A 144,179-nucleotide genomic window follows, 5' to 3' on the forward strand; every position below is an offset into this window, starting at 1 on the left:
TTTGGATAACGGATCTTTCTGTAATTAGGATCTTCATACCTTAAGTCTACTAGCGAATCATATAAATATGAAATAAACCCAATAGACTGGTTTTGCTTCCAATAAGGATTAATTATATCTTAGTTGGGATCAAGTACAGGTATAGAACCTGTTATCCAGAATGCTCGGGACCTGGGGTTTTCTAAATAATAGATCTTTCTGTAATTTGGATTTACATCCCTTAAGTCTACTAGAAAATCATATAAACATGAAATAAAGCCAATAGGCTGGTTTTGCTTCCAATAAGGATTAATTATATCTTAGTTGGGATCAAGTACAGCTATGGGACCTGTTATCCAGAATGCTCGGGACCTGGGGTTTTTTGGATAATGGATCTTTCTGTAATTAGGATCTTCATACCTTAAGTCTACTAGAAAATCATATAAATATGAAATAAAGCCAATAGGCTGGTTTTGCCTCCAATAAGGATTAATTATATCTTAGTTGGGATCAAGTACAAGCGACTGTTTTATTATTACACAGAAAAAGGAAATCATTTTTAAAAATTTCTGTAATTTGGAGCTTTCTGGATAATGGGTTTCCCATACCTGTACCATTGCCTCTAATTCACTGCACTGCAGCCCCATTTCCCTTATGGAATAAAAACTGAAACAGGACAGCAATGTAAAGAACGCAGGTGAGAATGATTAGTTAAAAGCTCAGATACACAGTGTTTTAAACACACACAAACAGCAGTAGTCTGCACTATTTCCGGTTGCCTGGCAGAGATGGCTAGCGACATTTTCCAGTCTTATCCACAGTGTGCGGGGTGTGAGCTCCCTCTGCTGGGGAGGAAATATCTATCTGTCCTTATCGCTAAATGTCAATACAGTTATGGGACCCGTTATCCAGACTTCTTGGAACCTGTGGTTTCCAGATAAGGCATCTATCCTTAACTTGGATATACCATAACTTTAGTATGGTTTCATTTATAAGCCAAATAGGATTTCACACCAATAAGGATTAATTATATATGTACTGTGTGTGTGTGTGTGTATATTTAAAAGCCATGAATATCCTGTAAATTATATCCTTATAAACGGTGAGTTCTGATGTCATCAGTTATAAACGGTGAGTTCTGATGTCATCACTTATAAACGGTGAGTTCTGATGTCATCACTTATAAACGGTGAGTTCTGATGTCATTTCTGTCACATGACTCACTGAAACTTGTGTATTATAATAAATAAAGTACCCCCAGTTGCAAAATATAAGGATAGTAGAAGTTACCTCGGAGTTCCATGACCTTTATAAAAACACTCGGCCTCGTACTTTTATATGGTCATGAAACTCCTCGTTAACTTATAATATCCTTATATTTTACAAGAGGGGGTACTTTATTCACTATATATATATAAAATACACAAAAACCATGAATATCTTGTATTATGTACTTATAAAGGGTAACTAGAATATCCTTATATTTTACAAGAGGGGGTTCTTTATTCTCTATATATATATATATATATATAAAATACACAAAAGCCATGAATATCTTATATTATGTACTTATAAAGGGTAACTAGAATATCCTTATATTTTAAAATGGGGGTACTTTATTCACTATATACCGTATATATATATATTTACACATATATTATTACTCATGGCATGATTGCACCTGTGATTAAGCTTATGCTATGCTGTCTGTACGGGGTTAATATACCTTTTTAATGTATTTGTAATAAAAAAAAATATATATATATATAGATATTTTTTAACTTTAATAAGAGTATTTCCATTTCCCACTTTGGTCACTAGGGGGGCCTCTATGCACAGGCTGTGTTTAAAAGCTGCAAGGGGGGGGAGGAAGGAGAAGCCTATGAAACCATTGCTGAGATCATGGAACTTCTCCCCTATAAATGCCGTGACATAGACAGTGTTGGACTGGCCCACGGGATACCAGGAAAATTCCCGGTGGGCCCTTGTGCTGCTAAAGATTTCTCCATTTCATGGCCATTTTCTTATTTCTTTGAGGACAAAAAGGCTAAATAGATGGACTAATAGATTATAGTTAGGCTTGCCACCTGGCTGCTGTTTTACCGGCCTGTTTAAATGATGCTTGATGCCAATGTTATTAATAGGGAAATAAATGGCAAGAATATAGGAAGGCCGGTATTTTTTTCCAGAAAAGGTGGCGACCCTAATTATAGTATGTAAAGAATAGAGAGTAGAAGAATAAAGGTTGAGTGGGGAAAAGAATAATAATAATAGTACTGAGACTGGGCCTCTGGTCTAAGATTTTTAGGTGGGCCCCTCAGTGTCCCACCAGGGAATGTGCGTTGATCATTTTTTTGCTTTTTTGTATGTTTGTATCTATCCGGGCCAGATCAGCTGCACTTCCTTTGTATTTTTATTTGGCCTTGAAGTGCTTCCACTAAGGTTACCCTACACCCTGGGTCATTTATGTTTGAGATCTCTCCCTAGAACAGTGATCCCCAACCAGTAGCTTGTGAGTAACATGTTGGTCTCCAGCTCCTTGGATGTGGCCTCAAATCCGGTGCTTATTATTGAATTCCAGACTTGGAGGCAAGTTTTAGTTGTATAAAAACCAGGTGTCCTGCAAAACACAACCTCCTGTAGGCTGTCAGTCCACATAGGGGCAACCAATAGCCAATCACAACCCTTATTTGGCACCACCCAGGAACTTGTTTCATGCTTGTGTTGCTCCCCAACTCTGAATGTTGTTTACAGATGAAAAAAGTTGGGGACCCCTGCTTTAGAGGCTTATTAGGAAACTCTTATTAGGAAACTCTAGAAATGGCAAGAACTTGTGAGTTGCTGCCAAATAAAAATATTTGAAAGGTGAACACAGCGGCACTCAGAGGTCGCCAGTAGTTACCGTATTGCAACCTTGAATATTGGCAGGTGCAATCCTGCCAATACCCCAAACCAAACACCAACCCCAAAACTCCAATTGCAATGTGAACAATGTGCCTTCATTGAGGTTCCTCAGCAACGTTTTGGCCTCACAGCAGCCCTTCATCAATCCAGACTTAAACTAAAATATAGATGCAGGGATATATCATGGTAAGAAGATGGTCATAGTCTCATTGCGTTCTTATCATTCCCCTGCAAAACCATTTTATATACAAAATATTCCCTCTTGAGATAGTCCCTTACCTGTCGTCATGGCATCTAGTGGATAAAACAATGACCCTGGTATGATTAAATCAACAATTTTAATTAGATAAACACAGCATATTTCATCATTCAATCATACCGTATGTCATCAACAAAAGCCGGAGTCCATGTGAGCTAAGTGCTTTGGTTATCCCACACAAGGCTGTGATGTTGGGGATAAAGAACCAAAGTCCTGGTGGAATTATTTCCCAGGACTGAATATGCACTTGGTCTGCTTTATTCGGAGGAAAAAAACCCTTATTCTGAGATGCAATTCTGCAGTTTATGCTATATAAATAAATGATGATGATGATGATTCATGGCTCAGTATTGATGTGCTTATTTCTAATAAGGAGTAAGTCTGAAGATTAGTGATTGGGTTGGTTTCACCCCTACAGGGTGGCCTTGTCTCTTAAGAACACAATTTCATTGGGCACCAGTCTTCCACTCTCGTCGGCACCCCCGGGCAGAACAGAGCAAAGAGTTCTTCATGGAGAGGACAGTGAAGCTCATAGATCAAGTGTGTGGTATCAGCATCATAGAATGCCAAGCGACCCCTGATTAAGTCCAAACACACCCCAATTCTAATGGGAGACGTCTTCAGATTCAAAGGCGAAGACCCAGTGCCATAATATTCCCCATCTTGTTGCTTACACAGAACAAAGTAGCCGTTCTTTGGGCTCAGTTCCCGTTCTCCCTTGCGTTCCACTGACCTCATGACGGTGCCAATGATCCAGTTACTCTTGCGCCCAACATCCACCTCCCAGTAATGCGCGTCAGACTTAAACCCGGGCAGCGCCAGTACATACAGTCCTGGTTCAAAACAATACGTTCTGTCTTTCCTCTCCTCGGCACAGAGTTGTAGTTTCACTTGCCTTAGATCTGTCGATAGGTTCAAATAAGGGTTGGCGCTGTCTGGGTCAAACTGTAATGGATCTGGCGCTGGTTTCATGACATGTCTTAACCCTCTCCACTCGTGGATTTGTAGAGGGGAAACACATCCTTCAAGCAAGCCCTTCATTGTCTCCATTTCTTTTAACTGAGCTGTAAATACTTTTACTCTCTCCATAAATGTGGGAATATGTTTCCTTTTTGGCTTCTTGATTGTAACTTCCTCCAACAGTTTTGCGACTGCCAACGACAAATCTGTGAGTTTGGCCTCCAAGTTTTCAGTAGACTTTAGGGAAACCTCTGTTTGGTTTTGCAGGAAGTGATACATATCCTGGAAGTATTCGCTTAGTAACTGATTGTTTGTATCTGCTGTCAGGGTTATTGCCCTTAATTTCTTTTCACACTCTTCGAAGGCCTCCCACACTTGTTGCTGAAGACACGTGAGTTGTTGCATCACTTGGTCCTTTTCCTCTTCATCCTCTTTTAGCATTTTCTTCACTTGATCAATTACCCCTGTTGTGTCTCTCTGGATAGACAATGGAAGGGGAAGAGGTAAGGAATAAGGGAGACCCAATACACACATTAAATCAAGGGCTCACACTCTAAACAACATGGAGGCCCATTTACTGGACTAGAGTTGAGCGGCTGGTCCACTAAAGCCCCACCTGCTGCTCCCATTTTACATCATCACTATCAAGACTTTACCCTTCCCCTCACTTACCTTTATTATGGGCTGGGGTTCTTCAGAATAATCCACAGCTTGTGATTCGCTAGTGTTCTCTTCTCTTGCCTTCTGGGACATTTTGGCCTGTTCTTTCAAGACCTTTGACCTACAGAGAAATATTATTGGTTTAAAAGGGCAAAACTAACCCCTTTATACAGTTGAATTCTTCTAGAATATCATTTCTGTTGGGGGTCACTGATACCCGGCAGCCAAAATACTATTACTTCTGTGATGCTCCGGCCTATCCATCACACCACTGTCTGGAGCCTAAAATCCAAAGAGGTGCTGGAATTCCGAACAGTAAAATAATTCAGAGCCATAAAAACTGAAGACCAATTGCAAATAGTATCAGAACATCACTGTCTGCATATATAAAATGAGATGATAATTAAGCTTGCTCTTTAGTAAATGTACCTTCTGTGATTTGCCTGGAGCCAATCTGAGCCTGACACCCAGGGAGACGGACAATCCCCACAGTTTCGCTTTCATTTCTCGGCTGCCGAGCAAAGGGCTGTGCTGTTGTTTCACTAGAGAACGATCACCAGATAATTGCACTCGGGGAGGGACGGGCCGCTCAGAAAAACAGAACATGACTTGTAATAGTTACCCGCGTGTGCCAAGCAAACCTGTTGCCCGTTGCAAATACAGGGGGAGGCTTATTTATCAAAACTGGAATTTCTGAAAGTTCAGAGGTTTTTTTTTTCTACCTCGAATAAACTCACATTTTAAAAACTATTAAAAACCACGAATAATGTGGAAACAGGGGGACAGGGCTGCCGTAGCTTCTCATCAATAGAAACAACTCCTCCTCCTCCTCTTCCTCCTCTGTCATATTTACACTGAAGGTCTATAAGAGGCCGAGCTGTGAAACCGAAACTCATTCTCTGCCTCCTTCTTGTGCTGCAGCCCCTACGCAAAGTAAACTGCCAATCATGAAGTGTCAGCTCTTGCTCCATTCCTGCTTTGCTGTGCCCCCCCCTTCCCGGGACTCACCTTACACCTTACAGACTTGTTCTCATAGAGATACTGTATGTGCTTTCTCTCCGCTCGCTTGCATTTATCTTTAGTACTTCCCAATCACATATATAACAGTAGGGCTCGGTGCACTAACACGTAGAATGTACTGGGAGTAGTCGGCTCTTGAACACACAGACACTCCTTCATAGTACAGAGAGTCAAGTCCCAGAACTGTTCTTTTGTAACACACAACATACTCAATAAGCCCCTACAAGTATGAGGTAATGCCCCGGGGTCTAGTAGCCCATAGCAACCAGTCAGCGGGTTATAAACATCCGACTTCTCCAGTAGCAACTCTTAATGGCATACTCCCAAAATGATTTGCCCTAAAGGAACGTCTCCCAGATTCCACCGTTAAACCATCATTAATACAGTGATGTTTTTTGTTTTTTTTTTAAATTACCAGGATATTTTTCAACTGTAACAGAAGATTCATTTGCACACACACAAGAGCTTGCAATCTAAAGGTAATGGTTACAAATGGAGTATCTAGGTGTTGCCATAAAACATACATTATGTCGGCTTTAGAGACTCCACGGGGGGGCAGTGTTGGACTGGGCTGGGAAGGACACTGGGAAAAACCCCGGTCGAAGAAGGTAGGTGGGTGGCCGGGGGATGTTGTGGCTAGGGGAGGGGGACAGAGGGCACTTTGCATCTGGAGTTGAGGTGGTGATTGGCCCCGAGGCAGCAGCCCCAGTGGGCCCGGGTCCCCCAGTCCGACGCAGATTCATGCTTGGATGCTGGCATTTATGGGGGAGCAGATGATGCGAAAGAACCTCATGTGGGGGGGTACAGATAAACCTTCAACCTTCTCTCCTTCCTCCTCCTTTCAGTTCTGGATTGGAAGGGTAGCCGACTTTCATTCCTAAATCCAACAAAATAACAGTTCTGGAACGTATTAAAAGGTTCCACCACTTCTTACCCTTGTCTAATACTTGGTTTCTCATGATTCTGCCATTTGCCTATGTAATTTCCTAACAAACATCCTTCTCTATAGAGAATCCCACCTCTTCTACAGAATGGGGATTGATCAAGAGCCAAAGGAGAAAGAAAAGCCTATAACGTCAGTCCAGCTGCTCCGATCCCAACTTAAAGCTCTGAAGGAGGCATCGTCGGCACTGTCGGAACACTTTCAGAAGGCCGCACCTACATACAGGGTGACAGTCGGTGAGCTGCATTGTAACCTGCGCTCCTTGTTGGAGAAGGAGGAGAAGATGCGACTGTTCCAAAGCAGCCAAACACAAGAGCAAGCTATGGAACATTTAGAAGCACAAGCAATGGACCTTGAAGATTTGCATAGCTCTATTGATCGTGTGCTGGAGAATTTAGAAGGAAACTTTGAAGGCAAAAGAACATCTCAGAGCTTTTTATGAGCAGTTTAATGCTATAGCAGGAGCTAAGACTGTGTTGGACATGTGTGTATCTCCTCTCCAGCTGAGAGATTGGGCAGGACAGAGGCATCTTGTTAAGCCAGTTCCAGAATCGTTGACTTTTGACCCTCACTGCGCTCATTCTATTTTAATCTTGTCATCAGACCTTAAGCAAGTGAGGTTTGAGTCTTCTCCAACTGCCAAGAAGAGCAGAGAGTGCTTTGAGCCGGCACTCTATCTATCTAACCTGGATTCCAGTCTGGCCGCCATTACTGGGAAGTGGATGTGGGGTGCAAGAGCAGCTGGATTCTGGGAGTGGTACGAGAGTCAGTGGAACGCAAAGCTGAGCATCACCTGTGTCCTGACAATGGATACTGGGTGCTACGCAAACAGGAGGACGGTGTTTATTATGGTCTTGGGATGTCACCCATAAGCCTGAACCTAACATTCTCACCTACAAGAATTGGGCTTTTCCCTGTTAAAGAGGAAGACTGGTGCCCATTGATCCTATGCGGATAAAGGGATATTTACTTGCCCTATAGTTTTAATGGCAATGTGTCATTCCAAGACAACTCGTTTTTGGGCAATAGCATGTGATGCACAATTCTCATTCCCGACGTTAATCAGGAGCAAAGGTTGGAAAGCTCATAATCAGACCTATAATAGGATATAACATAGCGACTTCAGTTCTGTGGATGTTTCTAGGGTCAGTGTGTGACAGTTTATCCATGTTCCAATGAACTGCTGGGGGAAGAGCTAAATAAAAAGCCTTTCATTGCAACGGAAACGATGCAAATCGGCCTGAATTTGTGTTTCTCTTATTCATATCGCACATGGGTATAAGTACAGGTCTATGGGAAATCCGTTATCCAGAAAGCTCTGAATTACGGAAAAGGCAGTCTTCCATATACTCCATTTTATCCAAATAATCCAAATTTAAAAAAATGATGTGTAATAATAAAACAGTCGCTTGTACTTGATCCCAACTAAGATATAATTAATCCTTATTGGAGGCAAAACCAGTCTATTGGCTTTATTTCATGTTTATATGATTTTCTAGTAGACTTAAGGTATGAAGATCCAAATTACGGAAATATCCATTATCTGGAAAACCCCAGGTCCTGAGTATTCTGGATAACAGGTCCCATACCTGTACTTGATCCCAACTAAGATATAATTAATCCTTATTGGAAGCAAAACCAGCCTATTGGGTTTATTTCATGTTTATATGATTTTCTAGTAGACTTAAGGTATGAAGATCCAAATTACGGAAATATCCATTATCTGGAAAACCCCAGGTCCCGAGCATTCTGGATAACAGGTCCCATACCTGTACTTGATCCCAACTAAGATATAATTAATCCTTATTGGAGGCAAAACCAGCCTATTGGCTTTATTTAATCTTTATATGATTTTCTAGTAGACTTAAGGCAGTGATCCCCAACCAGTAGCTCGTGAGTAACATGTTGCTCCCCAACCCCTTGGAAGTTGCTCTCAGTGACCTCAAAGCAGGTGATTATTTTTGAAATTCAGGCTTGGAAGCAAGTTTTAATTACATAAAAACTAAGTATAGTGCCAAGTAGAGCCTCCTGTATGCTACCAGTCCACATAGGGGCTACCAAATAACCAATCACAGCCCTTATTTGGTACCCAAGGGACTTTTTCATGCTTGTGTTGCTCCCCAAATCTTTTTACAGTTGAATGTGGCTTACGGGTAAAAAAAGGTTGGGGACCCCTGACTTAAGGTATGATCCAAATTATGGAAAGATCCATTATTTGGAAAACCCCAGGTCCCGAGCATTCTGGATAACAGGTCCCATACCTGTACTTGATCCCAACTAAGATATAATTAATCCTTATTGGAAGCAAAACTAGCCTATTGGCTTTATTTCATGTTTATATGATTTTCTAGCAGACTTAAGGTATGAAGATCCAAATTACCAAAAGATGCCGTATCTGAAAAACCCCAGGTTCCGAGAATTCTGGATAACAGATCCCATACCTGTACTTGATCCCAACTAAGATACAATTAATCCTTATTGGAAGCAAAACCAGCCTATTGAGTTTATTTCATGTTTATATGATTTTCTAGTAGACTTAAGGTATGAAGATCCAAATTACGGAAAAAACCCTTATCCAGAAAACCCCAGGTCCTGAGCATTCTGGATAACAGGTCCCATACCTGTGCAGGCAAATCACTGGCTGGAAACCCTTTTGTGACCAACTGAAGGTTAGAAGCCAACACAGGCTCTACCACATCATTTATTCATACCCTAAAAACAGAGGAGTTGTCTCCTCTAATAAAGGGAATATTCATGTCTATAATCTGTGTTTTTCTTTTCACTAAGATACAACTGCGAGGAAATAGGAGAAAGATGCAGAGGGAAAACTCTTCTGATGTTGCTCGGAAAGAGATGGGGAAAGTCTCTTGAGGTCTCTGATCTCTTTCCTGAGCCGAGCAACATCAGAACACTTCTCTGTTTCCCTTCTGAACATCTCTTTCTCCTCTATCCCCCCTACCATACAGTTGCAGGACCAGCAGGTGGCGCTGTCATTACAAAATTCACTTTTATTTGGTTAATGAAAAGTTAAATAGTCCCGAAATGTTTATAAAAAAATGTAAGTGCCAAATGGAAATCAGACACTGCGCCATTTATTTGGTTTTAGTGTTTTAATAACCTTGAAAATAAAGTATAAACACAATTAGAGCTCCTTGCAGGGTCACCCACCGTGAGATCGGAATTAGAAAGTGCACAGTCGGGAGGGGGAGGGGGGGGAGAGGAACGACAACAGTACACGGGAAATAATTGCTTATAAAAACATTCCAAAAAAATATACACATTTGATACAAAAACCTGTCGAGAGAAAAGTCAAAGTGTTTTTTCCCAAAGCTGAGGAGCTACAATGGATTGTCAGCTCACCTGACTAAGTACCAATGGATTGTTTACTAGGAGCTGAATGCTACAGTGAGATGTGTTGCACTTCCAGTACCAGTGTGTGAGTGTGAGTGTGAGTGTGAGTTTCCTCTCCCCTGTGTGACATAAGAGTTGTGATTGCTAAAGGCCTCGGTATCAATGTGCAATACATGGAATATATTTATATATATATATGCTTCATAACTTAGATGCAACCAGGCAAAACGAATGGTCAGTAGAAGTGTTTGAAGGCATGGCAGCCCTATCCAACTCAATGAAGGCTGTCTGTCCTCCTCCAAGTGAGTCCGTCCTGAAAGCCAATTTAGGAATACCACTGGAACCCAATGAGAACCCCTAGGGGCATAGAAGTGCTCTGGGGAGCAGTATAGCAGCACCAATGTTAGTACATTGTGAGCACGTGACTAAATGGTGAGGCACTATCTATGCAAGTGTAAGTCTAATATCAATGTTAATTCTATTGCGGGAAGCCGGAGTCATTTATAGGTTACTCATTCCAGTTTGCACCCCAGTTAACAGCAACCACACCATGTTCTTAAGGCTATCCATTACAGAGGGATTGTTATGGGCCCCTATATAAATTATTATACAGCCAGTTATTGGTTCAGCCATTGTTTTGTCCCCAACACCGTGGTCTTCGTAGAATCATCGGAGCATCATTATACCAGAGCTTTATTGCTGAAAGATTGCTGCCATGTTGGTTTTGCACAGCAGATACAAAACGTTAGTGATTGTACCCCTGAGACACTCTGCTGGAGAATGCTGGGAATAGTAGTTCAGAGATAGAGATTAGCCACAGTCAATTTCATCTTGAAGTCTACTGGGCTCCTATACTAAGGCAGTGCAAAGTGCAAAATTCCGTAGTTAGACTCAATGTAGTGTGTGTTTTTCCCAGACTTGGTAATCTTGAAATATTGTGTGCCATAACTTGCCAGAATGGTCACGTATGGCTCCCGTTAGTATGAGTGATGTTGGCACATTTCGGGGCTCCCTTGGATCTGTGGGCCCCTACTTTGCACGTGACTTTGGGGTATTGGCACGAGGGAAGGAGTAGTACACGGGTGCAAGTACCTTTGTGAATTGTATTTGAGCAAGAAATGTTGTCCTTTACATTTGTGAACCCTCATATCGTTGATTCGCTAAAATGATTACAAATAAAACATAAAAAGTCAACTTTCCATGGACCAATGGGCAGTTCTAGCAGGGGGTCCGTTAACCTATAGAGACACTTGTCAGAGTAGCAGATTCTGGACCAAAATTTGGCCTCTTTTGCCTTTCTCAATATTTCCCTGATGCTCTGTTATGGAAAAAGCTGCCGGTATATTTATGTAAAAAGTTCCCTCTTTTATCCACGTCCTTTACACAGTTATGTCCCGTGGTCTATTCGTGGTTTCATCCAGGCCCAAGTATTCCGGGTTTTCAGCCGTCGGTGTAGTAAATCCGTTATGTTCCTGCGCAGGCTCCCCGTCGGCCTTTGCAAGGTTCAGTTCATGATTCCAGTAATAGGGATTGTCAAAGGCTTGGGGAAAGCTGTTGGGCAGGATTAGTCCTGGTGGAGGCAAATAGTCCGGATTGTCCAGAGCAGACAAGGCAGGGGGACTCCTCAGACCATTCCTGCACTGCCGACCCTTCTGCCTCTCTAAGGTGGACTTTTGCCTCTCTAGAGGAGTGGACTTTTGCCTTTCCAAAGTGGACTTTTGCCTCTCTAGAGGTGTTGACTTCTGCCTTTCCAAAGTGGACCTTTGCCTCTCCAGTGTGGACTTCTGCCTCTCTAGGGTAGAAACAGATGTTCTCTGGGATTTTACAGGCGCATGGTTCCTTTCGCCCTCCTTATGGTTCACATACTCAGCTGATATGGAGACAAAAAGGACAAACAATTCACGATACGGAACAGAATAGCTTCTAAAAGATTATGCAGAACCTTTTATGAAATAAATGGGGCCCTGACCAAAGGTTGGACCTCCAAGGTGGGCTTCAACTATGGACTGGGACCAAAGAAAAAGGTTTGCAGTGATGTTTAAGGGTGTCCCATAATCTCCTGAATAAGAATGAGATTGCTGAACTTTGTTTCTGATGTAGACATAAGTAACATACCTAGTGGGTGTAGGGGAATGCTCGGGGAAACACAGTCTGCTTCAAAGAAACAACTGTCAGTCTCATCCTCTCCCAAGTGCATTGGGTCGTCCGTATATCTATGTGGAGAGCTGCTCTCCCCGTTGATAGGCGGTTCAAACACATAGTCCCCTTCACTTAATGCATCCGAGCCGCTGCCCCCTGACTTCTCCGACAAGGTTCGAGCCAGAGAACCTCCGCTGGGAGTAACCTCCTGCAGAAACGGTTGATCTGCCTGCATCTCGGTAGCACTCTGGAGGGGAAAAAAAAAAAGACTTATTGGAAAAAACTGGGTACGATTGTAGTCATCTAATTGGCTGAACCCTTTGGATCATACGTAAGGACCATAAGAATGGTTGGTAGAGAAGACTTTGTACCTGCGTTGATGAAATGCGACTGCGATGCTCTGCAGTAACATCCTCTGATGGGAAAAATCCCCTGTGGGGCACCAGATATTCCTCTGCATCCACCAGGTCATCTAACCCAACCTCTTGAAGAAGAGAACTGTAAAACTCGGTGGTCAGCGGGCTCGCCTGAGCCATGAACTCTTCATTCTGAGAAAGTCAAGAAGCAACGTAGAGTATCATTAACCAAAGGGTTTTATACAAATAAGAAAAAGGGTTGGGGACTTCAGAGTGTATTTACTGGGCTCATAAACTACAATTGCTTTATTTCGCGCACCTCGATGACCACAAACCGTGACGGATCACGCGCCATACGAGACAATTCACTAACAAGGTCCCGAAACTTGGGTCGGCACTCGGAGTCTATCATCCAGCCTAAATGAGAGGGAAAAAGACTTCCGACTTTAATACATTTTGTAATGTGAGGTGCACATTACAGAGACATTCTGCTGATGGGGAATCGGACATACTAAATCAATTCTAAAGCTGACAAAATGATTGGACAGTTGTCTCCAATATTCAGTTACATACAAGAGCTTCATCACTTACACTTCACCATGATCATATAAACATCTATGGTGCAGACTGGTGGCTGAGGGAGCCTCTCCCCTTTCTCCAAAAGGTCTGGGATTTCTCTGGCTGGGATTCCATCATAGGGTTTTGCACCGAAAGTCATGAGCTCCCAAACCGTAACACCTAAAAGTCAACAACACAGGTGTCAAGGACTCAGGTACAGAACATGTTGTAACCACTAGTTTTATAGGATGGTTTCTTGCTCACCATAGCTCCACACATCACTCTGGTGGGTGAATCTTCTGTGCAAAATGGACTCTAACGCCATCCATTTGATGGGGACCTGAGTGTGGGGTCAGTGAGACGGAGATAAATATATTCAACACTTGGAAACCACAGTACCAATGCAGTGGCTCATATGATTATTCTACCCAACCATGTGACAGGCTTTATATCAAGAGGAACAGAAGCTGCCTTGTTAAAAGTGATACTTTGGAACCTTCACCTTTTTAGAAAACCTCACCTGGAAGGTGTCACTAAATGATTTAAAGCCTTTGTTCCCACATTTCTAATGATCTCCTAAAAGAATTATGGTTGTCATGTGCCCAATAAAGTCCATGGCTCTTTTCAGCTGGTGTCGGTTTAGGAATTTAGGATTCCACGGTCCTCACCTTTCCACCATCAGCGTGGTACTCAGTCTCGTCCACATCTAACAGTCGGGCCAGGCCAAAGTCTGTGATCTTCACATGCGACGGACTCTTGACCAGTACGTTCCGCGCTGCTAAGTCTCTGTGCACCAAACGCACTTCCTCCAGGTATGTCATCCCCTGTGGCACACACACATGTACATACATTAGCCCACAACATGTGCACAATCACAACTTCTTACAGCTGTGACACTAAAGGTGGCCATACACGGATAGATCCGCTCGTTGTGTCGCCAAACGAGCGGATCTCCCTCCGATATGCCCACCTTGAGGTGGGCAATATCGGGCTGATCCGAACGTGGGCCCTAGGATCCTAGCGTTCGCAAACGGGCGGTCGGATCGCGGGACTGCATCAACGAACAGATGCGGCCGCGATCCGACGGGATTTTTAATCCCATCCGATCGAGATCTGGCCGACTTTCGGCCAGATCTCGATCGGGGAAGCCCGTTGGGAGCCCCCATACACGGGCCAATAAGCTGCCGACTCGGTCTGTCGGCAGCTTTTATCGGCCCGTGTATGGCCACCTTAAGTCTAATCACTACCAATCACTACTATTGATTCTGTCGATTCTGTTCTTATGTTTGTAGCCCTAATACTCTCCAACAGGAATCCTGCGGTTGTGGTACATCCTGACAAAACGGTAGCATATTTCAAAAACATGATACTGAAAGTCTCTCCGTACCTTTGCAATCTGCACACACCAGTTGAGGAGATCTCTGGAAGCAATGCGGTCTTTGTTCTCCCTCACGTAGTCCAGTAAGCAGCCGTACGGCATGAGCTGGGTGACAAGTTGTACGGTGGATGTGAGGCAAATCCCTAGCAGGCGACACACATACGGGCTGCCCACCCCTGCCATCACATATGCTTCCTGCAGAAACGTTTAAAAGAACATGTTCTTTAAGTCTATAAATGAACATTTAAACATTAAAAAACCAATGGATTTATGCAGCTGTATAATTGTTATTTAATTTATAATGAGGTGTTAAACTGATACTTACATCGAGGATCTCTTTGTTGGCTTTAGGTGACGTGTTCTCCCTCAAAACTTTAATGGCAACTGGGATTTTGATATTTTCACCATCTGGAATCCAAATGCCCTAAAAATCAGAAACAGGGGTTTACCAAATGGAATCATATTGTTTAACCTCAGCGGAGTTCTACGGCTCTACAGCAGGGGGCAGCACTAGAGTACTTGTGGCATTATTTAAAGGGATACTGTCATGGGAAAAAAAATGTTTTCAAAATGAATCAGTTAATAGTGCTGGTCCAGCAGAATTCTGCATTGAAATCCATTTCTCAAAAGAGCAAACAGATTTTTTTATATTCAATTTTGAAATCTTACATGGGGCTAGACATATTGTCAGTTTCCCAGCTGCCCCAAGTCATGTGACTTGTGCTCTGATAAACTTCAATCACTCTTTACTGCTGTGCTGCAAGTTGGACTGATAGCACCCCCTCCCTTTTCCCCCCCAGCAGCCAAACAAAAGAACATGGGGCTAGACATATTGTCAGTTTCCCAGCTGCCCCAAGTCATGTGACTTGTGCTCTGATAAACTTCAATCGCTCTTTACTGCTGTGCTGCAAGTTGGACTGATAGCACCCCCTCCCTTTTCCCCCCCAGCAGCCGAACAAAAGAACAATGGGAAGGTAACCAGATAGCAGCTCCCTAACACAAGATAACAGCTGCCTGGTAGATCTAAGAACAACACTCAATAGTAAAATCCAGGTCCCACTGAGACACATTCAGTTACATTGAGAAGGAAAAACAGCAGCCTGCCAGAAAGCATTTCTCTCCTAAAGTGCAGGCACAAGTCACATGACCAGGGGCAGCTGGAAAATTAACAAAATGTCTAGCCCCATGTCAGATTTCAAAATTGAATATAAAAAAATCTGTTTGCTCTTTTGAGAAATGGATTTCAGTGCAGAATTCTGCTGGAGTAGCACTATTAACTGATGCGTTTTGAAAAAAACACGTTTTCCTATGACAGGATCCCTTTAACTGTCGGCTAGTTCTGCCGCCAGCCCACTTGCACTGGAACAGTTTGGTTTTGTTGAGTACTGCCCAGTCTTTAAGGTTTCAGGTCCAAGTTGTTTTATATATTCATGGGTTGGCAAGAGGCCGAATCGAAAGGGAAACAATAACAAAACAATCAAAACGATGGCTAACCATGAATCTTCATAATATCATCCTATCCCTGTAGAGACCATACTAAAAGTCATGTTTTAGCTGATGTAATTAGAAAAGTAGGAGGGTCTAGTCACAGGTCATGCTGAACTTGTGGATCTACTGAAGTACGTGATTGCTTTAGCATACGGTGCAGTTAAATATAGAGAATTAAGGAATAAAATGCATCCATATCCATGTGCATGTATTGCTCTCACCTTGTATACAGTACCAAATGCCCCAGATCCCAAGATCATCATCTTCTTCAGTTCTGTCTCCTTAAGGATCCTCATCTGGGCTTGGTTTGGGACAGCCCCACTCGGAGTCAGGGGTTCCACGAGCTGGAAAGGAAGCAGAAGTGAAGCTCACATGACAATTCCCTGCTTCTGTATAAGGAACATGGTGGCACTCCACGCACCTCTTCCTGTAAAAGGCGACGCATGGTGTGCTTCTTCTTTAGCTGCTTTTGGCGCCGGATCGACAACACAATGGCCGTTGATATGGTTATCACAATTAAGATGCTAATGACGATTGAAGCTGCCATGTACACTTGGCTGCGGATGATCAGGGAGGGAAACGAAAAGAGACAATAGTTATGGAATCTTTAAGAAGAAGCTAGAACGTGCCATAATTCTACCAGAATCCCCAACCGTACCTGTTGTCCGGTAAAATCGGGCAGCCCCTTTCATCCATCTGATTGCACCTGGTGGAACAAAGGCCAACTAAGTACTTAGCACACACACTGTCCTGTCTCTAATATCTAATGTACATTGTATTGTATGTTGGAGAAGAAGAAAACTAGACAGTGGTGCCAATGAGAATTACGTACAAGTGGGAACAATTGACGGGGCATAGCTGGCAGATCTTATCCTTGTCGGGGAATTTCCAAATGGGAACAAAGGAACTTCCCTTTACTCCACTAGGGCAATGCTCAACACAGTCTTCCCCATCCATATAATGGGCACACTCTATACACTGAGAAGCTTCCTGTAAGGAAAAGCACAGCACAAATATTTAAACTCAACATACACTGGTGCATTCTGGTAAACCATCTGTAGTCCCTACATTGCACAGGTTAAACTCACCGGGCCAGAACATGTCAGAGATCCATTCTGTGGGTGGCACTGAGAGTGGCAAGGCACACACTGACTTCCATTAACATGCTCTCTTGGGATTCTACAGGGCAAAAATAGAAAAGCTTTTAATACCCGGGTTCCCCTGTACTTTGCAGCCAGTGTTTCCCTGAATCAGTGCTACAGGCTGATACATTAGATACAAGGATACAAGGAAGGGTCGGATGCTTTATTCACCAGTAGCTCCTCCCAGCAGACAGGAGGGAGCCAATGAGATTAGAGGAAGGAAAGGGGTGTTACAGGGAGAGCTGGGAAGTGAATCAGTGGTACAGGCTGATACATTAGATAGGTACAAGGAAGGGTCGGATGCTTTATTCACCAGTAGCTCCTACCAGCAGACAGGAGGGAGCCAATGAGATTAGAGGAGGGAAAGGGGTGTTACAGGGAGAGCTGGGAAGTGAATCAGGGGTACAGGCTGATACATTAGATAGGTACAAGGAAGGGTCGGATGCTTTATTCACCAGTAGCTCCTCCCAGCAGACAGGAGGGAGCCAATGAGATTAGAGGAGGGAAAGGGGTGTTACAGGGAGAGCTGGTGAAGTGAATCAGGGGTACAGGCTGATACATTAGATAGGTATAAGAAGGGGTTGGATGGTGTTTAGCAAGTGAGGGAATACAGGGATAGGGGAGATAGCTCATAGTACAAGTTGATCCAGGGACTGGTCCCATTGCCATTTTGGAGTCAGGAAGGAATTTTTTCCTCCACTGAGGCAAATTGGAGAGGCTTCCTCTGGATCAACTAGCAGTTAGGCAGGTTAAATATAGACATTAAAGTTTGAACTTGATTGTTGAGTCTTTATTCAAACTAACGTACTGAGTAACTATGTGTAATTATGCACTTTGCACTTGGTTTCCATTCATAAATGAACCTTCTTATCCCTTATTAGCAACTCACCCATCCTGGATGTTGCAAGACTCAATGCAGTCATGGCCTCTCAGGAATCCGTTACACCGAACACACTGGGAAGGGCCAGGGCCCCAGCATTGCTCGCCAGCACAGCGACTGAAGCACTTCTGCCCTTCTTGGTCTGCAAATGCCAAAGGGAGCCATCAGCACTTTGGGTGTCAAACCGAAGACAACGACATACAATGGAAGTAGTATAAAGCTTGAAAAAATGTCTTTAAAATGGTGAATTCTGAGAATAGCCAATGAGCTGAAGGTGTAAAGGTAAGGCAAGGTCATAGTTCCTTTCACAAAACCACTTTAATTCATAGTAACAAAACCCCAAACATTATCAAATGACTGAATGGAAAAGAAAGAGACCCCCTTACCGCACAATTCCTGGGGTTTGTTGAGTGTCTTCAGTATAGTTTGTCTTGGGGTTCTGAAGAGATCCGACCACGGGCCACTATCCAAGAAGCACATGTTTGGGTTCCCCTCTATCAGCACCAGCCCACTGCTGACTTCCATCAAGGAGCGCAAGCCAAGGGATGAGATGGAAAGGTTCCTCAGGACTAATGAATATGCCCCGCTAGCAGGATTTAAAGTCAGAGGTCACATGTATGAATAACCCCACAATTAATGTAACAAGTATATTTCATAACATTATTATATAATACTAAATGCCAACGGTACATATGCTAGAAGACAAGCAGTCTCTTGTGACTTTGCTCCATCAGTGTTGATGGACGATTGGTGTTCATTATGAACGTTGCAGCATGGAAAACCCAATCTACCAAGGGGTGTAAATTCTGACCCTCAGTGGTCATTCAGGCAGCACTTCTTCCTTGGGTTTAGCTTCACTCTTCACCTTAAAAATCCATCAAGAGGTGCAGAGAGCAGCATTGGGTGGGTGCAGGCAAGCCCTGTCTGTAGGGCAGTTGGTATGGACAGGGGCTCATTGTGGCCTGTTCCCTAACTTCATGTCTCCCGCGATCCCCATTTAGTACCTATAGGAAAGGCAGATTGCACTCATTTTTTTGCAAACTGCCTTCTGATAAGTAAAAGGCCTTCACTGAGTCCTGCTCAAAGCCAACCAGTCGTACCCATGGGTGAAACATTGGCTGGGAAGCTGAAATCAACTCACTTCTGTAGCATCCGTCCACGAATCACGCGCAGGTTCTCAAAGACGCTGAGACTGTTAAGTTCTTCCGGCCAGGACTCAATATATATATATCCTGCAGCACAAAGAAGGGAAGCATAATGAGATGACCCTATATTCAGTGGTGCTGCTATGAAATATAAAATCCTAATCTTCCTGTATTTGGTTACCTGTGATTTCTTCAAGGGTCTTGAACACCTCAAGGCTCTGTGTTGTGAGGACCGAGCTGGGATTGTTGGGATCTCTGTGAGAAAATGGAATTAAAAGAGCAAAGCTATGACTTCTGGTTTAATCCTCAGAGTTGCCGTTACGGCACCTGGCACTAGACAACATATTTACCATAGGGTTATGTATGTATGTAGAATATAAATGGTGTGCAACTGACATGTAGAGTTTTGCACAATATTCTCTGTAAGCAAAACATTTTCACTTAATTATAACTATTGTTGGAACAATGGCTGAATGCAGCAACGTTTTCCTATATCCGTTAACTTGTTATAAGTTAATGGTGCCTGGAGGCAGCTGGTAATGGCTGCTGGTGAGCAAGTGTCGTTTTACTGCGGAAGTTCCAGAAAAATAATGAAGAAATCTTACGGATTGAAGGACTCGGAAAGGAATGCCAGGCTCCCAAAGATCTTAGTGCAGCCTTGGAAATGCTGGATGATGGAAGCATTGATGGCTTGTGCTGTTCTCAAGAAGTCTCTTCCAAGTCCATAACACACTGAGGTCGGAGAATCAGACAAAGCACATGCACATTAACAACATCCTTAAAGGGGTACAGTCATCACTTTACAAGTGCCAACAATAAATGTCTCAAAAGAAGAAGTTTGTGGCCCCTTTAAGTTATTGATTATTTCCTACAAGAAACAAATGCTTGCCTGTGCTATAAACAATACCCACCCTGAGGTAATAGAAATAGGTGCCTGGTCATGCCACACCTTTACATAGAATAACAATACGTGTATTTATCAGCGCTGATTTATTTATGTTGCAAGATTAGAATATAGAGGCAACCTCCACGACCTCACGAATGACACGAGAGCGGCCATGTCTGAGGCTTTAGTTCTGGCAGCTCCGCACTGAAAACTGGAAATTCTGGTTGTAAAGAGGGTGGTGCAAACAACACAACAACAGTTTTCACACTAAACTCCTCTCTTACCTTTACAGTTTACATTTGCTATTACTGCCTATTTATTTTGCAGGTCCTCCCGTTATTAGAAGAGATTTATGGAAGTGGATGTCTGGATTGAGGCCCACCATTAATATTCTCATTCTCAGTGTAGGTTCTTGCCCCAGGCCATGGGTTACAGTGCTACACATTCTGCCTTGATTGGCCCAGGTCTCAAGGCGATTACAAAGCTTTATGTTAAAATAAAGGCTACAGGATAATTACCTTTACTGCACTGCTTGTCACATTTCTCACATTTCTGCACATCTTCCACAATCACCTCCTGGTTATATTGAGGGCAAAATAGTGTGCAAGAGCCAACCTCGGTGGCAAGGTAGTTATCTGTTTGAGAAAGGACAATGTATGAAGTAGAGATCAGACCATAAATACATTACAATCCCATTACAACATGTTAAAGCAAGGACTTCAAACTCTCCCCTCCAGTACAACTCCCATTACCCTCCAACAACAGCCTGGGGTGACCTCCCTGGACCCATTTAAATTCCAGTCTACTGATTAAGTGAAAAGAAGAGAAATAGCAGAGATATAGGTTGGTTGTACAGCAACGTGCAAGTAAATATTTAGTGAATGCAGTACCTCCTATTGTAAAATATAAGGATATTATAAGTCACCGAAGAGTTCCATGACCATATAAAAGGACGAGGCAGAATGCTTCTATACAGGTCATGGAACCCCGAGGTTACTTCTAATACACAAGTTTAAGTGAGTCATGTGACAAAAATGACATAACTGATGACATCACCACTCACTGTTTATAACGGATGACATCACTAGTCACTGCTTATAAGGATATAATTAACAAGATATTGGTGGCTCTTGTGTATTATATATATATATATATATATATATATATATATATATATATATATGTGTGTGTATGTAATCATTGTGGTTTCATAACAGAAACTGAGAGAAATTGAGATTGTGAAATTTCTGAAATACTCCTATAGGTGCATTCCTTCCTGGTGCAGGTATCCCCAGATTACAAATGAGGAGCACACTTCTGAGACAATTTGCAATTGGTTTTCATTTTTTATTATTTGTGGTTTTTGACTTATTTAGATTTTTATTCAGCAGCTCTCCAGTTTGCAATTTCAGCAGCCTGGTTGCTAAAGACCAAATTCCCCTAGCAACCATGCACTGGTTTGAATAAGAGACTGGAATATGAATAGGAGAGGCCTGAATAGACAGATGAGTAATTAAAAAGTAGCAATAACAATAAATCTGTAGCCTACGAGCATTTGTTTTTTTTAGATGAGGTCAGAAAGAGTCAGAAGAAAAATGCAAATAATGAGAAAACTATAAGAAATAAATAATGAAGATAAATTGAGAAGTTGCTTAGAATGAGCAATTCTAGAACATACTAAAAGTTAACTTATGAAAAAGCCTTTTAAGGGGAAAGTACTTACACGGGCAAGTAGTGACACAGCTTGCCCCAAACGTGTACCGGCCACCCTTGTTGTGTACAGACTCGAAGGTCTCTGGATTGTAGGTTCTGAGAGGGGGGCAGTGCGACCCACACACCCCACTATGGTTAAAGTGAAGGCAGGCCTGCAAATACAATGTGATAAATCACAAGCTTCATTTAGTGAATCTAGTGATCCAGACAAAGGGAACGAGGGATAGAATGTGTCTCACACCCACACTTCATATAACATACATACATACAGCTTTACACAGGGTATATTGTAGGTGTCTCACCAGGCAGTCTGAGTTCTTGGGTCCAGTACAGCCAGCGGCACATTGATCATGGCAGCAGTGAGTAGAATGATTCCCTTTACATCTCTGGCACCCGCTGTCACAGATAGTGCTGGTTACTGGCAAAGAGCAAGAGACAAACATTACATTAAGGCCTATAGTTGTGACCTCTTAGGACTCTTTCTCTAGCCCTACAGACCAACTATACTCAATCACCAACCATCACAGTTACTCACAGGTCTGACAGTACTCCTGTGCTTCTCCCCAACACAATCCAGATCGGCCCGAGGGAAGAGAGCCACATGCAGGAGAGCATGGCGGGCCTAGGTGGAGAGAAGACATATAGAGTGTCACCATGTTGAAACAGTAGCCAAGCGAACATCATCTACATTGTAAGTCACCCATGAAACCACAAGGCTTCTCTGGGACAGAAAGACATACTGCCATATCACTACTGGCTCCTGTTGAGGAGATTTATCAAGCAGTGAGGAGCTCCCCAAAGCCATATAGTTAATTCAATGGAGCATTTCTTCTTTGCTTTGCCAAAAACACCAACCTCCATAAATGAACAAGCCTTTCAAATGTCTGCCGGTCAATACGCTATTCCCCTATACATTATATAAGACACACCTGATAGGAACCTACTCTTCTCCTTTCTTCATCCATCTAGGGCCATGAATAACATTAATACTACTGAATGGAGAATTTAAAGGGGAATAAATGTGGCCCTAATTCCTCCATGAAATGGTGGCTTACACTGCCGGTTGCTGGGTCCTAAGACCACCTCATTTCTCTGGCCGTTGCTTTGGCTCAGGATGTCCTTCCACAAAACTGTCTGCTGGAAACAAAGCTGCGTGTTGTTCTGTATGATCACTCCACCCTTTAGGATTTCTGCCGAGAAAAAGAAACAAAATTATATTATATCACCCGGGGGAAACAAACTCTTTATTTTGGATGAATAAAAAAGTATCTATTTTTCATATAGATCATAGGGATGGGTTTTTTTTCAAGGTAGAGACTTTCTTGAACCATTTAAATATCTTTGATTAGTTAGTCAAGTTCAGAGGCACCACAACTGTTCTGCAACTATTGTTAATCAACTGTAACTCCTACAGGAATACTGGAAGTTGTAGTTCAGCAGAAGCCGCGCAAAATAAGCGCCATTTATTTCAAGTTGCATGGACTAAGTACACGGATTTCTGTTAGTCTCCGCGCTCTCCATGTGGCCACATTCTAGCCTATTCATAGTACAGAGGCCGCATAGTTTTATTCCGCAGGTATTTAAATTTGGCTGATTGGATCAGACGCAGCTCTATTTCCCTCTCAGGCTGAGGGGCTGTAAGATCATCTGCAATGTACTGGGGTTTGACGTATTGGACATACTTGTGGCAGCTGTTCCAGGCATGGAAACATGATCTAGTAAACACACAGTAACACACTTAGTATCTCCTGTTGTACACACACACAGCGACATCTCCTACACTGTACACAGGCTGTGTCACACACATTATCTTCCCACACCTCCTTCTAATATTACCGAAATTCCCCTCCTGTGAGAAATATGGGATGGTATTGGAATCCATGAAGCTCAGCATTGGGTTACGGGTTTTCCAAATGAAAGTCTTCGAACACGTTTAATAGTTCACATCTTCCCCACAACAATCCCTCCAGCACTAATTCTCTCACATCGGCTAGATTTTGGCTCAAGCTTCACAATGCTAAAACCCAAATAGACCCGAAGAGCCCCAAGAAAAACCAAGCTGTTTGGTTGAAAGCAGGCGGCCACCCTACACCCGGACATTAGGAAAGACGACATGGTCTGGAGAGGCAATACATGTGCACCAATGAGAGGCACTGCTCATGCTTATGTTGAGGTTGAACTAAAGATGTAGTAAATATGCTAAAGTCTAATCAGGAATGGTTCTAGCCATTTCACCTGATACACAATGACACTGAGACCTTTGGCCGCCTCTCTCTCTCTTGTCTCAGCATCAAGTCAGGAGTTTCCATGCCGTCTACCCATTCGGTATTATAGGGGCAAATCGGGTTGCATAACTGGCTCAGTTACCTCTGGGTGAGCAAATGGAAACATATCTAAAACTGTTGCTGCCTCAGCTGTCACACAAACTGAATTAGGGCCTTGTGCAGGCTCAGATTTGTGGCCACCAAGGCCCGGGCCTAGGGCATGCTGCCCAACCACACCCACATTAGTTCAAAAACACTGGAGATGCTCAGGGGATAAAACAGTTTTTTAAATTTCTCGTGTGCCAATCCCCACTGCTTCGGCCTGATTATGAAAATTTACACGAATAAAAGGGAGGGGACGAGGGCAACGAACATCAGCAGGCCTAGGGGTGCTATGTAAGTCCGGCCCTGGACTTGTGGGGTCCCTATAGCTTCTGGGGCCCCTGCTTCCTATGTAGTGACGCCCCAGCGCGGCAGATAAAGATTAACAAGAAATTAACTCTTGCATGCAAGCAGCAGCCGCCTTGTCAGTACGACAGAATTAGCTTGTATGCAGCGATTGATTTTGGGTTATTCTTTGACTAGCCTTGAATTCACCTCAGAGTTTAGTGACACCTTTTGTGCCCCATGTTGTGTCAGTGTTATGCTGAACAATGTGTATCTGTGCCTGCTTTCCCTCTTCTGAAACAAAATGGAGCCGGTGGGAAGTACCTCAGAAGCATCTTCACATCACACACACACACATTCACTAACACACACACACATAAACACTGAGTGTATAAAAAAATGCTTAATCACGTTCTCCCTAATCCAGGAACATATATGGCCACTGACTTTTATTTTTTTCCTTATTGAGCAAACAATAACAATCCCTTGTTGCCCAGTTACACCTTATATATGTCAACACAGTCAGAGGGGAATTTTATGTTCTGAAAGATATTTTAACCATTCAGATTAAGAATTATATCTTAATAAAAAATCTAGGCCGCCATTTTCTTATGTTCTGTCTGTCCCTCACAGGAAATTATATAGGTTCTGACTGGAACAGGAAGTAGTGCCCTCACTGGCTGGTGTGACATGAAGAAGTGCCCTCATTGGCTGGTGTGACAGGAAGAAGTGCCCTCATTGGCTGGTGTCACAGGAAGAAGTGCCCTCACTGGCTGGTGTGACAGGAAGAAGTGCCCTCATTGGCTGGTGTGACAGGAAGAGGTGCCCTCATTGGCTGGTGTGACAGGAAGAAGTGCCCTCACTGGCTGGTGTGACAGGAAGAAGTGCCCTCATTGGCTGATACAACAGGAAGAAGGGCCCTCAGCTTCACAGAACCACAGCGTCAGACTTTAATGCTTAAAATGGCAGTGTTTTTATCTGGGATTATGCACATTAATGGCACCTACTGTGTAAATCAAACTGTATTGGACTAACAGTTTTGTACATGATTTCCTCACACACTTATACAACGACATTAACAATGTGGCCTTCCACACTAACCAATAAAACAAAAACAGTGTCATTACCCGTTAGATTCCTCATGCGCAGTTCTCGCAGGCCAGCCGTCCCTCCGGGGTCTGAATTGGACAACACGGCGAGCGCGTATCGTTCTTGGTACAGTTGCGTGCCGCGGATAATCCGTAAATTCTCCAAGGGCACGTAACTCAATAGGTTATGAGCGATTAGGACATAGCCCTGGACTTCTTTAATGTTCTGAAATAGAGAATGTACAATGACGGTCTGTCCCACCACTGGCAAACAAGTACATGCATGGGATCCATTATCCAGAAACTGGTTATCCAGAAGGGAAGGCCGTCTCTCATAGACTACATTTGAATTGCATAATTACAATTTTTAAAACTGATTGCCTTTTTCTGTGTAATAATAAAACAGTAGCTTGTACTTGATCCCAACTAAGATATAATGAATATGTTGACATGATCTTCTAGTAGACTTAAGCTGGCCATAGACGCAAAGATTCGATCGTATGAATCATCGTACGATCGGACTTTCCCATCTCACGACCTTGCACTAACCATTCCACTCATATGAAGTAGTAAAAGAACAGATCAGCCGATGTTCTGCCCCTGACAGCAATCGTATGAAAGTTATGTCTGACAAAGCTGGTGACAGTCTCCCACTGAAAATCGTACGATCGGCAATACACGCAGAGATTTTACTCGCAGCCGACAGAAATCTTTTAACCTGTCCAATCTACCAAACGACCGGTCTCCGCCGGACGAAAAATTACGGGACTCTCCACACGGTCCGAAAATCGTACAAATCCTTGATTCGTACAATCACATCTTTGTGTCTATGGCCAGCTTTAAGGTATGAAGATCCAAATCACGGAAAGATCCAGCCCCAGGACCTGAGCATTCTGGATAACAGGTCCTAAACATATGAAAAACTAAAATAGTCTGATATATGAGCCACCCAATAAAAAAATCTTTCAGCACGACACCACTACAGTAGCATTCACATTCTGGAGGATGAAATATTCAGTGGTGGGAGTAAAATATAGAGAAAAAAATACCGCTGCAGCACCTTTTTGTTGCAAAAAGTGAAAATTTAATTTATTAGATCAAACAACCAGACAACATTTGGGCTTACGCTTGCCCTTTCTCAAGCCGGAAATTTTCCCCGGTTGTTTGATTCAAGTTTTCACTTTCTGCAACAAAGAGGTGCTGCAGCAGTATTTATCTGAGCGTGTGTCTCTGCCCTTAAGGTATAAAGATTCAAGTTACAGAAAGATCCGATATATGGAAAGCCCCAGGTCTGGAGGCATTCTGGATAACAGGTCCCATACCTGTATATGGTCCTCACTCACTACATTCACTTACCTGCAGAAAGGATACATCATCGTCCTCTTTTAGGTAGGTTATCTCTAAATTGCCTTGGATGACTTGGCAGCCCCGGTATATCGTATAGAGAGTCTCATAGTGATTTCTCTGGCTGAAGGGATGAAGCAGTTTCATATCGGTCCCAGTGCAAACTAAAAGATAAAGAGAACAGATATGTAAGTGACTCTTGGTTTTCCTCCATCATTACTGGGCGATACATATAAAATATACTTATTACGCACTACTTATTGGACCTAAAATGCCAGGGCCCATTTTGAATCTCAGTCCAGACCTGAATATAATTATTAGAGAATAAACAAAAGAATAACAAAAATATAATTTTTCCTGTGCATATTTAAGGAGTACATTTTGCAGAAATCAGCTTGTTGCACCTATTGACAAGTCCTTGATGAAAATGCAGAGGCCTAAATCCAGTATATGCCATTGTACTACATAAACATGAACACATACAACAGCGATTGATTGCTTAATGAGAATGTACTGTTGTCTGATACCTGGAATAATGATAAAGGTGTGCTCAGGAATTGGACTGCAAAACAATCCCGCTGCTGTAAATAAGCTTGTCTGTCTGTCTGTGCTGCAGCATAATATGTTTGATTTACATTATAATTATAACAAGTTGTATAAAGCAGACACCGGCCAGTTATTGTTAAATAATAAACCAGAACACAAAGGACATGGGATATTACAAGTAACTGCAAGGCCATCTTGATCGGGATTTTCAAACTTGCCCCACCAAAATCACCGAAGCAAATTTATTTCTTTTTATGTTTCTTCATTGACCTCCATATTTGTTACATTAAGGGCAGAGACAAGGTCAGATTCGGGGAGATTAGTCGCCCAGCGACAAATCTCCTCTTCTTCGGCGCAACCAATCTCCCCGAACTGCCTCCCGACAACTAGAATCGAAATCCCAAAGATCGCTTTTTTTTCCGAAGTTTCCTTGTGAGGCAACTTCGGGCGACTTTAGAAAATGAATCGCACTGATTGCCATCCCGCCAGCGATTTACATTCTAGCCGGCGAGAAGGCAGTTGGGGGAGATTATTTGCCCTTATGGTGTATAGCCCTTACCATGAATTTGATGTTTCTCATTAGCATGCAGTACAGCCAATCAGGGCTTTGCAATGTTCAATAAACACTCACAAAAAGCCTTCCATATTATTATATCAGCAGTAGTGGTAAGTAGCTAGTTAGCACAGGTATGGGATCCCTTATCCAGAAACTTGTCCGATCACTCCCCAAAGGCAAAGGGGGATTATAATTTTTGGCCATACATCCCGTTTAAGCAAATAAATACTTTTTTTTCTGTCATTTTCTATGGTAGAACACGGACAGATTTACAGCTTCAGATGGAATCTTTCCTCTACATCAGTGATCCCCAACCAGTAGCTCGTGAGTAACATGTTGCTCTCCAACCCCTTGGATGTTGCTCTCTGTGTCCTCAAAGCAGAAGCTTATTTTTGAATTCCAGGCTTGGAGGCAAGTTTTAATTGCATAAAAACTTAGTATAGTACCAAGTAGAGTCTCCTGTAGGCTGCCAGTCCACATAGGGGCAACCAAAGAGCCAATCACAGCCCTTATTTGGCACCCCAAGGGACTATTTTATGCTTGTGTTGCTCCCCAACTCTTTTTACATTTGAATGTGGCTCACGGGTAAAAAAAGGTTGGGGACCCCTGCTCTACATCAACCAGAAAGAAGCAGAAGATATCATTTTGTCGTAGGATTGCACTTAATGGAGGTTTTTTTTAATCACTATATTAAATAGATATGCACACGTGATATTTATGGCGCAGCGCTCATCTCTGATGGATTTATACATCTCAGCTGTCCCTAAAAATATCTGCTCGTGTCCTGCGCCCCGTCAGGATGTTGACAATTTCCCCAGGAAACATCCCTAATGATCCATATAACATCTGTCTGTCTGTCTGTCTGTGTCTCTTCTTCCAACAACTTCCTGTATTGCTGCCCAAGTACTGTCCCCCCAGAGACCCCATCATTCGTTTAATGAATGCTAAGGTGCCCACAACTTAACAGACACAATACTGACTGTGCCGAGACTTTTCTCAGGTTTAAACTGAAAAAAAAAATTGCAGAATGAAACAAAATGTAATTCTAAGCAACTTTCCAAATATGAATCCATTTAACATACTACAAACTATAGTAGTTTATTATGAGACTGAGCTGTTGAGTTCAGCCTTTAAGAGGTGTATATCAATTTATATACAGTATATATATATATATATATATATATATAAATATGAGCATGAGTATGGGACTGCAAGTAATAACGTCTGGATAAAGCACTACGGCAAGTGTGCCAACATGGGCGCTACCCTTGCTTACATTTTGTTCCTTTGTTACAAAGATGTATAATTATGATGAAGATAAATCTATTTATGTGCATAATAATATGTTTATTATACATACGCTACCAGGAACCATGATGAGGGCTTTGCTGCACGGTGCATAAATATATAAAAATTCAAAGTGCAAAAGGGGCACACAGTAATGTGCATTAAAGAGCTCACAATCTAATGCAGGTTCATTGTTATTTACACTTAGGGGCACATTTACTAAGGGTCGAATATCGAGGGTTAATTAACCCTCTATTCGACCATCGACGTAAAATCCTTCGACTTTGAATATCTAAGTATTTACCGCATTTACTTCGATCGAACGATCGAAGGAAAAATCGTTTGAACCGAACGATTCGAAGCCCATCGATCGAACGATTTTCCTTCAATCAGAAATTGCTTAGAAAGCTTATGGGTAATGTCCCCATAGGCTAACATTGGTGCTCGGTAGGTTTTAGGTGGCGAAGTAGGTGGTCTACGTTTTTTTTAAAGAGACAGTACTTCGACAATCGAATGGTCGAATAGTCGAACGATTTTTAGTTAGAATCGTTCGATTCAAAGTCGTAGTCGAAGGTTAAAGTAGCCAATTCGATGGTCGAAGTAGCCAAAAAAAAAACTTCGAAATTCAAAGTTTTTTTCATTCTAATCCTTCACTCGAGCTTAGTAAATGTGCCCCCAAGTAACTTGAGGGCAGGCTCCAGTTTTTGAAGCAGGCATAGTGATTGTCTGAGCCTCCAGCTGCTGGGGTTCAGACTGCTCTGTTAATTTGGTGGCATAAAAGACAAAACAAACACAGAGGTGTCAGGAATTCACCTGGTAAGCTTGAAAGCCATGGTATTTTTTTTTTTTTTTTACTAGGCCACCTCATTAAAGGGAGTCAAACCGGTTTAAAGGCAAGAGCCACTCCCTGCCATGCGGAGGCATCTCCACTCCCTTCTACACCTCTATGGCAACAGTCTAATGAGTGACAGCCGCAGCCATGAAGAACAGAGAGAGGAACATGATAAAACCGCACTCACGTGTTTTATTGGTACAGGTATGAGACCTGTTATCCAGACCTGGGGTTTTCTGGATAATAGATGTTTCCATAATTTGGATCATAAAAACATGAAATAAAGCCAATAGACTGGTTTTGCCTCCAATAAGGATTAATTATATCTTAGTTGGGATCAAGTACAAGCGACTGTTTTATTATTACACAGAAAAGGGATATCAGTTTAATGGTTTAAATGGAGTCAATGGGAGATGGCCTTCTCCTAATTTGGAGCTTTCTGGATAACGGGTTTCCGGATAATGGAAAACAAGCCACGAAAAAGTTTTGTTTTTGTTTTGCCCCTGGATCTGCTACAGCTAAAAGCACTGGCTACAGGGCTAATATTATGAGCTTCTTTGCTCTTAATATATATAAGGGCTGCTGGGAGTTGGAGGCAAATTTCAGGGAGGTCCAACCTGCAGAACTGGAAATCTCAGCACAGCGACTGATGCCGATCAACACTATTCAGTGGCCATTCCAGTATTTACTTGTAGAAATGCATGCGGGTCACCTGATTTCTATACATCTGTATAAGGGGAATCACTAACTATGGACTTTTAACAGGTATGGGACCGGTTATCGGGAACGTATAGAACCTGGAGTTTTCTGGATAAGGGATCTTTTCACAATTTGGATGTCCACACTTTTAAGCCTACTAGAAAATCAGTAAATATGAAATAATCCTAATAGGCTGGTTTTGCTTCCAATAAGAATTAATTATATCTTAATTGGGATCAAGTACAGGCATGGGACCTGTTATCCAGAATGCTCGGGACCTGGGGTTTTCCGGATTCTGTAATTTGGATCTTAAGTCTACTAGAAAATCATGTAAATATGAAATAAATCCAATAGGCTGGTTTTGCCTCCAATAAGAATTAATAATATCTTAGTTGGGATCAAGTACAGGCATGGGACCTGTTATCCAGAATGCTCGGGACCTGGGGTTTTCCGGATAACAGATCTTTCTGTAATTTGGATCTTCATACCTTAAGTCTACTAGAAAATCATATAAACATGAAATAAAGCCAATAGGCTGGTTTTGTCTCCAATAAGGATTAATTATATCTTAGTTGGGATCAAGTACAAGGCGACTGTTTTATTATTACAGAGTAAAAAGGAAATCAGTTTTAAAGAAGTGAATTATTTGATTATAACGGAGTCTATGGGAGACGGCCTTCTCATAATTCGGAGCTTTCTGGATAACGGATCCCATAGCTGTACAATTAAACAATCTCCCAGCAGAACTGTTTACTAAATATATTGCGTGTATCTGCAGAGGACCTCACACAGTTGAATCCATTTAAAGGAAGAGAACGGAATGAATACAGAGGGCAAAGCTGTGTAACAATATCAATAAGAATAAACAGGAATTCCGAGCGCTGAGACATGACTTGTCTCTAAAAAAAGCGCCAAACTTTTCCACCTCCACAAAATGTTTTTAAGGCTTTAAATCCCCTTAGGGACTGAGAAGAGGTCAGTGGTGTGAGGGAGGCAGGGGCAGAGTTAGTGCAGCTGCCCCGGGCAGACATTTCCTGCATTTCTGTGGAACTTGGGTCTCCTAGCAACGGCCTGTTCAGGCTTCGGCCTACACATTGCGGATGAAAATCCAAGCCTTGCTGTAATGTGCAGCCTCACTGGGGCCCTTCATCTCTCCCTTGTGTCCCTGCCTCGGGCAGAAGATAAGAACAAGGGGATTGTCTGTGGAAACCAGGCCCCTCTCCATCTCACACACTTCAGTTGAGAGACGACAGCCGCTCTTTCACTTCATAGGGGTCTGACAGTCACAGCTGGCAGTTTATTACCCGTTACTCAGGGGCAGTGCAAGTACAAGTAACCCTAATACACAGGGTAGCCGAACTGTACCTCTCGTAAATCTCTCGCTACCCCCTCCCAAAACCTTCAGAATTCTTATCATTTACTAAAGACGGCTGAAAACCATGAAGTTCAAAATGCCCACCGAATCAAAGCAACTTGTCATTCTTACATGTTACCGCCCTTCTTCCTCGGACTCAATCCACCTTTCAAATGGGGGTCACCGACCCCATCTACAAAACAAATGCTCTGTAAAGCTACACATTTATTTTTATATTACTCATCTTTCAAGTCAGGCCTCTTCTATTCATACTCCAGTCTCTCTCTTCAGTGCATGGTTGCTAGGGGAATTTGGACCCTAGCAACCAGATGACTGAAATTACAAACTGGAGAGCTGCTGAATAAAAAGCTAAATAAGTCAAATAACACAAATAATAAAAGATTAAACCCAATTGCAAATTGACTCATAATATCACATCCTACTAACAGTTAATTCAAAGATGAACAACCTCTTTAAATTGCAGTATGGTATGCACTATTCGCCCAGATTCTGTGCTCACTTGATCCCTCCATATTTTTAAATCTATTTAATAAATGATACAAATGGGTCCATAGTAGCAACCCACAGTCGTAACAACAATCCGAGTACTATGACACGTATGGATTCCGCTCTGCATTTCATTGGATGGCTGCACTACATTTATTTTCATGTTCACCAAACAAGCCTGTTGGCATAATATAACTCCCCCCATCTTCTGACATACCGACTTTTTTTTCTATAACCAGAATAATAAATCATCCTTCCTTTCTCTCCTGTCTGGGAATAAAATGAGTATATTTCTAAGCAAGCCCATCACTCAAAAATGGCGTCTATTCAGCCTTTGGGCTTTGATGTGATGAAAAAAAGTTTCGTTCCTATTCGATCCCCCAACAATGGACCAGCCGTCTGGGAAAGGACTGTATTCTGCCTCTGGGATAGGGTCACTTTTAGGGTGGGAAAGAAACGTCTGTGCCCATTGAACACTTTCTCTTATTCATCAGAGCTCACTAAATACACACAATCATTGGTTTGGCGGACACTTCCAATGAAATATTCATTATCCTGATGGAATGTTTGCCCGTTTATGGTTAATTGCTAAAGTTTATTTTATTCTGAATTACCTACTATACCAAATGAAACCCTGAATTGCACCCCCCTGCATTAATATAACTTATTTCAATAAACTACATATGCCGGGTAACAGTACAGTATATTGAAATGTATAGAAAACCTATAGTGGTGTTACTGGTCCTTCACCAGTCCTAGATAAGAAGATATTTTTGGATCCAGAGCTAGGAAAGTCGGGGCAGAAGGGGCACGAGTAACAGAATTCTTTCTCTAATTCTCATAGTTTCCCTTTATATCCAGAACTAAGAACTTAGGTTGTAACTATTGCTCTGCAGGGGCGGAAGGGCACTGCTAGTTTAACCTTGCCATGTTACATTCTTACTCATGCTACTAGTAGGGGCATTCTGATGACCTCACAATAGGACTCCCTTGACAGCATTATCTTGTGTAGGGGAGGGGGGCCTGTAACTTTAAAACTTTTAACCCTGCGGTGATATGGGGGGGGTAGGCAGAACTGCAGAACACAATGACAGCCTTGTACCACTTTCCAAGTGAAGAAGAGGAGGCAAAATTCATGGTGAAACATGGAGAATCAGTTGTGAAAAAGTTATGTTATTAATATTCCGGGGATCTCTGGGTGTGCCTTATGCAGTAATGTAGTACACAAGGGTTAATCTGTCATCTGTGTGTAAACAAAGATGTTCTGCAGAGTCTTGGGTCATCCACAGTAATTAGTTAGGAACTCTGTTAATCTCTTGCTACTTGATAATAGAGGGGATGTTACAGTACAGTCGTGTAGGTCGGCTGATATTTATAGGAGTGATGCTCTGCAGATCACTGGTTTTGGGGAGATTAACTAGTGACACCCCTGTCAACCCTAGGACCAGGGAAAGAGTGTAAAATGTTTGATTGGAGGAGACTTAAAGTGGCCATAGACGCACAGATAATATTGTACCAAACAAATTTTCGTAGGATATTCTGTGCGTGTATGGTGGGAAAAGAGCCGGCCGATATCGGCAGAAGACTTGAATATCGGTCAGCTTGTCAATCAGGCTGGACTGGTACCTTTGAAGGGACCCAAACATTGGCCATTGTTAGTGCTGAATCATCAGATACAGTAGAATTCTATTGTTTCTATATGTATATCTGACCATTCAGCTCTACACGTGTGTATTGGAACGAATGATCTTTCTTGGAAACATCTTTTCCAAGAAAGACCGTAATTGTTACGTCTATGGCCACCTTAAGCCTCATTATATTATAGGACCCTAAAGCCTAAGGCTACTGCTCTTTGCTGCTTCTTATTACTCACAGTATTATAAGCATTATGACATAGTATTGAGGTCATAGTATGAATTCAGACCTCATCACTGTAATTCTCTGTCCCATATTTCAAAAACATACAGGTAGGTTAACTTGTGTCTGATGAAACATAACCCTGGTGTGTGTGTGTATATGACGGGGAAAGGATCCTAATTACATAAAAATGTAAATGAATTTTACAGAAACAAAGTGAAGTGGAACTCCAGGAATTATCTGACCAGTTCCAGACCTCCCTCTATCTGCCCCCACTGCCTCGGTTTCCAGCTGGCACATCTAAAGGGATGGCAAAGTGCCACGGGGTGCCTGAGCAACTGCCGAGGACAAGAAAGAGGAGACAGCCAATCACATTGTCCCTACCAGTTAACCCATTTCATTCAGCAAGTAACTGCAAAAGACTCTCCACAGTAAAACTTTAAAACATGTACTATTGAGGTTAGCAACATTGTAAAGTCTATTGACCTAAATAAAAGCCCTCTGAGATATGTTTGGTTCAGCACACCTGAAGATTATAGAGGCTTGAAAAAAATCTGTGGACCTGAAAAAGGAGGATTTGAGGATCTACACACGAAGTGGATACTTGGAGGTCTATAAACAAAGTCATTTGAAATGCCAACAAGGAAGGTGTCAACAGGAGAAGATGAGACCTCCAAGGTTTGGGAAGGTCTATTCACAAGAACATAAATCTGGTGGGGCTTGTTGAGTTCCGGAGGAGTGAAAACAAGGTCCATGAGATTAATGAAGCTTGACACATGACCTGTCTCAAGAAATGAAGCAATTCCCTAATTCCCTTCAAGGCCTGTAGATCTGTAGACATCAAGATGAGACTTGTAAGAGCGAGGAGAAGGTTTGTTTGCAAAACCATGATGCCTGGGAGATATGGAGATCTGGACAAGTGAAAATGAGACGTGTACAGGTTTGGTAAAGCTTGACGTGCGATCTGTCTGAACAAGTGAAAAGATCTGTACACCAACATGAGACCTATGAGATTTGGGAGGGTCATCTGTGAGATGTTGGAATGGCTGCACAGATAGGGATAAAGCCTTTAAATAAAAGAACTTGAGAAGGTCTCTAAACATAAAGATCTCACACACCAACACATGTTTTATTTCAATAGACACGGCAATGCTAATTTTGTTTCAAGCCCCAGTAACTTTAAGTTGCAGAAGGCGGATGGACTCTAATAATGAAATTTCGCACATTAGTTATAACGTCCTGGATTTAACTTGGAATTGATATTTTTTTTTACTTTCTTTTTTAGGACCTGTCTGCAGGTGGTGAGTTTTTGATGCACAACACGAAGACATTTCATAAGATAAACTCTTCTGGCACACACTATAATATAATCCTCTCAATTGCTAAATACCTTTTGTCAGTAACTGCAAAATTGTTTGTACAAAGGAAAAATTGTTCACACTGCACATACTTTCTCCATGATTACACCCCCCCCCCCTTTTGAGATTCAAAAAAAAAAAAAAACAGGCACCCTTCCTGGAATTTAGGGACATTTTGCAACTATGATTTGGGCAACGGAATATATAGTCTGAGTTTAAGGGCAGAGACACATATGGAGATTCGGGGAGATTTAGTCGCCCGGCGAACTGCCTTCCCGCCGGCTAGAATCTAAATTGGATGGCACTCGGATCGCTTCCTTTTCCGAAATTGCCTCACGAGGAAACTTCGGGCGACTTCGGAAAACGAAGTGCTCTGAGTGCCATTCCGCAGGCGATCTAGATTCTAGCTGAAGGGAAGGCAATCACGGAAGAGGTGATTTGTTGCCGGGCGATTAATCTTCCCAAATCTCCACGTGTCTCTCTGCCCGAAAGGGTTGAATCACCTTTAGTATGTTATAGAATGACCAATTTTTAGCAACTTTCCAATTGGCCTTTATTTTATTTATTTATTTATTTTATTTAGTTTTTTTTAATTTTTGAATGATTTGCCTTCCTCTTCTGACACTTTCCAGCTTTCAACTGGGGGTCACTGACCCCATCTTAAAAAAACAAATGCTCTGTAAGGCTACACATTTATTGCAATTGCTACTTTTTATTACTCGTCTTTCTACTCGGGCCTCTCCTATTCATATTCCAGTCTCTTAAGGTGGCCATACACGGGCCGAGAAAAGCTACTCCACAATGGATATCATGTTGATTGGGCAGCGGTAAAAATCCCATTGGATCACGGACCGCATCGGATTCGCCCGCCCATATGATCCAATCATTGGACCGTTATCGACCACCTCAAGGTGGGGAGAGATTCACTCGTTTGGCGAAATCGCCTAACGAGCGGATCTCTGTGTGTATGGCCACCTTTATTTAAATCAAGGCATGGTTGCTAGGGTCATTGGGACCCTAGCAACCAGATGGCTGAAATTGCAAACTGGAGAGCTGCTGAATAAAAAGCTTAATAACTCAAAAACCACAAATAATAAAAAATGAAAACCAATTGCAAATTGTCTCAGAATATCCCTCTCTACAACATACTGACAGTTCATTTAAAGGGGAACAATCCCTTTTAGCAAGGTTTGAGCAGGGGATGATAGAGATGTGAAATATACCATGCATAGACTGGAATTCTGTAAGTCGGAGGTGCAACACAGTACTCTGCTACAGAGCCTCTGTACTTGCCAGAGGTTTACAGATCTACCCACTGTGTGTTATTTTTGTTGTGGGTCTCTGGTTAATATATAACCCCATATTCATCTTGCGCCAGGAGAAAAAAAAATAAAAAATGAGAAGGAAAACCAGTTGAGTGTGTATCCCACGTTGTGTGACTGCAGGGCACACTCACATCTCATCTATTAATCATTAATGGACTGACAGCACAGCAGCTTGCTCCTGAGAGCAGCACCATATATCTATCTATATATATATATATATATATATCAATAACTATGCACTAATAGTGGCCCCTGTAGCTGCGCAACAATGTCACACGCCACCTAGAGATGACAGTTAGTCTAGATAGGGACACACAGATATACTGAGCGCTGCTCGGTGGTGATGGGATCTATATGTATGTGAAAGTGAACTGCAAGGATTCTAAACCAAAGTGCAGACGAAGAACAGATATTTCAGGTTTGGAAACCTCCGGGTAACGTGTGTAGGGTTTGTACACAAGAAAATCAGTCCCACCACTTTATTTCATCTTTTGAAATCAGATACGTCCAAACTGCGGCCCTGCTCCTCGGGGCAATGGAGAAGGGGTTAGTTATAGTTGCACTAGCACGCAAGACACTGTGAATTCTCCCTACAGCTGAGGATTAGGAAGATAAAGCAGGAAATGCACATTCTGAGCCACAGATGCACAATCACCATAGGCCGCTGAGCATGCTGGGATCTGTAGTGCACAATGAATTGCATGCCAGTGCATTGCACATATATATACATAATCATGACATATATAAATATCGATATAAAATCATGTTCCCGAAGCTTTGCACCACTTATCTCAGAGTCGGAGACTTATCTCTCACTATCACAACCTGCTGCTCAAAGTCTAACCCAGCGCCTGTTATTATCAGAGTCCCAGAGTTAAAGCAAATTTCTGCAGCGTTACACTATGTGTGTAGGGTTATCAGGAGCAAATAAAATCCCTTTCACTCCATGAGATTGGGCCAAACCATTCCCACACAGCCCACAACTCTGCTCCTATAGGAGACATGTAGGGGTTTAACGCATGGTGCTGGCAGCTGTATGGAAAAAAGGGTTGTTTACCTTTAAATTAAAGTTTAGTATGTTATAGAATGGCTCATTCTAAGCAACTTCTGACTCTTTCCAGCTTTCAAATGGGGGTCACTGACCCCATCAAAAAAAAACAAATGCTCTGTAAGGGCAAAGACACATGCGGCAATTCAGGGAGATTAGTCGCCGGTGACAAATCTCCTCTTCTTCGAGGCGACTAAACTCCCAGAACTGCCTTCCCGCCGGCTAGAATGAAAATCGCCGGAGGGATGGCACTCGGAGCGCTTCGTTTTCCGAAGTTGCCTCACGAGGAAACTTGGGCGACTTCAGAAAACAAAGTGATCCGACTGCCATCCCACGATTTAGAGTCTAGCTGGTGGGAGGCAGTCGCCCGAAGAAGAGGCGATTTGTCACTGGGCGACTAATCTCCCCGAATTGCTGCGTGTGTCTCTACCCTAAGGGTAAGGCCACTAATCACCTCATCTTTGCGGCGACCAATCTCCCCGAATGCCTTCCATCACTCTGCGCTGGCTAAAATGAAAAATCGTCTGCGCTAATCACAGACGGCGATTCATTTTCCGAAGTTTCCTCGCGAGGCAACTTCGGAAAACGAAGTGCTCCGAGTGCCATCCCGCCGGCGATTTTCATTCTAGCCGGCGGGAAGGCAGTTCTGGGAGTTTAGTCGCCTCGAAGAAGAGGCGATTTGTCACTGGCCGACTAATCTCCCTGAATTGCCGCGTGTGTCTCTACCCTAAGGGTAAGGCCACACTGGGCGTTTTGGGGACCAATCACCTCGTCTTTGCGGCGACCAATCTCCCCGAACACCTTCCGTCACTCTGCGCTGGCTAAAATGAAAAATCACCTGCGCTTATCACACACGGCGATTCGTTTTCTGAAGTCGCCCGAAGTTTCCTTGTGAGGCAACTTCGGAAAACTAAGCGCTCCGAGTGCCTACAAATGTAATGTTATTGCTACTTATATTCCTCATCAGGCCTCTCCTATTCATTTTCCAGTCTCTTATTCAAATCAGTGCATGGTTGCTAGGGGAATTTGGACCCTAGTTACCAGACTGCTGAAACGGGAGAGCTGCCGAATAAAACGCTATTTAGCAGTGATCCCTCTATAATTCAAAATAAGTCAAAAACCACAAATAATAAAAAATGAAAACAGATTGCAGATTGTCTCAGAACGTCCCTCTCTACATCCTACTAACAGTTAATTTAAAGGGAAACAACAATGATAGAGATGTGAAATAAACCATTTAAAGCAACAGTTAAAATATAGTTATGTTAACCCTTTCACTGTATTGCTGGCTGCCATAAGATCCCAGTTTCGCTTCATGTGTTGTGCAACATTTTTCGAAACGACTTCCTGCTTTTCCTGAATCCCGACACACACAGTCCAGTGATCATTCTGGATACATGTAGCAACCAATCAACAATTAGCTTTCATCAGCAGACACAGTCTCCATACTCTCTCATTGGCTGTTGTGCTTTTCTGCCCCGAGCCAACTCTTTTTTACTTTGTTCACTGACAAGCCCCTTTGAATTCACGCGTGTTTTTTTTGCAATTTTACAAATTAGTTGTAAGGAGCTGCCATAGTGCTTCCCACCACAGGGACTGAGAATGCCATTGCAAAGCTAAGCAGTATGGCAGCGTTACACCTACAAACACTAGTTTCAATGTACACAGAGAGCCAGGAATTGCTCATACAAAAGGGTTTATTTTGCCTTTAAAACCAGCTCCAGAGCAAACAAAGAGCGAGGGCAGGGCGCGGACGCACAATGGTTCGTGTAAATGGGACAATCGCACCTGGGAAAGCGGCTGAAGGTGTTTTTGTCTGGTTTCGCCTCCCCTCCCAACAATGATCTAATTTGTATGTTCCAATATTGTAGCCACTTCCTCACACTCAATCACACGGCCCAATGGCTTTCGACTAGTGACCGAAACCATCACTGAGTCCCTAAAAGGGGCAGTCGCTTCTACGTTGCACAGCAGGGCGGAGCGATTGTTAGCTCTGGGGTTCAGTTTTAAAGCAGTTTGCATGTTCTCCCAGTCTCCTCCACTTTCCCAAAACATACACTCGGGTTCATGGGTTCCCTATAGGGACCTTTAGATTGTAAGCTCTACTGTATAATATCTGTGTACAGCACTGCAGCATATGTCAGAGCTATATTTATAGTTTGGGCCATACCTTACAACAATGAGCCTTAACGTATGTGGTGAGACCTGTCAATGCTGTTTAGGGGGACCTATTTCCCAGTATTACTGGTTGGGTGCAAGAGCAGGAGGGGGGTAGGGATGGCATTCGCTTTTATAAATGGATTCAAAATTAGCAACAGTTCCTGCACTCCAACAAAGCCCCTGCTGAACTGCAACTCTCCCCATGCCCGAGGAAGAGGCCGGAGTTAGAGCGTTAGCGCTAGACCAGTATCAGTCGGTTGGTCAGGAGGGAAACCAGGTGACACCCAGTGAAAACGCTTGTGTGGTGTCACTGGAAATGTTATCAGGTTGCTAGGGTAGTGTGACCCTAGCAACAGTTGGGACGTTAGCCTGGGAAAGGGAATAGTAGAGTGACTGGATTCAGATATGAGCAATAAGATGATTATTTTTGGAGGAATGAGAGGGAACACTGATCCCCTCTACTCATAATCTACAGACACCTGAACCCCCAATACACAGGTAGCATTAACCCCTAGTGTCCTGCAGTCACTAGAGCTGTCGTGGTACATCAGACATCCGCGTGTTCTTACTATACAGGGAGTTATTTTCAGTTTCACACAGTCCTCAGCGCACACCCCCCTATGCCCAGAACATACACAACTGCCCCCCCGATATCTCCCAACAAATAATGACCCCGAGCCCCCTGGTATTACAGCTCAGTAGTCTGGCGAGTGATTGGCACACGCGTGGTTAATGTTTTGGAAGGGCAATTGGCATCTGTGTGATTTGCAGCAATTGCTTTTCTGTTGCCTCGGACTGAAACTGCCAGGAGTCCACTCACAGGACTGACACTTAGCTCTTTAAGGGCAGAGACAGATTCGGGGAGATTACTCCCCTGCTTCGGGCGACCAATCTCCTCTGCTTCAGGCGACTAATCTCCCAAACTGCCTCCCTCGGCTACAATGTAAATCACCGGCGGGATGGCACTCGGAGCGCTTCGATTTCTGAAGTCGCCTCATGAGGAAACTTTGGGCGACTTCAGAAAACAAAGCGCTTCCCCGAAGAAGAGGCGATTTAATCTCCCCAAATCTGAGCGTGTGTCTCTGCCCTTAATTGCATTTCTGAGCAATAATATGTGGGAGCGGAGGGACGATTGGGAGAATTTTGCTGCATTTCAAGCTGGACATTGCTAGGCCACAGAGCTTGCACTCTCCCCCAGTGCTACTGCCCATAGATGTCATTTAAAGGGGTCGTTCGCCTTCCAAACCCTTCTTCCACTTCACTCGTATTGATATTGTTGACCAGAAATAAAGACTTTTTTTTTCAATAACTATTTCAAGTTGAATGTGAGTGTTTGTGTCTGGGGCAGACTCTGTTACAATTGTGATACAATTCCATTTGTCAGTAGGATCTATGGGGAGTAGAAGTATCAATTGTAATGACGCTCAGCAGTGGTAACAAATCAGCTCTTGTATCGATTTAGTTACAGGGTCGCTGACCCCTCTCCTGCTGCTGAACAGAAGAGCAAAGTTCTAATAAGTATTTGTTATTAAATGAATCTGATTCCAGGGGGGGGAGATGGATGAAATAAAGTCGATGCAGTTGGTCGAGGGCCCCCCTATAGTGGGAGAGAAGAATTAGAGAGTAGAGTGGGGCAGTGGGCACAATGTGCGAGTTGTAGTTGAACTAGAGGAGCAGGAGTCAATCAGATTGGAGCGATAGAGAGAGAATGTCATTTCAGTCCAATCTGATTGTGGAAGCAGCGACTTTGCAACAAGCGACTTTACCTTCCTCGGACCGTCCCGTGTGTCCCACCAGCAGCAACAACAGGGCGCAGAGCCCCCACCTGCTCGGCCGCAGCTCCATCATCTACTCCATGTCCCTCCTCCTCCTCCCGCCGCGGAACAACTCGAATAACCGCTCCGCTCCTTCCCGAGGCCCCGCGCTGCAACTTGTCGCTCCCCCCGCCCCCGCCGCTTCATTCCTGAACTGACACAACTACTTCCTGCGGGAGGGACAGGCCTGCGACTTACTCACTGCTCACACTTTATACAGCGCTCTAACTCCTCACTGCTCCTCCTCCTGCCCTGCTCTCTAACTCACTCCTCTCCTACTGCTGCTCTACTGGACTCACACAGCTCTACACTGTCAGCTCTCGGGCTCACACAGTTCTAGATTGTAAGCTCTCGGGATCACACAGCTCTAGACTGTAAGCTCTCAGGCTCACGCAGCTATAGATTGCAAGCTCTCGGGCTCACACAGCTCTAGACTGTAAGCTCTCGGGCTCACGCAGCTCTAAACTGTAAGCGCTCTGGCTCACGCAGCTCTAGACTCTAAGCTCTCAGGCTCACGCATCTCTAGATTGCAAGCTCTCGGGCTCACGCATCTCTAGACTGTAAGCTCTTGGGCTCACGCAGCTCTAGATTGCAAGCTCTCGGGCTCATGCAGCTCTAAACTTTAAGCTCTTGGACTCACTCAGCTCTAGACTGTAAGCTCTCGGGCTCACGCAGCTCTATACTGTAAGCTCTCTGGCTCACTCAGCTCTAGACTGTAAGCTCTCAGGCTCACACAGCTCTAGATTGCAAGCTCTCGGGCTCACTCAGCTCTAGCCTGTAAGTTTTCAGGCTCACACAGCTCTAGATTGTAAACTCTCGGGCTCACAAAGCTCTAGACTGTAAGCTCTGTGGCTCACAGATTCTACCCCTCCCTATATCTACTCTTATAAACTCATTGCTCACAGACAGCTGCCAAATCAACCCCCCCCCCATAGTTATCCCCTAGAAATTGGCACCTCATTGCATCTGAGATGTGACTATATTGTGCTTCTCTGCTATTTAACTCACTCCTGTACTGATGCTGCTGCTGCTGGGGCTCACACAGCTCTAGTCTCTATGGACTGTAAGCTCTTGGGCTCACAGCTGCTGAATCTACCCCCTCCCTATATCTATTCCCTAGAAATACTTTCACATACCTGAGGTTCCTATCATATACATTCCTGGCAAGCAGTGACTGGCAACTCATTGCATTTCATCTGTGACTACTTTGTGCTTCCCTGCTCTTTAACTCCCTCCTCTGGAGCTCACACAGCTCTAGACTGTAAGCTCTTGGGCTCATAGCTGCTGAATCTACCCTTCTACGCTCTATATCTCTTCCCTAGAAACTGGCAACTCATTGCATTTCATCTGTGACTGTATAGTTCTTCCCTGCTCTTTAACTCACTCCTGTGCTGCTGGGGCTCACTCAGCTCTAGACTGTAAGCTCTTGGGCTCACAGACAGCAGCCAAATCGACCCCATAGTTTCCCCCTAGAAACTGGCACTTCATTGCATTTGATCGGTGACTACATTGTGATTTTTTTTTGCTTTGAATACCCTTTTCTGAGCAAATTTGCAATTCTTTTTCATTATTTCTTATGTATAGTTTTTTAATTATTTCCCTTTCAAATGGGGGGTCACTGACCTCAGCAACCAAAAATAATAGTTCTGTGGAATCTCTAATATTATTACCTTGTGTGCCTTATCTTTCCATGCAGCTCATTTATATAAATGTAAATATATAAGTGAAATTAGTAAGGTACAGGGGGTTCATACACTCTGTAGATTCTGTACAGTTTAATATACCGATTCTACCTGCCAAGATGCTCATGGTAAAACATATCTTTAAATTTAACTTCCCCTTTAAAATGCCGCATTTTTCCTGGACTCTGTTAAATGGCCTTACAGTTTGAGTACAGTGATTATTGTTATGTCAGACCATAAAGCTTCATAAAAAGGATGGGAATAAGGAGGAGGAGGGTGTGTTGAACGCACAGAAATTACTCGAGCAAAACAAAACCACAAAACTGCTATTACCGGAATATAAACCTTGTTTCAAGTGCTATTTATCCTGTGTTTACTTTCCCTTGAATCAATGGTAAATGATTGTGCCATGTCTTATTGTGCACACATCTTTTCTCTGTCTGTTTATATTGATTAATACAGGCAGCACAATTCTCTATAAACAGCGCTCCATAGACTAGAGCCGCTCCAGCATTCGCTGCTACGTCTGCTCTCCTGTCCATTAATTAAAGGGAATGTAAAACAAAATACAGTTTTGCATAATGAATCAAAACGTCATTCTGAGCAACTTTCCAATAAAGGTTCATTCCACAATGTCAATGGTTTTTAAAGTTATTCCCAAATGTAGGTGTTTGTAGCAGGTCAGCCATGTTTCTTCTGCTATATTGTTTCACAAGTCAGAATCGCCAGCACAGAAAATAGAATCATTATTTACTATATATCCTTAGCAGAGGTGTCAGCAGTATAATACTGGAGATTCAGTGCTGCACCAAAGGAATGTACATTCCCCTAAGCCCTACCATTCTGAATTCCCTACTCTGGCCAGGTGTTGCCTGGGTAATATTAACCCTACTATTTTTCCTTGGTGGAGCACAGGACTGCTTTTGTTCACTAACCCTGACTATCTCACACTGGTGACTATGACAGGTTGCTAATCTGTTACTTGCTAATCTCAATTATGGGCCCTGCTGTACCACATTAAATAGGAAATGGTAACGTTAGGGTCCTGCAACCTGCCTCCTCACCTCCGACCCGCAAGTACCTTATCCACAACCCAATCTGCGACCTGCTGACCATCAAGAAACAGGAAGTGCTGTCATTGTAAACCGGAAGTGACATCATTAGAAGAAGCCGTGGTCAGAAAAAAGGCGTAAAACAGGAAGTGCTGTCATTGTAAACCGGAAGTGACATCATTCGAACTAGGCGTGGTCATTAAAAAGGCGTAAAACAGGAAGTGCTGTCATTGTAACCGGAAGTGACATCATTAGAAGTGCCCGTGATCAGAAAAAAAGAAGCAAAACCCGCTATTGAGAAGCCCCGCGACCCGACTCGCAAACACGGAAAACCGACGACCGGCGTCTATACCTGCTCCCGAAACTTCTACCTGCAACCCGCAGGGTACCTGACCCGCTGCAGGACTCTACCCTGATGTGAGGGCCCCTGATGCAGAAGCCCAGAGGGCCCCAGATCCCACCCAGTCTGATGCTGCATTCTGAACCCCTTCTCTTGGACTAGTTTGGATAGTGTCAGGACCGCCGGGAGCCAAGATGGCGGCACCCATGCTGTACACGTGGGTGCTGCGACGCCGGAGTGATGACGCAAGCGTGATGACGTCACCGCCGGCGCCGAAGTTCGAAATAAAAGGGCGCCCTGGACGCTGAAACCCTGCCCAATTATAGGTCTTCAATCCTGTGAGTACCTGGGTGTATTATTGACTGATTCCTGGTTTTGATCCCTGCTTTGTTCCTGATCCTTATCTGCCTGTCTATTTGATTTCTTGCCTGGACTTTTACTACGTTTGTGCCTGACCCTTATTTGTACTACATACTTGGACTTAAATCCTGGCTTTCTCCTTGGTCCGGACTACTCCTTCTGGGAGCCGCTAGGCCCCTGGCCCTGACAGATAGTCTGCCAAAAATGATTTGCCCCAGCTGCCCCTGCATGCTGACCAACCGCAAATAAACACGTTTAGCAGCAATCTCTGAACAATTACACTGGCTGCGACGTGCGTCCCTTTATATGTGATGGATATGTACAAAACAAAGGCTATTCTTGTAAAAGTCAGCTCACTGTACGACTTACACCCAATGGCACCTGTATCTATATATAGACAATACGTCTTCAAGTTGAACATCTTTTTTTTTTAAACAAAAAAAGAAGGAAACAGGTATTTCTAGCCTGACTTCTTGCTGGATGGGTCATTGTTAACCAGTTGTCTAGCAGTGAGAGATAGAGGCAGAGATGTTCACTACCCGGTGTTATTAGGGTGATAGTGACTCCCTACTGCATATTACCAGGTCCGGACTTGTATTTCAAGTGTAGATCATGATGGAAGCAAATTATTCTATAGTAAGGGACTTCCAGGGTGAGAATAAATACTAAAGGGAGTTGCATCTGTTGTGTCAATTTAGTATAACTGTCAACCTAAGGGATCCGATTGATATCAAGCAGCCAATCAAAACGGAGCTTTTCTATGGGTTGCAAGATCACTCCCATGCCTCCTAAATCTTACTGGTTCTCTTTAAATGGAGCCACATAAAATCACATGTTTTGTATTAGTAAAATAAAGCAGTTGACCCTGCCTAGTGAGTCTTATTTACATTTCGGATTTTTTTTTATTTCCCTGTAGAAGATACACTTCCTTGTAAGGGAAACTGATAAACTCTCATTATAAAGACCCAGGTGAAACAGTGACCTCTAGTGGTCATTTTATCAGTCCCAGCAAGTAATGTCTGTACAGGTACGGGATCTGTTATCCAGAATGCTCAGGACCTGGAGATTTTGAGATAAGGGATCTTTGCATCGTATAAAGATTTAGATGTTTATACCTAAAAATCATTTAAATAAATCCAAAAGGATTGTTTTCCACCAATAAGGATTTTACTATATATCAAGTACAGGTATGGGAACTGTTATCCAGAAATCTGAAAGCTCCAAATTACAGAAAGGCCGTCTCCCATAGATTCCATTATAATCAAATAATCCAAGTTTTTTAAAATGATTTCATTTTTTTCTCTGTAAAAATAAAACTGTAGCTTGTACTTGATATAATTAATCCTTATTGGAAGCAAAACCAGCCTATTGGCTTTATTTCATGTTTATATGATTTTCTAGTAGACTTAAGGTATGAAGATCCAAATTACACAAAGATCCATTATCCGGAAAACCCCTGGTCACGAGCATTCTGATTAACAGGTCCCATGCCTGAACAAGGTACTGTTTTATTATTACACAGATAAAGGAAATATGTTTTAAAATGTTGAATTATTTGATCAATATGAACGGCAGATGACCTTCCTATAATTAGGAGATTTCTGGATAACAGATCCTATACCTGCATAGTCATGGCATCTGTCCATTAACATCTCTATGTAGATGTGGTATTTTGACCCCTTTGTATTAAGTAATAAAGATCTATATAAATATGCGAGAGTAGGGAAGGGAAATGTGATTGAGATCAGTTTGTTCCATCTCATACTGTAGATAAGAGCTGGATAAAACTGCACACAGAATACTAGACACACACAAATGAATACAGCAAAGAGCCATTTGATATCAAACCGAAATTGCATTTGGCTGCCTGAAGGTGGGAAGGGCGTCTTTTATTGATTTAGGTTGCGCCATACTCTTTTGTGACGGCTGCACGTTGGCAAACTTAGGCCTTTAGGTCAATATATTGTGTAACTTGATTTCCACGGATAATCGGATTTTTATTGGATGCAATGGAGATGCGAATACCTGACCTTGGATGACTAGATTGCATGGTACGAGGTTCAAGCGAGGATAAAAAAAACTATGATCAGAGTTTGGAAAAACGGCCAATACATTTCTTTTATTCAGTGTGCAGGATTTGTGCAATGGTGCAACCAGTTCTTACAGTTTGTTTACATGAGGAATTACTATTACTACACCTTTCCTCTCTCTTCTCCCATAGCTCCCCTGGATTATGAGGGGTATCAGTTTATGGACTAGGGGCACGGTGGGATGTCAATGGGCCGAGGAACCAACAAAATCCCCTAAGTGCGCTATAACCTGGACAGAAAGTGCACCATATGTATTATCCTGTTTTAAAAACTATTTAGTAGAAAAAAACTTCTGGGAATTATGGCCCTTTAAGGGCAGAGACACACGTTCAGATTCAGGGAGATTAGTCGCCCAGCAACAAAAACCCCCCTCTTCTTCAGGCGACTAATCTCCCTGAACTGCCTCCCGCCGGCTAAAAAGTAAATCCAAAGTCGCCCGAAGTTGCCTCACAAGGAAACTTCGGACGACTTCAGAAAACGAATCGCTCCGAGCCGGCAGGAGGCAGTTCGGGGAGATAAGTCGCCCCGAAGAAGAGACAATTTATCCCCCTGAATTTGAGAGTGTGTCTCTGCCCTAAACATGTATATTTACTTATCTCTCTCTCCGGAAACCCATATCAAGAACGCTCTAGTCTGCCATCGACACTATTTATCCAAATAATACAAATTTTAAAAACGGATTTCCTTTTTCAGTGTAATAATAAAACAGTAACTTGTACTTGATCCCAACTAGGGTTGCCACTTTTTCTGGAAAAAAATACCGGCCTTCCTATATATTTAACTTTTTTCCCTATTAAATCATTGGGATCAGCCATCATTTTTACCGGTCAGGCCGGTAAAATACCGGCTAGGTGGCAACCCTAATCCCAACTAAGATATAATGAATCCGTATTTGAAGCAAAACCATTGGGTTTATTTCATATTTACATAATTTTCTAGTAGACCTAAGGTATGAACAACTAAGTTACAGAAAGTTCCATTATCCGGAAAACCCCAGGTCCCGAGCATTCTGTATAACAGTTCCCATACCTGTATTATAATTTCCTGCAGAGTATGGAAACCAAACAAAACACAAGCCCTGGCTACACACACTACATTATAGCAGCACCTAAAGTTTCTACAAGAGCACAATGAGCTACAAAAGGTAAACAATGAAAGGAAAACAAATGGCTTCTTGCAGTTCCAGGGAACACAGTGTACCATAAAGGCTAATGAATAACCAGTGATGGATGTATAGAGGTTATTGTGTAACCAAGTGCCCTTCCCAAAAGTTAACACCCCCCCTTCTTCGAACTAAAGAACTATTTTTGTTACTTTAAGAGCCTCTAGGCAATTGTCAAAGTGTCATACATAAAATTGATTCCTACCCGCCCACTTGGCCTGAAGAAGGGCCCTCGGCAGAAATATTTCAGAATTTTTTATAAGTTTACCATCAAATATGCCGTCGCTTGGGAAGAAATGAATAGGTCAAACCAGTCTTGTCTCCATGGCCAGACTCACCTGCACATTATTATTTGGATTTCTGAGCATGTTTAGATTATGTAGATACTCCTAGTTTGACAATGAATTATGAATATATATAATAATAATATAATATCAGGACCCATTCATGCAGCACACCATTTGTTATCTGTCCTTATTTTGAGTTACAGGAACTATTACACTCTCTCTCCCCTGCACTTTCACTAAGGACATCTTTTTTAGAGGGTGTTATTAGCTCTAATGCAGTTTTTGGGCCCCTTGCACTTGTTTGCCAAAAGATGTACCTTTGAGCGTGCCAGTGACGCACCCCTAATTATCCTATGCTAAGAACAACAGGAAACCTTTAGGGTAAGTCCACACTGGGCGTTTTGGGGAGATTTGGTCGCCTGGCGACTAATCGCCTCGTTTTTGCTCCCAAACGCCTTCCCTGACTCTGCGCCGGCTAAAATGAAAAAACGCTAATCACAGGCGGCAATACGTTTTCCGAGTCGCCCGAAGTTTCCTCGTGAGTAAATTAAGCAAATGAACACAGTCACATTCTGGGGGACAATTTGGTGTCCCCATTTACTCGTGTATCTTTTTATTGGTGTCAGAACTATGACTCAAACTATGGGTATCCTAGGGCATTCTGCATTGCTAACCAAATATTTTTCTGTGCACAACATTGCCTTTAAATATGTTATTTATTTTATTTTTAAATAAATAGGGTTAGAGGTGGATACAATCGATTACTTTCCTCCTGTAACCCAGTTTAATTGTTCTTGTAATATCTGTAGAAATCGACAGAAAAGCCAGTCGGATGACCAGTAAAATGTCTTCAAGAAAAACACAAGTCGCCCAGTTGATTTTGACTTATTTCTACAGATATACCATGACCTGGATGAATGAGAATCTTCACAAACATGGTCTTGTAATATAAATGGCATGTACGCAGAGCATGACCTTAACTGCCATTCCAGGGGGCAATTTGCAGCTGGTTCTTTGTTAAATACAAGAAGAGGATTAAAGTAGGGCATTTTATGTAATTCACACCTGCCATGTATGACGGCTAAGGATGTATTTTACCATCCTGGCTGGTAAAAATTGTGCTTTAATAGGCAAACGGGGTTGCCTCTTTTGTTAGCCCTGAAGGACAAGGTCACTGTTTTTCTGATTCTGACCATGACATACTGTATCTGGAATATAACTGCTCATTTAGTTAAAAGGTCTGGACTGATAATCAAAATTGGCCCTGGCATTTCAGGTACACATAGGGTTGCCGGTATTTTACTGGCCTCGATAGTAAAAATTATTGTTGATCCCAATGTTATCAAAATGGATGAAAGGCCCAAAAAAAATAAAATCCCATTATTACTTTCTTTAATGGAAAAGAAATCTATCGCCAATCTACTTTAATTAAAAAATGTCTACCGTTTTTATAAGAAACCTGACTGTATGCAGTGAAATTCCCCCTTTGTTTTACTTGCTTTGACAGCTGCAGATAGGAAACTATCTCTAACTGCTCTGCAGGGAAACAATCCTACTTTCAAACTGCTCCCACCTTACTTCCCTGACCTCGAGCAGCTTTGTTTGTTTCCCTGTAGAGCAGCCGGCGACTGTGTAGAGATTTGTATCCACAGACCCAGTGCAGTCTGTATATTCTGATTATTAATCAGTCTTGCTGTATTGGCTTCTATGGCAGATATTATCAGTTTTGATTATTTCGATCCTTGAGCTTAACCTCCCAACTGAAGCCCAGACGACACTGAGCATGTGCGTAGTCTTGGTCTTGCTAAGATCACATTTAACAAAGTTACAAGATGACAGCCCCCTGCGCCAACTTTAAAAGCAGAAATCATTTGTTTAATTGGGCTTCTGGTGCAGTAAGTTCATGTTTATATGAAGTATACAAAATACAGCATTTCTAACATTATTCTTAGATCCTATTTAATAGGGAAAAAGAGATAAATATATAGGAAGGTCAGTGTTAGACAGAGGCCAGAACAGCCCTCCAGTAGCCCAATAAATTGTGTCTGTGGCATCTTACAGCATTTCCCACAATCCAGTCTGGAGCTGGTTAAAAAAACAATCCTAATTTCCAAGGACAAAGGTCCCAATTGTGGACAAGAGCTTTGCTACTACTGTATATAGAGATATAGAGATATATAAATACTGTCTAGTTTCAGGGCAAGCGTGTGGTACTTATGCCAATGTATGAAAAGGTGACATGGAAACGAATTTTTGCATTAATTTAAAAAAGAGAAAAGAAAATATTACCACAAAACAACACAAGTCCCACTGCACTGACAGGTGTCATCAGGCCGGAACTGCGTTCTCGCTATTGTTTGCTACCCGGCGACTTCCGGCTGCTGCACAGAATGAGGAAGTAGTTGTTTTTAAGAGGGGAAAGTGCCGGTTCTCTGGATATGGCCCCGTTCCTTGTGCTTTTTCTTGCCGGGGTGGTGTCAGCTTCCCGTGGGGACCGGGAGCCGGTGTATCGGGACTGTGTGACCGTCTGCGATCAGAACAACTGCACGGGCTTCCGGCTGAGAGACTTCCGGGCCCAGCAGCCCCTCTATATGCGCCTGACAGGTGAGGAGTCTGGGGGAGGGGATCATGGGAGATGTAGTTTAGCAGCAGCAGCAGCATCCAGGGCTAGAGGCTTCTTGGGTATTGGTATTACACTGGGAAGGAGGGGTGATTGCTTGGATTAAGGGGGTACAGGAGAAATGTAAACAACCCCCTCCTCCTGTCTCATCAGCTGATAATGAAGCAGCCCTGTATTCTCTCAGCCCAATTCCTCTATCCACTGAATGGCTCCATCACAATGACACTGATCTTTATATTTCTATTTCTCTCCATGAGCTGAGGGGTCTGTGTTCCAATGTCTCATGGGGTTACTCAGATCTGTTCCTGTGTAGGAGCTGCTGCTGCTGCTGATTATTATTATTATTATTATTATTATTACGCTTGGAGATGATACGGAACACGGCTGCACTTTTCACCATCCCTTTGATACTGACGTGGGAAAACATGGTTTCTTTTTCAAAACGCATCAGTTAATAGTGCTGCTCCAGCAGAATTCTGCACTGAAATCCGAAAAAACTGATTTTTTTATATTTAATTTTGACATCTGACATGGGGCTAGACATATTGTCAGTTTCCCAGCTGCCCCAAGTCATGTGACTTGTGCTCTAATAAACTTCAGTCACTCTTTACTGCTGTACTGCAAGTTGGAGTGATATCACCCCTGTCCCTTTCCCCCCCAGCAGCCAAACAAAAGAACAATGGGAAGGTAACCAGATAACAGCTCCCTAACACAAGATAACAGCTGCCTGGTAGATCTAAGAACAACACTCAATAGTAAAATCCTGGTCCCACTGCGACTTCTTCGTTACACTGAGTAGGAGAAACAACAGCCTGCCAGATAGCCGCTCCCTAACACAAGATAACAGCTGCCTGGTAGATCTAAGAACAGCACTCAATAGTAAAATCCAGGTCCTACTGAGACATATTCAGTTACATTGAGTAGGAGAAACAACAGGCTGCCAGAAAGCAGTTTCATCCTAAAGTGCTGGCTCTTTCTGAAATCACATGACCAGGCAAAATGAGCTGAGATGCACCTACACACCAATATTGCAACTAAATACACTTGTTGCTTCAGGAATGACATTTTATATTGTACAGTGAATTATCTGCAGTGTAAATTATCTTTATTGTAAATGTTTATTGGTGGGTGCAGAGCATTCCACTGTTCTCTTATGGTGTCTCTTCTGCTAGGCTGGACTTGCCTGGATGATTGTCGCTATAAGTGCATGTGGTACACCGTCTCCCTGTATCTCAAGGAAGGACATGAGGTCCCTCAGTTCCATGGCAAGGTAAGTGTTAAGCTGTGGCAATGTATATACAGTGTATATGTATATATTAGAAATGCACCGAATACAGGATTCGGTTTGGGATTCGGCCTAATCCTTATGCCCGGCTGAACGGAATCCTAATTTGCATATGCAAATTAGGGGCGGGGAGGGAGATCGCGTGACTTTGTCACAAAAAAAGGAAGTAAAAAATGATTTTCCATTCCCACCGGTTCGGTATTCGGCCAAATCTTTCACGAAGGATTCAGGGGTTCGGCTGAATCCAAAATAGTGGATTTGGTGCATCCCTAATATATATATATATATAACCAAAAGTAGGGATGAAGCCTGGGTGCCAGTCTGAAATAAAAAGTAAAATATCCAGCAATTAACAGCACTAGATTCGTCGAAGGTTCCTGTGCGGAACTGAAATGTTGGATACAGTAAACCTTTACTTAATATAATTACTTTTCTTGTTGGAATAATCCCTGGAGTGCTGTCAATTGCTGGATATCTATATATATATATATATCTCACACCCACACCCACATACACCTCTTCAGGTCCAGTCTTAACTCCAAAACAGGCCCTGGCCTTTCAACTGCACAGAGACCCAACAGAGAGAGAGAGATATATATATATTCTCTCTCTAGAAGCTTCAGTAGTGGCTCTACAGCTTGACCTTAACAGAACTCCGAGATCCTATTTAGAACCATATCTCGCAGAACTTTACTTTACCTGTACTTTAGGTGAAATCTCATTTATGTTGAACAATTCTGTTCCTCGTGCTTTCCACAAGGAGCTAGGAACCATCTCCAAGACCCGGCGTTTGAGGAAAGCTAATGACTATGATCGGGGTTAGAGTGGAGCAGAAATCAGAATGGGGTGGGGCTTTTGGGACTGTTTAATATGTAGATATGTCTGTGCAAATGTCTTCTATCCACCTAGAAATGATTGTATAATAGCACTTATTGCTGGAGCTCTGGTAAATTAAGGCTAATCCATCCCAGGACACTGTTGCAGCATCTAATTGAAATGCATTATACAGATTATTTATCTTACAATGTGACCTGTTTGGGTTTGGCCCTAATGACTTGATTAAAGGGGAACACACGACAGATATATATCGTTTTAATCTTGTGACATTACAGCTTCTTTAAAAAGACATTGCAGTATGAGGACATCACTTATTATGGGCCCAGATCACTTCTATTTACATTTGTGGCTAGGTGGGGGAGCTGCTAGAATGACGGCTCGTGGCTGGGCCAGTCTCTGTAGACCTCTAGTGGTCGCATCAGATTGTGCCGTCAGTACATATTTAGAGAGGAAGAATATTCCTTTTATGAAATAAATGTTAGAATGTACAGATCTGTTTAGTCACCCTGTAATGATGAGTTAGTCACCTATTAATTTTTTTTTATAATCCCTTCCCCTCTCCGCTCTCACCCCTATCAACTTCCCTCCCCCCATCTACTATTCACCCTGGCAGTGGCCATTTTCCCGGTTCCTGTTCTTCCAAGAGCCTGCTTCTGCCTTGGCATCCTTCCTTAATGGTGTGGCTAGCCTCCTGATGCTGTTTCGTTACCGCTCCTCCGTCCCTTCCTCCTGCCAAATGTACCGCACTTGCCTGGCCTTCTCCATGGTAGGTCCTGCCCTTGTGTTTGTGAGCCGATCAGTCGTCTCTTGTGGAGCACCCACATAACTGCTCATGTCTCCTGCCACCCCAGGTCTCCGTTAATGCCTGGTTTTGGTCCACTATTTTCCATACCAGAGACACGGCGCTTACTGAGGTAAGGAGAATATACGGCGATTACAAATGTATATATATTGCTGCCTGATCTGCATTCTCACAATCCACTTACTGACCGTTTGTTTCTTCTTTTATTGTAGAAAATGGACTATTTTTGTGCCTCTTCCGTTATCCTGCACTCTATCTACCTGTGCTGCATGAGGTGAGTATCAAAAGATGGGCCGGTGTAGAATGATGGAGAAGTAAAGGTGCCAATATGTTGGGGACATATCATAAGGGTAACAACATATTGGCATCCCCGCAGTTTTAACCTTTCATTTTTACTCTTTCGATTCCCTTTTTCCAGTTGTTCTATTTTGTAGCGTTCACCTTGTAGTCGCTGCGCATCCCACATATCCTGCCAGGGCCCCGGGTTTTGGTACTGATTCTATTTTCCCTTGCAGTGCCTGATTCCCATAAGCTGACCTTGTGTGTGTCCTCTCAGGACCTTTGGGCTGCAGTATCCTTCCGTTGCAAATGCCTTCGGTGCTTTCCTGGTCCTCCTGTTTGCCTGCCACATTTCCTACCTGACTCTCGGGCGCTTTGACTACAGCTACAACATGGCCGCCAATACCAGTTTTGGTGAGTGACGTTTCCTATGAATCCCCCTTTCCTTCCTTCTAACCCAATGGCATTATCCCCTCTCTCTGTCCATGTTCCAGGGATTGTTAACCTGATGTGGTGGCTAGCATGGTGTATGTGGAGACGCTTTCACCAGCCCTATCTGTGGAAGTGCGTATTGGTGGTGGTCTTGCTGCAGAGTTTGGCTCTTCTCGAACTGCTGGATTTCCCCCCAGTCATGTGGATACTGGACGCCCATGCTCTTTGGCACTTCAGCACCATCCCCCTACACTTTCTCTTCTACAGGTATAAACAACAAAGAAACGGAGTATATAAACTACATAAAATGATGCAGATACGCTTGTTATAGGTTATTGCAGAAATTCACCTGCAGCTGCCTTGAGTTCCACTTATTGAAAGGCAGCCAGACACTCCGAGGTCCCCGTTTAAAATCCCTCTAAATCTTGCCAGACCACACCCTGGTCACTTGGGTTTACTGGAGAACTGTTGAAGGTCATAAGAAAGGCTTTAGTGGTTGTTGGGGTCACTGACCCCAGCAGTCCGATATATGTGCTGGAGAGACGCAGAATTTAAAGGCTAATAGTTTAAAGCAAACTGCAAATCGTCTAGGGAAGAAAATACTAAGGGTAACGTATATTGTTTTCTTTTTAAATCCCAACAGTTCTATTTTCTTTGCATATAAATGTTTGATTTGCTGGGTCTCTTGCAGTTTTCTGAGAGACGACAGCCTGTACCTATTGAAGGTTAATCACGACGACGACATCCCCAAACTGGACTAAAGGGAAGAGACTGCTGGAATTCCACCCAGACTGGTTGTTGAATGTGCCCATTCTGGAGCTGGAGCTCTCAACTCATCAAGGGCCCCCGACGGGGTCTGAAAAGTGCCTTATACCTCATGAAATTGATTGTACCCAGCCGAAGAGCGGCAATCACTGACTCCACCTACATCCCAAATATAATCGTTCCTCTATTGCTGTGCTTATAAGTGGACTTTCTGCATTCGTGATCTCAATCATCCGCATTGAACCCTCTACATTCCCGTTTCATGTCCTGCCTTGTCCAAAACTGATACAAGGGGGCCTCTCGCTGCTACCAGGGGCTTAGTTGGGTCGTGATGAGACTGGACACGTGTGTGTGAAATGGTTGCAATTGGTTTGTAAAGTTCACCAACAATGATTTAGTTAAGGGACAGCACTTTATACTTTGCAGATGCCCATCAATAAACACAAACTGGGTGCTGCTACCTTTTCAGTGGTGTCTGTGTATACGATACTATATTATATTTATATATATATATGATATGCACACACGCCACTGGGCTGTGTATACCTGTATATAAGCGTTATCTACATTCCTACTATACAGCAGTATTGCAGGCACCTTATATGGGATGAAGTATTTCAACTGAAAAACATGTTAGCCATTTAAAGGGACACCGTCACCAAAGTGGGGTGATATACAAATCCAATCTTGTGTCGACTGCAGCCATGTAATATGTATACAGTGCACAAGAGTGTAGACCCCCAGGTAAGCATTAAAGTGACTTTTCAAGATAAAAGCAAATCCGTGTCCACCCAAACGACAACAATTTTACACTGTGGTGACTGTACCCCTTTAACAACTCTTAGTTCTTATCTTTATTTTCTTATAACGGCTGTGTGGCGTGGGCCGGACTCTTTGCTGCCTGATCAGCAGGGTCTGCAGAGACTCGCTGTTGCCATATTGTGTTTGTGTTTAAGTCTGTGCCCGGCTCTGTTTAATTTAAGACACTGAGTCAAGTGTTGTGCCAGGGGAAGGGTGGGGGGTGCATGCGGTGCCTTAATGTCTGTGTAAATGGAAGGGATTCATTGTTCATGATGCTGTGCAATAAATATCAGTTGATTGTGCCCAGGAATGGTTTCATATATATATATATGTGTGTGCACTTCTGTTGTATATGTTTTTTCCAAAATCAGTGGGTCAGTGGATTATATTAATATGACCATTACTTCCAGAAACAAACCATGGACGCTCTGCTGAAGCTATAATGATATTTATATAGGACTTATAGAATATTTCCATTAGACAAATACAAGAGAAATAAAAAATCAATGTGAGGGGTAGAGGTAGGAAGGGTTCACCCACACATCTCTAAGCAGTTTATATTTAATCCTAAATGTTAAATGCATAACTTGATTATACATCATATTTCTTTCCATCAAGAGGGCCAAAATGATATCTAATTTATAATCAGAGTCGTTGGGGTTTTATTGTGAGTCCTGTTTTTGGGCCCAGGCAAAGAACACGCCATTGACATCATCTACCCCAACCTTTAGTGCGGGGGGCATGACGTAGGTTTTAAATTCCTTGATCTTGTAGCTGGCGTCGGACAGCGCGTTTCGGACAATCTCCTCGGTGACGGGAACTACGTTTAACTTGGCCTCTCCTGCCAAATAATACGACTCCTCCAAGGCACCGATAAAGAGCAAGTGACCCCCGGGTTTCAAGAGGCTGGTGATGTTGCCCAGGGCCTTATTAAACATCTGTAGGTTTGGGCTACAGGCCTCCAGGCAGAAGGTAGTTACTAGAGTATCTACAGAAGCCGTGCCCATCTCCTCACCTAATGGATTAGACTGATGCACATCTACAGGCAGCACCTTCTTCACCCGCTCACGGATACGTTGCTGCTTCTCCTGCCACGTACCCCTAAGTGGGAGAGGTTTTAAAAACAAATATGTTACCAAGGCAATTACAGCTTTTTAGGCACTAAGTTCCTCCAAACCTTACATTTGCTCTGACACCTCATACACATTAGATGCTTTCTAAGAAGTAGTGAGAAATGAAGCAATAAAGTTGCAGGGAGTAGGGCAGATACTCACCCTGTTCTCTCTAACTTGCTCACATGTTTCATATATGGACTCCAGTCAAACGCCCCAGGCTCATCTTGCAGCCACCGCCTGAGCTCTGCCCGATTCACTTCCAGATAATCCGTCAGCACCACCTCTGCAAAATGCTCCGACGCACTCAAGATCTGGTAAATTGTGGGACCCGATCCAATGTCTACAAGTGTCTGCCCAGCAATCTCTCCTGCACATGAGACATAAAGACAAACATGTCAGACTTTGTTAGAGGTTTTAGCTGTGGTAACCCCTCTCATGCAAGGTGTGAAAATACAATGTAAATACACAAAGTAGCAATCTCTGGGAAGGGAGTGTGACTGTGGGATAGCAGGTATAGTAGGGAGAGATGTGTCTATAGTAACAGTGGGATAATAGTCTCTGGGAAGGGAGTGTGACTGTGGGATAGCAGGTATAGTAGGGAGAGATGGTGCCTATAGTAACAGTGGATAATAGTCTCTGGGAAGGGAGTGTGACTGTGGATAGCAGGTATAGTAGGGAGAGATGTGTCTATAGTAACAGTGGATAATAGTCTCTGGGAAGGGAGTGTGACTGTGGGATAGCAGGTATAGTAGGGAGAGATGTGTCTATAGTAACAGTGGATAATAGTCTCTGGGAAGGGAGTGTGACTGTGGGATAGCAGGTATAGTAGGGAGAGATGTGTCTATAGTAACAGTGGATAATAGTCTCTGGGAAGGGAGTGTGACTGTGGGATAGCAGGTATAGTAGGGAGAGATGTATCTATAGTAACAGTGGATAATAGTCTCTGGGATGGGAGTGTGACTGTGGGATAGCAGGTATAGTAGGGAGAGATGTGTCTATAGTAACAGTGGATAATAGTCTCTGGGAAGGGAGTGTGACTGTGGGATAGCAGGTATAGTAGGGAGAGATGGTGCCTATAGTAACAGTGGATAATAGTCTCTGGGAAGGGAGTGTGACTGTGGGATAGCAGGTATAGTAGGGAGAGATGTGTCTATAGTAACAGTGGGATAATAGTCTCTGGGAAGGGAGTGTGACTGTGGGATAGCAGGTATAGTAGGGAGAGATGTGTCTATAGTAACAGTGGATAATAGTCTCTGGGAAGGGAGTGTGACTGTGGGATAGCAGGTATAGTAGGGAGAGATGTGTCTATAGTAACAGTGGATAATAGTCTCTGGGAAGGGAGTGTGACTGTGGGATAGCAGGTATAGTAGGGAGAGATGTGTCTATAGTAACAGTGGGATAATAGTCTCTGGGAAGGGAGTGTGACTGTGGGATAGCAGGTATAGTAGGGAGAGATGGTGTCTATAGTAACAGTGGATAATAGTCTCTGGGAAGGGAGTGTGACTGTGGGATAGCAGGTATAGTAGGGAGAGATGTGTCTATAGTAACAGTGGATAATAGTCTCTGGGAAGGGAGTGTGACTGTGGGATAGCAGGTATAGTAGGGAGAGATGGTGTCTATAGTAACAGTGGATAATAGTCTCTGGGAAGGGAGTGTGACTGTGGGATAACAGGTATAGTAGGGAGAGATGGTGTCTATAGTAACAGTGGATAATAGTCTCTGGGAAGGGAGTGTGACTGTGGGATAACAGGTATAGTAGGGAGAGATGGTGTCTATAGTAACAGTGGATAATAGTCTCTGGGAAGGGAGTGTGACTGTGGGATAGCAGGTATAGTAGGGAGAGATGGTGTCTATAGTAACAGTGGATAATAGTCTCTGGGAAGGGAGTGTGACTGTGGGATAACAGGTATAGTAGGGAGAGAAGATGTCTATAGTAACAGTGGGATAATAGTCTCTGGGAAGGGAGTGTGACTGTGGGATAGCAGGTATAGTAGGGAGAGATGGTGTCTATAGTAACAGTGGATAATAGTCTCTGGGAAGGGAGTGTGACTGTGGGATAGCAGGTATAGTAGGGAGAGATGGTGTCTATAGTAACAGTGGATAATAGTCTCTGGGAAGGGAGTGTGACTGTGGGATAGCAGGTATAGTAGGGAGAGATGGTGTCTATAGTAACAGTGGGATAATAGTCTCTGGGAAGGGAGTGTGACTGTGGGATAACAGGTATAGTAGGGAGAGATGGTGCCTATAGTAACAGTGGATAATAGTCTCTGGGAAGGGAGTGTGACTGTGGGATAACAGGTATAGTAGGGAGAGATGGTGCCTATAGTAACAGTGGATAATAGTCTCTGGGAAGGGAGTGTGACTGTGGGATAGCAGTTATAGTAGGGAGAGATGGTGCCTATAGTAACAGTGGGATAATAGTCTCTGGGAAGGGAGTGTGACTGTGGGATAGCAGGTATAGTAGGGAGAGATGGTGTCTATAGTAACAGTGGATAATAGTCTCTGGGAAGGGAGTGTGACTGTGGGATAGCAGGTATAGTAGGGAGAGATGGTGTCTATAGTAACAGTGGATAATAGTCTCTGGGAAGGGAGTGTGACTGTGGGATAGCAGGTATAGTAGGGAGAGATGGTGTCTATAGTAACAGTGGGATAATAGTCTCTGGGAAGGGAGTGTGACTGTGGGATAGCAGGTATAGTAGGGAGAGATGGTGTCTATAGTAACAGTGGATAATAGTCTCTGGGAAGGGAGTGTGACTGTGGGATAGCAGGTATAGTAGGGAGAGATGGTGCCTATAGTAACAGTGGAGATAAGTAGTAAGTGTAGAGTGGGGCAAGGACTGGGGGATTAGAGATAATAATGGGGGTACATCTCACCTGTGGCGCAGGTATCGGCCAAGCAGCGGAGCTTCCACTGTACAACACTGTCCTCATTGGAGAAGTCTGCCCGGGGGGGCACATAGTTATTCTGTAGATAAGCCCTGGGGTTAAAGTGCTGGTAACTCTGTGCCACACTCTCTATGTTACTCATGATGCTGATCCTGATGTTACAGTGAGGAGATGAGTGTCACACACTTGCCCCAGTCACTCACCTTTATACAATCAATGCCCCCCCAGCCTGTCATTACTCTACATTAGTGCCCCCTCCCCTCATCCATTATCATTACTGTCCCCTTCTCCTCCTCCTCCTCCTCCTGCTGCTGCTGCTGATGATGATTTCCATCATTGATACACTATGATACACAATAATTCACTAGAATACTCTATAATATAATACACTATGATACACAATAATTCACTAAAATACACTATAATATACTATAATACACAATAATTTACTACAATACACTATAATACTCTATAATATAATACTCTATAATATAATATGATACACTATGATACACTATGATACACTATGATACACTATGATACACTATGATACACTATGATACACTATGATACACTATGATACACTATGATACACTATGATACACTATGATACACTATGATTTAATAAAATACACTATAATATACTAGAATATAATAAAATACACTATAATATAATATAATACACTATAATACACTATAATATAATATAATACACTATAATATAATACACTATAATATATTATAATACACAATAACACTATAATACACTATGATACACTATGTATTAACACTCTAATACATTACAATACACTATGATACACTGTGATACACTATAATAGTGGAGAAGGGAATGATGCAGATGGAGAGGGGGAAGATGATGCAGATGGAGCTCAGCACCTGTACAGACAGATTTCAGATGAAAGTGCCTATTCCATAATTCCATTGCCTGAGATGCCTGTGAAGTGGTTGAACCCTGGGTCTGTCTGTGTCCCACCGTGGCCATGGGGTGCGCTGGGTGCTCGGGTGGTTGAGAGGATTGGAGATAAGTGGAGTGAGTGGAGCAGAGACAATGGAGCAGAAGCCTGAGGCCACCTGACTGCACCTGATTACACAGACATTATGGCAGGTAACCTCGTTATATTCTCCTTTATTTATCTGTCTCCTTCCTCTCGATCATGTCTTATCTCTCTCCCTCATCTGTAACCCACTCCCTCTCTTTTCTCTCATTCCTCTGTGTATATATATTATATATCCTATATATCCTACAACATATATTATATATATCCTACATTATATATTATATATCCTACACTATATATTATATATATCCTACATTATATATTATATATCCTACATTATATATTATATATCCTACATTATATATTATATATATCCTACATTATATATTATATATAGTAAGGGTTTGGGTAGCTGGGATCAGTTTTCCTGGGGTAACACAGCCCACGGCACTAGCACAACTCATGAGAGTTTAGTCTCTTTTTGGCAGTTTATTGTCTCTTGCAGAAAAAATAAACAAAACAAACAATTCAAAATAAAATCCTTGCCACTTAATGGGCTTCTAACTAATACAGGTCAGTTTTCCTAACTAACCAGGAGAAGACCTACCTCCTGTCTCCCCAAAACAAAGTACATACAGGAATATATAAAATCCCAAACCTTTTGGTGATTTCAGTCCCTCTCACACATACAGCTTTCCTGTGTCTTTCCCCAGCCAGGAACTCCCCACTCTCCAGGCTTGAGCTGCCTCTTTAATTAACCACCTGAGATACATCAGTACAACTCAAAACACTCGGCCTGGACTAGCAGTCCCGGAACCTCTGTTAGGAACCTGGGGCATAAATAAGCTCCGTCCTGGACTTTCCCAGGTATCCTAGTAGTGACCTCACCACAATATCCTACATTATATATTATATATCCTACATATCCTACATTATATATTATATATATCCTACATTATATATTATATATCCTACATTATATATTATATATATCCTACATTATATATTATATATCCTACCTATCCTACATTATATATTATATATCCTACATATCCTACATTATATATTATATATATCCTACATTATATATTATATATCCTACATATCCTACATTATATATTATATATATCCTACATTATATATTATATATCCTACATATCCTACATTATACGTATATTATATACTGTATCTTACATTATATATATTATATATCCTACATATCCTACATTATATATTATATATATCCTACATTATATATTATATATCCTACATATCCTACATTATATATTATATATATCCTACATTATATATTATATATCCTACATATCCTACATTATACGTATATTATATACTGTATCTTACATTATATATATTATATATCCTACATATCCTACATTATATATTATATATCCTACATTATATATTATATATCCTACATATCCTACATTATATATTATATATCCTACATTATATATTATATATCCTACATATCCTACATTATATATTATATATATCCTACATTATATATTATATATCCTACATATCCTACATTATACGTATATTATATACTGTATCTTACATTATATATATTATATATCCTACATATCCTACATTATATATTATATATATCCTACATTATATATTATATATCCTACATATCCTACATTATATATTATATATATCCTACATTATATATTATATATCCTACCTATCCTACATTATATATTATATATCCTACATATCCTACATTATACGTATATTATATACTGTATCTTACATTGTATATATTATATATCCTACATATCCTTCACTATATATTATATATACTACATATCCTACATTCTATATTATATATATCCTACATATCCTTCACTATATATTATATATCCTACATATCCTTCACTATATATTATATATCTTACATATCCTACATTATATATTATATATCCTCCGCAGTTTAATACACAGTCATGTGACCACAGCCCACGGGCCCTAGGGCAAATCTTGCATTTAATGTCCCTCTTAATATCTGAATATCTCCTTCTGCCTGATGTGAGATTCTATAGACACTATGGGGCAAATTTACGTACCTTCGAAGTTGTGCCTGCGTTGCCTTCACCGCACTTCGCCAGCTGTAGATTCGCCAGGGCTGCGCAAATACACGAAGATCCGAAGTTGCGCTCAAGTTACTGATCGTTTGCAAAGTTGCGCTAATGATGTTACAATCAGCGGTTCGAAGTTACGCTAACGATCGGAAATTGTCATGCGCCGTGCAGTTCAAGTACAATGGGCGTATATGCAGCAGCAGCAGAAAACGCACTACACATGGTACCAGCCCTGTCTCCTCTATTGCACTTTATCTGCTCTGAGGTGGTGAAGTAAAGTCTGGCGCAAGAGGTAACGTTCAGTAAAATGCGCAAGTTAGTGGATTAGCGAAGTTACGTCGTCCCTTCGCCATAGCGCAACTTCGTCTGACGTAACAGTAGGTCCAACCCACTAACAAATATACACCAGTGCCCCTTAGTAAATCAGCAAAGTGGCAAAATCACGTCACACTGGCGAATTTTCACCCGCGTTAGCCACTCGCCCTTTAGTAAATTTGTCCCTATATAGTGGGGGCTGTGAGATGCCATAGACACTATTTATTGGGGGGCTGTGAGATGCCATAGACACTATATAGTGGGGGGCTGTGAGATGCCATAGACACTATATAGTGGGGGGCTGTCAGGGTCTGTATTCAGAAATGGATTTGGATGGTCCCATTTGGGAGATTGACTGAGATCTGCACATGATTTATTTCCTTCTTCTTCTTCTTGTCCGTCTATTCTCACCTTATTGACTTGCTGGGGGGGCGCAGGTGATCTGGGGGGGCAGGTTGAAATAAAATGTCCTATTTACCAAGTTTGGGGGGTCAGTAAAGGAATGTCGCTGCAGGGCCGGGGTCTTTATCTACTTGTCTGTGGTTCCAATGTACTGGGGGAATGTTCTGAGCTGGGGGTCCCAGTAGCACTTTATAAATATAAACACTGAACCCATGACCCCCATTCCCCGTGCCAAGCTCAGCGCTTGTCCCCCCACGTCCCCCCCCTCTCCTGTACAATTGGCTTTTCCCCCTCCCGTGGCCCCTCACCTTTCCCTGACTCAGTTGATGTGTTGGGGGGGGGCTCTGGCACAAATGATATAATATTATGTTTCTGCTGATCCCTCCCAATGTGACAGCTGTCCCGGCTTTCCTCGCATGTAGTGGGACAGACTCTCCTGTCTGGGGGCGCATCTGTTCCATTGGGGATATTTTAATCAAGGGACGGGGGCCAGCGGCTTCCAGATAGGGGTACGTTTATCACAATAAGGGGGGCACATGGAGAGGGACACGTTCATTTGGGGGGGGACATTTCTCAGGGACATTGAGGAGACTGACCAATAGGAGAATGATGCCTAATGTACGGGAATCTCCCAATTACAATGAAAGTTCCTTTCTTTGAGTAAAATGTTATTTCTGGGTTTATATGCCCTTTAATTACTTAGGGGACTAAAGTCTAAACAGATGGAGATTATCTATACACCCCTCTTATTTCTGGACCTAGACATGGCACAATCTATTTGGGTCTTTATTAAATCTGAATGAAAATGGGCCAATCCTGCAGAACCAGTATAATCCCAGCAATACCAGTCCCCCTTCTTTCCACCTTCTCCTTTTCCTCTGGCCCTAGAGAACCCCCATCTTGGGCAGCTTGGCCCACGTCAAGGAAAAACAGGGCAAAACCAATTCCCAAGTGCAAACGTCGGACACCATGTTTTTTTACCCACAATGCACCATCTCTCCCCGAATTCCAGAGGAATAGTTGCATCCAATGAGCCTTAATGTCTTTCATTGGCCTGAAATGCATCAAAAGGAAGAAGTCCTCTACCCCAAGAGCTTACAGTCTGATTGTCCATCAATGAATTATTATTGTATCTCAGTTACAACCTGTGACTATTCTCTCATGTGTGGAACCCTTTACATACAAAAGCTACTCAGTCAAGTGCAAGTCCTTGTCCATGAGCTGAAAGGGTTAATGGCATTTGAACACCCAGTGGGACCCTAATCTCCCCCTGCTTGAGCTTGAGCCTTCTATTAAAAACAGATTTCAAAGCCTCGTCGTTGTAGGTCGACATTCCTCACATGTGCCAACTTTCCATGTCGCGGCTGGACACGCGTGATGACAGATCTACACGTACAGATATATGTGGCCACATGGGGTTTGTGTGTAAATCAGCTTTTTGTGGTTTCAATTTAATGGAAGAGAATTTATTAGCTCCTGCCCCTTATTTCATGGGATATCGGATGAATAACCACCAGCTGTTTTGCACTGGATCTCCCAGCATTCCTAGCGAGCCAGAGGAGGTGATGCTCAAAGCAAGTGGAGAGATAGGGGGTTGTTCTAGGATTCCTTTGTTTCAGGCTGGGTGGATGGACATAAGTTTTTAGGAGCAAGTGCCTTTTTGGATACCATCAACACACACAACATTTTGCATCTATTTTACCAGTATCCTTATTGGGAGGGTCGTCCAACCTGACTTATACCCCATCCACCGTCTTCCTGTGGCCTCCAGAGCCTCCGTTATTTCCTATTTAGGTTCTGATTCAGCAAGAATTTGACAAGATCTGTATATTTTTACACCACTGTTGTCTCACTTGTATAAATAACCCGCCTCACCATCCCTGCCAACCTCTGAAAATAATTTGTTGACCACATTGGAGAGCTGGCACAGCACCACATGCCCACGGCATGACACCCATGATGGACATAAGAACTGGCACCTCCATCTTTATTGGCTACAGAGCCAGGGATTGTTCTCCAATTCTAAACTTTAGAACGTCCCTGGATATTGGGGACAGTTATCAAACATGGATCTTGTTGTGTAATGGGCAGTCATGTGGGCACAAGGAGCCAATCCATGGTCATGCCAGGTGTGAATGCACCTTTTTGATGGTCACGGTGATCTTTGTTGAGAATGGAAGCACCACAGCCAAGGATTGTGACAGCCAACTCCACTGCAAAACTCTTGAGAAGTGGTCCTGGAGGTCCTACAAAGGTGCTATAGTTAACATTTCTCCAGGAAAGCTTTACTTCACCTTTAACAGTGGTTTAAAATCGTTGCAGATGACCCCTGAGCCAGTGCTGGAGGGACAAAGACGAAAGGCCAGACCTTTGTGAAGAAGCCTAGTTTCTACATTAGATAGTCCTGAAAGCCCAGCTTGAAGGTCAGTTCAAGGGTTGTTGGGGCAAAAATGTATTTGAACCTTAGATATTCTTGGAACTACGACTGAATGGCAGTGATGTTTACATATGTCTGTAATCTTGTTATGAGCTAAGGGGGGCCCTGGCCAAATGTTAGGTGGACTTGACGTTTGATCCAAACAGGTTTTGGAACCACTTTCTAAGAGAGTGTCAAGATTGCTTCTCTCTCTACAGTCTCTTCTGTACAGTGTTAGGAACTAAACAGTGGATTAGACATCCTAGAGCCCACCAGGGAACTTGGCATCCAGGGACCACCTCTTAACAATGATATGTAAACAGCGCAACACGTTGTAGGTATTATGTAGGCCAATGTGGGAAACAAGGAAGGGCCTAGACTAGGGATCCACAAGAAAGACACAAAGTTTTATTGAAACAAAGTTTTTTTTATTAGACCTAAGAAAATAACATTAGAACATAATTAGTACCAAGACAAACGTAGGTACAAATATAAATATCTGTTTACATACAAAACTGCCCCTTTAAGGGCGGAGGGATCTGCATTCTGCAGTTTCACCTAACGCATTTCCCACTGTCCCATCACTCGAGGTGTGTAAATGCCTCATAGCTCAACACTTGCCAGTTCCAGGTAGTTCAGTCACCAGGATTTCATGTAGGAGAGGTTGGGAATACATAGTGTGGCCCATACCATTATGTTTGAGGGATCTGATTCCTACAGTGACCATCCGTGGTGCTTTATACAAACTATGTCCCTCTTCATTCCTATTCACCTGCAATCTCTCTGCAAAGTGCCCTGGATTCCTTGCGTATTGGCATCTAAAGTGCATTAAGTGGTTTTGCTCGGTCAAGTCAGAAAATGCTTAACCAGGTCTCCAACCTTCCTTAAAGTGGCCAACACCAACCATGGCACTAAAACCCAGGGCAACAAGTAACCCATTCTTGCTTAGTAAAAAGGGAATTCAGCCATGTTACCCTGTCTCCCATTGAAGGCCGTATTTCAGCCAAACAAGGCTTGGGGTGCATGGGTGGAAGCAGTGGAATGACAACCTTTCTACCTTCTTACTCTAAAACTCTATGGTCTAAAGGACTAAGAGCTCCTGTACCTACTCATATGCCACCTTCCATTCCATATATAATTCCCAACAGATAAGATACATATATATTTCTGCAAATAATTTCAAGCTGGAATATTCTATCCAGTTTACAAATACAACGAAGAGGTTGTCTCCAGTTGGCCATTTCCAGCTATACAAATTGGGGCATTCTAGAGCAGACACTATGCAGACACACACTGCACTCTAACCTGGCCATCTATGAGTAGCAGACAGGATTTGGCACTTGCTCTACACCTTTCATGCTCCTCTAGACCTTCCCTCTCCTCTAGCCTCTCATGACCTCTTGAGACATAGACCTTGTAAAAGACTGGGCCATGCCAGGCTTCATAATCTCCATTCTCGCTGGTTGCATGACTGGTGGCAACTCTTTAGTGATCTGGGAGAGAGACTTTTTATCGGGGCACACTCCATCATTGCCTGGGTGGCTAAGCCCCCTTTCGAACTCCATCATGCTGCGCAGCTGGGGTGGGGTGGCCATGCGATCCATCTTGCTGTTGAGATCTGCTGGCTTGAAGATAGGTAGAGGCAACATTCTCTGGTAGGGCAGCTGGTACTGGGTTAGTTTTTGGCCAAGACGCCCCATTTTCATGACCTGGGCAGGAGACTGTTGGACCAAGAAGCGGGTCTGTCCCTGTTGGTGGAAACTCTCTCTTTTCCACACGTTGGCATCGCGGGCATTGCAGCTAAAATAGGGAGTAAAAAAGACTGATTAATATTTGTTATTTTGAATGCTTTTCAACACCAAATTGCAACACTGGAACCCTATCACTTAAACCCTAACACTGGAACTCTAATACTGGAACCCTAACACAGGAATCCTAACAACACTGGAACCCTAACACTGGAACTCTAATACTGGAACCCTAACACTGGAACCCTAACACTGGAACCCTAACACTGGAACTCTAATACTGGAACCCTAACACTGGAACCCTAACACTGGAACCCTAACACTTGAACTCTAATACTGGAACCCTAACACTGGAACCCTAACACTTAAACCCTAACACTTAAACCCTTACACTAGAACTCTAATACTGGAACCCTAACACTGGAACCCTAACACTGGAACTCTAATACTGGAACCCTAACACTGGAACCCTAACACTTGAACTCTAATACTGGAACCCTAACACTGGAACCCTAACACTTAAACCCTAACACTTAAACCCTTACACTAGAACTCTAATACTGGAACCCTAACACTGGAACCCTAACAACACTGGAACCCTAACACTGGCACCCTAAAACTGGAACTCTAATATTGGAACCCTGTCATGTGCCATGTCTAACTTTTTAGGGTTCAGTATTGGGCACAAAGAATTTGTACAGAACAAATGGTGTGTAGAACAAAACAGTGAAAGTATATGTAATAAAAGCTGCAAAGGTCTAGTAACCCATAGCAACCTACCAGCAAAGAACATTTACTGTATTTGTTTTTTTTTTTTTTAAATATGGGATTTTCATAGAGACCAAGACATTTCAGGATTATGGTTATGGGTTGTGCATTAATTTAAAGGGTACGCAGGTTTTGTAGAGTGAGCAGGTAGACCCCCCTAGATAAGAACAAGCTGGTACATTTCTCCCCAATAGTCCACTGTGAAGCTGGACCGTGTCTCCCCGTTCTCCCTTCGTACCTTTCCTCTGGTCGGCTGAATATGGAGGTGTCTATCCATTCTGCAGAGAAGCCCTCCCTCCTGGCCGTGTTGTCTTCTTGCACCCGGCAGCTCAGCTCGGCCACGTTCCCCATGGTCCTGAGGGTCTCGGTCTTTCCCACCATCTTTCTGTCTGGGTTTAGAGCTGTGGTTTCTCCTTCTGATCCTGAGTGTGTTTGACTCTGCCAGACTGGGCTCTGCCCCACATTTATATACCCTTGTGTGTGTCTATTTTCATTCTGTTCAGTAACAGTCTATATCTGCACAAAGAGTCATCGTCATCCCCCTCAGTCCCAGTGACAAATGAGGGACACAGGGAACAGATATGGGAAGGATTTGTCATCAATAAGAGAGTTCCCGGCTCTCAGAGTGATATACAGTAGGAGCGAGCGTGTGATCCTGCTCATTAGGCACCTCATTAGGGAATGTCAAGCTGGAGTAAAGCTCAATAATATTTATCTTGTGATTATGGAACCTACAAACCGAATTGTCCCTTGGGAAAAAGGCAGAGGCTGAAGGAGAGCAGGTGCCACAGGGCATGAGGCCAACAGTAATATGAACAGTACCAGCCAACACATGAACTACAACAACCCACTTGTGTCTTTAGTTACAGCCATGTTTTCTTCTGCATTGATACAGGTCTTTGCAGTCCAAAAATGGATCATAGAGATGTGCCCCATGAATACAGCACTACCTGCATTTACCAGCACTGTATTCACACGGGTGGAGCTGGAGAAGGTTCATCATTGCGGCTGCAATGGAAATACTTACTGGCTGCCCCATGACTTGACCCAACTGCACTCTAGTGTTGGCTTTCCATTTCGGCACTAGTTGCCAGGTCCCTGGTTTTTAACTGTAGAACTTGCCTCCCCTGGGGCCATAATGAATAACCCCTAAACCTTCCTTTCCTGCAAATTCCATTGTAGTGTAAGGGGGGTCCAGAAACAACCCCAAATTATAACTGAATGCCACTGGATATGTGTAATTAACATTACTAATTGTTCTCCATCTGTTTATGTGATGAAAGGGTGTCAGACTTAGCGTGAGTGGTGGGTTATGTGTATTTTATTTTATGTGTATTTTTTCCTCCTTTTACGGCCGATCTGATGAGTGTTGGGGTTGGTGTGACCTTGATAAATCCTCTCTGTTAAATAAACAACGTTAGTGCCACTAATCCCCCCGTGAGTCGGTGCCAAAGTGCAAGTGGAGAAGAGCAGCGGGTATTCGCTCTCCCTGGCACCCACCCTCTCCTGTCACTCACACCCTACTCTCAGTAGCTCATTCCCATACACTACTGTGCACCATTGTGGGCGATAGAGCAGTTAGTTGTGATTGATTAGCTAATGACATCAGAGTTAAATTTGCACCAATCTGTGAATTTCTATTCCTTTTGTGCATATCTTTCTGCTCCCCCCACCCCCCACTGTCACTTCGGGGGGCCATCGAGGGAGGGGGGTTTGCCCAAGCCCAAACATGAGTGTGAGTGTGAGTGCCCGGGTGCCAGACTGCTCCTGAAATATGGACACAGCGAGTGCCTGATAGACCTGGCCTTGTGCCAAGGGAATTCCCATTCCAGCCAATGATGTGAGCGCTGCTGAGAAATATATATCTATATATACATCTCATACATATCTCATATACATCTCATACATATCTCATATACATTTCATATACATCTCATACATATCTCATATACATGATAATAATATTGTTACTTCATCGTTGCCCTGAACTCCCGGAGGCCCTAAACAGCTGCCCCTATCGGTCATCCCTTCTGCTACTGTCAGTCTCATATGATTTGTGTTTATATATATATATATATGTGTGTTCCCTGCTTTAAAGGGAATCAATGAGGGGGGAGCCAATATGTTAAGAAGCCCCAGTGATTATGATGACTTATGTCCGACCCTGGGTGGGTGCTAAATAAAGCTCCGGCATAGTGCTGAAATACTACTCAGGCAACGTTCCATTATTCACATTTCCAGAGACCAACCAGAGTCATTAGAAAGATAACGATCCACTCCAGGCTATTTTTAGACCTTTTATCACATTCCCATTTAGAGTGAAGAGGAATTAAGTCTAAATAGACAAATCCAGGGCCGGATCGTTATCTCCCTAATGACGAGGACAGTTGACGTCTTCCTTTCAAACCAACAGGCCGGTTCCACCAGGAGCCGATTAACTTGCCTCTATGTATTTGGATCAGGTTCCTCTGGTTCCCACTCACAACCCGAGTCACAGGGAGAACCTACAAACTCCTTGCAGGCAGTGATGGGTCCAAAGGAATGATGGGTAATGTTCAGTTAGTATTAGTTTTCAGTACATTTTCAGTTTTTTTTTTTTAGTTTTCAGTACATTGTAGTGAAACGGATAAACAGAATGTAGATGTGCTTCCTTTGTTTGAGCTGATTTCCATGGTATTTACTGTCCAACATCGACCAATCGGCAGAGGGTTCCAGATTAAAGGCAAGTGAAGCCTAAGGCCAGACAGAATGTGAAAGATTAGATGACAGAGAAGTCTGGCAGGGCAAACTAAACCACCCAAGAGAGGAAATAAAATCTCCTGCCAGATACAAGAAGAGGCACAACAGCTGCCACCCACTCATTAGTACATACAAGTAGCGCGGCCTTCAAGGTGAGCCAAGACTCTGAAGAAGAGCAGAGGGGTATTGGGTGTCCGTTCTGGGACTGATGCTGCCGATAGGAAAGGCTAAATCCTTAGCTCACTCTTGTGGCCTTCATGTTTTGCTGATTGACAGCCCTAAGCAGGTCAGTCCTAACTAAAAGGCATTTACAATGTTCTCAGTTATGATCAGCAGGGTAAGGGTAAGCAAAACATGTAACACTGTAAAATCATGGACACTAAACCACAGTAATAAAAAAAAATTTATTTATTGATCAGGTTCCTTGTGTTGGGTATCCCTGAACACCTATGAGTCCAACGTCCCATGGACAGAACACTATAAAAAACTGCTTTTTAGAAAGGAAGTCCTGGAACTCCCCATTTTTGCCTCCTGGATGGTGGAGTTTTACCAGGTAGGTCTCCTGTGTTCCTCAGAAATGCCAAAGAAATGACCAGAACCTCGTCTGGTTATTCTGTATCTTCTGAACCAGAATTCATTCAGGCACACAAACAGATGTTAATGGGTCATGCAGAACCTGAGACAATAGACTAGTTGTTCTGAAAATGTTGGCCAGGCCCATCTAGCAGCAACCAATGTGGTTGAACAGAAAGGGGCAGACTAAAGACAAATTAGCATAAAACTGGAGGTTGAGTGATTATTTAATGTTTTGGATATTATTGGATACGAAAAAGCACACCGGCACACAGGATTTGAAGCTGCAGGGCGAGCCCTTGCAATTTTTTAATGCAGTGCAGGTGCACCTGCACTGCATTAAAAAATTGCAAGGGCTCGCCCTGCAGCTTCAAATCCTGTGTGCCGGTGTGCTTTTTCGTATCTACTTGAGAGGTTTGCCGATTCCTCCATCACCGGGCACCAGGTACTACCATATTGGACGGGTGTCGTGGGTGTGCGATTTCCTCTACAGCTACTTGGATATTATTGGAAACTGTATGCCATGATGATACAAAGAGATTAGGAAAGGTTTAGGGAACCTTAGTCTCTCCAAAAATCAACCAGACACTAGATATAAGTATATGATGCTATTCTCTCCAGTTGGGAATGGCCTATTGATAGACAACCCAAACAAAAATGTCCCTTGGTTACAGCCATGTTTTCATTTTATCTTGTTGTGTGCTAAGGAGGTTCTGAAAACATGGTGGACCTGAAAGCCAAAAGCCTGAAGACCTCTCTATTAAACATAAGATGACTGTATGTGAGCAAGAGGTGGGACGTAAGCATTCAGGGAAACAAGAGTCAAAGGACTGGGCACATAAACTGAAATGACATGGTGGTATTTAGGCAGAAACAAAACCAACTGAGACAGGGAACTGGAAGGGGAAGAATAATGTGGATAAAGAAGGTTCCCAGAAGAAATATGTCAGGTGCTTGTGTTTGGGAAGATCTGTGTATTGTTATTCCAAAAGATTCATCAAGAAGCTGTCTTCATCCACTTCTACAGATAATTCCTCTTTCTCACCACCATCTCTGGGTTCTTCGGCACAAGGACTGACTAGGACAGCAGTACCGGGTTCTACTGGATCCTTTTCGCTGGTCTCTTCTGTCTCGGGGGGGTAAAAACGCCTTGCAATAGACACAAACTCTGTCCCCATATCAAGGACTATGAGACGGTGCTGAATAAAAAAAAGATTGCATGCTTGTGTTACATGTTCTGCCAGTAGAAATGGTCAATCATTGGGCACCGGCAACAAACCAACCCCAAAACTGTCAGTAAAAACAGATGGGAAGTACAACTGCTTCTAACCGCTAGTGGGGTCAGTATGTGGCTTTCATTTTCTTTATGTTATTTCTGTATATAAACCCAATTCCATCTACATGGTGAACCACATTGAGTGCCTGGTGATTTTTAAGTTTTTGTCTCCCTTTTTTAAGGTGTAGGGCATGTGGACCCCAGGGGAAGATTGGTGAAGTTTTGAGGATAAGCTGCTGTCTTGTGTCACTTGCTCAGGAGACCTTCAACGATGGCGCTTATCCTGCTTGGACATTGAGGTCATGGGGTGGTCTCTGCTCTCTGTTTTAGAAAGCAGAGACCTGCATCAATTCTTCTACCAGCAGGACAGGGCTGAGCTGTTGTTTTTGTCTTGATCAGGAGACCCTCAAATAATTATGCTTGACCTGTTTGTACATTGAGCTCATGGGTTGAAGAAAGGTCTCAGATCAGGAGGCTTGCGGAAATTCTTCTACCTACACGGTAGAGACAGAAGTAGACACCTAATATCTCTGGTGGCCCCTATGTCACTCCATAAGTCACGCACCAAGGACCTATCAAGAACAAGCGGTGAAGAGGGTGCTCACTGGGGAAGGTTATTGCCTCTCTGCTGATATAACAGGACAGGGATTTCCTGAATCTGTTCCCTCATACTCAGCATTATCAGCTTCTCTGCGTAATAAAACACTTAGGAGATGACATTTAGCACCTGTAATTGGTGTCTGTTCTGTCACCACATCCAGTGAAACACAGAAGCCAGAACACAGTGTTACAAGGCTGCAGGGAAAGGGGTGGGGGGACCACCCGGCGCTATGCGATGGGCCAAAGCACATTAACTCTTTTGGCACTGCTTCCAAACCCAACGAATATTGGTTAAATTATTATCTAATAAAAGGAGAAAGTTAAATATTACATAAGTATTTAGAATGTGTGTATCCACCCCCTGTATAGCGCAAGAAGTGGGTCTACCCAAAATGCCCTTTTAGCAGGTAGTGGTCAGCTGGTGGACCAGAGGTGAAACAACATATACTTATGGCACCCTCAGTCTTCGGTATATATTGCAGGGGCTGGAGGTTACCTTACATCAGGGATCCCCAACCTTTTGAACCCGTGAGCAACATTCAGAAGTAAAAGGAGTTGGGGAGCAACACTAGCATGAAAAATTTTGTTGGGGTGCCAAATAAGTGGTGTGATTGGCCATTTAGTAGCCCCTATGTGGATTGTCACCCTACATTGAGGTTCTGTTTGACAGTGCACCTGGTTTTTATACAACCAAAACTTGCCTCCAAGCTAGGAACTCAAAAATTAGTACCTGCTTTGAGGCCACTGGGAGCAACATCCAAGGGGCTGGAGAGCAACATGTTGCTCACGAGCTACTGGTTGGGGACCACTGCCTTACATACATCATCTGAGTTGAGATTTTTCAATGGTCTCCACCACTTTTTATTATTGTGTATGACTGTCCTTAATCACTGAGTGGGTCGGACATACCAGAACAAAGAGATATCTCTCTGCTGCTCAAAGATGTTGGTGTCCTGAGCCAGTAAGCTGAGTAGGTGCCGAGCTTTGGATGGATTCCGTAGGCTCTTGTAGGAAGTGTTGGAGGTGACGGTGAGAAGGGAATCGGCTTCATTCCTGAATCCTGATGAGGGTAAAGAAGATTGAGGAGGAGGATGAAGAAGGTGCTCATTGGTGGAGGACTGAGAAAGAAACATGGTCGCACAGACAATAAAATGGGCTGGAAAAAGAAGGTGGATGAACAGACAGCAACACAAGTAAAAAGGAACCTATTTTAGATAAATGTCCAAGACACATAGAAACCATAAAAATGATTGATTATAGGTTTAGAAAACAAAGACTGTCAATTCAGCCTGATTTGATGGGGGGATTCATTCATTACCCTGGGATGGTAATTAGCTGAGGTTATTACTGGTAGAAAGGCAGCCATTCTTTAGCTAGCAGGTTAAAAGAGAGAGAGAGAGGACGTCTGAAGGTCTCACCCAGGTTTTCAAGCAGCGCCCTCCATTGGTCCTTCACATCCTTGCGTATCTGTCGGTGGGCACTGATGTCAAAACTCAGCCTTCGGTAACCCTGAGGAAGGAAGGCAAAGAAGTCTCAGGGCCCAGTCCTTCTATTAAACTTCTGACCTTCGTCTGAATCGCATGACACTTTCACTTTACTCCTGGGCACAACACTGACCCTAAATCCTGGTCATTGTAGGAGTCTCATCAAAAGCAAAACACGCCTGCAGGGTCTTGTGGAGGACAAAGCAAGCACTGTTATATGGAGAAGGCCCTTCATAAAAGACCCATCTAATGTTATCTACCCACGCCATGCTAAAAAGCCTCAAAATGAGCAGTAAAGAGCTTTCTTTCCTACAAGAAGGTGGTAACGTACATGTAAGAGTGCAAACACAATGCATTATTGTATGTAGGAACTTTGGGGCACAGCAATCAGATGGGACAAGATGGTGACACTAGGACAAGATGACAACAGTAGAGCTTTCTATCAACTCCAGCCACTAGCTCTTGTTGGTCTACAACTCCTAGAACAGTCCAACAGCCAAAGAACCATAGATATGACAGTACAACTGTATATAAATTATGAGGTCAGTCAGTTTGGAACACCCTTTCCACTGCCCTGAGGAGCCCCAATAAGGGTCTGTTGTTGGGATTGAATCAGCAACCCTGGCTGTGATTTAAACCCCAGTGGGTAAGCATAAAACCATAAGATATTCCATGAAAATAGAATTTTTAGGGCTGACACTAAGATATGACTTACAGCACATGGATATGGGAACTCGTCTGGAGTTACCTCTTGTCCAGCTATTGATCCCTATCCCAAGGGTTAAGTCAGTGACTTACCTCTGCCCCCCTGCGAGTCTTTGCCCGTTTTTGTAAGAGATTGTAGAGTTCACGGTCATCATCCTGGGGCTCATTCCGAAGATTGGCCTCTTCTGCTCACCGACGTTTCACTTCCCGGTCAAAGTACAGTAAAGTGTCACTGTAGGGGGAGACAGGGGAAAAAAGTTGCCCCTTCAGGAGTGCCTCTTTACAGCAATGGCTCAATGTAGGACAGTTTAGTAAAACTTAAAAGGCCAGTACCAGGCTGCTTTTGGTGGAGAATGCTGGGATTTGTAGTCTTGCTACAGCTGGAATTGCAATGGTTGCCTATCCTTGCCATAGGGAAACTGAAGGACTAATGGCTGAGCAGGGTATTACATTACTGGGAGAGAGATTTTCACTGACCAGTACATTAAAGTCCACCCGAATGCACTCTCTGCTTCATGTGTATGGAAGTCATGACCACAAGAGCTTACAATCTACTATAGGAGTTCTCACTTGGCTTCTGGGTTTCCATTCATGTTAACATTGGCAAGGAGTCTCTATTTTTCCTACCTGATCAGTGGCCTTTTCTGCAGCAGCAGCAGAAGTAGTGATAAAAACTTCTCTTTCCATCCATGGTGGGGGCCAGTACTGTGAATGATGGGAGTGGGAGGACTGGGGTTTTCAGCATAAACATAGGGGGGTGGATTTAATAAACAATTTATTCTGTGTCGTTGGAATGAAAGCACAAGGGAATCACATGGACTGCAGCCCAACAGGAAGCCTCAAGCTATGGAGCGTGATGATAAGGAGAAGCATCAGACACCTCCTGAAATCACAGACGCAGAGGTGCCTCCAGAGTTTATCCTTTGTGTCTGGAGAGAAAGAGAGGTGTCCAAAGTGTACCTTGGAGGCTCTAGAGAGGCATGAAAGTTAGAAGCTGGTGTCTATACATAGCAGTCCCTGGTTGGTGGCTCTAGAGAGGTATGCCAATTAGTATAAGTTGGGGTCTATAGAGTAGAGTCCCTGATATAAGTTGGTGGCCCTAGAGAGGAATGGTATCTGGTGTCTACAGAGAGAAGTCCCTAGAGTTATATTGGTAGGTGAGAACGAGCCATTCCAAATATAAATTGTGTTTCGGGAGACGAGTGTTGGGTGGAAGTTGGTGGCTCTAGAATGTTAAACCAAGTATAAGCTGGTGTCTATACAAAACAGTCCACGGTGTTTAGTTGGTAGGTGAAAACAGGTCCCTATCAGATGGGTTTGTGGAGATGTGAGAGGAAGAACTTGACTGTCCTGCACAGATCCCTGACCTGAATCCAACTGAACCCCTGTAAGATTAGTGGGAACCCCAACTGTGAGCCTAATCCCCAACATCATTGCCATCAATAATACTCTTGTGATCCCAGCAACAATGTTCCAACATCTAAACCCTATGGTTGGGGAATCTCTATCTCCGCTATAAAAAGTTCAGACGACAAAAGAGTAAAAATAGCAGCAAACTCATTAAATGATGAATCTAAAAAAAGCCGCTCGAATCTGAAAGTTTTGCACATTTGGGGCTTATAGGCTTAACATGGAATGTATGAGAAAGAGGTTGCGTGGCCCAGTTATGGGACCAAGAGTCTTGGAATTCCAGGCCTTACAGTGGAGGCGGCAATACCAATAGACTGAACACTGGAAAAACAACTGCTGCTAATCTAGGCCTGACGAAGAGCAACAGTTCCCAGACCCTCCCCCAATAAAGTTCTACTTTATCTTATTTATGTCATTTTGTCACTAGTTCATTTTTTCAGTAGTTAATTTTGTACAATATATATATATATATATATATATATACACACACACACACATATATTTTTGTATCTTGTTTACATATTTAGAACTTTTCAGTTGTGTGGGTTTTTATCACCAGTTCATCATGGACAATTTTGGATGTAAATGGTTTCATTGGTAATTTGTCTTCACAATTGTGATTGGTTGAGGTGCACATATGACTGGTTAATCCCATATATAGGATGTGTACATGGGGGTGCCGGGTAGCCTAGGAGTAAGTGTCCCCAATAGGCACAAAACGCGTTAGCCCATCACCTGTATTGTCCTAATAAATGGATGTAAAACCACTTTTTGGTTTATTGTTATGAAAAAAACTCATTTTTTGTTTTGGTTATGTATATAAGCACCCATAGACTGGGGTAAACTGTGAGTATTTTTTTTTATGCTTTACTATATATTTTTTTTTTTATATTTACTTGGTAGTGCCGATATTTGGCTGTTTGCAGCCCCTTTTCCCCCATAAAGGTTGGATACTGCTCAAGGGGATATTTTTCTGCTTTGCTCAAGGGGACATTTTTAGTGGGTTTGAATATTTCAGCTCTGACATTGTAAGGCGTGAACATGTAGGCAGAAACTTTGAGGGGCAAGACCCCAACTGGCCTTCACGATGCCTCCATCTCTCCTCTAAAGGCATCACTCAATTATTAAATAAAGTCTACATCAGGGGTGTCCAACCTGTGGCCCAAGGGCCGCATGTGGCCCAGGGTGCATATGAATGCGGCCCAGCTTGAAACGCTCAGTTCCAGAGTAAACGTTATAATAATGTAATAATAAGTCTATTCAATATCCAGGTGTCCCATATTCCAGTGTATAGCTCCATGGTATTTTAGTTCTTTTCTGTGTATTTTCTTTACTTTTACAAATCAAGTGTTTATGTATTTCATGTGTGGCCCCAGACAATTTTTCTTTTTCCAATGTGTCCCAGGGAAGGCAAAAGGTTGGACACCCCTGGTCTACATGATAGCGGTACAAAATTCTGTCTGAGCAGGTTCCCTCTGGCTATTTGTCCTGCTTGTTTTCTTTCTGCTAATGTTGGAAGACTGAGGAGGGGAGGCACGGGGTGCTTGGCCAATTGCTTAGCTTGCTGTTTTCAGTAGAATATTCCCGATGTTCATCACTTTATATAGAACGTTTGCTCTCACTAATGTTCTAGAATATATTCTGGCACCAGATCTCAAACCTGGGCTTTTCTACTACAACTCTTGCCAGGCATCAATGTGGCTGATGTGCCTTTGCCTCCTGTGGGTTCCATGTCCTACAGTATATTGGCCAGTAATTGCATTGGCCGCTGGCCGGAGAGGAATAAATAGCTCGGCTCACTTGGACGTTCAGAGAGTGACACAAGGTGGAAGGAATGCAGCAAAGTCCCAGTTGGGTTGAAGAAGTTTTTGGGTCTTCAGTGCAGACAGTCTGCTACAGTGCTTCAAGATCCCGACCAAACCAAGTGGCAATGGTGCGGGGGTACAAGTTATAATTGAGGCACCCCTCATCTGTAATTTCAGGGGGCAAGGGGAAAAATGAAGAGCATGGTGAGCAGTTTTACATGACTTTGTTGCAGGATGTTTATTTCTTCTTTAAAATCGTTTGAAGAAATACAAAAATGAAGTGAAATGTCTCATTGTTTTTATTGAAATCTCTCGTTAATCAAATTCACATTTTTTTTTTTTTTTTTGCAAATATTGTCTTCATTCTCCGGTTAGAAAAACAAATAATAAACGAAAAACAAAAACAGAGTGTTATGTGACACTAGCAAAGTCAAGGGCAGTGAGTGTGGCACCTTTTGTAAGTCCAGACAAAAGGAGAGAAGGTGCAATTGTGCAACTCTCGTGGAACACTGAAGAGAAAGAGGGAACGGCGCCGGCTGTTACTGAAATGCGACTCCCAAAGCAGCCGTTAAGATGTCAATGAGACGCCAATGAGACGCCAATAAGATGGCAGGAGGTGCAATTGAGCAGCCGTAGAGCGACATATTTAAGATAAAAGGAGGGTGAGGTGGCAGGAGCAGAGAGGCCAGTCCTTAAAATAATAAATCCCACCCACCCAAATTAGACAACAAACAACACAAAAGTGGATTTAAACGATTTCGGGGCTTGTGTTAGTGCCACAAAGCCAGGTGCATTAATGTAATGCCTGCGTTCTAAAACCAGGTTATACAGAAACCTTCAGTGAACATGCTGCCACCCTAAATCTCCCCCCTTTTAACCTACTCGTGCACCCACCTGCCCTGTTTGATCCAGTTCGGTGCATAATACAGAGCACATAAAATGCCTTCAACAATTCTTTCCTAATCATTTATAGAGTCTCTAAACCTTCTTACACCGCCAGGGTGGACGGACCTCAAAACCTCCCCCGGGAATCTATAGTCATTATAATGAAACAGTTTGATTGGCAGCTGTGAAACGCCACTCACACTCTGCCTTGAAGGCATTCGCAGCACTATGATTGGACGGTCACCCAACTTCTTTAACCACGGAGAGGAATGTAAGACCTTCATCACCAAACATCATTAACCTGACTTCTGGCCATTCCTCATTTAGGCACTAGAGAGTCGACACTCCCAGCTTCCAGGGAGGCAGAGAGAGAAAGAAGCCAATAAAGTAACTGTTCCGTAATGGATGGAGTAGAAGGTGGAAAGGGAACACGGACTGTTCCGCCCTTCTGTTAATTGAAATGAAGGATTAGTTGCAGTCAGCAGCCTCGGATCAGCGCCTTGGCTTGTGGACAGCACACAGAGCAGGTTAAGGCCTCTGATTTGTTAAGATGTTTCACCGTGAACATCCCGGATTCTTTTCCGGAGGTGACTGCAGAACTCAAACATTGTGGCGCCCAGACTCTGGTGGATTAGGGAGCGAGGTAAGCGACCCTGTTGAGGAAAGAAGAGAATAATGTCAAGCAAAAAAGTACCAGTCAGCCCTCACGAGACTAATGTCCCCACTGGGGATGTTCCAGAAGGACAAAAGGCCAAATCACTGGACTCCAGAAATGGCAAGGAGTTTGTATGTTCTCTTCTATAGTGGATCCAGATAAAAAACTGGTGTGAATGGTTAATAATATCAAAGTATGTTGGTGCCATATAATAATAACAACGATAAGGCTGGTACCTTCAGATCTGTGTTGAGGACCCAAATGAAGGTGCACATAGAAGGATTCTTGGGGTACTTAAGTACTAGAAATCCTCCTGGGCCATTTTCTCCTCTGTAAATAAACAAGAAAAATTAAGAGAAAAAAAAGAAGTTAAAAGGATAAAAGGTAAATTTAAAAAAGAAACCGATCCTTTGCTGGTTGACACTGCACAATAAATAATATTTGAGCGGCGCCACCACTGAAAGTCGTCTGTAATTAAAAAAAAAACCTCGTACCGAACATATTTTGTGAGTGGAGGTCTGGAAATGTGTGTGGTGGAGATTCCAGCAGAAATGTATCGATCCTTCCTTCTCTCAATACGTCGGACATTAACAAAATCCCTGTAAGGAGAACAAATAGATTATTCTGGTCCCACCCTCAGACCCAGGTCCTTCACTTTTTCGAAACTTCTGGTTTATAGAAGGCAGCTAAATATAAATGGGGTGCCACATACCTGGGTGATACCATGCCACCAGCTGCTCCTGCTGCTACATCATAGGATACGAGTGTGTTATCATCTATTCGCTGCAAGACCTGGAGAGTAAACCACAGCAAGGCATTCAATAAATATAAGATAAAGATAATGACCATGGCATAAGAGAAGAGCTACTCCCTAACTGCCGCTTGCTTTCCTGTAACAAGAAGAAGCAGCTACTGTATATAGAGAGCCGCTAGCACAGTGTAGCCTTCTGGCTGGTATTAAATGGCTCCAATCAACCTTGGCCAATGGTAAAGTCACGTATCTTATGTGCCGTGGAACCTCCCAGACTTTACTTTCAGAAAATAAACTCAGCAGAAAGTATGTAAGTAATAAACTAGATCTACCAAATGTCATAGTTTTACCCCAAGTAAAGTTACACTGACCTGACACAGAGCCACCGTCCTATTCCATAAAACCATCTTTTCGGGCTGCAGGATGACCTCCTGGTACACAGTTTCCGCAGGGCACTGCATTAGAGTCTATGGAAGAAGGAGACAACTAGATGATAATCATAGTTACAAACACAAGGTCATAGAAGACGTTAGCATACAATATGTGGTCTCGCTGAAATATAATCTCCCACAATGCAAACGGAATCTCCAATGCCCTACCTATCCCAAATAGGAGTCCTAATATAGATAAAGGGTGCCCTTCCTTGGCCTAATTCGGCTTCATGTTACCTTCAGGATAAAAGTCTTTCCGTGGAAAGGAACCTCTAATGAATACACCACATCTCCAGCATCCTGAAAGAGAAGTTTTTTCACATCAGGAAGAGCAAAATAACTTCCCCCAGCAACAGGGAGCTTTGCTGTAATAACAAGGGGCTAAAGCACAGGGCTCTATTAAAGTGAAAGTTACACTTATGCTTAAAGAGATACTGACACCAGAAATGTAACTTTTTTTTACATTTATCATAATATTGCCTTTGAAACCTACTTATAACTTTGCCATAAAGTATTTGAACGATGCTTTTAAAATTACCGGTTTGTTCTCCCATGAAGGGGCTGCCATATTTGTGCAGCAGGAGTTCATTAGCATTAGAAACTCTAACCGACAATCAGGTTGACAAAACAGTCAGGTTTATAAACTTCAGCAAACAATAACTTACAAAAAAAAACCTCTCAGCAAAAAACGATCAACACGACCTATAGGTAACTTTTAATGTACACTCATCTTTTAAAATGTACTTTTTTAGTGTCAGTATCACTTTAAGAAGACAGAGATCAGCACACACACACTATAGGCAAGGGGTTTATGGATATAAAGTGGCACTTACACTGCTCTTCTCGAATTTCCAGTTAGCCTCTTGGCTCAGGATCTGCTCAATAACCAGCAAGGCCTCTTTTCCCTGTCGAACATACTCCCGCTCCTGTGGTGTTACTGCCTTCCTCCCGGCTGCTTCCTCTTCATCATCAAATTCATTATCTGACCCTGTGAGGAACAGAACCAATGTAATGTTATGTAGTGGAATCAGTGGAACAGAAATGGAGAGGGACACTATAGTGGTGACTCAGAAAGAAGTGAGCAAAAGAGAGACAAAGCTTTAAAAGGATTTCTCTAATGGGCACCTGCAAATGACTCTGGAGGAGAGTAGAACTGTCCATCTGAGAGCGCTCCATTGTATAGAAGAGAGGGATGGGTAGCCGCAGCTTGAGCAGCAATATACCCTGTGTAAAACAAAAGAAAAATAAATTGGCTTTTGGGAGACATGCTAAAAACAGTTATAGTGTACCCCACAAGATGTGTTAGGAGAACAATCAACATTTAAAAGGGGACAAAAAAATGCATAAAGAACAAGATTTTTTGGAATTAACACTGATTAAAAACCTTGTAGAATTTTGATCACAGATGCAGAGGGAAGAACTTGAAAAGGACCAGTAGCGCTGAGAATATTGAATCACAGGAAAACATAATGCCCGTGTGATGCTTTCTGGTTATCCAAAACGGCATATACATAACATATACTGGCACTTTTACTGGCTTCTAATTCATCTCTAGTGTCTGTTGTGTGAATGTCATGGGGGTCTTATACTGCTGGTAATATATACAGGATACTAATAGCCTGAAACCCCTAATACATGGGAACCATAACACTGTGCAAAATGGCTCAAATCCGTTAGTGGGGACACTCACATCTCTCCTCCTCCGCCTCCTGAGTCAGGACCTTGAAGTCAAGGAACCAGGTCTCCAGCCAGGCCAACACAAAGGACACTATTGGCAACACATAGCCAAATGCCCCCTTTGACAGGAGCTGGGGGCAAAAAGAATAAACATAAAGCGAGTCCAGAACGTTAAGCTGTGCCTTTAAATAATGTGTTATTTTAGGTAAAGTAGTGCACTTGGGGGTACTGCTGGGAACGTTCTTATAATCGATTTTCTTATTATTTCACTACTCTCTTCTCACGAACCTTTCTGCCACTTGTAGCGGCTTAGGCACAATAACCAGGAGGTGGTGCTGTTCTTACAAGTTCATATTAGCAGTGTAAAATATATATATATATATATATATATATATATATATATATATATATATATATATATATATATATATATATATATATATTTATTTATTTATTTCTCCTTGGTCTGCTTGGGGGACACAGGAACAATGGGGTATAGCTAACACCACTAGGAGGCAGGACACAACAAAAAAGAACTAATCCCTCCTCCTATACTCCAGCTCCCAGGCGGAGCCAGTTTATATATATATATATATTTATTTATTTCTCCTTGGTCTGCTTGGGGGACACAGGAACAATGGGGTATAGCTAACACCACTAGGAGGCAGGACACAACAAAAAAGAACTAATCCCTCCTCCTATACTCCAGCTCCCAGGCGGAGCCAGTTTATATATATATATATATATATATATATATATATATATATATATATATATATATATATATATATATATATATATATATATATATATATATATATATATATATATATATATATATATATATATATATATATATATATTATTTCTAGGGTTGTCATTTCATTTCATGTTTGTGTAAAAAAATTACATAGTATAATAATTAAAAGTCATAACTGACGACAATATACTCAGGATACTGGCATGCAGTGTAATAATCAGAGGCTTATGGTACTATCTGCTATTTGGGGATCTCTAGAGCAAGAGATAAGGATATACAATATAAACTCACTTACTCCAGACTGAATAACCTTCACAATGAGAAATGCACTGGTCACAAGGGTGGTGATCTGGAAGAGAGTGGCATTCCAATTCACAAACAGAACATGTTGCGGTCGGGTGTATACGATATTATTACAGCAGGTTCATCGTTTGTTGCCATTGTTGTGCTGCACAGATTAGAGGAGACCTTGTTCAAAATGGCATTGTAAAGGGTTAACTCACCGCAATGGCCCACCAGTGACGAAGGCGCACTATGGCGTAAGCGAGGATGAGGACGGAGAAACGGAACACTGCGAGAAGCTGTTGAAAGAGAAATAAAAGACAGTGTCACACAACTTGGAGCAGGAAACGTAGTTGGATTGAGGGGGTAGGTACAAGTCTGTGCGTTAAGGATACTTACAAATATATCAAAAAAGGAGTTTTTAAAATCATAATACAAGATCTCCTCCTCCAAGTTCTTCTCAATGCCATTATTAGTCTGTGAAGAGAGACGCAAGACAGGAGTCAGACTGTTAATATACCGAACAAGCTTATCCAGGTTTGTCTCTACCCGTCTCCCTCTGATAGAAACTTATTTCTCTGCACCCACCGCTCTGTACCCCCAGGTGAGATCAATGCAAACGCTGTTACACTTCTACACAAACAGCCACATGATAGATGAGCAAGTCAACTGCCCGCTGCCCCTTCCATTGCTATCTGTCATCTGAATCAGTTAATGGATCTGAGTAGGGCCTGTGGCAGAGGAAAGCACACGGCTATGAGATCCAATCAGTCAGTGCCACATTCATGCCCAATGCTCCATATATACAGAGCCTGAATAATCACTTCACTCATTGTATGGACTTGCTGTTTGTGAGGGTGCACACACTTGTATATGGGGCGTGTGTATATAGAATAATAATGTATTGTACTGTAGGCATTATATAGTGAATAAAGTACCCCCTCTTGTAAAATATAAGGGTATTATAAGTTACCGAGGAGTTTCATGACCATATAAAAACACGAGGCCGAAGGCCGAGTGTTTTTATACAGGTCATGGAACTCCGAGGTAACTTCTAATATCCTCATATTTTACAACTGGGGGTACTTTATTTATTATAATACACAAATTTTAGTGAGTCATGTGACAGAAATGACATCACTACTCACCGTTTATAACTGATGACATCACTACTCACCGTTTATAAGGATATAATTTACAGAATATTCATGGCTTTTGTGTATTATATGAGCATACACACACCACAAGCTGAGGTTGCTGAACTGTGACATGACTTAACATCCTCATTTTATAGTGTGAATGAGCCTTGTGATACACATGACAACACTAAATTCTGACTATGGCTTGTAAAATGACTAAGCACTAGTTATATATTACAGTATAACTATGTATATACGTGTCCTACACATCTACACTCATGTTTCTTAGATGTGATGTTTATTATATTCCCTTCTCTATACTCATATTTGTCTGGTACATGTTGATCTTCGTTTCATCTCTCCATCAAATACTGTTTTTAGTTTACAGTCTAATTCTTGAGCCTTACTAGCGATTTACACCTCATATTCACATTCATTCTCTTGATTGTAGACTTTGACAAAAATACACTGACCTCTTGGAGAGTCTTTTTGACTACATATACAGTGAACAGAGGAGTGTGCAGGAGTGTAGAGGACTAGGTGCTTAGATTGCAAGCTCTTTTGGACAGGGCCCTCTTTACCTCCTGTATCGATTACAGGCAGTTTTTGTATGTGAAGTTGTATGTTCAATGCAAACACCCATTTATTGTACATAGCTGCAGAATAGGTTGGCACTTTATAAAAAATAATAACAATTATAATAATGGTTGTGTTTCATAACATTTTTGTGCTCAGAACCAGTTATGACTTATTTTAAATTACTTTTTTTACTGTAAAAAGAAATTTCACACCACCTAAAACAGTATGTTGCCCCAGTTTTTGACCCTGGTTATGAATGACTGAAAGAGGGGGACTAGAACATTTAACATTTTAGCATTGCCCACTACCACCCATTAATTCTCTAGAATCCATAGCAAGAGATTATTGTAAACAGAGTGCAACCTTTAAAATAATAATATATATTTTTACAGACGTATATAAAGAACATATACGTATATTCCAATAAATTTTCATGCCACAATAAAGACGGGCATGTCTCACTCGTGTCGAGTGAAGGGGAAGTAACAATGAAGCAAGTAGTACAATCACATCATATGTTCCTATGTTTTGTGCCCGGCTATAGTACAGTCTGTGCAGGAAACAACCTTCTCAAATGGAAAGTAATAAAGATCAATCTGCTACTGCTCACCAACTGCCCTGAATTTAGTTCAGGAAAGGTAATGACCAGAGAAGAGAAGCAACAGGACTAATAATGATTCATACTGGTGACTGTATGGCACTCCTATGTCTCACACCTTTGAAATGGAATATGTTGTTTATAGGTAATCAGTACGCGGATACTAGTTTTATTTGCCCGTATACTCACATTCAGTTCAATGATCCAAAGCAGGGAGATAAAAAGCAGGTCAAAAGTGACAAACAGACAAAAAGTTCGGCGCACGTCGGATATCGCCCGCCGCTGTTCTCGTGGCAGAAGGGAACGTGGAGAGAAGACGTGGCTCTGGCTCATGGAGGCAATGGCTGGAAGGCTCCTCTCCAGATCCGGCTGGAAATCCCCAGGAATTTTCGTCATTTTGAGAAAAGGGGGCGCTGAATGATTAAAAGCAGGAAAGGGCCCAGGTCAGCAATTCATCTGGATAGAAATAAAGCAGAGAAACTAATGATACATAATAAAACAAACAAGTGACATACATTATCAGTTACACAGATTAAACATATAAATATCCATGGGAATAGGGAACACTGCAGGCGCCACTTAGCAATTCTGGACCCAGTCTAACTGCCAGTTTACTTAGCAACAGTCTGGTAGTATAATCCATGCAAACTGGCTACACAGGTATGAGATGGACCTTGTCTTGCAGCCAAATATGCATAAACCAGATTTAACTGTGTTCCCCTTGTGTAATGATCAGCATTCCTGTGCTTGGTTTTTATTTGGTTATAGAGGAGACACCATTAAGAAAGGAACTATAATCCGAGAAATCTGCATTTTTTTCTCACCTGGCTTAATCCTAATAACGATCCTGGTTTAATCCTAATAACACACCTGGTTTAATTCTAATAACACACCTTGTTTAATCCCAATAACACACCTGGTTTTATCCCAATAACACACCTGGTTTCACTCCTAGCTAATCCCAATAACACACCTGGTTTAATCCTAATACTACACACCTGCAGGTAGAAGGGAATCAGACCAACTGGCTCATTTATTTTCTGCCCCTTGTGTTCCCTTTATGTTCCCTTTATGTTCCCTTTATGTTGCCTTTATGTTTCCTTTATGTTTCCTTTATGTTGCCTTTATGTTGCCTTTATGTTGCCTTTATGTTGCCTTTATGTTGCCTTTATGTTGCCTTTATGTTCCCTTTATGTTCCCTTTATGTTCCCTTTATGTTGCCTTTATGTTGCCTTTATGTTCCCTTTATGTTGCCTTTATGTTGCCTTTATGTTCCCTTTATGTTGCCTTTATGTTCCCTTTATGTTCCCTTTATGTTCCCTTTATGTTGCCTTTATGTTGCCTTTATGTTGCCTTTATGTTGCCTTTATGTTGCCTTTATGTTGCCTTTATGTTGCCTTTATGTTGCCTTTATGTTGCCTTTATGTTGCCTTTATGTTGCCTTTATGTTCCCTTTATGTTCCCTTTATGTTGCCTTTATGTTGCCTTTATGTTGCCTTTATGTTGCCTTTATGTTGCCTTTATGTTCCCTTTATGTTCCCTTTATGTTCCCTTTATGTTCCCTTTATGTTGCCTTTATGTTGCCTTTATGTTGCCTTTATGTTGCCTTTATGTTGCCTTTATGTTGCCTTTATGTTGCCTTTATGTTCCCTTTATGTTCCCTTTATGTTCCCTTTATGTTGCCTTTATGTTGCCTTTATGTTGCCTTTATGTTCCCTTTATGTTCCCTTTATGTTGCCTTTATGTTGCCTTTATGTTGCCTTTATGTTCCCTTTATGTTGCCTTTATGTTGCCTTTATGTTGCCTTTATGTTGCTCTTGTTCCTCTTTGCGGAGGAGTCTCTGCTTCACCTGACCATTAACCATTACTGTGCCACACACTAGTCTTCTCTTGGCAACTTTACAGTTGGTCTTCCTTTTTAACTAGAATTGTTCTGATATGTTCCTTCCTATTGTGCCTGGCTGGTGGGGGGGGTCACAGCCCCAGGTTGTCAGTAAACGATTTCTCTGTGAGACTAGTCAGGCCTCGCTCTGTTTATCTTTAGTCTCTCAGTCTAACCGCTGCACAGTTACTAGGCTAACTGGACCTTAGCAACCAGACAGACAGCTTGAGAAGTAATAAGTAAACAGGAGAAAAGAAAGAGCAAGTGACACAAGAAGTTGATGTGAGGAGGGGTCAGCTGAGTGCCACTAGTGGGGCCAAGATCTGCTCATCTAATCCACCAATCAGATGTCAAACTGCATCTTTAACCCTCTCAGCCCCTGAGCAAGTCATTGATAAACACAGGGACGTGCAGCAACCAATCAGTGACGAGCTTCTCTCAGGCAGGTGGAACCGTGAAAAGAATCGTCTGACTGGTTGCCATGGTTACTGCCCAGGCGCAAACGTGCCCAGTGTTTATAAACGAGCCCCTCACACGTCCTGTTAATTTCCCTCGTCACATTCCCTGTCCTCTTATCAAACGCCACAAGTCACGGGTTATTACCTTCCCAGAGCCTCTTCCACTTCTTCCCCCAGCCGGTCTCTTTCTCTCTCTCTCTCTCAACAACAACCCGGAAGAACCAGAAGCCGGAAGTCCTCTGTATAGTCAGTGACATCACACACTCACGTGTTCTCGCTCGGCATTGGCCGCTGTCATGATGGGGGCGGGCGGAGGCTCAGTGTCAGTCACGAGCTGTTAGGTGAAATGAATTGTGGGAGTTATCGTAGAGCGCATGTGTAGACGTTAGATAGATATCCCTCCGCGCGTCATTCCTGACTAGAGATCCTTTTGTCAATGGAAATAGCAAAGACAGACAATTTGTTATCCATTCCCAGTCAGTAAAATCACTATTACTCAGGCTGATAATAAAAGAATTCCTAAAATTCACATTTCTAGTGTTTGTGGTGATTTTATAGTTTTTACCTCCTCAGTGTATTGTCCCCATTCACCTCACACTTCGATTTAGAACTCACTTCTGGCCAATATTTATTCAATTGTTACAAAAATGTCACATAAATTGTCTCAGGGGACGACTCGTATGTTTTCCCGCATTATTCCCAGTGGGAAAGTATTTGGAGATCAGTCGCCTATAGTAATGGCCGTGTAATAACTGAGCCAGGCCCGTGTCTACTCTGAGCTTCCCTCACGTTCACTGACATTAAACGAGAACTAAACCCTAAACACGAATGTGGCTAAAAATGTCCTATTTTATACAGTGAACTTATTGCACGAGGCTAAAGTTTGAGCTTGTCAATAGCAGCAATGATCCAGGACTTCAAACTTGTCACAGGGGGTCACCATCTTGGAAAGTGTCTGTGACACTCACATGCTCAGTGGGCTCTGATTGGCTGTTGAGAAGCTAAGCTTAGGCTCGTCACTAATTATCCAGCAGAAAATGAGCTTCCCTGGCTGTAATATAAGCTGATGCTACAGGTTTGCTGATTATTCAATTCTGATGCTAATTGCACTGGTTTCTGTGCTGCCATGTAGTAATTATGTGTATTAATTACTAATCAGCCTTATATTGTGACATTTCTATTCTATGTGTACTGTATATTGTGAGTGGCTCCCTAAGCTCAGTAAGTGACAGCAGCACAGAGCATGTGAATCAGTGAATCAGCAGAAAAGAAGATGGGGAGCTACTGGGGCATCTTTGGAGACACAGATCTTTACTGCTAAAGGGCTGTGGTTGCCTTGGGCTGGTACAGAAGCACAAAACATCACGTACAACATTTAGTTCTTTAGTTAGGCTTTAGTTCTCTGAAGGAGATAGACAGTATAAAGGTGACGATACAGACCAAGTCATTATCTATAAACAGAAAATGAGCCCCAAATAAGTGGATCTCTACATGTATAGCACCTTAATATGCACATCAGGGGAAGGGAGACAGACACCAGGGGCCTTCAGGCTGCAGCGCTAGTGGGCCCCAGACACGTCAGTCTGACTGTACCTAATGAAATGACTTTAGGTGACATTTTTTGGTTGTGGATTGATTGATCCTGGGCAGGTCTGGACTGAGAGATAAAATAGGCCCTGGCATTTCACTTAAACAGAGAAATGTTTTCAAACTGGAAATTCTGCTCTTCTAGTTGTGCATCTGCGCTGTCTTTGTGGCCCCTCCAGACCATATGGGACCCCCAGGTATGGTATATAGGAAGGTCAGTGATCCCAATGTTATTAATAGGAATAAAGATAAATATATAGGAAGGTCAGTGATCCCAATGTTATTAATAGGGAATAAAGATAAATATATAGGAAGGCCGGTGATCCTAATGTTATTAATAGGGAATAAAGATAAATATATAGACAGGCCGGTATTTTTTTCCAGAAAAGGTGGCAACCCTACTTCGTGCTGTTTAAAAATGCCAGAAGAGCACCAGAAGTATAAACCAATATACAAATGCAATGGATCAGCAAGGACATTTAGAAGACTATAGAAAAAAAAAATAAAGTTTATTCTATACATTTCTTGGTGCAGCTTTGGGTCAAAAATCATCACTTGTCAATCATCACTGTCTCATGGGAATTCCCTTCCACAGTTATTAACTTTTATTCCCCTGTCCATTCAGTTTTGTCCCTACAATCAGTCGCACCTTTAATATTGTCACTCTTTAACATTGTTCCTCGTTTCCATTGTAGCCAGTTCAGTAATCCGCCCTCAGCTTGAATTTGTTATTCCTTTTCTGCTTCCTCATTCCCCGTGGCTACACTTGTGGCCTCCAAAGTAGTAATTGCTCACGCACACCTGTCTGTGTAGATAATTCCAATTTCCTTGGTGCACAGTGATAGAGGTAACCGGCAACCTCAAATCTGATATTAAGAAAAGGCACACTGGCACACAAGGCACACTGGCACACAAGGCACACTGGCACACTTTGCTTGACAAAGGGGCTTGCCCCGAAACGTTGCACTTCCGGTAATAAAACTTTGCAAGGTGTTCACCTGCATTCACAGCTTGTGTGTCAGTGTGCCTTTTCTTAGTACACTTGTGGCCTCACCATCTCACCTTGCACTCGGGTACTCACCTCTGTTCTTAGGAACTGCAATCAACACAGATTCCTTTAGCTTATGTACATTGAATTATGCGTAGCCAGTGTCCGCTACTAGCCAAAACTCCTACTACTTACTACCCTTCCCCACCCAAGGGGTAATTAAATGTGCAGATTTATTGGTCCAGTAAGAAGCCTCCCTGCTTAGGGAACTCATTTCCCTAAAGTTTTTTCTATATGTCCAGTGCTGGAGGAATTAAACTGCCCCAGACCAGTAAACCCGATTAACACTGGTTCGTGTGTTTACTTGGTGAAGCTTTAAACAAGGCACCTATTGCTCCTTATATGCTAAAGGATTAATTGCCAATGGTACTCTGGAGAGCAATTAGGGCTAAATGATGGAGCATCTTTATCAGTAGCAGGGCAAGCTGCACCTTTATGTTGGACTAGGTGCAAGGTGCACAGGGGTGCAAGGGAGACCTTTAATTCTTTGGTGCCTCTACCTTGCCTGTCCTGAGTGATATACAAGGGTCCGTTCATCTAGGGCTGCGTATATATCAGTACAACTCACTGAGCTCCATATATCAAGCACAACAAGTTGTGCCTAGAGATGCTTAAAGCAAAGTGCAAAAAACACCGTGTTCTGCACCTGTTGTTTTGCACTTTGGCCCTTGCCCCTCTGCACAGGTCAGGCCCATGCTGATCAATAACCAAGCGACCTTGGTAAATACTGAAAGGAGAGCTGCTCCAGAACTGGCAAATGCTCATTGAGAGCAAAGGGTCAATGGCATGAGATGGTGCTCGTAACATAAACAGGTAGGGCAAATGGAGCTGTGTTAGGAGGTGCACTGGTGGGTCCAAGAACGGGGAGAGAGGTGACTTGGCTGGTGTTTTTAGTTTTGACGATTGCATGTTGGATACGTACAAGAACATATTAGAATTATTGGATATTATTCCAGGATAATTCCCTTAAATTTCCCTTTGATAAGGGGTGTCTATCATACAGCTGAATATGAGACTGGTCTGCTTTAATTCTAAGTGCATCTACGAGACTGGCAGGAGGCCAATCATTGCAGCCAAATTGGAGATGCAGGTGGTTACTAATGCCCTGCTGAGCAAGTGACCTTTCCCCTGACAAAAGGCCACCATAACATCTGTCCCTGTGGCCCCGTTGGCTTCTCCGCTACATGTTGCACCCGCTGCATGTTCCCTAGCACACGGCTCCAGGTTGCAGCTTGTTGTATTTATTGCGCTGTATGTGCTGGGACATAAATCAATTGTCAATTTGGTAATAAAGTAGCGGATAACATTTCCCATGTAGCACATACTAAGGTCACCTTATGTCCTTCTTATTTCTGCTGGTTTGATACGATTCAATACAATTCGAATATTGTCTCCTTTTTAGGTTCAGTAACATGATCTAACCTCAACTCTGCCTCTAATTAGTATACTCAAGGGAAAGTATTCTGGAGGAACACAATTCATCCCTTATAAAAAGACTTCATGAATTTCTGGATAGGAAGAGCACATTGTGTTTTGGGGTAGAGATGTCCAACATAAACAGTCGAGTTCTGCCTCACTGAGCATTCTCTTGAATAGAACAAAACAAACGGAAGTTGTAGAACTGGAGTTTCCGAGATCGGTGTAATACTATAACCCGAAAATCCCCTACCTACACATTAACACATGTCACTGGAATGTTCCTATTGTTATAGGCTTAATGCTTCATTGCAGACAATTTATATCAGGTAGAAAAGAAGGTTTCCTGGGCTGCAGTCGGCATTCCTTGAATATTACTACTGGAGATAAAAGAGATTTTGTTTATGAAAGACTTTATCTACTGCAGGAATGGGCCAAACACCCTGCACGGTTCCTGGAAATCCAGTAAAATCCAGTAAAACAGCAATGACCATTTTGAAAGAGGTTTCGGGCACTGTGGGATTTAACCCCAAAAAAAAAACCTAGTGGTTGCCGTTTACAATGGACCATCTCACAAGGGGACGTCTCTTCTCACTGACACTTCCTCTATATATTCCTTAAAGTGGAGGATGTTGTTGATGTCATAAAACAATAATATTGAGGAAAACGGTTGGATAGAAAAAGAGGAAGGAAGAAATTTACAGCCTAGATTGAATGTGAATATCTGGTTTCCTAAGCGACAGTCCAGAAATATCACAAATGTTCTGTTAGTAAAGGCCGACTGCTGATCACTCTGAAGACTACAGAGATCCCTGGACATTAGCAGAGGAAGCTGCTTCCAGATAAGGGATCCCAGAACTGTAATTAGCACCATAGAGCTCATTTGCAAATAGACGTCCAACTGGGCAAATGCAAAAACATTCTGCACCAAGTGGTCACAGGGCTGATCAACTAAGGGAAGGCAAAAAAGTCATGTGTCTGGGGCACAATGTTGGGGGGCGTTGGGCATTCACCTCTTCTGGAGGGGCAACAGATCTCTGGGTGGCTGAAAAATGGCACTGGCGAATATGCTTCACGTACCACAGGCATAAAGCTACATTTTTATTTATATTTTATTTATATGGTTATAAGGCAACGTCACATCGCTTAAAAGCAGACAAAAATGCAGCAATAGATGAGCCTTTGCAGGCCTGGACTTGTGGAAAGGCCACCTAGGCCCGGGCCTAGGGCGGCAGGATTTTATGGGGGCGGCATGCTGCCCAACCACACCCACATTGGGTCAAAAACACTGGGGATGCGTTGGAGATCCAATCATTTTTTACATTTCCCGTGCACCAATCCCCAGTGTTCCATTCCAGATGATGAAAATTTGCACGAATAAGGGGGTGGGGACAGGGGCGATGAACGGCAGTGGGCCTAGGGGCACCCACTATGTAAATCCGGCCCTGAGCCTTTGACGTGAGCACTATAGGGGGTTGAGTGCAGAAACCCACCCTTCTGATTTTACAGAGACCCCTGTTGTTGTAGGAGAATGAAGGCTGCACCCTCCCTTGTCCTTTATTCTTGAGAAGCTGAAACAAAATACTGTTTCTACCAGGGAAATGGCTAATTTGCTGGAATCCTGGAGTTAATGGCCCGGCACAACTTCTTTCCACACAATATTTTACATAAGATCATTCCATTTAGCAAGTTACACCCTTCTCTAAGTTCTCCCTTGTAAATATATTTTATCAGCCAATATGATAGTCCGTACAGGGCTGTTGCACCTACAATGAATAAAGAGAATTAGATGTAATGGTCAATGGGCGGATTTCTGTTAGTGAAGACGTACTACAAGGTGGGATTTCTCTCTCCCTGTGATCTGTGTATTTCTCTAGCTGTTTTATACGAAACACTGGGAATTGTGCTTCTGCTTCACACAGAGAATAATACTGGGGGTTTCCCAAGCCATGTATAGAACTGAATAAGGTTTATTATTGCTCTGTAAGCAGGATCTAGAACATAAATATACAAGATTCTCTCTTCTCAGTGGCACAATGGGGGGAACCAAGTGGGAAGCTGCCAGGGAAGAAGAAGAAGAAGAAGAAGAGGCCACACTAATCTTTGGGAGACAGCGGTTTGGTTCCAGTCCAGAGAAAGGTACATGTAGAATATATATTGCCAAGAGCATCATGGATCTGTCACACAGGCAACTTGCTTCTCACTTGCTGGATCTGCACAAGAGAGACATTGTTACTCCAGGTCTTCTTCAATGAAATTCTACTTTAAGATTCAATAGAAATGTCTGTTAGTGCACCTCTTTTGTGTGTCCTGTTCCCTTTGCCCATAGTATTGTGCCCATAGACTTGCTCTTCTTACAAGTCTGCTCTCTTCTTCTCTTTCTATTTGTTCTACTGGTTCTTCCCCTCCCTTTCATCTCTTGATTTTCTGTTCCATTTTCTGTTCTTTTTACCTGATGTTCTCCATCACCTTCATCTATTCCCTTCATTCCCACTTCTGCGTTCCCACTTTCTTTCCTTCTTTCTCTTCTTCTCTCTCATTTCCCACTCTTTCCTCAGCCTTGTTCTCCAATGACCCTCTTCCTCTTTTGCTCTTCCCCATTCTTCCTTTCCTTTCCTTTTTTGTCTAGATCATTGATCCCCAACCAGTTGCTCCCCAACCCCTTGGATGTTGCTCCCAGTGGCCTAAAAGCTTGTGCTTATTTTTGATTCCCTGGTTGAAAGCAAGATTTGATTGCATAAAACCAGATTTATGGCCAAACAGAGCCTCCCATAGGCTGCCAGTCCACATAGGGTTTACCAAATAGCCAATCACAGCCCTTATTTGGCACCCTCAAATACCTTTTTCATGCTTGTGTTGCTCCCCAACTCTTTTTTACTTTGAATGTGGCTCATGGGTATGAAAGGTTGGGGACCCCTGGTCTAGATGTATCTTTTTTCTATATTGACTTCAATCTCTTCCTTCTATTCTATTTTATCCCTGCCCTCTTTTACTTTTCTCTTTATCTATACAGACGAATAGCGGCCCACTTAAAATACCCCAACAGGGTCACTTAGTGTCTTATTTTCTAAAAATATTATAAAAAGAAGCCTCGCCTGTCACACGCAAAGACAACACCATGTTTCTGTCTAAATGCCAGTGAATTGAATTTGAATTGAAAGATGTCATTGTATAATAAAATTAACACATGAAAGATTCAAAACAGCAACATAAAATGGTTCGAGGGCTCAGAAAAAAAAAAGTCCCGCTCCCTCGCCCTAAATATAGGACACCGTAGGGGGAGAATTATAAAAGCAGCTTGAGAGGCTTCATTCTACTCATACTGGGCCAGGATTTCTATATTTAATCAAACTAAGATTCCTAACTGGATCTTGCAACACTTTCTTGACACACATTTTGGGGTGATAGTTGCTTGCTGGTTCTCACCCCATCTAGCATTGCCTTTAGGTTTCAATTGCCATCTGTAGTACCATGAATTGATGGAGGTATTAATGACCTCCTGGACACCCCAGATTTGGTTGGGCAGTTCTACAACACTGCCTGACCTTCTGGACAGGCTGCTCAATGTGTTGGAGCTCTAAAAATACATAATAATAATAATAATAATAATAATAGTAATATGCTCAATTCAGGCATGGTCTTAAAAATCATCGTGTAATCCTGGCAGACAGGAGATGATGATCTATTTGACAATGTCCTCTGTTGAAAGGAAGCCTAAAGAACAGAACAATGGAAAGTATGGAACTAATATAGTAGCATAGTGGGTTGGACTATCCCTCTGGAGGGACCATGAGATCAGGTTCTCTGGTAGGCCCTAGGTGCTCCAGTGCAACACTGTCTGCAGGCTGATTATTGGGATATTATGGTGGGTTGGCCATTGTATAGCCACCTTTAGTGTGCTCATGGGGAGAAAGGCACTACATAAGTAACATTCTATCCACGGACCTACATATAGAAGACACTAGTGACTTTTCCTATACCTGTCTGAGAATCTTCATCTTTTCTTGCATCTTCCGGCCTCTCCTCAAGTAAAGTTTGACGCATTAGGTTTTCTAGACCATGAGTGACATGGACTTCATCAACTGAAAGAAACCATAAAATAAATTGCACCCATATCCTTTCCTATAGATGTGGATTCTACTAATTTGTACCTGCATCACTGCACTCTTCTTCTTCGTCTTCACCCCCATGAGACTCACGAGGGGATTGCCCTGATTCTCTTTCGTGCTCATCGTCTTCATCATCGCTGTCACTAAGAGAGCCAAGGGACTGCAAATGTGACTGCACAATACGCTGGACGGCTGAAAGGCATTGGGAAGCATTGACTTGTTGTGTCACATGCTAAGGGTGCACAGGATGAAATATCAGACATATTATTGGGGCAGTAAGGTGACTATATAAGGGCTCATGGCTTCTGGAAGAATTATACAAGTCGTGGGACTTTTGGGTGTCTCAGGACTCTACAGGGGACATGGTGCTATGACTGCTTCTCAAATACACTTTTAAGGTAAGTTACCAGGAAGGTGCTCAGAAGTTGGGAGGGTCAACTACACCCATTGGCACCAGAAACCTCCCACTTTTCTAATTCTCATTGGATTCTGAGATGATTCTGAGATCTCAGCAACCGCTGAAGAATTGCAGGTGGGACATTTTCTTACACATATATCACATTATCCCTACTAATGAGATGAGTGAGACCCACTGATAATAATATTGTCATTAATGGGATCCCTTTTGTACCCCTGAGTGCAGTACTTCGTCCATGTATGGAATTACAAACAAAATACCCTTGGAAAGAGTCCTGAGAGGGGCACCTTACCTTTAAGTGATGGGGGAATGTAAGTGCATGGATTTGGTCTTGTGTTTTTTAGCTGCTGAGCATCACCAAGCTGCTTCTGAAACCCAGACAAAATATAGGAAAGAGAGGTAAATGGAAGCTTCAAGGAAAACTATAGGGAACAAATGTCTAGTATGAGTACTAAGACCAAATTCATTAATACATATTCTTCAGTTTTATGGTTTTTGGGGAAAGATGCTTGAGTATGACTAACTGAGAAGGCCCAACAGTATCAGTTTCTCTCTATGTGGGTTTGTAGCTTTAGATATATTTTTGGTGAAGAACCTGAAGTAGACCACCAGCACCGGTGAAGAACAAGCATGGGGCACATGACGCAATTAATAGGAAGGCAAGAGCACAAAGGAGGAGATGACGGGGAAGACAATTGAAGCAGGTGACATTCTGAGTGTGTTCTATAGCAGGGGGCTCCATGTAGACAGGTGGGTTTCTTATATTTATTACTACAGTAAAAATGATTCATTTCAAGGTCAAATCAAAAACCCAGTTTGGTCCCATTATGGGTTAGTGGGGTTTGGGGAGGGAGATGAGAATAGGAATGGAAGTGCCCAATGTGTACTGTGGAATTGGTGTTGGTACAAGTGTCAGATTAGTCAACTGTCTGTTCTGAAGAACTGCTGCGCTGGAACAATATCAATCACTTTGTATTAGAGCAGAGTGTTAATGAACACAATGTCGTTATAGTGATACAGAGTAGATCTAACCAGCAACCTTCCTCCTCCTCTTAGTCATCCTCTGAGGTGGCCTTGATGGGCCTCTGAGGTCATACTCAGTGTGACTCTAGTGCAGAACGTTCCCTGACTTCTATAAACCCTTTTGTTCAGTCCCCAGAGTTTCAACACTTCTCCCCCCCCCCCATCCTAATTTCTAATGACATATTTCACCCCATGTGGCGGTGGTGGGAGGGGGCAATACCCATTTAATTGCTTAATCAGCCAAAAAAAACAGCTCAACTAACACTTAACCCATTCATAGCCTGAGAGTGGAAAGGATAATAAAGAGCCGGCGTAGACCCCGTAGGGAGATCTCCGTGATACTGACCTGCGGGGCTGTCGGGTCTTCATCTGCCCCGAATAAAGGAACGAGAGGCCAAGAGTCAGGAATGTTCCACGGAGGAGAACAAAGAGAGTGAAGAATAATTGAGGAGTGATACAATGAAAGGGGGGACAATATAAAACAGAGTATTAAAATGATATCTCTATTGTCCATTGACTTTCTTTCTTTGCTTTAGAAATTCTCCCTATTGACTTTACTATCACTGTGGGTACACTGATATATGTATAAGATTATAGTAGGGATGCACCAAATCAAGGATTCAACCTTTTTTCAGCAAGATTCGGATTCAGCCGAATCCTTGCGTTGAACCGAATCCTAATTTGCATATGCAAATTAGGGGCAGGGAGGGAAATCATCCCAAAACAAGGAGGTAAAAAAAATGTCCCACTTTTTCCTTTTTTTGCCCCTAATTTGCATATGCAAATTAGGATTCGGAATCGGTTCGGTATTTGACCTTTCACGAAGGATTCCTGAATAGGATTCGGTGCATCCCTAGATTATAGAGAAAAAAACATCCTGATCTCATATATATATATATATATCAATGCTGAGATAATAGCTGCATCTTGGAAACCCCCTGCCTCCCCTAACCCTAATTTCCAACCTTAAATCCCACGCAACCCAACGTCCCACCCACACTTTACCCAACACATCCAACCTACCTGGGGATTGGGGTTCCGACACTCGGAATAAGGTGGCCGGGGTGGGTCTACGCCTTCTAATCTGCAGGTGGTAGAAAAGAAAACATTAAGGTAAAGGCTGTAGTGAGCGGCGGAGCTAACAATCTAGTTACATCACCAGCAGATTCATGTACTTTCCCTTTAATCGTTTATGTTGTTTTTCTGCTTCTGGTCTATTAGGAGCCGCACGTTAAATTATTACATTAAATTCCCTTTAAATGGATTCCTTTATGTGACGATCCTTGTGCTTCTTGTTACGTCTGTCCTGTGCTAATTGGAAATAAACATCAGCCCTCACAGTGTATCTCTGCACAATCACACAATGACACATTGTAACACACACGTGTATTTAATAACAATATCCAGTGTGGCACAGTTATACACAAGGGCAGCACTGTTAAACTAACACAACTTGGGGGGCCAAAGCTTTGTGTCCCAGTAAAACCAGTTACAGGCAAGAGGGGGTGCACTGGGGCCCTGCCGATATTGTGGGTTCTAGGGGTTCAACTTGATACCCAAAACTATTTCCATGGCTTTATTGTGCCGCTGATAAATCTCCAAGGGGAAAGAGAAGTGGAAGTGGCACAGAATTTGTGCCCTGATTTGCAGCATGAGGTTGGCATGTGATGAGCTCTGCTAACTGCCACCCAGAGAGAAAGCAGAGCCGGCAGTTGCAAACAGAAAAACTCGCAAAGTCCAACTATACAAACATTGCGACATTACCCTGACACACTCACACAGCTCTGTTACACAAACACCCACTGGTACATAACACGGGGTACACATTCAGGACAGAGAGAGGGGCAATGTTGGACTGGGACACCAGGGGCCCACCCTAAAACCTTAGACCAAGGGCCCACAAAAGAACCCTAGACCAGGGCCTCACTCTCAGTACTATTATTATTCTTCCTCTCCTCACTCAACCTCTATTCTCCTAGTCTCTATTCTTTACATACTATAATCTATTATTCTATATATTTAATCTCTTTGTTCTCAAAGAAATAGGAAATAGCCATGAAATAGGCCACATTTTTAGCAGCTCAAGGGCCCCCTGACACCTGGGCCCACCGGGAGTTTTCCTGGTATCCCAGTGGTCCAGTCCGACACTGGAGAGGGGCTACGGGGGGGATGTCTTTGGGACCCCACATTGTGTTAAACTAGAAATACTAGGCAGACGGCAACCCTACTCCCATATTCACCAACAGCCAGAAGTGGAGATCTGGTAGTCACTGGGCAAATCCTGCCCCCTCCAGCCCTTGCTTTGGCCAACTCCCTGCACCCTTCCCCTTCGTTATCTATGTTTGCTCCCGTCATGAGCTGACCTCGCACTGGAGCTCACACAATAGAAACAAGCTTCTATCCCAGAAAAAAAAAAACCAACACTGATAAGAACCTGCAATGGCCTTCATTTAGTCTCCCTCCCACTGGCCGGCTACATTGGCACCAGTAACCCCTTCATCAGTATCAGGGCACAGTCTGGAAGGGCCGAGTCCGCAGCTTCCATTGGCTTGTGAGCGACACCATCAAGTGCAAATTCATTGTACAAGATAACAAAAAGCTGCGTTAGGAGAGGGGTCGCACCCAAAGGATAGGACAAGTAAAATGCACTTTTTTTTACACTCAAGTGAGCACTCACTCCACCCCTTCCCTCTCATTTTTTTAGGGAGATGATTAACTCTGTGCAAACAACCCCTGTTAGGCTGTTGATAAGATACTAGCTTCCCCTCTGCAAACAGCGACTCGGCAGAACCAGGAAGTAAACCAGGAAGTGCTCCAGTGAAAATAACAACGGCCAGTTGATTAAAGGACAAGGGGATCCCAATTAACTAGTAGTTATAGAGGAAGCAGACCCCACAGTCACAGGGGGACCCTGGATAGCTGCAAAGAACTTGCTCAGCGCTCCTCTACCTGCAAGTGGAGAGGGAGGACTCATTGGGGCAAATTCACTAAGATTCGTAATTGCGCCACACTTCGCCACACTTCGCCAGGCGTAGTTTCTCCAGTGCTTCGCAAATTCACTAAAATCCGAAGTTGCGCTCAGGGGTAGCGTAAGGTTGCGAAGTTGCGCTAGCGTTGATTCGCTAAGTGAAGCGAAGTTACGCTAGCGATGGTTAATTTGCATACGGCGCCAAATTCAAATTTCAATGGAGGAATACGTAGAATCAATACACAAGCCTGAGAAACCTTCAAAACATCAAATAAAATTTTTATTTTGCCCTACACATGTGCCCACTGTATAGGTAAGTTGCCATGAGTCAGGAAATGTAGGGGGGAAGGAGGGGAGCCCCAAAAAATTTTTCGATCTTTTTCAGCCTATCACCCATAATATAGAAAAAACGCCAGAGTTTTTTGGGACTTAGAAAAAATGTGAACTTTTTTTAAAGCAATCCCTATCTACTCTATTGCGCTTCGCCTGGTCTGAGAGTCTAGCGTAAAAGGTAGCGTTCAGTACACTGCGCGCGTTAGTGAATTTACGTAGTTACGTCCGTTGCGAAAATTCGCCAGGTGTAAGGGTGCGAAGTAACACTAGGGAATTTACGCCAGCGTTTGTTAGTGAATTTGCGAAGTAACGAAAATGACCAACGCTAGCGAATTGACGCTAGCGTTAGGCGCTTCGGCGCTTAGTGAATTTGCCCCAATGTGAGACCTGTGTGTTGAACATGACCAACATATGAGGACTGAATAAAGTTCCCTCCTGCATCTCCTATGGCAGCTTCTGCTCCTGCACACGACCTCCTCTATAGAAATACATGTCTGTAAATATCTGACTTACTGTAGCAAGTACACGACTTGAAAAAAAAAAATTATTTATCCGGGACTTTCTTGCTCCCCAGGAACGATGGGTTTAGTGCAGCTTTATTGAATTTAAATGTATTTAAAATGTATTTTTTTTTATAGTGTTTACTTGTCCTTTCAAGTCTCCAGGTATTGAGCGGACAGGAGCGCCGGCCTTTAGTCCAGCTCAGGGATTATCAGTGGAATTAGAGAAACACTCGGGATTGAGAAACACTGCAATTGCCTGCCAGACCGTTAACCCTATCACTTCTGGACTGGGCCCTCTGCTGAAATAAATGCCATGAGATCCCATGAGTGGAGAATAATCAAAGTATTCCATAAAACAAGACCAACTGCAACATATTCTAGGGGGGACCCTGCATTTATATATATAAGGAACAAAGTTCTCCGTGTTATAAACTAACGGGTGACACCTTACAGTTCCAGGTGTAGATCATGAAGATTGACTGCTAATATCCTTACATCTAAAAGTAGGGGGTTACATTATTTCTTATCCCAAGAGGCAACACTAAGTACCAATTATTATTTCAATTGGCCACATTAAGCACCACTCAGGGACATCCAGGCCTACAGGGCATCTGTGCAGAAATCTGGGGTAAAATATATCAATTACACAGTACTCGCCTCCATTAAAGGGAACATATAAACCCCACCCCCACTTTTGTTGCCATTTCCAACTCCGCCCTCATTAGGCTCACAGAATCATACAGCCCCACCTATGGAAAGCAGAGGCACTTCAAGTCCCAGAATCCATCTCTTGAACATGAAACAAGGCGTGTACGGGGGAGGGGATGGTTGCGTGACACTGTGAGCCTAATGGTGGGTTGAGAAGTGGCTCTTACTAGTAATATGGTTTTGAATGGGGTAAAAAAAAAGCTGGAGTTGACATCTTTATGCTCCATGTATGAGAGGACCTGCCCAACTTATATCCGGCCATCTTGACTGCCACCCAGGTGTCCCATGAACATAATCCAGGCAACTGACAGTTAAACATCGTGCTGCCCGCAGGCGTCTACAGCCTCAGGAATCTGTTAATGAGATTACACACGAGAAAGGAAAACCAAACAGAGATTTTCTTGTCTCTCCCCAGCTCTCTCCTCCTCTACTTCATGAGCGCCTGAGTTTCCCTCGTCTCTCCTCTTTCACCTCCACCGTCTGCTTCTTCTCCCCATTTTACATGAGCAGCAAGAGCTCCGGGATCCCCCCGGGATATTATTCAACAGGGTCATAGCAAAGGCCACCCCTGCCCCTCACTACAACCACATTTACATTCCTCGTTTATTATGAGAGCAGAACCAGCAGTAGCTAGAGGTTGAGATGTATGGAGGACCTCTACTGATGGTGAACTCATACACTATTTGACTTAAAGGGAGAGCACCCGAATGGATGTGGCATATGAACGGGGGTCCAGCCTAGTCATTATACTTCTGTATAAACACAACTGTGTTTCAAACATGGTCTCTGTACTTTATAGACTTTCTACTCCACTTTGCAAATGGTTGAGGAGCACCCAAAGCCCCATTTTGCACAGGTTGATACAGTAAGGCTCAGAAAATCCTTGTTCTTCCAACTATTTTGAATATCCAGAGATGTCAACTAGTCCACTCTGTGGGCAGTAGCAAAAACCCAAACTGTCAGACCATTGCCCTCAATGTTAATTTCATGGACCCTATGGATGCCTGTGAGGGTCAGACAATTATGAGGGATAATCACCTGCCTGAAAACAGGGTCAAAGCAATTGCCATGAAGGTCTATGTATGGATAATTCCAATGTGTTGCCAGTCCAGCAACATGCTTGCCATTGCCCCATGTGCTAGTGCCTATAAGGGAAACAATCTATGGGTTGGATTGGATCATTATCTGCTCATCCTCCATTCTTCCTGTTCTGCTTTATACATACGGTAGTGCCAATTAGGGTAATGGAGAAGCCAAGTCATGGCACAATGTCTATTACACACAGTTTACTAATACATGGCTTGTACCTTAGTATCATTGGGGGGCGCCTAGTTGTCAGGCACTTCCTACCCTGGGCGACACACCTCTTGCACTGGGCACCCCCTGCACCTATTAAATTGGGGTCCATACACAGCACAGATATTGGTGAAGACGTATTGTGCTTGTGAGCCCAGGAGGTGCTTGGGGCACCAGGAAAAAACAGAAAGTTACCCTGGGCCGGTGCATTTGTTTTAGGAAGAGGAGCAATGGGCCAAGGTAGGAAGTAAGAGACTAGATTCACTGTTGTGCCCAATACATTGGCACCCCCATCCTTTTGTTCTCCTTTAATGGAGGTCATTACAGCACAAGGTTGCCCCAAGCCTTTGTAGACACAAATGTTCCTATTTATTGGACACAAACACACAAACACATTGATACATATCACGGATTGGGACACATTTGTATCAATGCCAGAGTGAAACAGAGAGTGTTTGAGTATCAGTGGTGAGGACTATATTGTCCAACTTAATATTTATCTCTAAAGTGCCCAAAATGGCCAATACTGATTGACTTTAATAGGGACTGAGTGAAAGTGGTAATAAGTGTAATCCTGGGCCTGAAAGCTCTTTAATGTCTGTTTTTGGCCTGAGAAACCCCAAACCAGCAGTGAATAAGGGGCTGTAATGTGCCCCTAATGTTCCATTGCCCTTAGTTGTAGTTGAGTTTATCACTAGAGAGAACTGCTGGGGATTTAGGAATCAGAGAGTGACCCCCAGACATGCTCTTTCCTTGTGGGTCATTCCAAGGCGTTCAAGGGCGGTCCAAGATGAGCCCCTCAGTGCCCCTTCTATGGATCTGTCAATGTACCAAGAGTTCTGCCTGATGATGCCAGGCAAGTTGCATTGTGGGCAAACATAGTGCCTGTTTTTAGCACCTTGCACCCCTTTAATAAATGACCCCCAGGAGCAACGTCTGCCCCAGTCCAGTCTGCAGCTGCTGCTCTCAATGGGGTGTCGGGATCCATCATGATTCCTGGGTTTTCATTGGTTGCAATTCCAGGGAATAGGATTCAGGAATTTTTAGGGTTCAATTTACATTACATGATTTACAGTAAATAAGAAATTACCCTTAGACTGGGGAAACTCAGTTTTTTTGTCTCCCTCTTTATTTCGCATTTAAAGGTGAAGTAAATCCTATAATAATCTCTGCCACTACAATACAGCCAGCACTTACCATAAAATGATGTCTGGCTCCTCTCTCCTCCAATCAGGGGTACAGCACAATAACAGTAATTAATGCTCAGCTGCACTGTACCCGCATGACTCCCCAGTAGAATAGGAGAAGACAGCAGCAACCCTTCAGTTCATTACATAACCCCCTCTTCACTCATTTCACTTTGCACTAATGTGCCTCTTCCTATAACTTATTGGTATTGCCCCTAATTAATAGGAAAGATATAGAATAGCGCTGAAAAGACCGATTGAGGGAGCCTAGCTCTGGTATAGGTGCAAGACAAGCAGCATGGCAGCACCACATTACTCACCATTTCTACTGCCCGAGGGTCCAGCTGGGTAGGGGTTGTCGCCACAGAGAACTGGATCTTCTTCCTTCCTTTGGGTTCCATTGTTGGGGGTTTTCTTGTCAGAGACCAGGTCACATCCCTTGTACAAACTCTTTCCTCCTCCTTCTTCTTCTTCCTACTCTGCAACTTCTCCCCTCCTGTGTGTTTGTCTCTTCTCTCCGCTCACGTCTAATCTCCCTCCGGCACTGCCTGTTGCTTCTCTCCTCTCGTTCTCTGTCTTGTTTTGTTTATTCAGCCCCTCGACTGGCACTTCTGTGCCCCCCAACTTGCTCTGCCTCTTCTCCCTCTGCTTCTCTCCCTCGTTCCTCTGTCCTCCCCTCTTACTCTTCTTCTCTCTATCCTCTTCTTTCATACCTTGTCCTCACCCTCTTCTCCTCCCCTTTCCCTCTGTGTAAAGACTGCTTATATATCAGCCTCCCTCCCCTCATTAACTCACTTCTTAACCTGCCGGGGGGTAACTGCCAGTGCACATGGCTCACCCCTCCTCCTATGAGATTTATTTTCTTTCCTCTGCTTCTTGTTTATTTACCATTTGGATTTTTTTCTGCAAGTAACACTGAGTTATTTAGGTCACTTATAGAATATCTAACCTTCCAGCCTGCGATGGACTACAACTCCCTGCATCCTCATCACAACCTTTGCCTATTGGTGGAAAGCAGGGAGTTGCAGGGACAGCATATACTGGATATATATATATATATAAATGTCCCTGTGTGCACATAAGTGTGTGAATATGAGTGTGCAACAAGCACTATTTACTAGCACACATTTCTGTGCTTCTGCCCCTTTAATTTCCCCAGTGAGCTGTTCCCATTGCAGTGTGGGTGCCACAACCCTGTGAGTTTGGCAAACAATGGGTCCCTCCTGTGTATTTACCCAAATAAAGTTGGAGTGAGTGAGGACATAAAGTGCTTTGCACGAGTGAATGAAGGTGAGATGCACGGAAGGCTTATCCCTTATCCCTTAAACACCCACACAATCCCCATCTACACGTCATTCACATATTCTATTCTATATACAGATTATATATATATATATTATACACAGTGTATATGGGGCTGGGTGCAAATAAAGTGTAGAATTAGGCAGAAGTGATCAGTGATGAGGGAAAGGTTGGGGCACCCCCACTGTCTCTTTGGAAATTGAGTCTGAATTATTAAATACCCCAGGCAGGGGGTGGAAGTGTTAATGAGCTGCTGCCCAGAAGGGAGGGAGACGTTGGAATTATTCATTGGCTCATGGGCCTGTGATCCACCCGAGGGTTAACACATGGACTGGAGGGAGGCCATTCAATAAGTCTTACTGCTCCCTGAGAACAGGCAAGTGTGAGTATGAGTGTGAGTATTGTATATTGCTCTGTGTTACTCATTGTGTCTAATTGTACAATGAGTGTGAGTATTGTATATTGCTCTGTGTTACTCATTGTGTCTAATTGTACAAGTGAGTGTGAGTGTGAGTATTGTATATTGCTCTGTTACTCGTTGTGTCTAATTGTACAAGTGAGTGTGAGTATTGTATATTGCTCTGTTACTCATTGTGTCTAATTGTACAAGTGAGTGTGAGTGTGAGTATTGTATATTGCTCTGTTACTCGTTGTGTCTAATTGTACAAGTGAGTGTAAGTGTGAGTGTTGTATATTGCTCTGTTACTCATTGTGTCTAATTGTACAAGTGAGTGTGAGTATTGTATATTGCCCTGTTACTCATTGTGTCTAATTGTACAAGTGAGTGTGAGTATTGTATATTGCTCTGTTACTCATTGTGTCTAATTGTACAAGTGAGTGTGAGTGTGAGTATTGCATATTGCTCTGTTACTCGTTGTGTCTAATTGTACAAGTGAGTGTAAGTGTGAGTGTTGTATATTGCTCTGTTACTCATTGTGTCTAATTGTACAATTGTGAGTGTGAGTATTGTATATTGCTCTGTTACTCGTTGTGTCTAATTGTACAAGTGAGTGTGAGTGTGAGTATTGTATATTGCTCTGTTACTCGTTGTGTCTAATTGTACAAGTGAGTGTGAGTGTGAGTATTGTATATTGCTCTGTTACTCATTGTGTCTAATTGTACAATTGTGAGTGTGAGTATTGTATATTGCTCTGTGTTACTCATTGTGTCTAATTGTACAAGTGAGTGTGAGTATTGTATATTGCCCTGTTACTCATTGTGTCTAATTGTACAAGTGAGTGTGAGTGTGAGTATTGTATATTGCTCTGTTACTCGTTGTGTCTAATTGTACAAGTGAGTGTGAGTGTGAGTATTGTATATTGCTCTGTGTTACTCATTGTGTCTAATTGTACAAGTGAGTGTGAGTGTGAGTATTGTATATTGCTCTGTTACTCATTGTGTCTAATTGTACAAGTGAGTGTGAGTATTGTATATTGCTCTGTTACTCGTTGTGTCTAATTGTACAAGTGAGTGTGAGTGGGAACTGTAGGGACTGGGGGGGGGTTTCCAGGCTGAATTAGATCCTCAGTCCCAATATTTGTCATTTATAAAAACTATGTGTAAGGGGGTGCAAGCAAGGGGTGACTGCCCCCCATAGATGTATCTCTTTATCTGGAATATGGTGTTGGTTATTCTTTCTACCACAATTTCTACATCCAGATCACCAGCTGCTGAACTGCAACTCCCTGTTTCCTGTTAGGGGCGGCTGGGAGTTGTAGTTGAATCACGGCCTAAGGTTACCACTTTTCTAGACAAAAAAACATTCCCTACCCCAAAAGGGCCCAACCCTTATATAAAGTCGTCAGAGCTTGTATCCTCCCCTTGTGGGGTACCTGGTGGGCTCCCCCTTGGGCTCTCAGCACCTGCCCAACACTAAGTGGTTCCAAAGAGGCCAAACAACCTTATAAGGATAATTCCTAGTATACCTAATAGGGGACTAGAGAACCTCCCATTTCCATTCCTAACCAATCCTGGCACGGACGGGGCAATAGCTCCACCCACCCAGGGCCCATTCACCACCAAGCGTCTTCCTCTTACAGTAAAATCTCTCTCAATAAATAAGAGAAAATATAAAATTCCTCCCCTTCCTTAAGAACCACAGAGAGAAGTTGGAGAAGGGACCGACCAGAAGGGAAACTGGAATTTGCCATTGAGTCTTTTAGACGAGATTAAAGGGACAATTTACCCCCATGTCCAACGTTGGGGCAATGAATAGGGCTTGTGCTGAACACCCAGATTCCCTAATTCTTTTAATTGGGAAATATCGAGGGTTTTTGCTATTTCTTGCTCTTGAAGGGGCAGAATTTGAAAAATGAAACTGAAGTCACATTCTACTTCCCCTTCCCAAAGAGCAAAGTCAAACTGAAACCAATAGAACTTTTTTTAAAAAATGGGCAAAATAAAAAAAAGATGTTCAGCAGAAGCCCAATTCATTGCACTAATGCTAATAAAAGGGGTGTCCCTGTCCCTTTAAAGTCAGATTGGTCAAGAGATTGAGTCTCTATAATAAATACCCCTTCATGCTCCATCATGCCCCTCATCTGCCCTGGCCAGGCCTCACTACCCCAAAACCCCTGTCCCTTTTGCAACCATAGATCTTGGGGTCCCCCTCTGCCATGGGGCCCCTGACTGCAGTACCTCCTACCAGAATCTTGATCAGTCTCAAACTGGGCCACTTGGGTCACCATGGAACCTGAGAATTAGGGCTAAATACATACCCAGTAGTGCTACAGGTCCCACGGGTGCAGGGGTGCCTGGATCTGCTTCCTCTGGCGAGTGACCCCCAGTTTCCACTGTGGGGAGAAGATACTCCATTTCATATAATCAATAGAGAGTATCTGTAGAAGCCCCCCACTAAACTGTAAAGGGAACAGTGCCATCTGCTGGTGGAAGGCAGTATTATTATAGTTGCACCATGATCAATAATTTCACTGGACCCCATGAGCGACTCTAAGCCGTGACTATAGAGCACAAAACAAACAAAAGCTCCACCCTCCTCTGAACTCTCACAGATTCTTAAAACTTCACCTGAGAGATCCTTTATTTTGTCTAGTTTTTATGATACTAGCAGTTTTTGCAGAAGTATAATGAATTTTATACAACATCGCCCCCTGCTGCTCCCTTGGTTGGACTGTTACCGTCGGCTGAAAATTAATTTAATGAGAGTTGTAATGTTGCTGTGATTAGACCTGCCCAGAGAAACATCAGAGGGACCCAGTGGGCCAGAAAGAGCAGCAGGTGGAGCTGTTGATTTAAACTGCTAATATCTTAAGAACTAGAACAAAAGATTAATAGGAGCAGTTGTACATGAATTTTATGTTGGGGGCTCACATCAGTTGACAATAGAGCCCCAGTATGGTCAGAGCCCCTCTATACTCCCCTGTTTCTATGGTAACACCGTTCATACCCCCCCCTTCCCATGGACCATAAGTATCACCTGTGTGAGACTGGCACAATGTCTATAGACTGCCCAGTCCTCTTGTTATAATAATAATAATAATAATAATAATAACAATCTCAGCCCATTCAGAACAGAGACAATTCATTTATAAGGGATTGTTATGAAACCAATGATTTCCTTGTCTGGCCAAATGTAAAAGGAACTCACTTTGTAATAATGGGCTGAATGATAAAAAAACAGAACTTTTTGCTTTTATTGTATTATTTGCAATATCTCCCCAAATATAATACAATAGTTGCCTTGAACAACAGCAGAGCAGAGCTGTAATGTTACATACAAGTACATAACACTATTCTCTCTGTTCTTTCTTTCTTTCTTTCTTTCTTCCTTTCTTTTTTTTTTTTTCCTTCCCTACCTAGTTCCTTTTCATTCCTTCCATCTTTCCTTCCTTCCTTCCATCCTTCTTTCTTTTCCTTCCTTCTCTCCTTTCTTATTCTTCAATCCGTTGTTCTCTTTTCTTTCTTTCTTTCTTTCTTTCTTTCTTTCTTTCTTTCTTTCTTTCTTTCTTTCTTTCTTTCTTTCTTTCTTTCTTTCTTTTCCTTCCTTCTCTCCTTTCTTATTCTTCAATCCGTTGTTCTCTTTTCTTTCTTTCTTTCTTTCTTTCTTTCTTTCTTTCTTTCTTTCTTTCTTTCTTTCTTTCTTTCTTTCTTTCTTTCTTTCTTTTCCTTCCCTCATACCTTCCTTTCTTTTTCTTCCTTTGTTGTTTCTCTTTCTTTTTCTTCCCTCCATTGTTCCTTTTCATTCCTTCCATCTTTCCTTCCCTCCACCCAAACTTATTTCTTTCTTTTCTTTCCATTCCAGAGGTTTTTCCCAGAAAACCAAAGAGACAGAGGAGCCTTTGCCCTGTAGGCGCTAATAATAAAAAACCCATTTCCAGTATGAAAATCCTACTTGTTGTTGGATCCACACACTCCATAGTAATAAACTTTGGATGGAAAAATGAATAGACATCTCTTGTGTTCACCTTTTCCAACAAAACACTCTTGTAGAAAAAGATTCATATCAAATTGTGGGGGTGATACTTTCCAGTTGGGGTTCTCTTTGTTGTATGTGCCAGATTTAGGGGGATCATAAAGCCCCTCCCCACACCCTGATTGGTTCATTGTGTTCTTTTCTGGAATGTTGGGCAAAGAGGCGCCTGACAGATGTGGAAAAGAAGGTTGTGATAAGTTCCATTCCATGAGTGGGTTGGCACGGGGTGGCATTGGGTGCCATTGGGGGCCATTGTTACTGCCCCCGCTTGGGTCCTGCCCTGTCTCTGCCCAGGGTTCTTTGTGTTCTCTGCTGGTTTTATAGTGGAAATTGGACTGTTCTGTTCCAATAAATGGAATCGTCCAAAATGTTCTGTTGCAGGAGTTCCATTCACTAGTCACTAATGTTATGGGCTGAGTAATCGTCTCACATGAACTGCCCTGTGGAAAGAACTCCCTCAGCGTGGCACTGTCCTGACCCACTAAATCTAACCCTACCCACCTATGTAACATACGCAGTCCTAAATGGCCCCTACACCCAAATATATATATATACTGTGTTCTTCATGTTGTATCACACAGGAGCTCCTACTATGTGACTAGAAAGCCTATACAAAGCTCCCAGACACAACAATAACACTAATATTTCTATTTATTAACAAAAAAGCACTATTCCCAGTGGCACAAGAAACCCTGGATTGATGGGAGGGGGAGGGGGCAGGGAGTTGTTGCAGACAGAGCTGAGGTGCTGGACAGACTGACATAAACCAGGAGTCTGGGGAAACAGAGGCCTTTTGTTTCGGGTCAGTTCCAGTAAAAGTAGTCGCATTCGAATGTTCAGGGCACAGTGTTCCAGTGGGTGAGCGACACTAATGGGTGGGGACTGACAAATAAACAGGGATGATGAGCAATTCCTTGAACGGAGTTCTCCTGGGGGGGGACCTGAACCCCCTGTTTGTTTAGAATCCATTGAGTAAAGGGACCTGTGTCCTACAGGGAAATGATGATTAATGTAGGAAAAAAAAAAGAAGTTTGGGTCATTATGAATGTTTTCTCTTATAAACATGGGCAGCACCAATCCCCAAAACTTGCACAATCCCTAAATACACACAATCAGCCCACGCTCAGTCCCCCTGAATAGTGACCCCACGGCAGAACTCGAAAAATCGATTCCCCCCCCCCGCAGTGGTGTCAATCCCTGCGTTTTGCTCCTGAATCATCTGCGTGTGTTTGTGCAGTTAATATAAAATAAATGTGAGGCTACAAACAAGCTGGGCCTCTTCTCGTGTCTCAGTACAGTAACTGCTTTTGTGTTGTCCTTTATGTATAGAGATGCCTCCGCCATACAATGGGCCCTTTCTCTCCTAATCCCATTAACCCCTTTTTACCCACTCCTGAGGCCTGACCTGAAACTGTAATACTGCGATGGAGACTGGAGAAGAACGGTGCTATTTATAAAGTTATTTTATCAATGATATTATCTGTTATATATCGTTCCCTTATCCAGAGGAGCTTACAATCTAAGGTTCCCATCACATTTACACGCACTAGGGGGGAGTTGTATCAGAAGGAAGGGTGACCTGCATTTTGGGTGCCAAGACTACATTTCAAGGGTGCAGAAAACATAGAACTGGGCCCTCCACTGTTATATTCGGCTCCCTGGTCTTGGCATCTAGAGAAGGAACAGCTCTTTGAGCAACATTACTAGCACAGGCCCCAAAAATCAGGATGATTCCCTAAACACAAGACCAAATGCCTTCACTCCTCCCTGCCACATCAGATATCACGTTCTTGAACCCTTGTGTCTGTTTAGTCAACCAACCCCAAAGTTCAGCCTTGTCTTCCCCAATGATGAGGATCTTCCACTTTCACCAAATGATTTCTGTCTATTGGATGGGGGGAAGCATCTGGACCAGAACAAGGTTTGGGGGTTCAGAGAGAGAGAGACAGTTGTTGTCAGTGTCGGACTGGCCCACCGGGGTGGGCCCAGGTGTCAGGGGACCCTCATGCTGCTCAATGTTGGCCTATTTCATGGCCATTCTATGAGAACAAAGAGGCTAAATAGATGGAATAATAGATTATGGTATGTGAACAAAAGAGACAAGGAGACTGGAGGTTGAGTGAGGAGAGGAAGAATAATAGTACAGAGAGTTTGCCCCTGGTCTAAGGTTTTTTGGTGGGCCCCTGGTCTAAGGTATTTGGGTGGGCCCCTGGTGTCCCAGTCCAACACTGGTTGTTGTTGAGGCTTCGTTCAAGTATTCAGTTTGCTGGTAGCTTTTGGGATTGGTTGGACTCAATTGGCCCATCAGATTTTTAGAAGGCTAAAATGAATAAATTCGATTGCTTACCCTGCCCTTCCATGATACGCCAGCAGATGGCAGTTGATGACTGTACGTTGTGTTGCTGCCATTGCTTGTTGAGCGGCGGGCATCATATCAATGGCCTGGCACCAAGCAGCCTGGTGGGATGTGTTGCTTGATGGTGGCACCACAGACCTTGCCAGGCATTGTGCTCGGTGCCAGCTCTGGAAACTGGACATAGTCACTGGCAACTGTTGTAATGTGTGTTATGGGCTGAACACAGCAAGACTGAATAGGCTCAGAGAATAGTGTTATGGATCACCCCAAATGATCACCTCCTGTATTGTTAGGTAATAAGCAAACATTCATGGCACAAAGGACCCTCCAGGAACACATCACGTAAGTTAAATCACTTTGGTAAAAATGGTTCCCAGTTTGAAATGAATCTGAATTTATTTGGAATTGGAAATAGCTACAGCACAGAGCTTAGCGTTAAAGAAATCCAAAGTAGGAGCCATATCTCTATCTCTGGGGCGACCAGCCGCTCTGAAGAACCCCTTCATAAGCACCACCAAGACCCAGCAAAAGTAGCTGTATTCTAAAAAAAGGGGGAACGTGTTACTGGCTGCTCCCTGTAAGATTTCCAGGCCACCGGTTTCTGTTAGCAGTGCGGTCTGCAGCATCGCCTGCAAATATAATCCCTGCAGTGTCCATTCTCCCACAATTCAAATGATGTTTCAGCAGAAGAAATGAGATTAAAAGTGCTGCCACTTACATTTACTGAATATTTTCTATATAAATGATGTACTGAAATGTTTTTTTTTAGCTATATAAGTTGCTTTTCAGTTATAAAGGGCATTTATATTATAATTACTGTAATAATACTAGGGATGCAACAAACCTACTATTTTGGATTCGGCCGAATCCTGCACGAAAGATTCCCAACCAAATGTGAATCCTAATTTGCATATGCAAATTAGGGTGGGAAGGGGAAACATCTGTTAATTCCTTGTTTTGTGACAAAAAGTCACCTGATTTCCCTCTCCATCCCTAATTTGCATATGCAAATAAGGATTTGGTTTGGCCGGGCAGAAGTATTCGGCCGAATCCGAATCCTGGTGAAAAAGGCCGAATCCTGAACTGAATCCTGGATTTGGTGCATCCCTAAATAATACAGGGCATGGAACCTGTTATCCAGCAATAGGCTGGTTTTGCCTCCAATAAGGATTAATTATATCTTAGTTGGGATCAAGTACAGGTATGGGACCTGTTATCCAGAATGCTCGGGACCTGGGGTTTTCTGGATAACGGATCTTTCTGTAATTTGGATCTTCATACCTTAAGTCTACTAGAAAATCATATAAACATGAAATAAAGCCAATAGGCTGGTTTTGCCTCCAATAAGGATTAATTATATCTTAGTTGGGATCAAGTACAAGCGACTGTTTTATTATTACACAGAAAAAGGAAATCAGTTTCAAAAAATGGGCCTCATTCTGTACTTTTATTCCTGCTCATCTGACTTCTATTCGTGCCATTTATAATCCCCCCCTGTTATTACATCCCCATGGTCCGACCTTAATCTAAGTTTCCCTTTTTGAGCCAGGGGCAATTCCAATGATGTGCCAGGCGGGGGGTGAGGGTAGGTTTGAGATAAAAGGGGCAAAAGGAATTGAGCAAATCTTTACCTCTCACCCCTGCCGACCCCAGCAGTGCCAGAGATACAATTTGTGGGCAGTTTGCGGCTCGGGCTCCCTGAAGAAAGAATAAAGTTAAAACATCTGTTAATTTATAAAGCAATTTAAGCATGACTGGTTAATAAATAGCTAACAGCTGCTGAGACTGGTGTGGATCTAAGCTGGGGACCCGGGAAAGAACAGATTGATCTGGGGAAGGCCACGTCGGCTTCTGGACCGGCAGTGTTTTATTAGGACCTTTTATTGGGGGAGAGAATTGATTAAAATCCCTCGGCGGATAAATAAAGCACAAAGATTATCCATTAGAAAAGGGGGGGGGAGTCTAATTTCACGTGCCAGGCTCATGCCTGTAAATCTTATCAAGGAGTCGTTTTTTTACCTTCCCACTTACACCCTTCCTTTAAAAAGGACCATCTGAAATGCTGCTGGTGCAGTGGAACTCTGCAAGGGGGTGGGGCAGGGATTGTTCCCCGCTTTCATGTAGGGGAGAGTAAAGCATCTCAATTGCACCTCACTGATGACTTTAGAGTCAGCCTCTTTTAATAACTGATGATATATAAAAGCAAGTCCCTGTATGATCTGCAGATAATGTAGATGCTTGCTGAAGGCTGAAATTGTTTATAAGCAGCCCTGGAGCACATACCCACATAACAGGAACATATTGAACTGACACCCAGCATGGCTACATTAATTATGGAGGAGGTGGATTTATTTTAGTCTCTCCTGTCCCACTTTTAAAAACCTTTGTAGGTGCACAGATCCCCAGCATGGTGTTCTTGGATAACCAACTGCAAAGATCCAATGTATGTAGTAGATCCTCAGGATGGTGGTCTTGGATAACCTAACCAACTTCACAGATCCAATGTAGACAGTAGATCTTCAGAATGTGGTCTTGGATAACCAACTGCACAGATCCAATGTAGGTAGTAGATCCTCAGGATGGTGGTCTTGGATAACCAACTGCACAAGTCCAATGTAGGTAGCAGATCCTCAGGATGGTGGTCTTGGATAACCAACTGCACACAACCAGTGTAGGTAGTAGATCTTCAGAATGGTGGTCTTGGATAACCAACTGCACAAGTAAAATGTAGGTAGCAGATCCTCAGGGTTGTGGTCTTGGATAACCAACTGCAAAATTTCAATGTAGGTAGTAGATCCTTAGGATGGTGATCTTGGACAACCAACTGCACAGATCCAATGTCGGTAGTAGATTCTCAGGATGGTGGTCTTGGATAAACAACTGCAAAGATCCCGTGTATGTAGCAGATCCTCAGGATGATAGTCGTGGATAACCGACTGCACAAGTTCAATGTCGGTAGTAGATGCTCAGAATGGTGGTCTTGGATAACCAACTGCACGATTTCAATGTAGGTAGTATATCCTTAGGATGGTGGTCTTGGATAACCAACTGCACAAGTCCAATGTAGGTAGCAGATCCTTAGGATGGTGATCTTGGATAACCAACTGCACAGATCCAATGTAGGTAGTAGATTCTCAGGATGGTGGTCTTGGATAAACAACTGCAAAGATCCCGTGTAGGTAGCAGATCCTCAGGATGGTGGTCTTGGATAACCAACTGCACAAGTCCAATGTAGGTAGCAGATCCTCAGGATGGTGGTCTTGGATAACCAACTGCACAAGTCCAATGTAGGTAGAAGATCTTCAGAATGGTGGTCTTGGATAACCAACTGCACAAATCCAATATAGGTAGTAGATCCTCAGGATGGATGGTGGTCTTGGATAACCAACTGCATAAGTCCAGTGTAGGTAGTAGATTCTCAGAATGGTGGTCTTGGATAACCAACTGCACAAATCCAATATAGGTAGTAGATCCTCAGGATGGATGGTGGTCTTGGATAACCAACTGCATAAGTCCAGTGTAGGTAGTAGATTCTCAGAATGGTGGTCTTGGATAACCAACTGCACAAATCCAGTGTCGGTAGCAGATCTTCAGAATGGTGGTCTTGGATTGCCAGCTGCAGAGATCCTGTGGAGGTGTGCAGATTTTAGGATGGTGGTCTGGGGTAACCAACTGCAGAGATCTGTCCATATGTACATTTTAACCAGACAGAGATCATGAATAACCAACTGCAAGGATCCTGTGTAGATGCACAGACCCTCAAAATGGTGGTATGAGATAGCCAACAGCAGATATCCTGTGCAGATCTGTAGTCCCTCAAAACAAAGGTCCAAATAAGCAACAAGTTTTGGTTTTGGCTGCACATTGGAGAGTTTGGTACAGTAAGTGGTGGCTGAGACATACTGGAAAGTGTACAAACATAAAATAAAACACAAAAGATAAAAACCTGCATATCCATAGGAGAATAAGAGGGTGCATGGAAACCTAGTCTCACCAGAGGTACTGTAGATGAACTGTCATTTATAATTGTATAATTAATGACTACTGGCTATTAATAGCGCTGCCAAAGTCACCCTTCCCTTCTGCGTGTATCTACAAATACATTAACCCTTGCTGGTAATGGCACATGACCTTCCATGTGATAAAGGGCAGTTTGGTTCCCCCTACAGATCCCCCTATAATTCTGAAACCAGTTAGATGCTATCATTAACATTGTAGTGCGACCATTAGGCATAGCATCAGATGGGAGAATTTACCATGGCGTTTAATCATAGTGGGAAAATCGCCCACACGATGATTAGTTGCATTCCACGGTGTCATACCCAAGAGCACATGGCAGCTTGGGAATCCAGCTGGCAGCAACTTATCAGTGAGTCAGTGAGGCAGTTTGAGGAATGATGCAAGTAACCGGTCATGCCACAGCACCCTGCACCCTGGACAGCATTACTAGGGGAGGTCTATTCAAAATGGAATCCGGGGTAAATTGACTGGGAGCCATGACACCCTAATACCACAATTTCTGGAGCCCATGCCACACAGAGCATATAAATAAGAACACCAAATTGCCAGCTGCAATATTCAAGAAGAAGAAGAATTTGCTCCATAAAGGCTGCAACCTGTATGTAAGAGGCAACCAACAGAATAGGATTATGGAAAGCAGAACTTGACCAATGTTGCCCTAGACCAGTGGTTCCCAAACCTTGCCTTTGGCCCCCTTGGAGGGAGCTTGTAGCAATGGCAGTGAGGCTTGCCCTACGGGTCATTTAGGTTATAATTTGGGGAGAATGGATAGTTGCTCTGCTAGATACACCTAAAAGCCTAGGCTGAAGGTTTTGGTCATATCTTGAATCTCATTGATATACCCTAAGAGTTCCCTCTTGTTCCAACCCATATTTCGTGGCCATTTCCTATTTCTATATGAAAACAAAGAATAGAAATAGGTGGAAGGATAGATTACAGTATTTTATCAAAGGCAAGTAGGAGGATGATGAGGGCAGTAGGACAAATACTTTGAAGATAGGGCCCATGTTCTAAGGTTTTCTGGTAGGCCCCTGGCATTCTGCATTGGATGGTCAAGGAAAGCCTCATAGCTAATAAATACATTTTACAAAAATGTAATTTTAATGCATTGTCTTGGATACTCCTGAAACCTAAGTAAAGTGGCTGAACTTTATGAAGCTTTCATATAGTTGTGACCTTCTTATGGACTATGATTAAATGTAGTAGAACACAAAGGTGGATCTGAACTTAAAAAGTCAAAAAACCTCTGCCCTCTGCTACAACACATCCAAAACACACCAACTTTAGTTCAATATTCTCTTGGCAGAAAGATCAGGAAGACCAAACATTCCTCCATAGTTGGTATCTCTTCTACCACAGTAAACTCCTAATCTTACTATGGGGCCAGACCAGCAGAATCCAGGACCTCAGTCCCTCTCTGATAAGGAAGAGTAAGTCCGGTCTTCAAGACTGGTTCTCTAACTGCCAGAGGTCTATTAGGGCTGTTGTTCAGCTGTATTGGGACACATTGTTCTTGGAAACAACAGTATATAGAGTAACAAAGCTATATAGGTTCCATCTTCCTTGTCATTATGGCCCTTCCAGGCATGCCATTGGGTCTTTACTGCCCAACCTCCCAGCAGTGGATCACCAAGTTCACTCTGCAGTATATTGTTAGCTCTTACTTATGTGAGATAAGTCCACACCTACATTTGCCTCTCTAGTCAGGACTTGCTCACCACCAGCCTCTGTAGAGGTCAAAACAACCACCTCTTCTGATCGATATTGGATCGTAGTTATTCAGATATCAATCAGCTGAGAAGAACATAAGTACTGGCCTTTGTCTTGATATGTCCTTGTGATCTGAGATTCCATTTGACTGGGTCTTCAAGGGCCCACCAGAGAGCCTGACACCTTGGGCTCACACTCACATCAGTAATAGCTAGTACCACATGGTATAGGTTTTCCATATAGGCCCATAATGGACATGGGATGATGGGGTTTCTCCTTGGCTGGGTCTCACTTGGACATGGGACCACCAGGAGAAAACTTGCAGAAGAAGGAAAGAGGATGTGAGGTGGGAAAGGGGCATTATGTTCTCCACACACAGGTTGGTTATCTTCTATATTTACTGAAAATCAATGTATATAAGTCTAAATGCAGAATACTGTAATACTAGACTTGCACTTGGCATGTGTCACCTCTCTTCGTCCTTATTCCCTTCTTCATTTCCCCACTCTGTCCCTCTTTTTCTTCTTCTTCTTCCCCCTCCACCTCTTTCTCTCTGGCTACAGGAGGGGGCTGCATTCATTTGCTTGCCTCCCCCTTACTTTTTAGGGACCTTTGCCAACTCTGGCTTAACACCTTCACCACCGATCCCCAGTTGGAGCCCTCTCCAGAGTTAGCAGCTGGGCCTTTGGCGGTGAAGGGGTTACCCGGACGGCCTTTCATGTCCCACAACATCCAGAGCAACTATTAAATTTTTATGCGGAGTGTAAATGGGCCGGGTCTGCTCCAGCAACACAGCCAGCGAGCAGTGATTTATTACTCGCAAATACCACAGAACTAATTAGTATAGTAATTAATTAATACAAATTTGCATATTTGCATGTGCAATTAGTGCAGCGGAGTGATTACTCCGAAAATGAGAAGTTTGGAGCTGTCAGATGTTGTGAAGCGGACTGGAAAAGTGTGTGCAAATGGAGTTCAGCACAGGCTGAGACCACCCCAACAACCCCCTCCCCTTTACCCTAGAGGGTGCAAAGGGAAGAGTGGGGTGACCCTGAGAGGGGAGCAGCAATAAAATACCCACCTGGCTTTTTCTATAGCAATATTGGTTTATCATCCTTTTGTATTGTCTCTATATCAAGGTAGAGCTGAGAGTATACTGTCCCCAGCCCCCAGGACCCCTACTGCCCTCACACCGTTAGATGTAGGTACATAGTAACACTTTTTGGGAATTATGGGGGAATGGGATGGTGTCATTGGGGGGATTCTGTCCTCAGCTAGTGACACTAATGTTCCTCAGCTTCTTCTCCCTCTTGATCCCATTCAATGATTTCAGGTATCGTTTTCTGATGTTCTCTCATGTTTCTGGTCTCTAATCTTTATCCCAATGTTTCCCACCATATGCCAGTCCCAGTATTCCCATCAGTCTTGTACCTACCTCCTTCCCCTTCTCTTTGTTCTCTCTCCTCACTTTCTTTCATTTCCCTTATCTTCAGCATCATCTGAACTTCATCCTCCATCTTACTCCATAACAATCACCGCCATTACTAACCTACACCTCCTTTATTTCTCAATTCATGCACCAAGGAGGGTTAGAGGGCTACGTACTGTTACGTACTGTCACCTTGTCCATTGCTCCTCATCCTCGCCTACTTAACTGTCCCTATCTCTACACCCCACCTATCTATTTCCTTCCTCATCTCCAGTTGTTTCCGCCCCATCTTTCTTCATCCTCCCTTTCTGTCCCTCATACTCAATGCCAACTTACACTGCCCAATTCCCATCTCCTGTTGCCCCACTATCTCACATCTATAACACCCTTTCTATGTGACCTATATTATTTGCCTTCTACAGCCATATTATGTTATATATTGCTCATGTTTGCTCCACAACTCTATCCTCAGATGGGCTGCCCCCCATTTCCTCACATGCCGCTCTTGTGAGATTCCAGCCTGTCTCCCTCCCCATCTCTCCCTCTGTTCTCTGCACCAGAATCTCCGTGCATTTATCATGCCCTCTCCATGGCACCGCTCCAGGTTTTGTGGAGTGAAGTCTTATTGTTATTCATCTTACTCCCCTTTTGAAACTAAGCTATGTGTAATGAGAAGGAGCATGCTGCTTCCCAATCAGGGACCTACATTAATTGCAAATTCACTGTAACCCCTACTAACCCAACACACAGCCTCATTCTCTCACCCCCCAACCCAGAATCAAAAAAGCAAGAAGACCGAGCCGCCCCACAGGACTCTATGTTTGCCCTTGAATGCTCTCCATGTATTGCACTGCCTTCATCTTGTTGCATTGCCTTAATCTTGTTGCGTTGCCTTATTCTTGTTGCGTTGCCTTATTCTTGTTGTGTTGCATTATTCTTGTTTCTTGTTGCGTTACCTTATTCTTGTTGCGTTGCCTTAATCTTGTTTCTTGTTGCGTTGCCTTATTCTTGTTTCTTGTTGCGTTGTTTCTTGTATTTCTGACACAATTATGCTGCATCACTTGTAGCCCACTTGCCGGCTGCAATTTCAACTTTGCATTGTGTAGGATGATATTTCCCCAAAATGGCAGCACTTTCACACCAGTTCCCCATGATGGATACACAGACGATTTACTATTCTGTGACAAAGAAGAGGAAGTCCCTTGATTGCCAACACTTCAATTTCCAGTGACTTCCGGATCCAATTGAAATACGTATCACCCCTTTGTTCAAGGAACTCACCAGTTTAGTTATTTTGATTCCAATAAAGACTAACCTTAAACTTTTGCTTGTCACCTTTTTTATTTCTCGCCCTCCTGCTCTTTATACCTTTATTTCCCTTTGTCTTCACTTCCACATCTTAATCTCTTCTAGTTTCCAAACTCTGTTACAGTTTCTTAACATTTTTTTAAAGGACCCAATTTAAGTTTGGGGTTCTGCATCACCAATCTTGAGCCAATTTTGAGTCCCAACCCATAGGTTAGGAATCTCTGTTATAAGGCAATTATCCCATTGTGCTTCTCCATGACTGTGTGTTGCCCTTTCTCATTTCCTCGGTGTATGAGGCTCATTTACAAAATACTAGATTAAAAAACCTGTGCAAATGGCCATAGCCGGAACTAGTGTTAGGCAACATGTAAATGTAAATGCACTTTGCTGGGGGGCTGGTGTCAGGCATCAGTGAGAGTAGTGATGAGTAGGAGAGGTTGGTAGAGGCAGTGGGTGAATGGGTGGCATTGGGTGCCAGGACAAGGAAAGGGACCCCTAGAAGTCACATCTCCTCATCCTCTCATATTCTCTGCCTTTGTCTCTCCCAGATTGTCTGTCTCTTTCATTCTCTCTTTTTTATTCTGCTAAATCATCTCATTATCTCTCCCTGTACCATTTTAAACCACTTCTCCTATTCTCTGATAGTCTCTTCCCCTTCTCTCATACTGTCACTCACATTATCTGTCTCTTTGGGCATGTCAGTGAGTGTGTGTGTCAGTCTCTTTCTGTTATATTCGCAGTATGTCTGGATCTGTCTCTCTCTCTCTCTCTCAGATTTCTAGGAACAGAACAGAGAATTCTCCAATGAACTGTGACCATCTGCCCAGGAGACGGGGGAGTTGTGCACTTGTTCTGATCCTCGGTGGGCTTGGTGAGAGTGATGCCAAGCAGTTCTTGTTAATCCACAACATACTGTGCCGACATGGGGAATAGTGGCACATTCAGCCCTCCTGTCTCCGGCTCATCACCAAGTATTTGGGACAAGTGACCCGGTGTCACAGAACTGATTTTATGTCACATGTTGACTGACCTTTCCTTATCATCATAGTAGACTCTATGTGGGTTGTGCAAGGCCATCAGTTGGGTGCTGTTGGGTTTAGAATGGGTTACCCTCAAAAACCTGCGGTACCCTGTGGATTGTAGGTAGAAGTTCCGGGTGTGGGTATAGACGCGGTTCTGTGGGTTTGCAGGTCGCGGGTCGGGCGCAGGTCTTCTCAATAGCGATTTTTACTTCTTTTTTCTGACCACGCCTACTTCCGATGACATCACTTCCGGTTTACAATGACATCAGTTCCTGATTCTTGATGGTCAGCGGGTCACGGATCCGGGTTGTGGATAAGGTACTTGTGGGTCGGGTAGCGGGTCCAATCGGGTAAGAATGCGGGTCTGGGTTGCGGATTGCAGGTTGCGGGTACGGGTCGGGTTCCAAAAAATGGACCCGCGCAGGACTCTAGCGTGTTCCACAGTCAATGGGGCGCAGGCAGAAATCACGACATTGTGAATCACTGCAAGGATCCTGTTCCGCTTTAAAGGGGAAGTATTCTATACGTATAATTAGCATCCCCTTTACTCGTCTTCAATAAAGTGGCAACGATTATTGTCCCTGCTTGTATTCTCAATATACATTGTCATTGCCTGTAGTCGGGAGATGCCAATACAGAAGCAAAGCAAAGCCAGTAAGATCCTGCAGGACAGGGGGACGCAATGGAAATAATTGACGTTGACTGCAGAGGTGGGAGTGCATGGAAAGGGCTGGGAATGGAGATCCCACAAGAAATTGTCTCTGGGAGTTCAGTTCCCATCGGAATTGCAGGACTGAATAAATCCGGCCTTTCTTGTTCTCCAATCCAAACAGAAACGGAAGAATATGTTGCACTTCTTTACTTTATTATAATATTAGTTTGGTTAATAGGGAAGGTTGTAAACAATGAAAGAAGTGAGAAAGAATCTGTTGCAACCCCAGAACATTACAAGCCCCGGATAAGGGGAACCAGGGGGGGTGCAGGTTGAGGGGCAAAAGGGGCCAAAAACCATCGTCTTCTGATCTGTTTTGAGCTGCACCATCAACCAGTAGGGACTTCACACTCCCAATAGAGGTGGAACCCACAGCATTGCAAAAGTTTCATCTTTCTGTCCTGTGGCTCCTGGGAACCCATTCCTTGTACTGTATATTTATTTATATATATATATATATATATATATATATATACAGCATCAACTAGGAATCCAGGATTCGGCCAGGATTCGGCCTTTTTCAGCAGGATTTGGATTCGGCCAAATCCTTCTGTCCGGCCGAACCGAATCCAAATCCTAATTTGCATATGGGAATTGCGTGACTTTTTGTCACAAAACACGGAAGTAAAAAATGTTTTCCCCTTCCCACCCCTAATTTGCAATTAAGATCCAGATTCGGTTCGGTATTCGGCTGAATCTTTCACGAAGGATTCGGGGGTTCGGCCGAATCCAAAATAGTGGATTCGGTGCATCCCTAGCATCAACATATTATGCAGAACAATACAGATACAATTCTGTCCAATGTCCCAGTTAATAAATCCCAGAACCTCTAAACCCAGTGACACAAGGCAGACGTAGTTAACCCCTGTATTACACCGATCCCATCGCTGGCTGTATTCCCCTTAAAGGCTTGCTATTTGCTCAATTGTGAATGCAGAAGACGCTGTATTTATTTTATTTATATTGACCAAAATGACCACCAGATGTCGCTGTTTCACTACAGTCTTCCAGTAAGATCAAACAATATGGCAGCTCCAGGCTCTAGACTTGCAGCTAGCGATTCATTAACATTTCTAGAGAAAGTAAGGGGCATAATCCTACTTATAAGTGGGATGCGGGTGTTTATATATATCTCTAACTCTTATAATCATCCCTTATGCACAGCGGATCAGTTGTGCTGCATCTGTTGCAGGGCAGGGAAGAGCATCATGCGTGTGTATGTAACACGGCTGCTTTGATCTTTACACTCAGATACCTATTAGTCACACACAAATGTACCCGCAGTAGGGAAACGGTTAAAAGGAACATCTGTGACAGCCCCGTACCCTAGCGCTGCTTCTACCAATTATTTCTTCTTTAGAATGCACCAGGGCGTTCCTCCGCTCTCCACCATAATGATCAGACATATGGAGACTTGTAACAATACAGACAAATTAGATCAGCCGTTACTGGGGCCACAATACAAGGGGGGCCCTGGTAATGCCAGATAGTTGGGGCTCCATTAAACGCCATATCTATCTTGCTGTCCTCCAGCTGCTGTTGGACTACAACTCCCAGGATTCAATGGGCTGATGTTTAGCAACAGATGGAGGAGGCACAGGCTGGATATACTGCACATACACACATATATCCATATAATACACAAAAGCCATAAATATCCTGTAAATTACAGTATATCCTTATAAACGGTGAGTTCTGATGTCATCAGTTATAAACGGTGAGTTCTGATGTCATTTCTGTCACATGACTCACTGAAACTTGTGTATTATAATAAATAAAGTACCCCTAGTTGCAAAATATGAGGATATTAGAAGTTACCTCGGAGTTTCCTGACCTGTATAAAAACACTCGGCCTTCGGCCTCGTACTTTTATATGGTCATGAAACTCCTCGGTAACTTATAATATCCTTATATTTTACAAGAGGGGGTACATTATCCACTATATAATACACAAAAGCCATGAATAAATTATATCCTTATAAACGGTGAGTACTGATGTCATCAGTTATAAACGGTGAGAAGTGATGTCATTCTTGTCACGTGACTCACTGAAACTTGTGTATTATAATAAATAAAGTACCCCCTGTTGCAAAATATGAGGATATTAGAAGTCACCTCGGAGTTCCGTGACCTGTATATTCGGCCTTGTGTTTTTATATGGTCATGAAACTCCTCGGTGACTTATAATATCCTTATATTTTACAAGAGGGGCTACTTTATTCACTATATACGTGTTAAACAATATAATATGTCTTTATACTTTTGCCCCCTTTACCTTGCAGCCTTGTCTTTATTATCATATTCTGCAATCAGTTCTATACAGTTGATATATTATTCTGCCTAGTTTCTTGCCAAGAATTCTTGCCCGGGGCACAGAGTGGCAAAGGAGGCCACAAGAAGCCGACGTGGGAATCGAACCCAGAATCAATAGGGCCGGACTTCTTCTGTCTCTCTCTCCTGCTGCAAAATGGGTATATGCACTGGTGGAATGCATTAATACATTTTATAGGAACTATAGAGGAAATGGGATCACAGGCATAGACATAATATATATATATATATATAAAGTTTAAGCTGTTTCTCTGGTCTAACCCAATGGATGGTACCAAGAGCCGGCAGATGCCCCGGAGCCCTTTCCTTTCCTATGGAAGGATAAATTGAGATGTAGGGAAGGGGAAATGTGTGCGAGGAAGGCAGCATGTGTGATCAGCATGGAGCAGATTGATGTGCCCAGGGAATTGGCTGGCAGACAAATGTGTGTGAGAGGAGCAGAAATAATGCCCTGCTGCTGCTGCTGCTGCTGCTGCTGCCCACCAAAAATGAGGGGTGGCATCTCAGGAACCCATAAAGGGGGGTACGTGAGTTACTGAGGTGGCACAGGCAGGGGATCATCATCTGATCAGGTGCGAGGAAACGATGGATCTTATGAAGAAGGGTTTGGAATGGGAATTTAAACAGATGGGAAAGATGTTAATGGGATAAAATGGAACAAAGGGAGAGACAGAGACAGGGAAAGGGAGGGAAGGAGAGGAGCAAGGTGGGAGCTAAGGAGAAGAAGGAAAGAATACAGAATGTCTAAGCCCCTCGGAATGTAAAGGTTGGTGGAATCAGTGAAGGGTGGAGATCACGAATGCAGAAGGGAATCACTGTGGCCAAGTTCAGAGCAACCTGGGATGGGAGGGATAGTAAAAAAAAATCTCCTTCAATACAAAAACCATTTTTTTCCCCTGTACCTGGAGGCACCACAATACGAGCAATGCTTCATAACGGAGGTCCGACTTCTTCCATTTCATGGTACAAGCAAAGTTCACTCTGGAGAGCCAAATTAAATCCAGTGTACTTTATTCAAACACTCAAACACAACATGTTTCGGACAGACATGTCCTTCATCAGGTGCACCTGTCCGAACATGTTGGATATTGTGTGGCTTGGACGGTGCCACTGACTCTGTTCGATAGAGCCTTGATGTCTTTGGAGTGAGGGACCACCCGACCAATAATAGTATTACTTCTTCCATTTCATTATGATTCGGTCAGGACCGGAGTCTTGTTTCCCTCCCGAAGGTTTAGGGCACAAGTGACGTCACAATGGGCGTTTTCATAATCGCAGCAGGCAGAACACTTGATACTGGCTTTTGGTTGCCTCCAGCTGAAACCGAAAATTCTATGGGTCACTCTTGACCAAAGGACTTGCCCTTGCAGAGAAGTGTCTTAGAATGGACCTATGTGTCAGACTGGGCCCAACAACCAGCCTGAAATCAATAACAATAATTTGTCCTTATATTGGCTTGGGCCCACCCGGAGACTGGAGGGGTCTAGTCTAACCCTGTATGTGTTTATAAAACCCTATTTACACCCTCCTTATCAATGGCAGCAAAATGATATCACAATTGCTCATCTGTCCGGACTCATTGTGGTCCCTCAGCTGCAATAAGGGCAAATCATTGTTACCTTTCAGTTCAGTGGTGTAACTAGATATTACGGGGCCCCATAGCAAATTATTTTTCAGGCCCCCGAAAATGTCTAGAGGTTGACCTGTTTTACCAATAGTTATTGAAATTGTATATGAATTAGGGCCTCATGGGGCCCCTATACCTCCTGGGCCCTCCTGCAGCCGCAGGGTCTGCTTCCTCTGTAGTTAGTCCTTGATTCAGGTTATTGGTTAAATCAAAACCTATAGATCTAGTCCGATCATCCAATGCCCTGGGCTTTATAGCCTATGTCTCTATTGGATACACAATGAAGGTCAAATTTGCCCATGGGCAGTAACCCATGGCAACCAACCAGATTGCTGCATTCATTGTTCTACTTGCAGCTGGCTTCAAAAAGTTAATCACTGAATGGTTGCTATAGGTAACTGCCTATGGGTAAATTTGCCCAGTGTTGATAAATGAGCCCCAGTATCTGTGCAGTTCCCTTATTACTGGAAATGTTCCACGATCCCCCTCATCACTAGGTTGTGAGCTCATGTTCTCCTCCAGCCCCCCCACTAGTTACCTTTCAGCAGCCGCTCCATGGACTGTAACAAAAACTCCGCCGGGGTAAGAGAAGCCCAGTCAAGTGGTGCACAGCATGAAATATCTTTGAGTCTCCCTTTGGGATATTATGCTAATTGGCACTGGCATAAAAGTTTGGGTAGATAAGGGGGTCCCTGAATTGTGCCCACCGGCAGTTGTTCTGATGCCCCAGTCCAACACAAAAGTGTTTTTTTTATATCTGAGTCTTGTTATGAGCTAAAGGGACCTTGACCAACAGTTGTCCAACCAAGTAGGGCCTTAAAAGGTTTGACAACTAGTGTAGTGACCACTCCAGAAGCTTACAGAGCTCCATTGGCCATTGGATCTCTATTGGGCAGGATAGGACATCCTATCAGTATCAGATATCCCCATGGGTCTCCCTAGATGACCTGATCATTGGCCCATGGGCCAACCAATGGCCAAGGCAGATAAAGATCTGCAATATCATAGGTGATGCCCATCTCCAATTCCACTGCTGTTATCATTGGTGCCCCTGAAGCGGATTTTGCAGAGGGGAGATCCTGTATTTCAACTGAACCCTACTCTACAGGCAATATAACAATGAGTGGGGTGGGGGTTCTGATCTAGTAACCCATAGCAACCAATCAGCATGCAGCCATATCCACAGCCTTGTAAGTGTGCCCCTTATGCAGATGGTCTGTATTCCACTGGCCTATATATATATAATGGCCCCAATGCTGTATAGCTTTAACCTATGAGTTTGGGTGGAAACCATCTTTCCACTTGGGTAATTATTATATTTTCAGTACAGCAAATGAATCCGACTGCCTAATTGCATTGGGGACTGTGATGAATTCCAAAAATATTCAACGACAACAGATTTGTTGCCACAAAATACAAGGACCCGACAAGTGAATGTCACGAGATAAGAAGGATGGTTTTAAGATTGTAAGCTCTTTGGGGCAGGACCCTTTTTAAAAAAAAAAGAAATGTGGCCTCCTTGGACCAAGGGGGGCAGCATCTATAGAGTTGCCTCAGAATCGCCCCTGGGTATCCAGGCCAATCACCATATGTTGTGTTATTCCTTGTGTGTTTTTAGTGGAAAAAAAACCCACAAATTTTTCGGGATTTATTATCGCCCGAGGATGGAAAAAGTCTAAATCCGAAAATCCGGCATCTCAGAACTGCCGAGGTTGAATACAAGTCCATTGGAGAAGTCCCAAAGAAATCTTGATCTGCGCTGGGTTTCATGCAATTATCCGAAAATGTTGTGGTTTTCAGGTGTAAAATAAAAAAAAATTGGTACAATTCTTTTTTTTTACAATTTTTTCGTTTTTTTTCCAGCACAGAAATTTTTGGAAAATGAATTGATAAATATGGGGAAAAAAAACCTGTACGGATTTGGTCGGAGTATTTTTGAGAAAATAATGAGATAAGCAGACACGGATCACAAAGGGGTTGTTCACCTTTAAATGAACTGTTAGTATGATGTAGAGAGGGGAATTCTGAGACAATTTGCAATTGGTTTTCATTTTTTATTATTTGTGGGTTTTGACTTATTTCGCTTTTTATTCAGAAGCAATTTCAGCCATCTGGTTGCTAGGGTCCATATTCCCCTAGCAACCATGCACTGATTTGAATAAGAGACTGGAATGTGAACAGGAGAGGCCTGAATAGAAAGATGAGGAATAAAAAGTAGAAATAACAATAAATGTGTAGCCTTACAGAGCATTTGTTTTGTAGATGGGGTCAGTGACCCCCATTTGAAAGCTGAAATGAGCCAAAAGGAAAAGTCAAATAAGTACTATAAAAAAAAACTATACAAAATAAATAATGAAGACCAATTTTTTTTATCTAAAACTCATAAATTAGAATCAAAGATTGAAGAGATTTATTAGAAATGTATTATGATTGCTTCCAGTGTGACCCAGCTCCCCTAATTCTGGCCCCAGTGCTATACAAATTGATTGGCCAGGGGCAGCTACAGCAGTTGGTTGATATGCAAGTCCCTCCCCTGCTCCAGAACTGCAGCCAATCACACTTCCACATCAGCCTAGAGATATATATATATATATATACAGTATATACTCAGAATAACTAGTACTGGCCTAGGCTGGATTCTGCTTATTGGTTTGTTATAACTATTAGAATAAGAATTTCTTCCATTGCAAAAATTCAGGCACAATATCTCTTGCCCACAGAGTGTACAATCTAAGGGGCAGATGTATCAAGGGCCGAATATCGAGGGTTAATTAACCCTCGATATTCGACTGCCGAATTAAAAACCTTCGACTTCGAATATCGAAGGATTTTAATCCATCGATCAAAGGATTTTCCTTCGATCAGAAAAGTGTTCTCGGTAGGTTTTAGGTGGCGAACTAGGGGGTCGAAGAAATTTTTAAAGAGACGGTACTTCGACTATCGAATGGTCGAATATTCGATTTTTAGTTCGAATCGTTCGATTCGAAGGTTGTAGTCGAAGGTCGAAGTAGCCAATTCGATGGTCGAAGTAGCCAAAAAAAACATTCGAAAATCGACTGTTTTTTCCTCTATTTTCCTCTATTCCTTCACTCGAGCTTAGTGAATGGGCCCCTAAATGTGTTTTGGTTGAACTCATGTCTGTGCCTGTGTGAATAATGATACAAATGTTGCATAGGAAATAGATTGTAACAAACTGATAGACATTGGCTGATAATGTAACTTTGTGTTAGTTGTTGGTATTGTGACAGCTGAGAGAATTGAATGTCTGGGAGATGAAGCACAAAGTGATGTTGCAGAGAAGAGGTTTAATGTACCTAGTGTGTTGTGTGTCAGTGTGTTGTGTGTCAGTGTGTTGTGTGTCAGTGTGTTGTGTGTCAGTGTGTTGTGTGTCAGTGTGTTGTGTGTCAGTGTGTTGTGTGTCAGTATGTTGGGCACAGGATGGTGTGAGGGTATGTGAGCAGTGTGTGTGTGTGTGTGTGTGTGTGTGTGTGTGTGTGTGAGATGTATGTGAATGTGTAGGAGGGGGTAGTGTGTGTGATGTGGGTGAGGGGTGTGGGGGTGATTTTATAGTAGCAGATTTTTGGCAACTCTCCAAGCTCCTTTATTCTCATACCTATCTCACATGTCTGTGATGGGGAACAGCAGAGATCTCTAGTCTTTGTGGCGCTCACACTGGGGGTCTGTGAAACAAAACCCCCCCCAACAGACACACACAGACACCAGCACCTGATTCATTCCCCCACACCGTGCCAACTGGGCCTGTAGTGCCACGATGGGGGCAGAATAATAAGGCTTGTGCCCTTCTTCTTATTATTTGGCTTTTATTTGTATATGTTGGTTATATTTGTGTTACTGTGTGTGTGTGTGTGTTCATGTGTGTATGAGAGAGAGAGAGAGTCTGGGCTGTAGTGTATGTCCTAGTCTATAGAGCTGACATGTTCTTTGTGTGACCATATAGCTACAAACAAATATATATTTCTAGTGAGTTGTGTGACCATATAGTTACACACAAACACACACACACACATATATATATTTCTAGTGAGTTGTGTGACCATATAGTTACACACAAACACACACACACATATATATATATTTCTAGTGAGTTGTGTGACCATATAGTTACACACAAACACACACACACACACACATATATATTTCTAGTGAGTTGTGTGCCAGCACTTGGTGAATAGGGTTGCATCACTGGGGTGTCACACTGTATGGGCATCTCCTATATATATCTGTGTGTGTGTGTGTCGTGTGTATGATGTGTGGCACGTGACATTATACCCATTATGTGCCACTGTGACTGGGTATAAGTGCCCCCTGTGTGCCAGATGTGGGCATATTGCTCATGAGAGGGTAACTAGGCTTTACATCACGTTGTTTGTGTGTCATTGACAAGGTGGGTGCCCCAGTTGTGTGTGTGTGTGTGTGTGTGTGTGTAGGTACCACTCAGTGATGCCCCCTCCCCTGTACAACACACTCACACTTTGCACCACAGATCTGGAGATTGGTACGATCCAGCTTTTCTCCTTTCTACTTCAGTTTTTTTCTCTCTCTCTCTCTCCTCTTCCTCTTCTTCTTCTTCTTCTTGTTCTTCTTCTTCTTTTTGCATTTTTTTTATAAGAGTGACAGATGGTAAGTCCTCCCCCCCAGGGACCCAAATCTCCCTCAATCCGAGCGCACGTCAATCAGAGTCTCCCGTGTGATCGCTCCTGCGCATGACGTGCCAACCATATGGCCTGGCATCAGAGCTGGTACCATGACTCGCTAGACTTGCCACCCTCTCCTCCTTTTGGATTGTTCTCTGAAGGAGCTTGAGAACCTCAAGGAGAACCTTCTACTCCCAGAAGATGCTGTGAACCATGTCATAAATTTCTCCATCGCTTAATTCTGGAGGTAAGTTGGCTTCACAAGGATCCTCTCCAACTTGGAGTGAGGGGGAAGCGCCGACCCCTGCCCAGGATGCCCCCAAATCGCCCGATTTTATTGATTTCTGCGCTAAATGCCCAACTGAGCATCTCCTCCAGGACTGATCTCCTTTCATCAATGAGCCCCGACCTTGCCATCCCTCTGTATAGGGGAGATTGTGTCGGGTCGGTGCCTGCTGGATCTGCCTGAACAGAGAAGGGAGAGAGAAGAATACACTGCCCTGTCTGTCTGTCTGTCTGATTCAGAAACGATGCCCGGCAATTCCTTGGATAGATAAATCCATAGACACACACACTACCGATATATTGTCTCGCTATATTTATACATATAGATATTTCCATCGATTTATTCCTATTAAACTCGTCTGTATCATTCATGGTCTAATAATAGTCTATTTTATATAGTGAAAGTGTGTGTCTAAATAGAGATTACATGGATAGATAGATACATTGATAGATAGATACATAAATTGATAGATAGATAGATACATAAATTGATAGATAGATAGATAAATAGACAAATAATAGAGAAATAGATAAATAAAATGCAATAACCCAATGATAATCACTTTAACTGTAAATCTCATTATAACCCGGTTTTTGGATTGCGGCATATTTCGGGGCTGCCATACATACAATTTATTTTAATATATATTATTTTATAAGTGTATGAAGTTAATATTTGTTACTAGGTAATATGGGGATCGGATAAATAAGCCTAAAGAGAATGTATCTATCTGTGTATGTAATGTCTGTCTGTCTCTACTGTATTTACTATATAGATATTATCTCTTTTATCCCTTTCTTTATATACATATATATTATGTCTTCATTTTCCTGTCTGTCCTCAGTCATCATTTTCTGTTATGTTTGGTTATTTTAAATCTTTAAAGCCACCGACATTTATCAATCAATCAATCATCTCTGTACTTATTATTTCGGGTTTTATTCATTTATTTCTATATCCCTGACTATGGCATCTTTTCTCTGTCTGTCTGTCTTGTCTGGCGGTGAGTACAGACATATGTAGCTCTCATTGTTATACTGGTGTGTGTATATATATATATATATATATATATATATATATATTCCCATAGTGTGCCCCAGCTGTGTCTGGCTATCTTCTGTTATTGGGTCCTGGCCTCTGTGGGTGCCTCTATGGGTGCCCACCCACCAGTGTAACCCTGTGCCTGTAATACGTTCCCCATCCCCTTATACAAACCGCAGGGGCCGGCAAATTGGGATCCTATAATGAAATAATAATTGGATCTATCAACATTATTTGACAGCCTTTAATTTGGGGCCGTGATGGCTAAATTGAAAGCCAATTAATTCTAATCAGATGCCGGAAGAATCTTGTAAATGGGAGGGGGGGGGGGGCTCGGGCAGCTCTTCTACCTGCGCCCCTATTAATAGTGCGATATATCGTGCGATCTCTCCTTACGCGGATTCTGCTTATTCATTAACTCTGGGTCTTTGTAGTTCTATGGCCATTATTTCTCCTTCTGTTAAAATAATAATTATAATAAATCAATGTATAGACTGATCTGAGAAGTCACATTAATTCCGGTACCAAATAATGTTTATTCTGCTGTCAATGAAGTGATTGTAGAGATCCAGTCCAGGCCCTATAACTGGCCCATAAAGTTGACCACCAGAATATATAGTGCACCTGTTTATCTATCCATCCCTCTATCTATCTATCTATCTATCTATCTATCTATCTATCTATCTATCTATCTATCTATCTATCTATCTATCTATCTATCTATCATTTATCTCTATCTATCTATCTATCTATCTATCTATCTATCTATCTATCTATCTATCTATCTATCTATCTATCTATCATTTATCTATCTATCATCTATCTATCTATCTATCTATCTATCTATCTATCTATCTATCTATCTATCTATCTATCTATCATCTATCTATGTCTATCTATCTATGTCTATCTATCTATCCATCCACCCCTCTATCATCCACCTCTCTCTCTATTTATTAATCTCTCTCTCTCTTTCTCTCTCTATACATCCCTCTATCATCCATCTCTCTCTCTCTCTCTCTCTCTCTCTCTCTCTCTCTCTCTCTCTCTCTATCATCCATCTCTCTCTCCTCTCTCTCTCATCATTATCTCTCTCCCTGTCTGTATCTACCCATCTATCCATTCATTGCGCCGCTTTGCTGTGAAATTTGCGCTGTGTTAGTACATATGGGCTGTGCCTGACATTTTCGCCCTTGTGTTGGCAGACATCATCATGTTGACCAGACTATTCAGCGAGCCCAGTCTGATCCCCGAGGTGCAGAAATTCGCCAGTTGGACCGAGGACTGTGAGGATGATGATGATGATGACATGAGTGAGAAGGACGAGTCGGAGGAGAAGTGTCTGCAGGACGTCAATACAGAAGGGTCTCTGGGTGAGAGTAAAGAAGATGGGGACCTGATTGGGGAAGAAGAGGAAGAAGAGGAGGAGGAAGAAGGGACGGAAGAAATGGATGGCGAGAGGCCCAAAAAACGTGGGCCCAAAAAGAGAAAGATGACCAAAGCCCGGATAGAGAGGTCTAAGGTGAGGAGACAGAAAGCCAACACCAGGGAGAGGAACCGCATGCACGACCTGAACTCAGCTCTGGACAACCTCAGGAAGGTGGTTCCTTGCTACTCCAAAACCCAGAAGCTGTCCAAGATAGAGACCCTCAGGTTAGCCAAGAACTACATCTGGGCCCTCTCTGAGATCCTCAGATCCGGCAAGAGGCCTGACTTGGTGTCCTATGTGCAGAACCTGTGCAAGGGACTCTCTCAGCCCACCACCAACCTTGTGGCCGGCTGTTTGCAACTCAATTCAAGGAATTTCCTAACTGAGCAAGGTCAGGAGTCTGGCAGATACCACGGCCCAAACTCTTCTTTTGCCATGCACCCCTACACCTATCAGTGTCCCCGACTGTCAGCCTCTCAGTGCCAGTCCAGCACCATGGCCAGCTCCCATGCTCTCAGAAGCCATGGCTATTGCGCCACCTACGACTCCATTTACGGCAACGCGTCTCCGGACTACAATAGCTCAGAGTATGACGCCCCCCTAAGCCCACCACTGTGCATTAATGGCAACTTCTCCCTCAAGCAGGACTCGTCTCCAGACCAGGAGAAGAATTATCACTACTCTATGCACTATTCAGCCCTGCAGGCCTCAAGGTCTTCTGCTCATGGGCTGCTCTTCAGCTCTTCTGGGGTGCGCAGTGGGGGGCACTCTGACAACCTGTTGCCTTACGACATGCACGTGCATCACGACAGGGCCCCCATGTATGAGGAACTCAATGCATTTTTCCATAACTGACCCCTTCTTTTACATGTGTGTGTGTTTGACTGTGCAATTTGTGCCAAGGATTGTGCACTGGAGGGTTGGCAGAGCCTGGTGAGCAAACATTGGTGCCATCTAAATACCGGCAGGCAAAGCATTTGGTGACCCACTTGTCCTTTCTGCCCTAAAGCCTCAGGCTGAACCATTGCTCCTTTCTGCCCTTAAGTCTAAGAGCATTGGGTGACCCTTTTGTTCCTTCTGACCTAGGTCTGAGCTTCACTTCTTGACCCACTTGCCCTTTAAGTCTTAGAGCTGAGGTGACCCATATCTGCCCTGGAGCTGAAGACAGTGCATTCGGTCAACCATCTGTCACAACCGATAAGCGATATAATCGCTTACAACCAAGAGTTGTAGATGACCCTATTGTCTTACGTCCAACAATTGCACTGGGTGACTCTTCTCTACTATGGCCAAGAGTTGGTTGGGTTGACCATCAGCTCTAAAAAGTCAACTGCTCTTCTACAAATAGTCTACAATTCCTGGGCGTTTTGTTGCTCTAGGTGACCCCATTATTCTGGTGTCGGGGTACTTTCACATGCCTTATACATCATCTTTGGTTTTAACTGCTTATGTCCCCTAGATGTACACAATTAGAGGTCCATGTCCTCTGCCCCTTGCTGTCCAGCTCCCACCAACCAATTCTAGGAATTGTTTGTGGGTGTAATTTAGTCGCACAAGGTGCAATTATTTAGTCCCAGAATTGCTCCTATCTATAAATACCCTACTCAGACAATTGTGTATATACTGTAGCCCACAGGCAATAACTCCTGCCACCCAAAAACGACCAGTCTGTAATAGGAATTTAATTCAACTCCTGTTACATTTAGAGCATAAAGCAATAAACTATAAAATGTAAAAACTATGCAAAAAAAATTATAATTTATTTAAATCTTATATTAGGGACCAAGCGTACAATAAATGTGCAATTTTGGTTAACCTTATAGGTGTCTGAGCGACTTTCAACTCATCCCGATTAAATCGAATGCGATTTCTGTCGTTTCATTAGCTGCAGATATATCGGTTGGGTAAAGATTTCAGACACCTCTGGGGTTTCAATGGACACGTGGCGAACCTTTGGGCTATAAATGTTGGTTTAAAAAAAAAATTCCAATCAAGTTTTGCCATGGAATTTATTTATTTAAAGTGCATGGAGAGGCCAAGGGGGAAGATAAATATGCAAATCACCTGTTCCGAATCAAGAAAGTAGGAAAAAACTAAATGCAGTCCTTTTTGTTGACTTCTTTATTTGTGTGTGTGTGAACTTGCGCATTCAATGACATGTGTTACATTTCTATCGCCTATGTCGTTTCTTTTTTATTTAATCCTATTTATTTCAGCCACAATTTTTTTAAAAAAAAGTATTTAAATACCCTACACAGTGTTGTTGCAAACAGGTTCTGATAAATGTCAACAAAAAAAAAAAATATTACTGATTTTAAGCTTGTAGAAAAAAAAAAAGGTGATTAGTGCGTGGGGGGCACTAGAGGTGTTGTGTTTGTGTGTCCGTTTTAATTCCGAAAAAATAAAATGAAATAAAAAAAAATAAATAAAAACGAAATCATGTCATGAGATGTCTCATTGGATAATTGGTTTGAAAGATTCAGATGAATCGGGGAAGTCGCTTTAGAAATTATTTAAATCGATTGCGTTAATTAATAAAAAAACAGTTTTAATAATGACATCATTGGGGATTTTACATTGATAAATGATATATAATAAGTCAATTGGATTCGATCTTTTGGACCAATATTATATATTTTTTTTTACTTTTGAGGGTTGTCCTTTAGGACAGGGGCCCTAGGGTTTTGTTTGTGGGAAATTCGGGGGTCCTGTAATAATGGCAAAGGGTTTTATAGCAGGGATTATTGTTGGACTACAAGTCCCAGAATCCACAGTTCAATTATAAAAGAAAAGGAATTGTGTCCCCTAATACCCGACTATAAAGCTATAAAAAATGAAAGAAACTTCTCAGGGTTCCATGAAGAGCTGGTGTAGAAAATATAAAAGAATAGCAGGTTTTTAGGTCTGGTCACCTAATGGATCATAATAATGAAACCAATGGCAGGCGTTCAGCACTACATTTCTGGACAGCTCCGAGGGCTCGCTAAAAGCAAACTACAGGCGATCACCTCCTATACGTGCGATCTGTGCAAAGCTTCTGCCAGCGAGGAAACAAATAGGGGCAACACCCTTTATAGAAAATTCTGGAGGGGACGAGTTAATGGGCCCAATGCGCAACCGAGGACGCACGTGCGCAAAGAACTTTGACCAGAGATTTCACCCACTTTTCACTGATCTAACACTTGCCGGACTAGGGGTAACCTGCATATGAGGCGCCCTCCAAGCTTTAAGCCCTAGGCTGCCTCTTCTGCCGACCCCTAGTTCCGACCCTGTAGGGAGTTTTATGGAACTTTGGTGACATGGAATGGCATTTTCCCAGGAGGAGATCAGGTGCCTCCATAGAGGAATGGGAGCTGTCCGGTGCTGAATCCACTAATCCTGCGCACACGCTGCACCCCATAGTATCTATTGGGGCCATTCACCACTTTCAGACCCTTTGTAGTAATAGTTACACCTCACTCCCTTGCTTCTCAGGTGGCCTAGTAATTACCCGACTCAAGACTTCTGCCTTGTACATCTGGAAGTCGTTCACTCTAATACATTTGAAGCAACTCGGTAAGTCGGGAGCGATTGCCCATGTTAAACAAGGCGCATTGTTATTTACTAAAGCAGGAGCAGTAGCGATCACCTATAGTACATCAGGCGCCCAGATATCTTATTTAATTAAACCAATACCTGATGATTGGCTTTATAACAGTTCCTCCTGGTTTCCTAGAGTTAACAACTGCTTATAAGTAGCAGTCAATATGGGTTAATATAACCAGTGATTTATTAGAACAGGAGTTTCTGATTTATTATAATTTCAGTCCCTGAAGAGCTGGAGGAATACAGCACTCCTATACTATACACGGCTAACAAGTACTTATTTACTAAAAGTGTAAAATACTGCAGGGGTTATCGTTTCTGATTTGCTAGAGAAAATTGCGCCTGGTTTACTAGATATATTTACCATAGGCAACAGCTTCCCCAGGGGTTATTTTATTATTTCAAATGAAGTGAAGGTGCCCATTCCAGATATACACAAGAGAAATAGATTTACTAGAGATTACTAGAGATTACTAGAGATTGCAACTCTGGGATTACTATTGGTTTACTGGAGATTGCAACTCTGGGATTACTATTGATTTACTGGAGATTGCAACTCTGGGATTACTATTGATTTACTGGAGATTGCAACTCTGGGATTACTATTGATTTACTGGAGATTGCAACTCTGGATTTACTGGAGATTGCAACTCTGGATTTACTATTGATTTGCTGGAGATTGCAACTCTGGATTTACTATTGACTACTGGAGATTGCAACTCTGGATTTACTATTGATTTACTGGAGATTGCAACTCTCGATTTACTGCAGATTGCAACTCTGGATTTACTGGAGATTGCAACTCTGGGATTACTATTGATTTACTGGAGATTGCAACTCTGGATTTACTGGAGATTGCAACTCTGGATTTACTATTGATTTGCTGGAGATTGCAACTCTGGATTTACTATTGACTACTTCAGATTGCAACTCTGGATTTACTATTGGTTTACTGGAGATTGCAACTCTGGATTTACTATTGATTTGCTGGAGATTGCAACTTTGGATTTACTATTGACTACTTCAGATTGCAACTCTGGATTTACTATTGATTTACTGGAGATTGCAACTCTCGATTTACTGCAGATTGCAACTCTGGATTTACTGCACATTGCAACTCTAGATTTACTATTGATTTACTGGAGATTGCAACTCTGGATTTAAAAGAAACTACTCATTTTTTAAAAGGCAATATGCATATTACAACTAGACGTAGTAGATTTTACTACAGGTAACTTTCTGATTTATTTAGAGTATTATTGGCAGGTCCACGGTTAGCAGCTCACAGGTAGGGACGTGTAAATGAGTAATTTGGAGCCACTAGTGACAAGAGCTCTCGATTTACTAAAGTGCTCCCACTGGGGTCCTGTATTGAGTCCCTACTGTCCTCCCTGACGGCCGACCTGCTGGGAATAAAGGGCTCTAATTTACTACAGGTTTCTGCTCCTGATTTATTACAGTAGGTGCTACATGTTCCGATTCACTACAGACTTCTCCTCCTCCTGATTTACTACAATGGCAGGTGCAGTTTAGGCAGAGCAGTGGGTGAATTTACTATGAATAAAGTAACTTCGTAGAAGTGCGAATAGAGGAAGGGGTTGCGCAGGGAGAGCGCCGGGATATAATATTAGCGCCGTGTTTATTATTATTATGGAGGTAAAAGAAAGGGGCGCAGCGCCTGATGTACAAATGTAGAAAACAGCTGAGGGGTCAGTTACATAATCAGGACTAATGGGGGCACTGGGCAGAGATGGGTAATGACTGGGGGGGGGGGGAGGTTGGCACATATGTGTCCCCTGTGGGCAGAGGAACTTAGTGACTGTAGGGGCTCCGTGCCAGACTCTTCCTCGGCGGATTAACCGTGTGTGTGCTGGGCGCAGGCAGAGGACTGGCATAGGGACAGGGGGCTTTGTCTGTATGTCTGTGTATATATGTGTTACAGTTGTGTATATTACTATGTGTGTGTGCATCAACACGTCTTTGTGGCTGTACTTGTGTGTGTATATAAATATATATATATATATAGGTGGCAGCTAGACAGATACTGGCAGTCAGGGCAGGAATTGTAGCAATAAATCAATTCTTTCCCCTAACCTACACCTTATTGCAGTTTCCCACTCACTTTTCTTTCATATGGCAGTTTCCCACTCAACTTCCGTTTTTATGGCAATTTCCCACTCACCTTCCCTTTATATGGCAGTTTTCTACTCACCTTCCCTTTATATGGCAGTTTCCTGCTCACCTTACCTTTATATGGCAGTTTCCCACTGACTCACCCTCCCTTTCTATGGCAATTTCCTACTCACCTTCCCTTTATATGGCAATTTCCTACTCACTTTCCCTTTCTATGGCAGTTTCCCACTCACCTTCCCTTTATATGGCAGTTTCCCACTCACTTGCCCTTTATATGGCAGTTTCCCACTCACCTTCCTTTTATATGGCAGTTTCCCACTCACGTTTCCTACTGACCTTCCCTTCATATGGCAGTTTCCTGCTCACCTTACCTTTATATGGCAGTTTCCCACTGACTCACCCTCCCTTTCTATGGCAATTTCCTACTCACCTTCCCTTTATATGGCAATTTCCTACTCACTTTCCCTTTCTATGGCAGTTTCCCACTCACCTTCCCTTTATATGGCAGTTTCCCACTCACTTGCCCTTTATATGGCAGTTTCACACTCACCTTCCCTTTATATGGCAGTTTCCCACTCACTTTCCCTTTATATGGCAGTTTCTCACTGACCTTCCCTTCATACGGCAGTTTCCCACTCACCTTCCCTTTATATGGCAGTTTCCTACTCACTTTCCTCGCACTACACAATCTTTGGCCAGTGGCACTTTTATTACACACACACACACTCTCTCTCTATATAAGTGTATGGGCTATTTTGCAGTTACAAAATGACACAGCCTCCCCCCAGCTAATACATGATAAAGTTCATTGTAATCCTGGAAGTTATTGAATATCATAAAGGCCAAGAATTCATGATGTCGCATTTAACAAAGGAGGCGCAGCCACATCCTTGTCCAACTTTGTCGCAGCTCTCACTGACTGCAGATCCGCCATCTCTAATATTGGCCCAATTGTGCCCATGTAGTTCTTTTGCTAAACAAGTGCAACATTCTATATACAGTATATATATATATAGTCCAATACACAGTGTGCCAATAGATATACATATATATAGAGTGTATAATATACAGTATCGTGTATCAGCTGAGTCCTGTGTGTGGCCAGAGAGGTGGGGGAGATGCCAGGCTGAGGCTGGTGCCAAGTGAATGGCAAGGGGCACAACTAGGAGGGGATAATTCTTCACTGCAGACATCTGTGCCCATATCTCTTATTTATCTCTAGTCTTATATATCTCTTATATACCTCTTATATATCTCATATATATCTCATATATACCTCTTATTTATCTCTTTTATATATATATATATATATATATATATATATATATATATATATATATATATATATATATATATATACCTCTTATTTATCTCTTATATACCTCATATATCTCTTATATATCTCATATATATATATCTTATATATCTCTTATGTATCTCTTATATACACAGCGGCTTCACATCGACAGGAACATGTTGACACAAAATAGGCAATAAAATTTAATAAAACCTAAATAGCGACCGCTGAATTATTTCATTTCTTTTAATCGTATTGGAAAAAGTAACAAATGATTTTTTGCCTGTTCTGTGTCTCTCATTTTAGAGTAAAAGGTTTCTAGAGTGAAAGCGAATATATTAAATACATAAGAGAAGCAATTTACGAATAAAAGAAAACGAGAGACAGAAGAAAGAGCAAATTCGTAATTAAAGCGCAAATTTTCCGACCTAATTCTGCCTGGGTTTTTTTTTTTATTAAATTGT

The 144,179-nt window shown here is 42.8% G+C and overlaps 7 protein-coding genes and 3 pseudogenes across 11 annotated transcripts; 3 read left to right on the top strand and 7 right to left on the bottom strand.

Annotated features, from left to right (window-relative positions):
* Positions 1–3,209: 3,209 nt before the first annotated feature.
* LOC108701976 (nuclear factor 7, ovary) lies at positions 3,210–5,961 on the bottom strand. 2 transcript variants are annotated; one of them, XM_041577068.1, is made up of 3 exons: positions 5,771–5,961; positions 4,775–4,883; positions 3,210–4,579 (listed from the first exon to the last, which is right to left on the bottom strand). In XM_041577068.1, the coding sequence occupies exons 2-3, from the start codon at positions 4,853–4,855 to the stop codon at positions 3,575–3,577; spliced, it is 1,086 nt and encodes a 361-aa protein (XP_041433002.1). In that variant the 5' UTR covers positions 4,856–4,883; positions 5,771–5,961; the 3' UTR covers positions 3,210–3,574. The 2 variants fall into 2 exon arrangements, with proteins under 2 accessions (XP_041433002.1, XP_018092476.1); XM_018236987.2 differs by lacking the exon at positions 5,771–5,961 and adding an exon at positions 5,192–5,699.
* An 852-nt stretch (positions 5,962–6,813) lies between these two features.
* LOC108701758 lies at positions 6,814–7,683 on the top strand (annotated as a pseudogene).
* A 2,137-nt stretch (positions 7,684–9,820) lies between these two features.
* Positions 9,821–51,573, bottom strand: erbb2.L (erb-b2 receptor tyrosine kinase 2 L homeolog). Of its 3 annotated transcripts, XM_018234711.2 has the most exons (28): positions 42,140–42,370; positions 26,857–27,008; positions 25,540–25,726; positions 22,817–22,951; positions 22,297–22,383; positions 22,064–22,179; positions 21,772–21,913; positions 20,567–20,683; positions 19,768–19,894; positions 19,344–19,417; positions 19,159–19,249; positions 18,404–18,603; positions 18,027–18,159; positions 17,084–17,174; positions 16,828–16,985; positions 16,654–16,701; positions 16,417–16,552; positions 16,217–16,339; positions 14,833–14,931; positions 14,517–14,702; positions 13,798–13,953; positions 13,394–13,469; positions 13,163–13,309; positions 12,891–12,988; positions 12,587–12,763; positions 12,192–12,462; positions 11,823–11,946; positions 9,821–11,777 (listed from the first exon to the last, which is right to left on the bottom strand). In XM_018234711.2, the coding sequence occupies exons 1-28, from the start codon at positions 42,219–42,221 to the stop codon at positions 11,456–11,458; spliced, it is 3,855 nt and encodes a 1,284-aa protein (XP_018090200.1). In that variant the 5' UTR covers positions 42,222–42,370; the 3' UTR covers positions 9,821–11,455. The 3 variants fall into 3 exon arrangements, with proteins under 3 accessions (XP_018090200.1, XP_018090199.1, XP_018090198.1); XM_018234710.2 differs by lacking the exon at positions 42,140–42,370 and adding an exon at positions 51,450–51,573 and having other exon boundaries at positions 9,821–11,946; XM_018234709.2 differs by having other exon boundaries at positions 9,821–11,946.
* On the top strand, positions 51,545–57,283 carry pgap3.L (post-GPI attachment to proteins 3 L homeolog). Of its 2 annotated transcripts, NM_001094087.1 has the most exon segments (8): positions 51,545–51,764; positions 52,953–53,050; positions 54,516–54,668; positions 54,754–54,816; positions 54,917–54,978; positions 55,261–55,397; positions 55,478–55,682; positions 56,107–57,283. In NM_001094087.1, coding segments are annotated over 8 exon segments (954 nt in total). In that variant the 5' UTR covers positions 51,545–51,598; the 3' UTR covers positions 56,177–57,283.
* A 130-nt stretch (positions 57,284–57,413) lies between these two features.
* pnmt.L (phenylethanolamine N-methyltransferase L homeolog) lies at positions 57,414–62,869 on the bottom strand. Its single transcript, XM_018234712.2, has 4 exons — positions 62,660–62,869; positions 60,971–61,134; positions 58,256–58,463; positions 57,414–58,082 (listed from the first exon to the last, which is right to left on the bottom strand). The coding sequence occupies exons 2-4, from the start codon at positions 61,122–61,124 to the stop codon at positions 57,644–57,646; spliced, it is 801 nt and encodes a 266-aa protein (XP_018090201.1). The 5' UTR covers positions 61,125–61,134; positions 62,660–62,869; the 3' UTR covers positions 57,414–57,643.
* A 4,776-nt stretch (positions 62,870–67,645) lies between these two features.
* On the bottom strand, positions 67,646–70,378 carry tcap.L (titin-cap L homeolog). Its single transcript, XM_018234715.2, has 2 exons — positions 69,994–70,378; positions 67,646–69,039 (listed from the first exon to the last, which is right to left on the bottom strand). Exons 1-2 carry the CDS (start codon positions 70,134–70,136, stop codon positions 68,622–68,624), a joined length of 561 nt encoding a protein of 186 aa, XP_018090204.1. The 5' UTR covers positions 70,137–70,378; the 3' UTR covers positions 67,646–68,621.
* A 3,025-nt stretch (positions 70,379–73,403) lies between these two features.
* LOC108700777 lies at positions 73,404–79,797 on the bottom strand (annotated as a pseudogene).
* Positions 79,798–80,679: 882 nt separating this feature from the next.
* stard3.L (StAR related lipid transfer domain containing 3 L homeolog) lies at positions 80,680–90,645 on the bottom strand. Its single transcript, NM_001086496.1, is given in 14 exon segments — positions 80,680–81,885; positions 82,124–82,217; positions 82,382–82,486; positions 82,600–82,679; positions 83,010–83,105; positions 83,307–83,369; positions 83,903–84,057; positions 84,195–84,293; positions 84,760–84,877; positions 85,802–85,855; positions 86,010–86,087; positions 86,188–86,265; positions 88,294–88,560; positions 90,590–90,645. Coding segments are annotated over 13 exon segments (1,335 nt in total). The 5' UTR covers positions 88,501–88,560; positions 90,590–90,645; the 3' UTR covers positions 80,680–81,777.
* Positions 90,646–96,449: 5,804 nt separating this feature from the next.
* LOC108700778 lies at positions 96,450–107,766 on the bottom strand (annotated as a pseudogene).
* Positions 107,767–134,102: 26,336 nt separating this feature from the next.
* On the top strand, positions 134,103–138,096 carry neurod2.L (neuronal differentiation 2 L homeolog). Its single transcript, XM_018236988.2, has 2 exons — positions 134,103–134,191; positions 136,477–138,096. The coding sequence occupies exon 2, from the start codon at positions 136,485–136,487 to the stop codon at positions 137,553–137,555; it is 1,071 nt and encodes a 356-aa protein (XP_018092477.1). The 5' UTR covers positions 134,103–134,191; positions 136,477–136,484; the 3' UTR covers positions 137,556–138,096.
* Positions 138,097–144,179: the final 6,083 nt, after the last annotated feature.

Source organism: Xenopus laevis, chromosome 9_10L (genome assembly GCF_017654675.1).
Source record: "Xenopus laevis strain J_2021 chromosome 9_10L, Xenopus_laevis_v10.1, whole genome shotgun sequence".
NCBI classification, from domain to species: Eukaryota; Metazoa; Chordata; class Amphibia; order Anura; family Pipidae; genus Xenopus; species Xenopus laevis.

What these genes read in the sequence shown, in the direction of transcription:
- LOC108701976 (XM_041577068.1), bottom strand. Translation starts at nt 4,855, where the DNA reads ATGTCCCAGAAGGCAAGAGAAGAGAACACTAGCGAATCACAAGCTGTG. An exon ending in AACCCCAGCCCATAATAAAG is followed by an intron (nt 4,580 to 4,774) that starts GTAAGTGAGGGG and finishes TTGTCTATCCAG; the next exon opens with AGAGACACAACAGGGGTAAT.
- erbb2.L (XM_018234709.2), bottom strand. Translation starts at nt 42,221, where the DNA reads ATGATGGAGCTGCGGCCGAGCAGGTGGGGGCTCTGCGCCCTGTTGTTG. An exon ending in CCAAGAACTCAGACTGCCTG is followed by an intron (nt 21,914 to 22,063) that starts GTGAGACACCTA and finishes TTGTATTTGCAG; the next exon opens with GCCTGCCTTCACTTTAACCA. An exon ending in ACCACGCTGATGGTGGAAAG is followed by an intron (nt 13,470 to 13,797) that starts GTGAGGACCGTG and finishes CCCCACACTCAG; the next exon opens with GTCCCCATCAAATGGATGGC.
- pgap3.L (XM_041575676.1), top strand. Translation starts at nt 51,599, where the DNA reads ATGGCCCCGTTCCTTGTGCTTTTTCTTGCCGGGGTGGTGTCAGCTTCC. An exon ending in TCCCTCAGTTCCATGGCAAG is followed by an intron (nt 53,051 to 54,515) that starts GTAAGTGTTAAG and finishes TCACCCTGGCAG; the next exon opens with TGGCCATTTTCCCGGTTCCT. An exon ending in GAGACACGGCGCTTACTGAG is followed by an intron (nt 54,817 to 54,916) that starts GTAAGGAGAATA and finishes CTTTTATTGTAG; the next exon opens with AAAATGGACTATTTTTGTGC.
- pnmt.L (XM_018234712.2), bottom strand. Translation starts at nt 61,124, where the DNA reads ATGAGTAACATAGAGAGTGTGGCACAGAGTTACCAGCACTTTAACCCC. An exon ending in GGCCGATACCTGCGCCACAG is followed by an intron (nt 58,464 to 60,970) that starts GTGAGATGTACC and finishes TCTCATGTGCAG; the next exon opens with GAGAGATTGCTGGGCAGACA. An exon ending in AGCAAGTTAGAGAGAACAGG is followed by an intron (nt 58,083 to 58,255) that starts GTGAGTATCTGC and finishes TCTCCCACTTAG; the next exon opens with GGGTACGTGGCAGGAGAAGC.
- tcap.L (XM_018234715.2), bottom strand. Translation starts at nt 70,136, where the DNA reads ATGGTGGGAAAGACCGAGACCCTCAGGACCATGGGGAACGTGGCCGAG. An exon ending in TTCAGCCGACCAGAGGAAAG is followed by an intron (nt 69,040 to 69,993) that starts GTACGAAGGGAG and finishes TCCCTATTTTAG; the next exon opens with CTGCAATGCCCGCGATGCCA.
- neurod2.L (XM_018236988.2), top strand. Translation starts at nt 136,485, where the DNA reads ATGTTGACCAGACTATTCAGCGAGCCCAGTCTGATCCCCGAGGTGCAG.